Source organism: Lissotriton helveticus, chromosome 12 (genome assembly GCF_964261635.1).
Source record: "Lissotriton helveticus chromosome 12, aLisHel1.1, whole genome shotgun sequence".
NCBI classification, from domain to species: Eukaryota; Metazoa; Chordata; class Amphibia; order Caudata; family Salamandridae; genus Lissotriton; species Lissotriton helveticus.
This window is the reverse complement of record NC_136073.1, coordinates 416,799,900-416,944,078: the sequence shown is the minus strand read 5'-3', so window position 1 is coordinate 416,944,078 and position 144,179 is coordinate 416,799,900.

Sequence of the window (144,179 nt, the reverse complement as noted above, 5' to 3'; positions counted from 1 at the left end):
CTTCCAGAACCCATCGGAGTACTACTGCATCTGCCTTGAAAATGAAGGTTTGGCTTGTAGGACACAGTTATATTCACTGAAGTGAAAAATATGCTGCAAACAGACGAATTTCTAACCTTGACTTACCAAATGTGCAAATTACGTGGATTGGCCAAAGAGGATTAAGATGTCACCAATTGATACCATTGGTGAAAACTTTTATGCATCTCCCTGAACCTAACCTGATTATTGTGCACTGTGGTGGGAATGAGCTAGGCACATTAACAGGGGTAGGTCTGGAAATGCTTCTAAAAGACACCTTTCGTCAATTGATGTCACTTTTTCCTCGAACTGTCTTGGTGTATTCAAATATATGCCAAAGACAAAAATGGAATTGGTCCAATCAACGTTGTTCACAAATTGAGAAAGCAAGGAAACATGTAAATAAATCTGTTTCTGCTTTCCTCAGAGAATATAACATGGGTTCTATATGCAACAACAACTTGCGTTTCAACATGGAAGGCATCTATCGGAGAGATGGTGTTCATTTCACGGATGAGGGAAATAGAATTTTCCTCTGTAACATGAGACTCTACATCGGAACTTACTTATAAGTGCACTAAAAACTCAATTAACACAAGGGCTCTTTTAAGAGCCACCTTAGATCTAAACACTCAAACTTGTAATTTATCTCCATCTTACTTTACAGTAAAAAAGCTTTTATTCGACACTTTGTCATAAAGCCAACACACATATAATACACATATTACACATATTTGTCATTAGAAATTAGTTACAATAGATAAAACAACCATTCATAATGTGCAAAAATACAGGTTAGGTGCAAGATACAGTTGTGAGATAATTCATTGATCATATGTTTAAAAAGGAATATACATACCGGGGTTTTTTACTAGACCATTAAATTATTAAGAACAGTTATATACAATTATAAATAGTTAAAAGCCAGAAGATAAAATCAATTTTTCCTATGTTAGCATTCCAAGTTTTTTTCTAATTATACAAACACTGTGGAGGTACCTACTCAAACCAAATACTATTAACCTACTGTTCGAGGATCTAAGTATAAGCTCTGCCTCTTTGCATGAACGTGTCCCCAAGTTTTTACAAAGGGGTATAATCCATTTTTTCCGAGATGATACGTATAACGGGCAAAAGAAAAGGATATGAGCCTCGTCTTCTTTTAATTTTAGGTCACAAGAAGTGCAATATGGATCTTTTCTTGCTTTTCCCCACCTGCAAGTGGTTGCATTAATCTGTAAAACCCCATACCTAAATTGGAGGTAAACAGATTTAGCCAGGGGTGGCTCGATTTCGTCCATAAAATGTTCGAATGAGGGGTGATCCTTAAATTGCAAGAATGTATGCGTTAATGTACCAGTAGCACGTTCATATACATGTGTGTTTACATAATTCCAGTAGGCAGATTTTACTTGATTCTTACAGATATTTGGCGAGATGATAGATGTAGCTGGTGTTTCCCAGAAGTGTGATAGACCTATTACTGTAAGCCAGTGGGATACATGTCTCAGCCACTTAATTGAGTTAAAGGAGTCCAGCTCCCTAACTTCCAATAAACCTGCTCTATAGTCAGCAAGTTCCGGGGTAGACCACAATCTCACCCAATAAAGCAATGGTCGCATCCAACATAAGAGGTCTGTACGCTTTATATTAATGTCTAGATAGACCGGCACTAAGGGTGTTCTTACAGGCAGTCTTAGTACACGTCTAAAAAACATATTTTCGTCAGCCTCGAATGTTTTTTTGGAATAAGGCCCCCAAATCTCAGCCCCATACAAGGCAGCAGATTGAGCTTTTGCTTTGAACACTTCGATCGCAGGAGTTATGGCTTTAGATGTACTCCCACCATGAATCTTTAGAATGGGGAGTGAGTTCTGTTTAAGTGTTAACCTGCTTTTGTCAAGTTGGTTTGTCCAAGACAATCTGCTGTCCAGCCTAATACCCAGATAATCAAAAGAATCTACGTATTCAAGTTTGGTATTATTTAGGGCCAAATTCTTCTTGAATGATTTGGAGGGATTGATTGCCATATATTTCGTTTTATGTTTTTTGTTCGCCGTCCGCGACCGGGTGCGCGCACCACGTAACTTTTTTGCAAAAAAAAAGCTACTTTTAGACTTTCGGCATCCTTAATAAACCCCTTAAGAAACCTACGAAATCAAACAGTCTCCACCCTGCTCCCTTTCCATTCTCTCCACTATAGTTTTTCACATTCTTGTAAATAGGGGTACGCGACCGAGTGCGCGCACCCCGCAACTTTTTTCACAAAAAAAAATGTTCTTTTCGCGTTCAGGGTCCATACTGCACCCCCTGAGAAAACCTACCCAGCCAGACAATCTCTACCTTCTCCCCTTTCCATGTTCTAACCCTTTGTTCTGTAATATATATTCACTCGCACTAACAAAATGGCGGACAACACTTCCTGATTTCCTCCGAATCGAATGTTGACAGACGTTAAACAGCAAATCACAATGCCGCTCGCGCACACCCGCATAGGTGCGCGCACCCGTGCGCGCTTACAGATATATAACTGATTTCAACTTTAATTTTCTCAGCAACTACTGAACGGATTTACACCATTTAAACAAAAGCGTGATCTGCGACCCACACTCTACCTTTCTACCAAATTTCTTATAAATCCATTCAGCCGTTCGAGCTGTAGCAGTGTCTAAACGTCCTATGGAAAATAACATGGGAAAAACACGTTTTGGGACCCCCCTTTTATCTCAGCCCCCACTTGACGAATCCCCCCAAAACTTTCACAGAATGAGCGCAGCGGACCGAGCCATCTTATTTGAGAAATTCGCAAACATTCGTCCACCAGGGCCAAAGTTATTCCCAATAGAATGTTGCGGATTTCCTATGGAAACTAGGTCCTAACTATAACTACCTACTGGCGACTGCCAGTAGGTAATATATATATATATATATATTCACTGAAAAAAACATAGGTTATAGACCATATATAGTTAGGAATTTGCATTTACAAAACCTTGAAAATTCACTGAAAAAACCATAGGTTAGAGACCATATATAGTTAGCTGGACATTTTATTGACATAAAACCAATGAAATTCCATATATAGTTAGTTGCACTAACTATATATCGCGCACCCGCAATCCACTGCTGATGATGTCACATATTACATCATTCATGACATGGTCAGTGACATCACTGATGACATCTCAAATGACATCACTGATGACATCACTGAGGACATCTCAAATGACATCACTGATGACATCATCTAGTGTCTGTGTGTTTTTGTAAAGTTTAAATATGTTTTACATATTGAAGAATGAGTGGATGTATGGAAGACTGAGTGTGTGTGTGGCTGGCTGGGAGGTGTGTGACTGTGCATATCAATGTGTACTTGTATCAGTGATTGTATAAGAGAGTAAGTATGTGTTAGTATATGTGTGAAAAGTATGGTGTTCTGTGTTTAACTGTATAGATGAGGAAAACGAAGTGTGATTGATTCTTCACAGGACTGACTAGGTGTATGAGTGCATATGATAGTGTTGTAATAATGAGTGACTGTATGTATGAGTGATTGTATGGGTAAATGAGAATATGTGTGTGTAGACGTAGGAATCAGTGAGTGCGTATGTAGTAACTGGTATTGGTGTGTCATGATGTCATCAGTGATGTCATTTGAGATGTCATCAGTGATGTCATTTGAGATGTCATCAGTGATGTCATCAGTGATGTCACTGAAGTATGGTGTTCTGTGTTTAACTGTATAGATGAGGAAATGGAAGTGTGATTGATTCTTTACAGGACTGACTAGGTGTGTGAGTAACTCCATGGATGAGTGGCAGTGTGTGAGTGTCTGCATAGGTGTATGAGTGCATATGATAGTGTTGTAATAATGAGTGACTGTATGTATGAGTGATTGTATGGGTGAATGAGTGAATGTGTGTGTAGACGTAGGAATCAGTGAGTGCGTATGTAGTAACTGGTATTGGTGTGTCATGATGTCATCAGTGATGTCATTTGAGATGTCATCAGTGATGTCATCAGTGATGTCATTTGAGATGTCATCAGTGATGTCATCAGTGATGTCACTGACCATGTCATGAATGATGTAATATGTGACATCATCAGCAGTGGATTGCGGGTGCGCGATATATAGTTAGTGCAACTAACTATATATGGAATTTCATTGGTTTTATGTCAATAAAATGTCCAGCTAACTATATATGGTCTCTAACCTATGGTTTTTTCAGTGAATTTTCAAGGTTTTGTAAATGCAAATTCCTAACTATATATGGTCTATAACCTATGGTTTTTTCAGTGAATTTCATTGGTTTTTTAAAAGCTAATATCCATAGCTGTAAAATATATTCTTTATTACGTGACGTATCACGTAGCCACGTGAGACGCCTCATGACGCGTCGCATAACCGTGACGTATCGGCTCTGCAGCGCAAACAAAACCCGTAACGTAAGCGTGCCGGAGCACGCTTACAGATATATATATTTTTTTTAACCTTAATTAGACAAAATCCACACGTGCACATATCTTGAGGCCTTGCAAAGGCACATCAAACAAACAGTCCCTACAATTTTGCCAAGTTTGCTGGAAATCTATTCCCTTAATTTTTTTTTTTACTGTTTCTCTTGGTTTTCCCCTTGTTACGCTTACCGGGACGCTACCCGGTACGCGAACCGGACGCTCCAAAAACACAAGATGGCGGACTCCCGTTACGCTGCCGGTTAGCTGCCCGGTTCGCGTACCGGGAAGCGCCTCTACCGCGAAAAATCGCGGGGGACTTTAATATCCCCCTCATCAATCCTAGGGGGTCAGGAGGGGTTTACCTTGCCCCCTTTCCTTCATTTCCCCCTTCTTTTTTCACCACATCTTGTCTCTCGAACCTACCGAGAGACAAGATGGCGGCCGCTCCGGACTGTTTACAATGTTGACAGCTACGCTGCCGGTTAGCTGCCCGGTTAGCTGCCCGGTGAGCTGCCCGGTGAGCTGCCCGGTGAGCGTACCGGGACGCGCCTCTACGGCGTAAAATCACAAAAAAAAAATATATATATTTTTTGCCCCGCGGGGCACTTTAATATCCCCCTCATCAATCCTAGGGGGTCAGGAGTGGTCTACCTTGCCCCCTTTCCTTCATTTCCCCCTTCGTTTTTCACCACATCTTGTCTCTCGATCGTACCGAGAGACAAGATGGCGGCCGCTCCGGACTGTTTAGAATGTTGACAGACACCGGAGAGCCAATCAGCTTCGCTTCGCGAAGTTCCGTTACGCGTCAGGTACGCGAACCGGGGCGCTAACCGGAGCGCTGTCACAGATATATATATTTTTTTAAACGTTAATTTCTCAAAATCCACTGGAGCACATATATTGAGACATAGCAAAGGCACGTCGGGCAAACCATATCTACAATTTTGCCAAGTTTCATGAAAATCTATTCAGCCGTTCGAGCTAAAAGTGAGTCCAACCGCCCTATGGAAAAATGAATGAGAAAAACGCGTTTTGGGACCCCCCTTTTTTCTCGGCCCCCCATTGACGAAACCCCCCCAAATTTTCAGGGGCTGCTTAGAAACAGAATGTGCCATTTTCCTGAACATTCCAGCCAATTCCGTCCACAAACGCCAAAGTTATTAGACATAGAATTTTCAGAAATCCCATAGAGAAAAAATCCTAACTATATATACCCACTGGCTATCGCCAGTAGGTAATATACATATATAAACATATATAATCTGCATATCTATATAAATATAAATGCATGCATACATATACATATATGCATACATATGCATGTTATTTACATGAAAGTTTTAAAAACACTAATAAAAGCAAAGCTAAAAAGCCACCTCATTACAAACAGAATGGCTTTAACTTAAACGAGGGCGAGATCTATTGCATTTTCAATGCTTGTTTACTTTGGTTCTATCAAGAAGGCATTCAGATGTGTCACATATTTGCCATAAATTCTGAATGTTAGCACTCTAGTTGCTCATTAGATCACTTTAGTAAAGCTAGTGCTCACCAGGGAAGTCTGCTGCTAATCATGGTTTGCAGCCATTTTCCCGCATTTTTTATCCCGCAGACTTTCAGTCCGCATACCATTATCCCGCAAGGTCATTGACCTCGCATACCATTATCCCGCATTTTTTCAAAACGCATGTGCATTTATCGCGCATGCCTTTACAAAGAATTACGTTTTAAAGGCATGTATGGTAAATGCATTTGCGTTGTGAAAACCACGATGACGAGAGAGGTAAGTGGGTTTGTGTTAATTTTTTCGTGGGTTAGTGATTGTGTAGTGTAGTGTAGTGTTGTGTAGTGTAGTGTTGTGTTAGTGTAGTGTAGAGTTGTGGTGGTTGTTTAGTGTAGGGTCATGCTGGGGGTAGTGTTTTAGGGTTTAGGGTTGTGTTGTAGTGTTTGCGTAGTGTAGGGTCATGCTGGGGGTAGTGTTTTAGGGTTTAGGGTAGTGGTGTAGTGTTTGCGTAGTGTAGGGTCATGCTGGGGGTAGTGTTTTAGGGTTTAGGGTTGTGTTGTAGTGTTTGCGTAGTGTAGGGTCATGCTGGGGCTAGTGTTTTAGGGTTTAGGGTAGTGTTGTAGTGTTTGCGTAGTGTAGGGTCATGCTGGGCGTAGTGTTTTAGGGTTTAGGATAGTGTTGTAGTGTTTGCGTAGTGTAGGGTCATGCTGGGGGTAGTGTTTTAGGGTTTTGGGTAGTGTTGTAGTGTTTGCGTAGTGTAGGGTCATGCTGGGGTGTAGTGTTTTAGGGTTTTGGGTAGTGTTGTAGTGTTTGCGTAGTGTAGGGTCATGCTGGGGTGTAGTGTTTTAGGGTTTAGGATAGTGTTGTAGTGTTTGCGTAGTGTAGGGTCATGCTGGGGGTAGTGTTTTGGGGTTTTGGGTGGTGTTGTAGTGTTTGCGTAGTGTAGGGTCATGCTGGGGTGTAGTGTTTTAGGGTTTTGGGTAGTGTTGTAGTGTTTGCGTAGTGTAGGGTCATGCTGGGGTGTAGTGTTTTAGGGTTTTGGGTAGTGTTGTAGTGTTTGCGTAGTGTAGGGTCATGCTGGGGGTAGTGTTTTAAGGTTTTGGGTAGTGTTGTAGTGTTTGCGTAGTGTAGGGTCATGCTGGGGGGTAGTGTTTTAGGGTTTTGGGTAGTGTTGTAGTGTTTGCGTAGTGTAGGGTCATGCTGGGGGTAGTGTTTTAGGGTTTTGGGTAGTGTTGTAGTGTTTGCGTAGTGTAGGGTCATGCTGGGGGTAGTGTTTTAGGGTTTAGGGTTGTGTTGTAGTGTTTGCGTAGTGTAGGGTCATGCTGGGGCTAGTGTTTTAGGGTTTAGGGTAGAGTTGTAGTGTTTGCGTAGTGTAGGGTCATGCTGGGGGTAGTGTTTCAGGGTTTAGGGTAGTGTTGTAGTGTTTGCGTAGTGTAGGGTCATGCTGGGGGTAGTGTTTTAGGGTTTAGGGTTGTGTTGTAGTGTTTGCGTAGTGTAGGGTCATGCTGGGGGTAGTGTTTTAGGGTTTAGGGTAGTGTTGTAGTGTTTGCGTAGTGTAGGGTCATGCTGGGGGTAGTGTTTTAGGGTTTAGGGTTGTGTTGTAGTGTTTGCGTAGTGTAGGGTCATGCTGGGGCTAGTGTTTTAGGGTTTAGGGTAGTGTTGTAGTGTTTGCGTAGTGTAGGGTCATGCTGGGCGTAGTGTTTTAGGGTTTAGGATAGTGTTGTAGTGTTTGCGTAGTGTAGGGTCATGCTGGGGGTAGTGTTTTAGGGTTTTGGGTAGTGTTGTAGTGTTTGCGTAGTGTAGGGTCATGCTGGGGTGTAGTATTTTAGGGTTTAGGGTAGTGTTGTAGTGTTTGCGTAGTGTAGGGTCATGCTGGGGGTAGTGTTTTAGGGTTTTGGGTAGTGTTGAAGTGTTTGCGTAGTGTAGGGTCATGCTGGGGGTAGTGTTTTAGGCTTTTGGGTAGTGTTGTATTGTTTGCGTAGTGTAGGGTCATGCTGGGGTGTAGTGTTTTAGGGTTTTGGGTAGTGTTGTAGTGTTTGCGTAGTGTAGGGTCATGCTGGGGGTAGTGTTTTAGGGTTTTGGGTAGTGTTGTAGTGTTTGCGTAGTGTAGGGTCATGCTGGGGGTAGTGTTTTAGGGTTTTGGGTAGTGTTGTAGTGTTTGCGTAGTGTAGGGTCATGCTGGGGGTAGTGTTTTAGGGTTTTGGGTAGTGTTGTAGTGTTTGCGTAGTGTAGGGTCATGCTGGGGGGTAGTGTTTTAGGGTTTTGGGTAGTGTTGTAGTGTTTGCGTAGTGTAGGGTCATGCTGGGGGTAGTGTTTTAGGGTTTTGGGTAGTGTTGTAGTGTTTGCGTAGTGTAGGGTCATGCTGGGGGTAGTGTTTTAGGGTTTAGGGTAGTGTTGTAGTGTTTGCGTAGTGTAGGGTCATGCTGGAGGTAGTGTTTTAGGGTTTAGGGTAGTGTTGTAGTGTTTGCGTAGTGTAGGGTCATGCTGGGGGTAGTGTTTTAGGGTTTAGGGTAGTGTTGTAGTGTTTGCGTAGTGTAGGGTCATGCTGGGGGTAGTGTTTTAGGGTTTAGGGTAGTGTTGTAGTGTTTGCGTAGTGTAGGGTCATGCTGGGGTGTAGTGTTTTAGGGTTTTGGGTAGTGTTGTAGTGTTTGCGTAGTGTAGGGTCATGCTGGGGGTAGTGTTTTAGGGTTTAGGGAAGTGTTGTAGTGTTTGCGTAGTGTAGGGTCATGCTGGGGTGTAGTGTTTTAGGGTTTTGGGTAGTGTTGTAGTGTTTGCGTAGTGTAGGGTCATGCTGGGGGTAGTGTTTTAGGGTTTAGGGTAGTGTTGTAGTGTTTGCGTAGTGTAGGGTCATGCTGGGGGTAGTGTTTTAGGGTTTAGGGTTGTGTTGTAGTGTTTGCGTAGTGTAGGGTCATGCTGGGGGTAGTGTGTTAGGGTTTAGGGTTGTGTTGTAGTGTTTGTGTAGTGTAGGGTCATGCTGGGGGTAGTGTTTTAGGGTTTAGGGTAGTGTTGTAGTGTTTGCGTAGTGTAGGGTCATGCTGGGGTGTAGTGTTTTAGGGTTTAGGGTTGTGTTGTAGTGTTTGCGTATTGTAGGGTCATGCTGGGGGTAGTGTTTTAGGGTTTAGGGTAGTGTTGTAGTGTTTGTGTAGTGTAGGGTCATGCTGGGGGTAGTGTTTTAGGGTTTAGGGTAGTGTTGTACTGTTTGTGTAGTGTAGGGTCATGCTGGGGGTAGTGTTTTAGGGTTTAGGGTAGTTTAGTTGTTTAGTGTATGCTAAAGGCATATTCGTTCTAAAAGTTTTCGTTATTTTAATTTGCGGCCTAATAGTACATGCGGGATTTTTTTTGCGGACTGATGGTATGCGGGATTTCGTCATATATTGGCTAATCATACTTTCTATGGCACAATGAACCCCCTCATTTTGTTCCTTTTTAAATTAAATGTTTTAAGAGTTACCACTTTATTCCAATCAAGATGGCTTCAGGTGTGCCATACCTTTGTAATAAGTAGGACTGTTAGCACTCTAGTTGTTCTTTAGAACACTCTGGGACATTCTGTCATTGGGCTATAGTTGGGCTACATCTGGCTGATATTTGGGCTACATTTGTTTTTTTTTGTCTCTGGTGGCCATCTTTGGGCTACATTGGGCTACATTGGGCTACATTGGGCTACATTGGGCTACATTTGGGCTCCAACTTATATATAGCCCAATGTAGCCCAATATATATTTTTCAAAGTTAATTTTCGTAAAAACCACTGGAGCCTATATCTTGAGACATAGCAAAGGCACATCGGGCTACCAGTCCCTACAATTTTGCCAAGTTTGGTGTAAATCCATTCAGCCGTTCAGGCTAAAAGTGAGGCCAACCGCCCTATGGAAAATTGCATGGGAAAAACACGTTTTGGGACCCCCCTTTTTTCTCGGCCCCCCCTTGACGAAACCCCTCCAAATTTTCAGGGGCTGCTCAGAAACAAAATGTTCCATTTTCCTGAAAATTTCAGCCAATTCTGTCCTCAAACGCCAAAGTTATTCGACATAGAATTTTCAAAAATCCCATAGGAAAAAAATCCTAACTATATATACCTACTGGCTATCGCCAGTAGGTAATATATATATATATATATATATATATATATATATATATATATATATATATATATATATATACCCACTGAAAAAACCATAGGTTAGAGACCATATATAGTTAGGAATTAGCATTTAAAAAACCTTGAAAATTCACTGAAAAAACCATAGGTTATAGACCATATATAGTTAGGAATTAGCATTTAAAAAACCTTATTTTACTCACACAAAACCATTGAAATTCCATATACAGTTAGTTGCACTAACTATATATCGCACACCCGCAATTCACTGCTGATGATGTCACATATTACATCATTCATGACATGATCAGTGACATCACTGATGACATCACTGATGACATCTCAAATGACATCACTGATGACATCACTGATGACAACATCCAGTGACTGTATGTTTCTGTAAAGTTAAAATATGTCTTACATATTGAAGAATGAGTAGATGTATAAGTGTCTGGACGAAGGATTTAGTAGGTGCATGACTGAATGTATGAGTGAGTGATTAAATGTGTCTCACTGAGTGCATGGGTTAGTAACTAAACTGTCTTAATTTGTGCATCATTATGTCTTTTGTTCTGTAAACTGCTGCATGTGTTGATCAGTAGCTATATGAGTAACTATATGGGTTATTGATTGATTGCCCAAGTATTTGTATGGGAGACTGAGTGTGTGTGTGGCTGGCTGGGAGGTGTGTGACTCTGTGCAGATCAATGTGTACTTGTATCAATGATTGTATAAGAGAGTAAGTATGTGTTAGTATATGTTTGAAAATGTAAGGTGCTCTATGTTTAACTGTATAGATTAGAAAATGGAAGTGTGATTGATTCTTTACAGGACTGACTAGGTGTGTGAGTAACTCCATGGATGAGTGGCAGAGTGTGAGTGTCTGTATAGGTGTATGAGTGCATATGATAGTGTTGTAAAGATGAGTGATTGTATGTATGAATGATTGTATGGGTGAATGAGTGAGTGTTTGTGTAAACATAGGAATCAGTGAGTGCGTATGTAGTAACTAGTATTGGTGTGTCAATGGTTTAAAAAATTATACTCTGTGTTTAACACTGGGTGTAACAGAGGTTATATGAAAGTGTGAGGAGATGCATTGTATTGTCACATGAATGATATCATCAGTGATGTGACCAATGATGTCAAATGAGATGTCATCAGTGATGTCATCAGTGATGTCATTTGAGATGTCATCAGTGATGTCATTTGAGATGTCATCAGTGATGTAATCAGTGATGTCATTTGAGATGTCATCAGTGATGTCATCAGTGATGTCATTTGAGATGTCATCAGTGATGTCACTGACCATGTCATGAATGATGTACTATGTGACATCATCAGGATTGCATTGCGGGTGCGCGATATATAGTTAGTGCAACTAACTATATATGGAATTTCAATGGTTTTGTGTGAGTAAAATAAGGTTTTTTAAATGCTAATTCCTAACTATATATGGTCTATAACCTATGGTTTTTTCAGTGAATTTTCAAGGTTTTTTAAATGCTAATTCCTAACTATATATGGTCTCTAACCTATGGTTTTTTCAGTGAATTTCAATGGTTTTTTTAATAGCAAATATCATAAGCTGTCGAATGTCAAGTACATGGTAAGTAAAAACATTTTCGTGTTTATGCACACTGATCTGCTTTGAATGCTGCCCCCCCCTCCCCCTCATTTCTATTAGGAGTACTCTCTCTTTGCAGATAGTGAAGGGTAGTTAACGCAGGCCTTTGCCCCCGTTGTAATCCGTCGTGCCTGCTTCTCTCTCCATTTGATTGATTGTTATCCAAGCATTTACTGTTTTAGAATTGGTTCTCTTTGGTTCATTCTCTATTTACAAACAAGCACAGAGTCGCAATACTCTGTTTAGTCTTTGCAGATAGTGAAAAATCGTGTAAAAAAACAAAAGGAATCGAGCAAAATCAGTAGGCCACTAATGGGATCTCTTTTTGACCTCGCTAAAATAGAAACATTAGGAACAACCCCTCATGAGAAATACGAAACTAGTGAGATGAACTGAGCTCCACACCATGATGGCTGCAAGACAGCTCGGCTCCGCCACCCACCCCGCCCAAAATAACGATAAACTCTATGCAAATATTACAAATATATACAACACACCAGCAAAGTAACAGGGTAAAACATTTTATTAAATAACTATTTACATAACTATTTTATACTTTTTGGTGCCCGATCCGGCTAGCTCAATCGATCGAGCATGAAACTCATGCACTCTGATAGTTCAAAGTTTTGAGGAGTGCTTGTAACACTGTCTGAAGCTTATTTGCACTTGCTACAGCTTCACTATTCTCAATGTAAGTGGGGGCTGTTTGAGGACGTGACTGCATTTGAAAACAATGTGATGCGGTGCCACCCTGAACCGCTTGACGGAGGCCCCCGAGGGACGGTGTGATGGCGCGGACTCGGAGGGGGCGCTTGGCTCCGGCCCCCTCCCCAAGTCGTGTTGCCCTGGTGTGGCCTGAGATCGCCCCCGACATAGGTGGCCGGCTCCCGGGGTCAAGCGGAACTTTTTGCCTTTTGGTGACTCTTCCATTCTTGACCTTGTCCCACAATCCGTTTCACCTAAAGACACGCTGTAGTGGGGCGCCCCTTTACCGTTTCAGTTGACATTCCGCCCGCTGTTGCTACACTGTGCCTCTTCCGCTATTCAGCTGTTTACCGCCCGCTCTTTCGACTACAGCGTCTCGCTCACCATGTAGTTGAGTTGCTCCCGCTCTTGCGGTGCAGCGATAGGCGGCCGGCTCTTCAGATTTGGGCGTGGTCCACTAAAATGGCCCTGCGACACCTTGGAACTCGGACGCTTGTCTGCTAGGGCTTGGGCTCCATTCTCGAAAGCGTCCCCTCAGCCTTGAAGATTCTACAAAAGTCTTGGGGGCCCCCGACTCCCGCAGGCTTCTGGTGGGGAGCGGCTGCCATGATTGCTCGTGGAATGGCCACGACGGAGCTACGAGATGGTGGTGCTCTCATGCGGACGCCAGCTTCAGTCTGAAACATCCAGAAACACTGTAGACTACCAATTCGATCAGTTCCGGTAGCGCCCCAACGTGACCCGGTAGAGAAGAACTTGCCCACCCCTCTTTGACTGATGCTTCTTGTTGCCTGTCCCTTCTGTTGTCATTTAACAGAACTATTTAGCCTGCTGAAAGGGGTTGTGTTCCGACCGCTGGTTGGTGGAGACATTTTGACTATATTCTGGACCTGCGTTGTCGCGTAATGCGTAATATGACGCGCCGCGTTAGCGCATCCGGAAGTGCTCCGGTGCGCGAAGCGCAGCTTCCCGGAAGCGATCCGGGGCGCGGCGCGCAGCGCGTAACGTAAGCATAACAGGTCATGTGACTTGTTAATAAAACTTTTCACTGGTTCATTTACTTTTCTTATTCTAATGATGAAAGGCTTGGTCATATGACCTAAAAATTACGCTTTTTATTACTTTCGAACATTATTTTTTCTTAAACATATGTTATAATGTTCCAGGCTAATGTACTTTCCCGGAAAATTTACAACTGTTCTGCAAGTAAAATATATTCCTTTTTCGAGAAAAAGGGCGTTTCTTCGTCCCATGACGGAGCCGTTGAGCAAAAGAGGCTCGGCCTGCTGTCTTAGTCGCCGATACCCCTGAATATCAGATTCTTATCGATCACTTTATGTTGCAGGAGTAGAAAACACAACAGCCCTTGACCATTTATCTTTACTGCGTTCCTGCGTATTATACCTTTTACCCTTCATGTAATTGGACTGCTTTATTTCACTTGCCTTTTACTGATTCTAAAACAGTGACTATTATTAAAAACTTTACCAATGTAAATACTACTACCATGTTTTCTTTTAAAAACCTTTATTGTGAAAATGTCAGTATACAAATACGGGCCTATAACCACGTGGGCCGGCCACGGAGCAAATTGTAATCGTATATGATGAGTAGACATTTACACTGTAGAGGAACGTAACGGGCGGGTCATTAGGTTGCAAGAACTAAGGTGTCTAACAGTTGCGGAATCGGTGGACGTACATTTTATAATTAAAATACGACAGGCCAGTTACAATAAAATTATCTAGATATACATTTGCGGGCAAGTACCATGGGTGACGTTAATTCGAACTTTCAATAGTACAGTAATCAATAACACATCAGAACTTAATATCAATAGGGATGTCGAAATATTCAATCAATTCTCGTCCCCGCCCGCCATGTGCTTCAAAACTGCATACGTATCTCGTGATATCAAGGTTGTGCAACCAGTACACAACAAGGAGTTACGAGTCCCATTTATTCCGGCGCCATTTTGGGCGAGGACGGGCAGGTCCAGGATATAGTCAAAATGTCTCCACCAACCATCGACTATGATGATGTTCATATGCTGTATTTATTAGAGTAACACTCATCTGTCCACATGAAATTAATTTGCCACAATCTAAACATGTAATTTTAATCTTTCCAAAGTTCTTCTAAATATTTGGGACCGTTTCCCTTGCCTCTGATGCTGTCAGTGCCACTTCTTTGGTGAATGTACTGGCAGATCGGGGGTTCTCCTCCAAATCTCTCTTTTGTGCAGCACTATAATTAATCGGTGCCACCTCTCCATATGACGATGCATGGTATAATTACCATAACTATATTTTTTTTTGGTTCCTCTGGAGAGTACATCGTGGCAGATGAGGCAGGTAACGTACCGGGCATTTACCTTTTTTGCATGTAGAGGAAAGGAAAAAAAATTCGAGCGTCCGAGTTCTAAGGTGTCCCAGGGCCATTTTAGTGGACCAGGCCCAAATCCAAAGAACAGGCCGCCATTTTGAGAGTCCTGTTGCAGCCGCCTGTCGCTGTAGCATCAAGAGTGGCCGAAACTCAGCTGAATGGCAACTGAAACGGTAAAGGGGCGCCCCACTACAGCAGACGAGCCTCCACCTGGGGAGGCCCGTTCACGCCGCCTCCCCCCCCCCTTCGGGCACCCCACGCCGTTATTCGGAGCAGCATTGTAGGATGGCCTCACCAGTGCGGCAACTTGCTAGACACCACCTCGGTGCCAACCGAATCTCAGCGCCTTGTGGTGTCTTCCATTCCGAAAATATTGTTGTGCTGCCTTCGGCCTATTCCCCGCAAGTGCGCACGCAACTCAGCTGCATAGCGAGTGAAACACCAAGGGGCGCCCCACTGCAGCTGAGGAACCTTCATCTTGGGGGCGACGCACAGCATCGCATTGCTTTCCAATGCAGTCAGATCCTCAAACAGCCCCCACTGACTGACGCCGCCTCACAGGCCAACGGGGCGCCCCACGCCGACTTTCGGCGCAGCATTGTAGGATGGCCACACCAGTGCGGCAACTTGCTGGACCCCACCTCGGTGCCATCCGGATCTTGGCGCGTTGCGCTGCCTTTGGCCCTATTCGCACATCGGTCCGCTACTGACGCCACCTCACAGGCCAACGGGGCGCCCCACGCCGACTTTCGGCGCAGCATTGTAGGATGGCCACACCAGTGCGGCAACTTGCTGAACACCACCTCGGTGCCATCCGGATCTTGGCGCGTTGTGCTGCCTTCGGCCTATTCGCACATCGGTCCGCTACTGACGCCGCCTCACAGGCCAACGGGGCACCCCACGCCGACTTTCGGCACAGCATTGTAGGATGGCCACACCAGTGCGGCAACTTGCTGGACCCCACCTCGGTGCCATCCGGATCTTGGCGCGTTGTGCTGCCTTCGGCCTTTTCGCACATCGGTCCGCTACTGAGGCCGCCTCACAGGCCAACGGGGCGCCCCACGCCGACTTTCGGCGCAGCATTGTAGGATGGCCACACCAGTGCGGCAACTTGCTGGACCCCACCTCGGTGCCATCCGGATCTTGGCGCGTTGTGCTGCCTTCGGCCTATTCGCACATCGGTCCGCTACTGACGCGAACTCACAGGCCAACGGGGCGCCCCACGCCGACTTTTGGCGCAGCATTGTAGGATGGCCACACCAGTGCGGCAACTTGCTGGACCCCACCTCGGTGCCATCCGGATCTTGGCGCGTTGTGCTGCCTTCGGCCTATTCGCATATCGGTCCGCTACTGACGCCGCCTCACAGGCCAACGGGGCACCCCACGCCGACTTTTGGCGCAGCATTGTAGGATGGCCACACCAGTGCGGCAACTTGGTGGACACCACCTCGGTGCCATCCCGATCTTGGCGCGTTGTGCTGCCTTCGGCCTATTCGCACATCGGTCCGCTACTGACGCCGCCTCACGTGCCAACGGATTTTCTACGCTTTTTATACCCTATGCCGCATAACAGGTCATGTGACTTGTTTATAAAACTTTTCATTGGTTCATTTTACTTTTGGTTTCCTAATGATGGAAGGCTTGATCATATGACCTAAAAATAACACTTTTCATTGGATGAAAACTTTTTTTTTTCCCAAACGATGAAAGCCCCACCTTGTTTCTGGATGTTTCAGACTGAAGCTGGCGTCAGCATGAAAGCACCACCATCTCGTGGCTCCGTCGTGGTCATTCCGCGAGCAATCATGGCAGCCGCTCCCCACCGGAAGCCTGCAGGAGTCGGGGGCCCCCAAGACTTTTGTAGAATCTTCAAGGCTGAGGGGACGCTTTCGAGAATGGGGTCCAAGACCTAGCAGATAAGCGTCCGATTTCCAAGGTGTCCCAGGGCCATTTCAGTGGACCAGGCCCAAAAAGGAAAGAGCCTGCCGCCATTTTGAGAGTCCTGTGGCAGCCGCCTATCGCTGCACCGCAAGAGTGGGCGCAACTCAGCTGAATGGCGGATTTTGGCACAGTGTACCAAAAGCGGGCAGAATGGCAACTGAAACGGTAAAGGGGCGCCCCACTACAGCAGACGAGCCTCCACCTGGGGAGGCCCGTTCACGCCGCCTCACCCCCCCCCCCCCGGGGCGCCCCATGCCGTTATTCGGAGCAGCATTGTTGGATACCAAAACCAGTGCGGCAACTTACTTGACATCACCTGGGTGCCATCCACATCTCAGCGCGTTCTGCTGCCTTGGGACTATTCGCACAACAGACCGCTACTGACGAGCCACCCCCCGGGACGCCCCACGCCGTTATTCGGAGCAGCATTGTAGGATACCAAAACCAGTGTGGCAACTTATTGGACATCACCTGGGTGCCATCCACATCTCAGCGCGTTCTGCTGCCTTGGGACTATTCGCACAACAGACCGCTACTGACGAGGCCACCCCCCGGGACGCCCCACGCCGTTTTTCGGAGCTGCATTGTAGGATACCCAAAACCAGTGCGGCACCCAGGCAACATCACCTGGGTGCCGTCCAGAACTCAGCACGTTGTGCTGCCTTGGGACTATTCGCACAAAACACAGCTACTGACCATTGTTGCTTCTTTTTTCCTAAAAATGTTTAAATGTTTTTACTGTTTTTGTTGGGTTGTATATATTTATAAGTTATTAAAGTTTTATAATCCTACTACTTTGTTGGAGTGCTATATATTTTTAATGTGACACTTAATTGTAAAAACTTTGATGTACAAAGAGGCATCCCTCGAATCTTCCGCTTCAGGCTCGGTCCCCTCCCCAATCACAATACAGGATGGTTTTCAGATAGTAGGAACGCGTGTGGTGTGACGGATCTCATCGGGTGGGGGCCTTGATCTACTGTAACTCCTTTGAAGAGGGGTGATTCTTTACAGCTGGGGCCATAAACTACATCTGCAGGGCTAGGTGATAGCCTGGGACCGGCCTGGACAATCGGACACAGAGGAAGAGGAGTTTCAGAGGGTGCGGTAGTGAATAGGGCGAAAGGGAGGTGTCGGGCGGGCACAGGGTGTGATTCTCAGGGAAGAGCAGCGCAGATGGGGGGAGGTTTATTGCCCATGCATAAGACAGAGAGCGGGGGTGACCAGTGCCTGGGGGAGATGCTTGCGAGGGTGGGGAGCCATGCTAAGGATTGACAGCGTGCAGAGAGTGGGTCTGGTCAAGGCATCTAAAATGGCTGCCGTGCACGACAAAAGTGTGGCATTTGAAAAAAGGCAAGATGGCGCAGACAATGTTTATCAACACTTCCTGATTTCCTTCGAATCGAACGTTATCAGACGTTATCTCTCCCACACTACCGGTCCCCCTCGGCTTAAACGCCGAGATGGTAGGGACTGCATCCCGTGGAGATAGGCCGAGACGTCACTCAGCAGAAAAAAAAGAAAAAAAAAAGTCTATAAACATACAATAAGTTAAAAGTCAATCATTCTTGTTTCCTTGTAGTACGCTCCCCAGTCCGCTTCCCGTTACGCGAACCGGGCGCACCCCACGAAAAAAAAACGTTTTTTTTTTTGTTTTTTTTTGCCCCGCGGAGCCCTTTTAAAGCCTCCACATCAAACCTAGGGGGTCAGGGAGGATCTACTATGCCCCCTTATGGTCATTTGCCCCTTCGCTTTGGCCTCCTCTTGTCTCTCGATCCTACCGAGAGACAAGATGGCGGCCGCTACGGACTGTTTGGAATGTTTACAGACACCGGAAAGCCAATCAGCTTCGCTTCGCAAAGCTCCGTAACGCGAAAAGTACGCGAAACGGAGCGCTACCCGGGACGCTGTCACAGATATATATATTTTTTTGAACGTTAATTTCTCAAAATCCACTGGAGCACATATATTGAGACCTAGCAAAGGCACATCGGGCTACCAGTCCCTACAATTTTGCCAAGTTTCGTGCAAATCCATTCAGCCGTTTGGGCTAAAAGTGAGGCCAACCGCCCTATGGAAATTAACATGGGAAAAACGTGTTTTGGGACCCCCCTTTTTTCTCGGCCCCCCTTGACGAACCCCCCCCAAATTTTCAGGGGCTGCTCAGAAACAAAATGTTCCATTTTCCTGAAAATTTCAGCCAATTCCGTCCACAAACGCCAAAGTTATTAGACATAGAATTTTCAAAAATCCCATAGAGAAAAAATCCTAACTATATATACCTACTGGCGACCGCCAGTAGGTAATATATATATATATATATATATATATATATATATATATATATATATATATATATATATATATATATGCATGCCACAACAGGTAATTAGGGGAAGGAGGGAAACAAAACAAGGGAAGAATGGGGAAAAAACACTAATCTTTGGCTCTCAGGAACTTCAACGAAGCTTTATGACCAGGTAATTTCTGTAAATGATCCAATTTGGGCAGAAAGGCTAAAACAAGAAGGACATGTTAAGCAGAAAAAATAATTATCACCAATTTTAAAGGTATAAGCTCTTAACAGTAAAAGATATACCTAGTTCTCCTTTAAAGCCTGTACTGTGAAGAGATTAGTGTGGGACAAATTTGAGTGAAGCTGTAATGTAAAATGCATTATTTAGTTAAACATGCCTTAAAAAACTGTTTTCCATATGCCCCTTTCTCAACATTGCCCACCAGCAATTCCTCTTGCAACTCATTTCATTTAAACATTGTTACCAAAACAAATAATGTAAACTCCAATGAGGAACAGTGAAGCTGCAATTCCTCTTGCAACTCCTTTCATTTAAACCGTGTTGCCGAAATAATAATGTAAACTCCAATGAGGAATAAAGCCACCGAAAGGAGACTAGAAAGTTCAGCAGGATATCGGTAATGCAGAGGTAAACTGCTACTTCAAACATAAATCGAGCAAAATATAAAGAAAAAAACAGCGCAACGCGCTGGATACCGTAATCCCAGATAGTTATGGCAAAGGTTCTGCTATTTTTTTCAGGTTTGCAGGAGTCCAAAACACGAAGAAACCGGGAGAAGTACACCGCCGAAAGAGCAAGACGCCGATAATCCGGAACAGAGGAGCCTCGATGCACAGGAAGTGATGGACTCGGACTCTGGAACACTAGTACGTGAAGCGCTCTCGCTCAGAAAAGGCAGGGCTTTAATGACTCTGCCTATCCCTGCGCATGCGCATCTAGTAGGAGGGCATCAGCGGAGGACTCGAGTGTGAGGGAAGTGTCAGGAGCTTGCAAGCTTCCGAACCGGCAACCATGACACTGACTGAGCTTCTTACAGCAGAAGCTAAGTCAGCTGTGCTGCTAAAAAGTCCTCATTCACAGCCTAACCACTGAGAGGCAGCTGGAAACCAGCAGATAAGGTGGCCCACCCTATTTAAGGGCTGACCATTCTTTGCTAGTTTATACTGTACTGTATTGTAATTTAATTTATACAGGGCTTACTACCCTTGACAATGCATCAAAGTGCTTTGAATGCAACAAATGTATTTGCCCGGTACTGCTATGCTAGGCATCATGGTTCCAAGCCACGAAGTGACCAACAGCTTTGTAACATCGTGAGACCCCCCCACCCCCCTTGATGTAAACCATTTTAGGACACGATTGTAAATTTCCCGATTCATGCCCTTATATAGGTATAAATTACTATGTCCTTATATAGGCATAAGAATCATAACCATATTTAGACATAGCTCATGCAGTCCAAATACGGCAGGGCTACTTCCACTAGTTCCGAAAATCTACAACGATTTCTTGGAAAACTCGGCTTCAGAAGCTAGGGACTTTCCCTTGCTCGAGAACTGACTTGTCCAAGAACTCATGGAGTTTTCAAAGAACCGAGAGTCTTTAATGACGTTATTATGTCCACCTTTATGTCAAACTCGGCAACTTCAAGGTATAAACATGCGCACACTTGCCTTAGCAAACACACGGTGGTTTGGAGCAGTTCGACCATCTACTTGCCCGACGTACCCTGCTACTGCAAGTGCCGAAGGAAGCCGACCCTCCAGCAGACGCACTGAGAGAGACACTGTCTTTTCTCCTGCCGAGAAATCCAGCTCCAATGTTTCCAAGCTACCCTTGCGGGTCGTTGGGAAATCGAGTCCCGAGATTGACCTTCTTCATTCCAAACTAAGGTACGGAGCTGATTAGACCCTAAGAGAAATCTTGGACAGATTCTTGGCAAAAGAATACTATATTTATGCTTCACCTCACTTACTCCTTCCCTCGTACTAAGCTTAGGTTAGGTACATTGGGGTAGGCGTATTTTAGAAGCACCAGTTGAGTACTTTTAGCCTCTGTTATTTATGTATGTATTTATCTATGGTTTAGGAACCATACAATGCTCTTACAGTATTATATTATTATACTCTTTTTACTGTATGCATTATATTTTGCAATCAGTCTTACGATTGTAGAAGTTCATTTCCTATGCCTGAGAAAGAAAACTGTTCAATAAAACCGTTTTATTGAAAACGCCCATCTATCTATTTCTCTGTGCCGCTAGTGAAACAAAGCATGCATGGTTGACTGAGTGAAATATCTATCTATTGTTTCCACGACTCTGAAGATCAGTTTTATCTTGTGGAAACAAAGTTGTCATGTTTATGTGGTTGTCAGAAACTAATCCCTTCTTGTGAATTCGATAAAGTTTCTAGTGACCTCTGAGCTAGCTGGCACTCACAATTAAGTCCAATATATTCGATAGAGACCTAGAAGACCTCAGTCCTACGTCACATCTATAGGATATGTTATTCCAATGCGCAGAGCCTATTGGGAATATAGGAACTACACTACACCCTATTCATGCCAGGGTTTCTGACAAGGGATTTGAGCATGTAACAACCAAAAATGGCATGGCATGGCACACCCGGGTAACAAACAAATATAGCATTTTCCTGACATGCATGGAGAAAATCTCCTAAACATCTGGAACATTTCTTTTGTTTTTATTGGAAAAAATACAATAGACAACAGATACACAGTGGGCCTTATAAAAAGCACTAACATGGTGACACACTAATCCTCCACACACCTCAAGAAGAAAAAAGAAAATCTCTGTTTTTAGGACGAAAGCCCTCACTTACCTGCTGGTGGCATGATTCATCATTGGGTTCCTCCACACCCAACCAACAAACAAGTTGGTGGTGTGGGCTACAACTTGCAGGCATTTTTTGGAGAGGAGCTCTTAAATGTTGATCAATGGGTTATCCCAATGAAAGCTGTGTGGTGTGGGTGTTGGTTAGCAGAGTGCAGTGGAAAAAATATAATGAATCAAGCAAGTTAAAAATGCCTCTCAGTGGGTACATTTCCAATTTTAATCACTGTCCCTGATAGGCATGATTAAAAGGACAAAAAAGGCAAAAACAAGGGATCAACTTCCCCCTTCTCATGTTAATGGGGTCAACGAGTTTCTGCCTTTCATAAAGATCCTGCGAAGAGGTGTATAGCATTCATCAGGACCTTCGTAGACAACCTTATCACTGCGCAAACTGTAATTAGGAAAAAGTTAGAAAGATTACATCTGCCATATTTTTACCTTGTCCAGGATAGTGCGCATCTGTAAAAAACAGAGAAACATGCACTGCATGCATACATTTTTTAACAACATAATTTTCCAACCTTCATTCAAGTCAGGCGAAAACAGAACCGTTTTTCAAAAGAAGATACCAGATTAAAAAGAGGGAGGAGGCTGTGGCGGGGGGTAAAGCGTGGGGACAAGGCTTCATGCCGCAATTTGTAATATGATAAATCATCAAGACTACAAACAAATGATCTAAATTGTAAATGGACTGTGTGATCAAATAAAGGCTCCCTGCAAACACCTAGGTATGAAGTTGGTAACGTACCTCCATCTTGTACATTTTGCAAACATCTCAAGATTGAATCAACAGATGACGCTCAATATATCTCATGGCCGAGTTTGAAAGAAAAAGTCCCAGAAGAATGTGTCTATGTAACCCATTAACTAATCTATCATACACAAAGGATTTTATGTATATGTATGTAGAATCACCATATGTGTAGAACAAAAACTCACATACCTTTCAGGGAATCCCTAGAAATAATCTTGGGAAAGAAGCCCTTTATAGTAAACAGCAGAAGACTGGACAAGCAGGACATCACAAGAAGCAGTATTCAGGGACTTAAATCAGGATATTCCATGGGATATCATCACTCAAGCCTCTCACATGGGTCTCCAATCTAAACATCCACCGCTGCCATGCAAGAAATTCTGTCCATCCAGACCTTTAGCCAACCACTCTGGCGTATCCAAAACACAACAAAAGAGGTCACTGTTTCTGTGACCTGCTTTGAGGAAATGATGAGTCAGTTTAGTATTGTTTTGTTTGCAAAGAATGGCACTTCTATGTTCAGAAATTATAATCCTGACTTTGTGCTTCATCATGCCAACATAGCGAGGTCCACAGGAGAATATGATCAAATACACCAAGACACTTGTGCTATAGTTACTGAAGTTCTTCAGTTGCTAGGGGGTCTGTAAGCCCAAATCAAGTTCAGTTGTATGTTTAGTGAACTGGCAGACAACACAGGACTCACATAAAAAATTTCCTTTTAGTTTAGGTACAGACCACAAGGGATTCTGTATTTTTGATCTCTTCACCTGTGGTTTCTTATGCCCCGGATAGTTCTTCAAATTAGGATTCCGCTGAAATACAAACATCATTGGGGCTGGATGAATGGGTCATGTGGTCATGTGTTCACCATTTTCCAGTATCGTTAAATCGTTTTTTATATGGCAGGGGAAAAACTACAAAAAGTGCTCACACAAATCAGGCGCTCATTGGTGGGCACAGGTAATCCTCCAAAAGGGCAGTACAATTATTATTGCGTATCCATTTTGCAGCCCGTCAAATTAAGTGGCCAGGATAATGACTCTCCAGCAACTCACTGCCTCAAGGTGCATCATGTTTCCTAAATGTGGGCAATTCTGAGCAATTGCTCTTAATTCACAAAAAGTGTCCAATAGGTCTTCTTTGTGCGTGTTTTGGGCACTTATTTCTGAAAAAGACAGCAGGGCGGGAGCATTGCCTGGATGTGTGGCATGCATTAAGTTTTGGTTAAAAGCCCTCCTGAAAACTTAGGAAAAATCTGGCTTTGTGGGCAGTCCCTGTGGTGGTTGTGGAGGGGAGCTCTTCGCCAGTAGTTGTTTGGCAGCCTTTTCAAGAGCAGACTGTCCGTAGTAACTTTAATGTTGAGTCAGTAAGAATGTATTCCAATGCTTTCACAGAAAAAGTTGCGATATTCAGTGTCTTCATTTACATTGACGACTTGACATTGATGACCACTGATGACTTCTAGTAGGATACAATAAGATTTTTTTTAAAGTGGCAGTAAGAACCTCTTTCATACTTTTATACTTGTTGGAAATTGTAAGTTGTTTTTAATTGTGACCTTTGGTGATCGAATTGGACACTTAGGGTTTGACAAACAATATTTCTACAAAAACTGACACAAATTCAAAGTGCTTCTCAAAATGTGCACCCTTCATGACTGTTACATAAATATATATATGTTATGCACTTGTCAATCATTTGTTGAGCAGCCTTATCCAAAATTAACACGTGTAAATGGATTAGATACTTAAAACGTTTTTGTGAAATGCCTACACGCAGTCATAATCTAAATTTAATTATAGCAAAATAGGCTCTTATTATAAAATAAGAATGGGGTTTAATGGCATTTGTCCCATTGTTTATGACCTCCTAGCAATCAATTATATTCTTACAAATTCAAACAATTGCAGCTTACATTAGTAGGTTAGATGCCTGCCAGAAGCTTCCAATTAATAAAGTTTGGTTGATACCCTCGAGGAGAGGAGAGGAAGTGCATTGTTTTACTTTGCTGAGAATGAGTCTGCAAAAAGTAATCGTGACGACTTAAGCTGAGTTACAGTTCACAGATTGTGAAAAATTGCCTGCAAGAATTCTACATTTGAACAAATGTAGTGTGGACCTCGGAGGGTTGATGTCGCTCACCTCCAACTGTAAAGCTGTTACCATGCCCTCTTTCTTATGAAACTTTAAAATGGAATACAAAACATAAAAATCAGATGACTTTGCAGAAAGAAATATGGATAAAATATAATCAAACTATTATAGTAGGGCATTGGCTTTCAGAGATCAAGAGCAAACAAAAGAGGACCTGAATAAACAGCTAATTTGTTTGAAGGTTCGAGAACAGATATAATTTTATCTTGCATGATATTTAGTCCGCTTATGCTGAGGGCAAAAATGTTGGGCTTTAGTAAGTGAAAGAGCAAGAAAAATATAGCAAGCAAGCAAGGAATAAATTCTCTGATCGCAAGAAAATAATTAAACTTTGTTCCTGAGCTCAAGTATAGTGTGGCTGTCAGCGGCTTCAGGAAAGGACTCTCAATAATAACAGTAGAAACCTGTCATGCAGGGAAAAAGTAATGTGTGGCATTGTTGAGAAACTGAAAGAGGCAGAACAAAAGCAGTAAGGAAATTACTAACAGTTAGCCAAATTTTGTGACTAGACTCATTTTCTCATTGACTGGTGAAAGCAAAGATACAGAGGAAGCAGATCATAAAAGGCTAAATTGATACTTCGATATCACACGGTTAGCTGATTTATCTGTCTCGGTTTCTTCTGAATATGAGACCCATCTGAAGGTAATTCTGATATGAACCCTAACACTGCTCTTTACTGAATACTGAACTTATTTAATTTAGAATTTATATCTGAAATGTCAAGAAAGAGAAGGCAGGCACTAATACAGTTTTTAATAGGTTCATACTCTTATCAAAAGAAAATGGTTGCTCTTGGATCTTGGGAAACAAAAGTTGCACACGTAATATGGATGAACCCACACGTTGCTGGAAGTCAGCATTGTAGAAATTCACAAACATCACAAGTGATTAGTAATTTTTTCCTGGAATTCCCATTCAGGTGCCAAAATGATCTCTGAATATTTAGTGGGAGAAACTTTTTTCATTAGCTCTTTAAGACACATAACGGGTGAGCGGGAAAGCATTCTTCAAACTATTCAAATGGAAGACCACATCCATCCCTGTAAAAAATCTCTCAGGCAATACAGTACGCTATATGATATTGAAATTGTGTTACTGAAGAATTAACAAATCATGTCAAAAGCCTTCTTTAAATTATTCAAATGGGAAACCACATCCATCCCTTTCACAAACCTCTCAGGCAATACTGTTCCCTATACGATATTCAAATTATTTGACTGAAGATTGAACTGATGATGTCAGGCTGATGTAGAAACATGGTTCCGTTCCCAGGCATTACTTGACCAACTTATTCAGGTGCTCGATTCTTGGGTGATGAAAACATGGGTCTTGGTTGTACATTCTTATAGCCAGTTTGCACATCATATTGTGTTGCCAGGTTGCACACATGCAAACCTCTTAGTTCACCAAGGTGATCTGCATACTGCATGAGGGCAGATCATGGAGGACAGCTAATTAATTTGGACTAAAAACAACTAAACATTTCATGGGTGCCTTGCATTTTGTTAGCCATGGACTTCCTTCACCTATGCAGACAAAGAGAACAGACACCACACCGCCTCCCCATATGCGTTGTATCGGGTCATGTCAGAGGCTTCAAAGCACCTATACAGTGAAAAACATATTTGACACACATATTTCCGTGTAGGGGAATTCACAAAAATGTACCTAAAATCTGCAATACTATGCAGAATTATGCAAGCAGGGTACTTCTGCATCTATTGTAATTTGCTTAGCTCCGAAATGACCCTTCATGTTCAAAATAGATGTAAGGATGCTTTTTGCAATAAGAAATAGCGCTAAATGCAACAGGACATGAATAACGTACATGAGCAGCCTCTCGCACCTGCTAAATGTGCAATTGGGACAGGATTGCAACAGAACATAAACAGGAACTTGAGCTAAATGATGCATGCTGTAGCCATTTTATCCCCTAAATTACTCTATATTGCACAGGTCAGCATACTCACGTTATTATTGGTAATTTCATGTCAAAGTGTAGTGCAGAATTACCAAATTACCAAATGACTCAGTTTACTCGAATGTAAAATGTCCCCTTGCATCGAAATGGATGTGAGGATTCAGTTTGCACTGAGTAATAGTGCTAAATGCAACAGCACATGAATAGCGTGCATTAGCAGCCCTGTGCACGTGCTAAATGTACACTTTGTCTAGGATTTCCCACAATTTAGTCCCAGCATTTTGTGCTAAAAAATAGTGGTAAATGGAACAGAACATAAACACCATTGTGAGCTAAATGTGCTCTTACAGTAGGATTTTTATCCCCCCAATTACTCTTAATTACGAGGGCGGGCATAACTGTTATTGACGATGTTATTGACGGAAATTATGTGTCTGAGTGTAATGCAGAATAACCAAGATTACTCTGATTACTCTGGCATAAATGAAATTCTGTTATTTGAGAAAACAGGGGACCCCTACTAATAATACGTTTGCCACACGTAGGGAATAATAACTTTTTGAGAAAAAGGGCTGTGGCAAACAAAGAACTAAACGACTGTCATATCCTATGGGGCAACAATGAATATAAACACCTAGAAGCTAAGATATATAGCATGAACACTGATAAATAAATAAGATATCAACATGTGTTGTATAAAAATATATTCGTTTTCATTTTATTTTTATCATATTTTTTCTTTTCTCTCATTTGGTATATAGATAGTTTGATTGGTTGATATCATTTTACAATAAATACATTCACAAACATTCATAGGAAAATTGTTCATAGAGAAAAAAAACGACAAATACAAAAATTTCAAAATATATATCAAATGACTAGTTAGTATAAGGGACTAGTGAGGTTGGCAATGCGGTGGGTTGGAGCACTACGCGCGTTTCGGCCACTGCCTTCATCAGGTAGACCGTCATTTGCAACACAACATTTTTAACAACACTGAAAAAATAAAGAAAAGATTGGTGTCAAATAACTTTGAAACTGATACAATCATTATATACATTTGTTAGTAAATATCTCTACGCCCTTAGGTATGATCTTTCGTCTGAACAACACTTTTAATAATTATAGATATTTAATCAAACACCAAAGTAGCCGGTTGTTTCTGTAGTTAAATCCAACATGATATTGACTATTAACACTATTTACATTTAATGCATGTGAGACATTACCTTTCATATTCCTCTTGACAGAATTTGTAAGACTTGTCATCCTATGATACAGTTATACATATGTTTATAGCTATGGCACTACTCGTATAAAGTGATTTGATATCGACATCAAATAACATAAAGGAAAGATTGTGAATGATAAAGAAAAAGACAAACAAGAAAGGAGAGAGCAAAGAAGTATATAAACATATATACAAAATGCCCCTTTTGTATGTGAATCAATTCTTAATTTTAGATCTTCATTTATCGATTTCTCTAAAGAGACAAAAGTCCAGACTATAATTATTATGCACATTGGCATGTACCAGTGGAGACATAATTATAAGTCATATTATACCTATAATTGGAAAGACATTCACTTAAACAATGAAATTAGGTGATCGATTCGGTCTTGACTTACTTTAAACAATGTGAAGGATACGTTTGAAGAGATCACGATAAGATGCCACTAAAGTGGAACACAACCGGTGTCTGTAATGGTCATCACAAGTCCACTTGATATGGGACTTATAGTATCTATATCTAAAGATATGGTATCAATATGTTATCGACATAGTTATAAGATATCAAGATAATGCAATTTTAATATGAGGTCAAGAGATGTCTTACTATAATGTCTTGCTGGTAGAAATCGTAGTTATTTAATAATCATAGATTCCTGAATTCAAGTTTTCAATCTGGTACATAAGGGTCCAAAGTCGATATCTATGATGTAAATAGTTTGCTGAATAAGAAACTACCCTATTGTTTATTTGATTTAAACAAAAAAGCCAAAATAGTGAATTATTCAAAAAGATGTGGATTACCGATATATCTGTTTAACGGTATTCAAATCGTAGATTCCTGAATTCAAGTTTTCAATCTGGTACACAAGGGTCCAAAGTCGATATCTATGATGTAAATAGTTTACTGAATAAGAAACTACCATATTATTTATTTGATTTAAACAAAAAGCCAAAATAGTGAATTATTCAAAAAAATATAGATTACCGATATATCTGTTTAACGGTATTCAAATCGTAGGAAAGGCTGCGTCTTTATCCTACTGGCTGACGGTATCTAGACAATTAAAAGGTTATATTTTACTTTGTGTACAAGGGACCGTATATTGCAAACATAGAAATTCAACGGTTACAATGTTATCCAGGGCGCCGTGTGACAACCCGGCTGATGGTATAAATGTCATCAGAGTTTCGAAATTTATATGAAAATATATACCTTTAATTCAAAAGTGGTAATGGTCTTCTACGCTTTTAGTTAGGGCCAAACTGATGCGTGGACGCCATAGTCTTTTAGGTTTATTATCTGAAAAACAGATATACGCCAAAATTAAACATACTATCTGAACGACAGAGTACACGATCACTGTTTTTTAACCTATCTATATAGCGGATCTTACCTGAGTCAATTAAGTTCGTATCATTGTGGCAGGGATACATAGGACCGGAAACCGTCGCCGACCGCAAAAGGATAGAAAGAAAATTAACGGTTCAAGGGTGGTATTTATATGCAATGTTAAGGGAAGCTAACTACGAACCGGTGCGAATGTTTTCGCCATGGAAAGCGGAGTCGCATTACGTATGACGTATTTTGTGACTCCCGTATGGTGATCGTTGACACAAAAGAAGGACTAAATGTAAACAGAAAAACAGAATTGAGTTTATAATATTGAATCAACCAAATATAGGAATATCATCGATGTTGATATATATATGATGAAAAAAAGGTGTATATATTCCGATGTAAATAATACGACAATTTAGGCCTGAGGGACGAAATTTGATTCTAAAACGTCATTATCAGGGCCTAACTATAGAGAATGGACCAAAGTATGTCACCATACTGGAAAAGCTTTGTCATGATCTCAAAAAAACCATTTGGTAGATAGTACAATGAAATAAATCAACCCCTAATGTTGAAATACAGCAAAAAATGGGGGATCCATATTGGAAGGACAGATAGAAAAACCTACCACGTTGTCAATGTGAATGACCGTATTGTATATTAGTACTTACATGGATCTATATATATGTAGTTGGATAAAACATATTTCAAATAAGACATATGTGTCTATGATATAGAAATGGTAAAGAGACACATCCTCCTACGTTGTGGATATATCTCATATACATAAAGATGGACTCAGTTTTAGTCCATGTAGTACCATAGGTCAAAAAACAGTTCAGCATATGTATTTTAGATGGTCGCATGCTCCCATGGGATGTCAAAATTAAGACCGTTCGCCATAGTGTCCAATACAAAAATCCAATATACTTCACGTTTTTTTCTGATTTTGTCAGGACAGAGTCCTGTTCTGGTTTGTATGTTTTCCAGAATATACCATTGCATGTCTTCTGGTAAGTGTCCATTTTCTATATAATGGGACACTAACGGTGCATGCATCTTTTTTGTGCGTATTGCTGACTTGTGTTCAGTTATTCTTTTACCAATTGTACGTGAGGTTTCCCCTACATATCCTTTATTACAGGGACATATGACCAAATACACAACATTTTGGGTCTTACAATTGGTCATGGTTTTTGCTGAAATTACTATTTTATTGAATGTGAGTTCACCACCTTCCTTAGCTTGTGGGCATGTTTTACAATTACCACATTTGTAGTTCCCTACAATGGGATTGTTGCTTGTAATACTCCTCTGTATAGAGGGTTTGGGTCCTGGCATTCTGGATCTTACCACTAGATCTTTTATATTTTTATTTCTTTTATAAGCAAAAAGTGGTCTGGGAATAACATCTTCCTTTGTTTTATTGATGTTCAATAGGTGTCAATTAGAGTATATAATTTGGCGAACTTTGTCGTTGAGAAGTGAGTGTCTGGTTACAAACACTAACTGATCGTCTTTCTTTTTTTCTTTTTTTTTTTTGCATCCGTCAACCCAAAAAAACAGTATACCGTTTAGTCAATTTTTAAGACTACGACGCAACTGTACTAAATTAAAAGACTATGATGAACAAGCAACATCCATGACACTCAAATTTGAAGAACGCGGATACCCTCACAGACTGATACGCGATTCACGAAAAAGGGCCAGATTCTTTGATCGCCAATACCTTTTTCAGAACAATAAAAAAAGAAAGACGATCAGTTAGTGTTTGTAACCAGACACTCACTTCTCAACGACAAAGTTCGCCAAATTATATACTCTAATTGGCACCTATTGAACATCAATAAAACAAAGGAAGATGTTATTCCCAGACCACTTTTTGCTTATAAAAGAAATAAAAATATAAAAGATCTAGTGGTAAGATCCAGAATGCCAGGACCCAAACCCTCTATACAGAGGAGTATTACAAGCAACAATCCCATTGTAGGGAACTACAAATGTGGTAATTGTAAAACATGCCCACAAGCTAAGGAAGGTGGTGAACTCACATTCAATAAAATAGTAATTTCAGCAAAAACCATGACCAATTGTAAGACCCAAAATGTTGTATATTTGGTCATATGTCCCTGTAATAAAGGATATGTAGGGGAAACCTCAAGTACAATTGGTAAAAGAATAACTGAACACAAGTCAGCAATACGCACTAAAAAGATGCATGCACCGTTAGTGTCCCATTATATAGAAAATGGACACTTACCAGAAGACATGCAATGGTATATTCTGGAAAACATACAAACCAGAACAGGACTCTGTCCTGACAAAATCAGAAAAAAACTTGAAGTATATTGGATTTTTGTATTGGACACTATGGCGAACGGTCTTAATTTTGACATCCCATGGGAGCATGCGACCATCTAAAATACATATGCTGAACTGTTTTTTGACCTATGGTACTACATGGGCTAAAACTGAGTCCATCTTTATGTATATGAGATATATCCACAACGTAGGAGGATGTGTCTCTTTACCATTTCTATATCATAGACACATATGTCTTATTTGAAATATGTTTTATCCAACTACATATATATAGATCCATGTAAGTACTAATATACAATACGGTCATTCACATTGACAACGTGGTAGGTTTTTCTATCTGTCCTTCCAATATGGATCCCCCATTTTTTGCTGTATTTCAACATTAGAGGTTGATTTATTTCATTGTACTATCTACCAAATGGTTTTTTTGAGATCATGACAAAGCTTTTCCAGTATGGTGACATACTTTGGTCCATTCTCTATAGTTAGGCCCTGATAATGACGTTTTAGAATCAAATTTTGTCCCTCAGGCCTAAATTGTCGTATTATTTACATCGGAATATATACACATTTTTTTCATCATATATATATCAACATCGATGATATTCCTATATTTGGTTGATTCAATATTATAAACTCAATTCTGTTTTTCTGTTTACATTTAGTCCTTCTTTTGTGTCAACGATCACCATACGGGAGTCACAAAATACGTCATACGTAATGCGACTCCGCTTTCCATGGCGAAAACATTCGCACCGGTTCGTAGTTAGCTTCCCTTAACATTGCATATAAATACCACCCTTGAACCGTTAATTTTCTTTCTATCCTTTTGCGGTCGGCGACGGTTTCCGGTCCTATGTATCCCTGCCACAATGATACGAACTTAATTGACTCAGGTAAGATCCGCTATATAGATAGGTTAAAAAACAGTGATCGTGTACTCTGTCGTTCAGATAGTACGTTTAATTTTGGCGTATATCTGTTTTTCAGATAATAAACCTAAAAGACTATGGCGTCCACGCATCAGTTTGGCCCTAACTAAAAGCGTAGAAGACCATTACCACTTTTGAATTAAAGGTATATATTTTCATATAAATTTCGAAACTCTGATGACATTTATACCATCAGCCGGGTTGTCACACGGCGCCCTGGATAACATTGTAACCGTTGAATTTCTATGTTTGCAATATACGGTCCCTTGTACACAAAGTAAAATATAACCTTTTAATTGTCTAGATACCGTCAGCCAGTAGGATAAAGACGCAGCCTTTCCTACGATTTGAATACCGTTAAACAGATATATCGGTAATCTATATTTTTTTGAATAATTCACTATTTTGGCTTTTTGTTTAAATCAAATAAATAATATGGTAGTTTCTTATTCAGTAAACTATTTACATCATAGATATCGACTTTGGACCCTTGTGTACCAGATTGAAAACTTGAATTCAGGAATCTACGATTTGAATACCGTTAAACAGATATATCGGTAATCCACATCTTTTTGAATAATTCACTATTTTGGCTTTGTTGTTTAAATCAAATAAACAATAGGGTAGTTTCTTATTCAGCAAACTATTTACATCATAGATATCGACTTTGGACCCTTATGTACCATATTGAAAACTTGAATTCAGGAATCTATTATTATTAAATAACTACGATTTCTACCAGCAAGACATTATAGTAAGACATCTCTTGACCTCATATTAAAATTGCATTATCTTGATACCTTATAACTATGTCGATAACATATTGATACCATATCTTTAGATATAGATACTATAAGTCCCATATCAAGTGGACTCGTGATGACCATTACAGACACCGGTTGTGTTCCACTTTAGTGGCATCTTATCGTGATCTCTCCAAACGTATCCTTCACATTGTTTAAAGTAAGTCAAGACCGAATCGATCACCTAATTTCATTGTTTAAGTGAATGTCTTTCCAATTATAGGTATAATATGACTTATAATTATGTCTCCACTGGTACATGCCACTGTGCATAATAATTATAGTCCGGACTTTTGTCTCTTTAGAGAAATCGATAAATGAAGATCTAAAATTAAGAATTGATTCACATACAAAAGGGGCATTTTGTATATATGTTTATATACTTCTTTGCTCTCTCCTTTCTTGTTTGTCTTTTTGTTTATCATTCACAATCTTTCCTTTATGTTGTTTGATGTCGATATCAAATCACTTTATACGAGTAGTGCCATAGCTATAAACATATGTATAACTGTATCATAGGATGACAAGTCTTACAAATTCTGTCAAGAGGAATATGAAAGGTAATTTCTCACATGCATTAAATGTAAATAGTGTTAATAGTCAATATCATGTTGGATTTAACTACAGAAACAACCGGCTACTTTGGTGTTTGAATAAATATCTATAATTATTAAAAGTGTTGTTCAGACGAAAGATCATACCTAGGGGCGTAGAGATATTTACTAACAAATGTATATAATGATTGTATCAGTTTCAAAGTTATTTGACACCAATCTTTTCTTTATTTTTTCAGTGTTGTTAAAAATGTTGTGTTGCAAATGACGGTCTACCTGATGAAGGCAGTGGCCGAAACGCGCGTAGTGCTCCAACCCACCGCATTGCCAACCTCACTAGTCCCTTATACTAACTAGTCATTTGATATATATTTTGTAATTTTTGTATTTGTCGGTTTTTTTCTCTATGAACAATTTTTCTATGAATGTTTTTGAATGTATTTATTGTAAAATGATATCAACCAATCAAACTATCTATATACCAAATGAGAGAAAAGAAAAAATATGATAAAAATAAAATGAAAACGAATATATTTTTATACAACACATGTTGATATCTTATTTATTTATCAGTGTTCATGCTATATATCTTAGCTTCTAGGTGTTTATATTCATTGTTGCCCCATAGGATATGACAGTTGTTTAGTTCTTTGTTTGCCACAGCCCTTTTTCTCAAAAAATAAATGAAATTCTGCCCAGGCCCCTACCCATGACCAGTACCTAGTCAGACCAGACAAAGAAGATGGAAGTGTCAAGAGGTGCACATTTATAAGTGAATCTCTCTGAGTTATGAATGAACACACAAACGCGCTGGGTCTACCAACCAGCCCTTCCCTTGATAATGAGCAAGCTCTGAACTCTTCACACCTGCATGTGTGCAGTGTCACCAAATGTAAGAGCCTTTCAGAATTTCGTTTCTCGTTTTGTTCTCTTTCACAAACCACAAATAGAATGTATCTACAGTTATTCATTTTGAAAAAGGTTCTCAAAATTTCACCTATACCAAGTATTGCTGTCTGATGTTCTATAAAGTGCCACTAGTACAGACATCAAAGGTAGCAGTTTGGAGCTCCATGACCTTGTTTGAAATTACTGTTAACTCAAAGATGATACCAGCGTCAAGTCACATCGAACTAAAAATGCCCTTCAAATAATTGTGCTGAGAAGGGATGTATTCCTTAATGGAATTTGAAAAGGGTGAATGATCATTGTATAACTGTAACTGTGTCTATCAAAAGGGCTAGTAAAGTGTAGCAAAGTGCCTATTTTGACATGGTTAGCCCTCACGTTTTGCCTGATGCATAATGTGATTTTGAATGTAAGTGCACTGGGTCCTTGCTAGCCAGATTCCCAGTGCCAGATCTCTTTTCTAAAATGGTACTACGATTGGCACCACTTTAGCATCCCCTGTAACCACCTAGTAAATGGTATCCCTGGTACCTAGGGTCTGGGTACCGAAGAGGTTCCTATAGGGCTGCAGCACTAATTGTGTCACCCAAGACATTGCAAAATGCCATTGCAGGCTACGTGTCTTGGTGCAGACAAAATCGAAGAGTCTACACATCACACATCCCTGTGTGGCATGCACATACACTGCATGGGTAGAGATAAGTTACCCCTACTGCAGATCTTACAGCCTAAGGCAGGGTTCACTATATCCCACTTGTGGACATATCTGCATGTCTATACAATACAATATCTAAGTCCATTCTTGGATTATATAAGTGCACATGGAAGCCATAGAGAGTACATGGCCTGGACACTTGTCATTACAAGTTGCCTGGCTCCATGATGACTTCACTTTACCCTAAGATGTTTGGTACCAAACATCTTGTCTTAATAAATCCTCACTGCTGCCAGTGTTGGATTTATTAATAAATGCACACAGGAGACCCTTGTAGACAGTCCCCTAAAACCCTACAAAAGACTGGTGTTGTCGCTGACTAGTCTTAGCCAGCCTGCCACCACCAGACATGTTTTTGACATCATGGGGTGAGAGTCAGCGCTCGAAGAGGCCAGAAACAAAGCCTGCTCTGGGCAGAGATGCCTCACATCGATTCCAGGCCAGTAGTGCTGGCCAGTACTGAAAGCTTCAAAGGTGATGGCACCTTTGAAATGCAATGCAGGCGTCTCCAGATAGTGGAGGATGCCGACCCTTTTTCCTGCTTCCTTTTTGGTGGAGCACAGGCATGAAATGATTTGGATTAGGAGGTGTGCCCACATTCAGTCAGAAACACCCCTAAGGTGGGCCAGGTGATGTGAATACTACTTTCCCAATTCCTCAATCATTTGATGTTCGGATATCACCCTACCAGGGCTAGGGTAGTGGCCCTTTCCACATGAAGTGATCACATAGAGGTTGTAAACACCCTAAAGGTAAGGAGTCCATTGGCTACTCCCTGTCACTAATTTTAACACCGCTAAATGTAGAATTTAGGTGGCATCCCCAGACCCTGAACCTATATTCGATGGACCTAAGAAGAGTACAGGACAAAGAAGAGCTGCTTACCCTAGAACTGAATCCCTGCTGCTGAAAATTGATGCAAACTCCTGCTCCAGGACTCAAGAATTGGGGTGTGCAGTCTTGTCCTGCAACTGTGAGGCCTCCAAGAACCCTGGAGCAACACCAGCCTTCGACCAATCGCTGAGAACCTCCCTCGGACTAGAGAAGCTACTCCCCTGCGGCCAGCAGGCACCAAAACAGCAAAGTCTGGTTTACCAATCTGCTGCCCCCTGGTTACCACGATGTAGCCCCTAAGCCAGAAGAGGTACATCAGCTCCGGAGGTTCCCATCTGTCCCCCACCAAGTGGGAGGACGCCAGGAACTATCGGGGTTGTGCTGTGCCAACACCCAGGGTACAAATCCCTTAAAACTGAAGACTGAGAAGAAAGAGACCAATTCAGACCCCAACTACCCAAGACTTAGACACCCACTGAGGGACTTCGAAACCCCTTAGACCCGCTCTGTGAGTGGCCCAGCTGCCAAAGAACCACCCCTTCAACCTGCCTGCCCTTGACCGCGAGGAACATCTCGACGCACAATGCTTCGCCGTGATTCTTTTTATGAATGCTTCTATTAAGTATGGTAAAAATAAACTGCTCTGCACCCAAGCCGCCCGGCCTGGGTAATGAGGAACCAGCTGTTCTCCTGTGGCCCTGAGGACCTTGTGACCTGTTCTGTTCAGTAGAAGCCCAGGGACATCACTTTAAGTCCCTCTGTGTAGCGTGTTTTCAGGTGGCTCCCTTCTTTGTTGCGCGCCGGCTACCAACGATCTCAGCACCCTGCTCCCAATCGAATCCGGGATGCTTTAAATCTTCTGCAGCTGCAATATTGGACCTGGTCCTGCTACTTCCCTAAATCCCGAAGGTGAACCTCTAGAACCCACTTTGTGATATTATATGCTTATCCTATTTTCTCCCATTGACTTCTGTAGTGCGTAATTGTGCACAACAGTGATTTATTTCGAAAACTTTGAAGAATCATAACTTAAAAATTACTTACCTTAGAATATAGTTCTTGTTCTGAAAAATGATATAGAAATCGGTGTTATTTCTTAAAATTGGTCTAGGATGTTTTCTTGAGTGTATGTCTCATTTGTTGCCTCTGTGAGTATAACAAATGCTTAGCACTACCATCTGATAAACCTAACTGCTCACCCACACTACCACAAAAAGAGTGTTCGGATTATTTACTTTTGCCTCTGTATACCAAAAAGGGATCAACTGCACTCTCTGCACAGTGTAATTCGTTTTAGTACATTGTATAGAGAGACGGCCGCCTACTTTAACGATGAAAGAGAGTGAATAACAAAATTCCTCAATGTTCTCAGCTTTATCCATAAAATAATTCGGATTAAAATATTATAAATCCAGTAGATCTATTTAATCCGCAAATTTAATTCACATGGACCAGCTTGTTTGAATGTAGGTCGGCTTGATGTGAGACAATTCATAGCTAAATAGTTGCCATTTCTTTGGAGCGGTGAAAAATATGTTTGCAACATTGTTTTGTTTTTTCATAAAACAAATGTAAAATAGGAGATCCGAAAATATATGCAATGTAATGGCCTTGTTCTAGATAGAAATAGACAATGTACAAAAGCAATCCATGCTCCAGCCACTACAGCACGAAATTGGTGTGAGAAAGTATGGTGAAGGTTAATTATGAGTCAATTCAGATTATACACCTTGAAGTTACCAAGCCTAGCCACGCCACACCTCACATATCCTATTCTCTTGCACAATGCCCGCGGCTACGCAGATCGGAATTGTATGGTAGGTTCCAGAAAACGTATATTTTGCAAAACAAAGCATAAAAAAACGATATGTGATGCGGTTTATCGTGGAACATTGTCCATTCCAACGTGTTTTTTTTATCTAATAGCAACTGCAAATTAGCATAATGTGTTTAGCTCGCGCCAATAATTTCGTAACAACATACAGAACTAAATTAAACTAAACTAAAATGTTTGCTCGGGCCACACCGTGACAGCACTGTGATGTTTGTCTCGGTATAGCACACGGAATAGTTATTTTTTTACTGCTTTTTTTCTTCCTTTTCATTGGCATTCCTTCGGCGTTAGTTCCTTTGTTAACCTGCTTTTAACAGAAATTCTTTTATTCGGGGTTGAATACAAAAGAGCACAGTAACCGATACCACGCGATGCACGTGACACAATGAGAACAAAGAGTTAAAACAGCTGAACATTAGGACGAACAAAGAAATAGTGCGTGCGTGTGGGGGTGGGGCGATGAAAAATAGTCTGAAACGAAACTCTTTAAAACAAAGAATGATACACTACAGGTGGTAATTGTGAAAAAAATAGACCAAATACTAGCCAGCTCTTGTAGACCTCTGTAATGCTGCTTATGTGTGGTACTTCAAGATTGACCATATAACATGACACATTTAATTCTCTTGTACGGAAAAGGGGTTCTCAAAAACATCGGAAAACACTCACGGGATGCAATGTCTAAGACTTTTATTACACCAGTCTAAATAAGTGCTCTATAAAACAAACAGGGTTTTATTATAAAAGGCCAAGTCCATCTTATGTAACATTTCATATGTTTCAGGGCAGCTTTGTCTTCAGTTTCTTTCAACAGAGGAGGCCGCAGTAACAATGCACGAGAGAGAAGGCCTTTGTGCAGCTGCCTTTAAGACGTGAGGTGATTCTTTGTCGACAGGTCGTAGGGTCAAGCGTCATTGAATTAATTTTGCCGGATGTCTTTTGCCACAAATTACAGGCCAGCTCATTTGTTTTAATTTCCTCGTCTCTAATTGCAAGCATCCATGAACTCGGTACACAGGTGGCTGAAATGCTTGTGAAAAAGTATTAAACTGCTGAAAACAAGCACATCTCACAGCAGCGAAGAAGTAAAAAAAAAAAGTATAATCAAATTTACAAGAAATAGGCATAATATTCTACATTCTGTGAAAACAGGAAAATGTCAATGCAAGATTGAAACATTTGGTGCTAAATGTTCTGCATCCACCTTGCCAGATTCACAAAAATGTTTGAATCTAAAAACTAGAAATAATTGCACAAATTCCATGTTTACGACTGCCTCGAGTCCTCGCTTCTCAGCTGTTACTTCGCCGTGATTCTTTTTATGAATGCTTCTATTAAGCATGGTAAAAATAAATGTGCCTTTAATTGGAGTTGGCCAGCTCGAGGCTGCGCTGCGAGGATGAATGCCTAATTAGAAAACCTTATGTTGAGAAATGAAACCGTGAAAAGAAAATATGGAACCAGAAAGAAGAAGGCCTGTTAAAGCATAACTAAAACAAATTGGATCCTGTCTATTGGGTCGACAATATATACCGGCAATGTAACTATTATGAATGTTCAATGTATATTTCAAAGCAAAAAAACAAGCTAAACTAGGTCACTCTCATGAAGGACAGAGAACTAGCAAGGATGTTTGAGAAGGATCTAATTTGAGAAGTGGATTCAAAGATGATCTATTATCTTGTACAACTGAAAACAGTTGTTCTTGACATAGTTAGCAGCAGTGAGTGGTAAGTGATTGCAGCCACGCATAACCTAACTTCTCCATAAGAATCTGCGAAAACTGTACAGGAAAAGGTCCAATTAGATGCAGTTAGTAATAATGTAAAGAAAGCCGAGGAACCCTGAAGATAATGAACCTCGACCGCCACAACTCATTTTAAGCTTGGCTTTATGAATGAAGCAAAAGGGGCATTCATACATGTGGAAGAATGACGGAGGAAATATTGGTGATGAAAGAAGTGTATCACTGGTGATGCAAGAAGTGGAAAATTGACCAGTGGCTCTTTCATGCTGTCTTTTCGTGCTGTTTATTTAGGAGCCTTTCACAGTAATAAACTACAGGGCATGAAACAGAAACATGAAGAAAGTCTCTTTCTAAATTTTAAATAGTTACCACAAACGTCCTGCCTCTTTTCTTGCTGCTGCATAGTGACAGATAGCTAGCTTTTTGCTGCCTGTGCATTCTGCAGCCTGTTGAAACCTTGTAAGAAGTTACACAAGGTTAGGCTTGATTTATCCTCTGAACAACCCAGACTTTACTTTCTCCTACATTGTGCATCATGTCTGCTGACTACTTTTGAAGTTTCTTTGCATCCCTTTCACTTAAACTTCTGGTTCGCTTTATTTCAGTTTCTTGTGATGCACTAATTCAGTGCTTCCTAAACTTTTTAGAACCACGTCAAATTTTTAAAATGATATACTTTCGCGACCCACTTATCTTTAATGGACCTGAGGCAGGCGACATTTTAATCTAAATGAAGCATCCTGTGGTAGCGCACTGCCATTTGTACACAGCACATTTTCCATTGAAATGGCCATGATATTCACAGTGACATGCAGTTTTACTGATAAAACTATATTGCACAACATGATAATGTGTGGAAATCGGTTGTCTGTGAATATTTATATTTTGCGCATCACCAAGAAAAAATGTCTTGATTTGTAAGATCTTTATTTCCATCCCACTTCTGAATTCCAAACGTGCTTCATTTTTGGTTTTCTCAACTGCTGAATGTGTACCGTTCGATTACAGGTATTTTCGTTTTGTTGAGTGTTGCACAAAATGACATACTATAGCCTTTACATTGATACTCTATATAGCCTAGCAAGATTGTCAAAAACGTAGTTTTTTTTCTCTCTGACTCCAAAGGGAGGGGAGTTTGCAAACACAAATCCCTGTGTTACAAAATGAGCAGAAGTTTGTCCCAAGAGGTAGCTTGATATTTGACCTCTGTCACTGAAGCACAGCAAATGTGACAAGATAAAAAAAAAAGATTTAAAGGCATCTTTATTTATTGCTTGGACTAATACCACCCACCAAAAATCAGCTTATGAAACACCAGTGGGTCACGGCCCACAGTTTAGAAAACACTGCATTAGCTGATAATCTCTGTCTTTGTTGTCAAATCTGCTATTGAAGTTTTCACTTTGTTTTATTTTGCCTTAATTGTGGAAATAAACATGAATGATACCAAGATAGGCAGGCTGCTGAATGAGATGTGGGTGAAGTGATCAGACTGAAACCATGTCAATTTTTGAATAACTCATTTTCTAACTTTGTGCAAAAGGTCTTATCTTCATCATTGAAGCATGCCACCTTAGATATTGGTGTCTCTGTTCCAAGTGCCATTGTGGCTACATTACATAAACCTACTAATATTAGCGGTCCACAACCCTATCAACCAGGCCTGGTATCTGTGGATTCTATTTGTGGAGATGGGGTGCAGTTTTAGTTGGAGAAGAGGGCCATGAAATCGAAGATTTGCTACTCATGAAAGTATTATCTTTCATTCCGTTAGAGCTTCAAAAAGCAGTGGTCTCAGCACTCATTCTGTAAAAAATTAATTATTTAGTATTGGCCTTTTTCTCAACATTCAATCAATATTCCTAAACAGAATGTAGGTCCTGCAAAATGCAGCAGCACGGCTGCTACTTGCTATCCCGAAACATCAGTCAGTGGTACTTGCCCTGGCAATTCTGCATTGGCTACCTGTTAAGAGGCCAATTGAATTTAAGGGCCTTTGTATCTCCTTTAACCCCTTGCGTGCTCCTGTCGGCCGTAGGCCCACGGGAGCACTACCTTTCTAGTGCTGCCATTGGCCAACGGCCGACAGAGTCCCGCCAACCCTTTAGAACACCCGCACCGCGGCGGAAAAACCGCCGCGGTTAAGGCGTTAAAGCCCTACACAGATCTAGCCCTGACTATTTTTCACATAGATTCGAATATATGACCTTACATCGCGGTGTTTATACCATGATACCTTTACAACGCAGGCATTACAATGCAAGTCTTTACAAAGACTTGCGCTGGAGGGCGCTGGACTTAGGAATAGTATGAGTTACTATTCCAACTCCAGTCTACGTACAGGAGAGGTGGTGTTGGAATAGTAAATCACACTATTCCTTAGGTTAGAGTGCCATCCAGCGCAAGTCATTCTAATGCGTTTTAATACCCCCGTTGTAAAGGTATTGATGTGTAAACACAGAGATGTAACCAATGTTTACCCATAGATTCAGGTGGTACGTCCCAGAGAGGCAGCTCCGGTCAGCGGTATCTTCAATCTGGTAATCCCAAGGGCAAAAACTGCCACCTGTTAGGGAAGAAGTTTCATTGTAGATATTGTGAGTCTGTGGAACTCTTTACCACTTGCACTTAAGAAGGAAAGCAATCACCTGGGGTTTTGCAAACTTTAAAAAAAACAGAGCCCAAGCTCATAAATCCAGCTTTCCCATTCCTGGGTAGCCTCTTTGTAGTTCTGCCGTGCCTAGACACCCTCGGGTATTAGTTCGCAATACAAATTAAAATTTCATTTCATTTCAATTTCATTTTATTTCATGAATGATACAGAAATTGACTGTGGTTGTTCAAATCCACGTATGCATGACAACCTCAGTGCAAAATCTCATTCCTCTAACACTCAATCACAGCGCTGCTTTCTAGTGCAACTAAAAGATCGTCTGATGCATTGGCTGATATACTTGATCTGGATATGTTTGATTTATATGCTGGCATTGTTGATCCATTATTACAATGATATTATTAAGTTTTACAATAACTATGAAAATTAAGACTCCAATAGTGATTGTAGACTCAAGAGTTCTAGCAATGTTGGACACTGGCATCATTCAGATACCCAAATCAACAGAATGGTCTCCATCTCTATATGTGGACCAACATATAAAATCTAGATTGACGATTTCCTCAGATAGGGTGCAGGATTCAAAAGGAGAGATGAGTGTGTGTGACCGCTTTTGCTTGTCTTACTTATGTGAAAACAAATTACACACATTTCTCACAACTCTTTTAGTTAAAATGTTAATCTTTTTGAGCAGGAGTGGGAGTGATCCCAGGAAGAACTATAGACAATACTGGGAATCATGACAAGATAAGTTCTAGGACCTTTGTCAAAACATATTTCCAAAACAGGTCACTCAAAAACATCTGGAGAACCTCTGGATCTGAAAGTGATCTATAATTGGAAACACAGGTTGCCATGCTTTTTAAGGAATGCTAGTTCTGAGTTTGTTTATGAGATAAAAAGTATCCTGATTAGGAGAGACCCAAATTCGCTCAAATGGTAAGTTCAGATGTCAGATTAAATGGAAGGGGTTTCCTTAATTGGAAGAAATTGGTTAAAAAGAAAGGTAAATATGTGCAAACCCTCTTTTATTTGTATAAAACACATTACTTACTAGATAGAGTGTTTGGCAGATGGGTGTTCGCCAGAGCCAGTGGATACCAGGGTCGATTCACTGGACCCTTCGCCTACAGCCATGGACCCCACCTAAAACCAACTTATCAAACACCCTGCTCAGTGTTCTTCCTACGGAGAAGCAGAGCACTTTATCTTCAATTTAGGTATGGTTCTTTAACGACAAAATAATTTACATGTAGATAACAACAAGAAAATGGTCCAAACAGTGATCTGTGTGTAGGCTGTGAAGGGTGTTCTGAATCGCTTATCCATGTTCTGTTTTTCTGTCCCTTTAATAAACATATACGTGCAAAATGGATTGTTCCCCTGTGCAAACATCTGGGTTGTGAGGAGCTTCAGGAAATGTTCAGAATACTGCAGTGTGACCCTAGTCAGATTGTAGTTTTTTAGCCTTTTAAAGCTTGGCTTTAAAAGGCATTTTGGATTAAGCGTGCTAAATGCCTACAGTCTGCTATCGACCCTTGGTAAGAACTGATTCATGTTTGTAAGGTTTCGTGGTGGGATATTTTTATGTTATAGATTTTATTTATGATTTTTTTTCTTTTATACTTTTAGACAGTGGTTTGTGTTATGAATTTATGTGGTTTTTATACTGTGTTTTTCTACCAATATATTTTATCTACTGATATTTATGTTTGCACTACAATTTAGGTGGTGTGCTGTAGGCCATAAAAAGGCTATAACCATAATTTCAATGAATACCCCTTGTTTTACTTTATTTAAAAACAATTAGAAAGAACCGGAAATTCCACAATCCTATAAAATGATATACCAGAAAAAGTCCTCATGGTCATAAATGACCCCTTCATAGGTTACCAATCAACACAAGATTGGTTCAAAGCCAATTGGCCTATTGGTGTGAGAAGAAAGAATAGTGGCCAGAACTCAGCAGGCTGGCAACAAAAGTATCTAGTATGCCCTGTTTCCGTGTGTCTGTGGGGTGCATATTCAGTGTAGCATGGACAATTGTCATGGTCATATGCACCAGTCTCTTTCCTCAAAATGTCGAGAAAATAACAATTAATAAAGTGGAAAAGCATTTCACACCCAAAAATGTACTAGCCTCCAGAAGACACCATTGTAGATGCGGGAAATCTCTTGGACATTCTAAGAGTGGCAAGGGATTTTTCAGGAGACAACCTTCCTACCTTTGAGGATGAGCTCTACTTCTTTAGTCTTCATCCATGGAAGAAAGAAAATATTAAAATCAGAACACTAGCGGCGTGGCTTGGACGCCGGAGCAGGATGGCGGAATACGAGTGAGCTCCACTTGGAAGCGGAATACTCTAAGCTCATCTGTGCCTCGAACTGCGGAATTTCTGGTCGCAGATGGTGGCCCTCGATCCCCGATGCAGGGGTGAGTTCAGCAACCGCATTTCCTACCCAATTCCTGCAGTATAAAGCCTGGAGCCTGCGAAGGTGAAACTCTCCTCACTGAAGTGCGGGCGTCCGCCATTTTGAATCACGGAGCTCGCGCTCCGTTTTTTATGCATGTAAAGCTGCTTTTTTGCTACGGCTTGTGTTGCAATGCTGCTGGTTCACTGCTAAAGTCTACTGATGACATATAAATGAGAAGCTCTTCTTTTTCCTTCTGTTTTTCTCTTTTGCCTTCCTGTTTTTGAGAAAACAGACTTTGATGTAGAAGCATAGAGGATTTCTCCACTGTCTCAGGATTTTCTTATGTTAGCTGCAAGATATGAAGTTAAGAGCTTCGACCCCTCCTCTGGGGTAGTAGGCGCTATATAAATGCAATTACAATACAATACATAAGCCTGCATGTGAGTTGCTTTCTCACATTAATGTCAACCTGATTCATGCTTTCCAGTCTGTGGCAGTCATGTATACCATATATGAGAAAGAACACCTTGATACCAATGCTATATGCTGAATGCGGTCCCTTCTATTTTTTGAAGTCTCAGAGGTGAAATAATTTTCTCTCACATGTTACCTCATAACATATGTCGTATTTTTGTGGATGACAGCTTTTCTTCACATTGAGATGATATTGAAAGGTACTCTATTTTAACTTAATTCTATACATAAGTATTCTACAGTGCTTTTATTCAACCTAAAACTTTTGCTTTATTTTGGATGATCAATACTCCTGCCAACTTCTCCATTGGTGTATGAGTCACATTCGTCCGCTTTTAATTACTACTCATTGATCTCTTCCACATTTCAAGATGGCGAATGACCCTCACACCTCCTCTAGATCATCCCCCTCAGGTGCCAAACCAAAGAGACATAAGAATGATCCACTTTCCCCCATTCATACCTCACAAAATCCCATTCTAGATTCTTCAACCATTTATGGTCACTACTAACGAAAAGTTAAAACAAATGGAAGACCGCAGGATTGTCATGGTGTCATGTTGATAGGCTTTGCCTTCACACTGTGTTAAGTTAGCATGAGCTTATTAGAAGTTTAAACACCATTTTTCCTTTCTGCTGCTTCTGCACACGGCACATATTGTTATTAATGCTTTGAGCCTAGTAGAATATTTTGCTTCACACGAGAATAATATGTTTTCCTATAGTATCAGATTTGCTTGGTAAGCTATGTCTGAACAGTGAGTGCAGAGGCCTTCAAGGTTATTTCAACACAGTGGTTGATGTTCGGTCTGATCAGCGATCAACAGTGTTTGTAATTCATACTCTTGGTCATCAGTGCATAGGATTCCACGCTGTTGGCAATTCTTTGGCCGATGAAGCCGCAAAATCACCAGTATCGACATATTTGGTTGCAGCAGTTACACGTTCCAAAAGTAAGATTGATGATGATATCTTGGCAGCTGTTGCTGCAACTGAGAAGGGAAGTAAATATCCTAAGGGGTTCCCTTCGAAGTATTCATACCACTTAAGTCCTGATAAAGTTCCTTATGTGAAAATACCTGATGTTGGTGAGAGTTTAATTCCCAAAACGGACCGCAGGCCAGTGCTGATTACTACAGCCCATGAAGGTGTTGCGTCTGCGGGCGTTTCGGCTACTGTATCTAAATTACAACAACGTTTCTGGTGGCGGGGACTGTACAAACAGACGCGTGATTATGTCCTTCAATGTGACATTTGCCAGCAGATTAGACCTTCAACTGCTGCGCATCCACCCCGACACAGTTGTACATTTCTAATAAACCACTTGTTTGTGTTTACTTAGATCACTGCGGTCCTTTTTCTTCTGATACTGCGTATAAGTACATCTTAGTAGCTGTTGATTCATGCACACGCTTTGTGTGGGTGTGGCCACATCGTAGTGCTGATTCACGAACTGTCATAAGAGACTTGCGTGTCTTTGTAGGGATTTATCCTGTGTCACCTTCCATTTGGATCAGGGTCCGGCTTTCGCCTCTAAGTCGTATAAGGATGCCATGACTTCATTGGGGGTCCAAGTCAAGTTTTCGTCTCCATACAGACCTGAGGGTAATAGTGTTGTGGAACTAATGAACTGAGATTTAATGCAGTCTTTGACAGCTAGAGTTATAGGCCCTGGCAGGAACTGGCTGGCACACCTCAATAGCGTGCTGCGTTCTCTAAATAATCTTCCTAGAAGGTCTCTGGGTGGGCGGACCCCATACGAAATGCTCTTTGGTATCAAGATGTTTGTACCGGACCTTGACAGTCTAGACCAGGCGGCTGTGGCTGCCTCCTTTGACGTAGATGAAAATTGCAATGTTTTACAGAATCTACAAGAGACGAGAGACAGACTTGCAAAGGAACATTTGCCCTCCACCTCAGATGATGCGTTGCAGATCCCGGTAGTTGGCTGGCTACCCCAAGTTGGAGAACTGGTTCGGGAGATGATCAAGAAGAAGAAAGAATTTGGTCCCTCTTATCAAGCTCCAGTTCCGGTGCTTGGTGTGAAGGGCACAAGGACAGTCATTTTACCACCACTTCCACACTTCCAGGTCGTAAAGAAAACAGGTATATCTCCATTGACAATGTCAAGATACACAGAGAGGCCGTTTCTTCTTAGTATGACACCGGCAATCTCATGTCCTTCTATCTTGAGAAATTCTGTTTTGGTCCCGGCTTCTGATCCAGTGCCTGATGTTGCCCTTGAGATGCCTGCAATTTCTAGTCCTTTATTGAGTACACTGCCTGGTACTCAACTTGATGAAACTGACTACACTTACCCAACTGACTTATCGATGCCTGATTTGCAAACTCGCTTGGCTACAGAATCCAGATTTTCATTTGACACTGATTCACAAACATCGAGGAAACCTTCTAAGGTCTCTGTTTTGGCTAATTTGTTAAAAAAACATTTTTTGATTCCCCCTTGGACCTACATTTGGTGGGTGCTTTTTTCAATTTACCTTTTCATGTCAATTGGCTTTGTGGTGTATTTTTTTCGGCTTGTCAATGGACACTATGTCGAGGAGAGAACATGCATTTGACATATCAATGGAACATTGGCTCCCCATTCCTCATCACACAGATTGAAGAGAGACTTGGCTTTTGTTAACATCACTGCTTGGCCTGTTTTAGATGGGATTGTATGGGATGCTGTTCGTTTTCAAATTCATGGGCCCACTGAGGTTATAAATGTCCCTAATGTGCTTAGAGTTTCCATGGGGGATGTAATTAAACAAAATATACGTCCTGATGATCGGGATGTTCAGGCCGTAGAAGCTTTGTTTTCTGATTTGAAATAATATGGTTCTTTGATGCTGAAGATTTGTATTTAGAATCTGCTAATTACGGTGATTTATATTGTTACCAACATTTTGGCAATCACTTCCTGCATAAAACTAATACCAGGAGGAACACTGTAAATTATACACAATGGGAGCATTGTCCAGCTCCTATACAATGCAGTTCTGCTACCATTTAAAAAAGGTTTACTTATTTTACTGATTTTAATCAGTCAAATACCAAGGTATTTTATTTTAAGTTGATCGAAAAGACCACATCCAAAGTTAGACTTACCAATACTAAATTATTGTATTCGAAGTCCTTTCTATACCAGTTAGCTGTAGGTGGCTACGAGTTGTGGAAGGATACAATTGACCTTAAATCAGTTTGGGGTTCTAAAAGCTGGCAAGTACAAGGCACTGAGGCTTTGCACCGTGCATGCCTCATCCCGAACCATATGTTGTTCTTGAATTCTACAATTTCACAGACAACATGCTTTGGATTGGCTACTACTAAAAAACTTAAATGCTCCTTCTTTTCCTGAATTAGAAGAATATTCCGGTTGGAATAATGCCACAAAATTTTCGATCAGAGAGTTACAAACTCTGTTGCAAAATTCTTCCTTTAACATATCCGGTTGGGATCCTAAGGGTTGGTTGGTCTGGCACGGAAGTGCTGATTCTTGCCAGCATTGTTTTCTGGGTTTGGCTCAAGGCTTTACACAGGTCAGGGTGGATCCCCGTTTTGTAAGTGGCCATTCTGTTACCACCTATTCTGTAGGCAAATTATGTCAGAATTGGCTCAAACATTCCACTTTGACGTCGGTTAAACTACATTTATCTAAACTTACTGACGATGTTGATCTGAAGGATTTTATAAAGGGCCCGGCTAACGGCAGATCTAAAAGATGGATATATGCTATTTACAACAAAGTCTGGAAAACGCCCCAGATTGAGGCGGCTACCCGCATTAGGGCTATAGATCAGGCTAATTTAGAGAAAGTGCTAGCAGTTGTAGATAACAGCATTAATACGCTTTCTGACCGCATTTACACATTAGACAATATTGTATCATCTGTTGTTGATATTGTGCAGGATGAAGTGTCTGTTTTGTACCATGGTCAAAATCAATTGCGTTGCATTATGCAGTTTGCATGGACTTTGCAAACGTTAAAAGCTGGCAAAGTGCCATGGCAGTGCATGAACACATCATCATTGTTTGCCTCGTTTAATTTGACTGACAAGCAGAGTTTACTGTCAATGAAAGATGCATCCTTTTCTATGTTACACATTGAAAGGTTAGAACCATTACCGTATTCTGTGGCGGAGGCCAATTCAGCAACGTGGCTTATCCACGGGTTAATAATCTCCTGTTCCCTCTGTTCAAGTTGGAGGGGTGTATGAAGTACTTTGCAATTGGTAGATATGAACCTCTTGGAAGTGCTTATCGCCGTGGTCGCTTCCATTTACCTATAGATGCCTTAGGGAGGGTAAGGAAGTTTATTTGAATGGTGAAGATTGCACTGAGACACTAGATCAGTCATTGATGTGTCGACATATCCAATTACATGGCTCTTGTAATCAGAATGAGCCGAATTTAGCCTGTATTTTGAAAGGTACAGCTGTGCCTGCTATCGTGCCCACATTCACATTACTGGCAAACGGGAGTCATTTACTTTTAAACAATGAAGATTGTTGTGGATTAATAAAAGGAATTGCGTATGAAGTTACCGTCAGTGAACGTGTGGTTTGCTGTAAGAATGTAATATATCCTCCCCCGCATGGGAAGCTTGATGTTTTCATCTGGTCCACGATTCCGACCTTGAAAGCAGAGTTCAACAAGATGAGTCGCATAAGATCTCTATTGTCCCAGAAAGAAGTTGCCCTCACATCTGCTCGTGAGACATTCGTCCTTCAGGTGGCTAACACCCGCACAGAGGTGCATGCTTTATTAAATACTAATTTGCCCTTGCATTTCGGTGAATTAATTCACACTATCTTTAATGCATCCTCCACACCGGGGCTGGCCCACTTTTTTAAAGTTGTAAGCTGTGGCCTTGTGACTTCTTTTCAAACTATATTCGGTGTCTTCCCTGCTTTCTTTCATTCTATTTTTTCCAGCCTATTTGGTGGATTTCCCTTACTGCTGGCTCTAGCTGCAGGAGTTCTTTTACTGTTTTGTTTAATTCAAATAGATGCTCATCCTGTGTTTCAAGAAGAGCTGTCACGACTGGCGCTGTTTCGCAACAGAATGCTTGAGTACTATGGAGCACTGCCTCTTGCGACTTTGAGTGCAGCTTATGGATTATCGTTTCAATTCTCCTCCTTTACATGTGTCCAGCCTGTCTTTCATTGCTTGAGTTGCGATTTCGACTGGGCCCTTGATTTGTGTCTCTGCAATACGGTGTCTCCCGCTGTGGATTATAATCAGCTTATGCGCCCCTTAGTTGCTCATGAATTGCTTTGTTCTAAGGGAGGGATTATGGCCTTTGCAGCGATGCATGGCATTCTGGGTCGTTGGAATGTGTTCGCAGCTGCGCAAGATTTCTTGGCACACAGCTTCATTGAAAACCCACCGAGTAGTCCTCTGATGGTGCTAGAGGCTCCGGTAATTGAAGAACATGTATGTTCTTTCCCACTGTTAAATTGGATGGCTGAACTATTTTCGGATGAGGACAGTGACTTCCTGTTGGAGGCTGTTGCTGTATATTTTGCATATTCATTGTTAGGATGAAATATGTCATCGCTTCTATCTCCCATAACCGAGGTCATTTAGTGGACATCGTACATTTTTTATTTTTTTCAAGCCTCTACAAATTTTTTCTCTGCCCCAGGCCTATTGACTTTGCTACGGCCAATGACTAGATTTATTGGATTTACATTATTATTTGACAAGGAGGATTTTAAAAGACAACATTTTTTTTTCTTCTTAGTTTTTCCCTTGTGCTAAATTGAGCTGACTGTCGTTCTTGAACTCTGCATTCCTAAAATTTGCCCCTTATCTTATCTTATCTTATCCGTGCTCGGATCAAGGGAGGGTGTCATGTAGATAGGCTTTGCCTTCACACTGTGTTAAGTTAGCATGAGCTTATTAGAAGTTTAAACACCATTTTTCCTTTCTGCTGCTTCGGCACACGGCACATATTGTTATTAATGCTTTGAGCCTAGTAGAATATTGTGCTTCACACGAGAATATTATGTTTTCCTATAGTATCAGCTTTGCTTGGTAAGCTCTGTCTGAACAGTGAGTGCCGAGGCCTTCAAGGTTATTTCGACACAGTGGCTGTTGTTCGGTCTGATCAGCGCACGTCCTAGACCTAACACATATGCAGCTGTGGTCAACCCTGGCTTTTGGCGCGTTTAATAATGGACTGCGCAGAGCATGCACACACACTTGATGAATATTCGCATGCAGATAGCTGGTGTAGAAGATGATGTGATCCCTTTCTACTAAGACCAGAGGTATGGAGCCGCCCTTCTAAAACCCAAAGAGACCTTCTTTAGATATAACTAGCAGCCCGTCCCGACGTTGTCCGGGTATGAAATAGAATGTGTGTAATGTGTGTATTTGGCAAGGGCAATTTATTTTAAAATCTCGCGGTAGACAAAATTTTTTGTTTCATTAGAATAGGGACGGAGAAGGCCCAGCTGCAGCCCTGGTTGATGTTAGCAGACGCGTGTAATTGGTGTAGTGATCCGCCGCCTGAACACGGCTACAGCCCTGGTTGATGTTAGCAGGCGCATGTAATGTTGTTGAATGAGAGAGTTATCAGCAGTGGGTAAATCCGTTTAATGAGAGAGTTGAGTGACATCGAGTAGGAGAGGCTGCAGTAATTGTCCCTGCAGACACGCTTATTTGCGTGTTCCCCGCTTGAGGCCCAGATGCAGGCCTGTTTGATGTTAGCAGGCGCGTGTTCCCCCGCTTGAGGCCCAGCTTCAGCCCTGGTTGATGTTATCAGGTGTGTGTAATTAGTGTACTGATCCGCCGCCTGAGCCCGGCTAGAGCCCTGGTTGATGGTAGCAGGCGCGTGTAATTTCGTTGAATGAGAAAGTTCAGTAACAGCGCGCAGGAGAGGCTGCAGTAACGTTACTTACCAGGCCTCCAGGTGAACGCGTTTGTCACGCCCCCAGCACACGGACACAGCAGACGATCTTCTGATTAATGTACGACCCACATGGCATGAAGGGCAGAACGTAGCACACGCCCCTAGCGTTTCTCACGCCCCCAGCATGCCCCTTGATGCGGCGCAATTGCGTTCACATGGCATGAAGGCCGGACACACGCCCCCAGCGTTCCCCTTTATGCTGCGCAGCAACGTAATTGGCGCTTGTATGTACGACTCACATGGCATGAAGGGCGGACACTCTCCCTCAGCGTTTGTTATGCCCCCAGCGTTTGTCACGCCCCCAGCACACGCCCACAGCCCACGATGTGATGGCCGTACCACACGCCCCCAGCGTTAGTCACGCCCACAGCACAACGCAGACACACCCACAAGGGACTGCTTTGCTGGCACGGTTCTTTTACCTTTTAAATGTATAGAGGAGTTGGCCTAACGGCTAAGGCGCTCGACCTCGGACCTGGGGATCTGGGTTCGAGTCATGGTAACCACGCCAAACATCCTGTGATTCTGGGCAAATCACTTAATCTCCCTGTGCCTAACAAAAATGAATGTGTGTCCTCATGTAACGTAACTGGTACTATGTAAAGCGCTCTGATACCTAATTCAGTTCAGGTCAAGTTCGCGCTATATAAAACTCAAAAGAAAAAATATATATATGGTGGCCGTCTGCATAGCCTATGTCCTTCTGCTGCAACTGCCCTTTCCAACGCTGTTTTGGGTGTTGTGATTGGTGCTGTGGTTACTGAGACTACCCGCCTCAAAGGTTTGGGATCTCTCTTTATAATATTAGTATGGATATAATATATTAACAAGGGAGGGTACGACTGAGGTGCATTTAGTCTTCTTCCCTTTAGCATTTTAACATGCTTTCTCCCTTTGTATTTTATGGACTAGTAACTATGCTGATAACCTTGTTGCTTATAATATGTTAGCTTGTATTAGCTAAGATACTGCGCCTGAGAACACCATAACAAAAGAAGATGCCAGTACTGATAATTATTCAATTTTGAATTGTCTCAAAAATGTATACCTCATACACATTTGAAAGCTCATTAGTAGCTTTTATTCATGATTGTTTTAAATATCTTGTAACAAAATTTCATACACAATTAGATTTGTAAGAAAGAACAAAAAATGACAAAAAAAAGATTTGGGGGACAAGGGGATTGATAAATAATCACTCTCACATCCAATCACCGTTTCACATACTTCACACACTCAATCAGCAAATTCCACACACACACCACAGAAATAGGAATGAACCTATGGGGTAGTACACGGTCAGCCAACCAAAAAGTCAATGCGATACTTTATGTTAGCTAGATCACAGATGTTAAATATCTCTAAATGCACAATTTTGAACACATCTTTCTCCTTTATATGTAAATTCAATGTAGCAAAGACCAACTCTTTATAACACAAAATATTTTGGCAGCACCAACAGTCTACGCGTTTCGAATCCCTGTAGTCGCTGGGATTCTCTTCAGGACCATAGATATCTGAAAAAATAAAAAGAACACAAATGGTATCCTATTCTCTCAAAAACCAAGCACTAACCACTGTTCTCCAGCTCCAGCTTACCAGTGTCATAAAAACCATAAGGCGTATTTATTCCTGTCTTCTGTCCCCGAAAGTTCTCTGAACAAGAGGAAGGATAAAGAAGAAGAAAAATATATAGTACCAGGACTAGTGAGAATCCTTCCAATATTAGCATCAACGAAATGCTGACTGTATCCTCCTCAGTCTGCTTGTATCATAACCATTAAGAAATCTTACCTACAAAGACCTTGCCCACTGTATTGCACAAGTCAGAGCTTGAAGGTTTGTTCGAAACTTTACAACTGCAGGCTCCACACCTATTAACCAAACGAGTGGGTAATTTGTATCAACCCTAATCATATACATGCAATACAAAACGAACTCTGCGTTTAATCACCGATAGGGTAAACAGTCAGGCTCTTACCTCCTAGCGCCTGTTGGTGAGGAGTCTTTAAAGCGGGTATCCTCCTGCTTGGAGCGGTTGTTAGTGTGTCACTGTCCTAGAAAATAAAGCGCAGTGTATCAGCACCTTCACCCCCTTTATGAGCATGGTAGATAGATGGCGGGGGTCCACGTCGCATAAATAAAGCGGGTTCCAAAAGGGGTCCTTACCGGGTATGATTCAAATCTGATCTCGGAGTGGAGCTTACCTGGCTTACGGCGTTCTCCATTGAATTCACAGGCGCCAAAGAATGACGTGGTTTAGACTGCCCAGTCCACTGCTGGGAAAAGTAGTCTGTTCGGCTGGTCCGCGCATGCGCATGATAATAAACTGTGTGCGAGTTTTTTTCTTATGTACTTGTTTAATTTCCAAACCCACGGGTGGCCTAAACGACTTGGGGGGCCTCGCATCCATAAATGATAATGTGGAATAAAAGGATGCGTTGTAAATAATCATGAAAACCGGCAGTTGTTGGCGAAGAACCCGTTCAAATGCATTCTGCGAAATGAAGTTCGATGGACATGCTATTTAATCGGTAATTGTGGGTTTGCATGCTATAATTCGGTCCATACATTTCTCCATTGAGATGTATATTATAGTATAGCTATTATACCTAGTAAAATGGCGTGATGGGGTGCAGTGTCTTAGTTGGAACTCCACTGTTCTCATATTCAGTTGGCCAAAAAAAAAAAGGGTCAATGAAGCGGAGAGGTTCTGGGCAAAGAAGGTCATAAGGTGGTTTGGAGAGTAGATCCACAATGGGACACCACTTGCTGGAAAATGGTATACGTAATTGTCTCTGGTAGAATTCTCATTTTGTGATGTATGGGGATATATCGCCCTGCAGACATGGATTTATAGTTTATAGATCTCTGAAATCTCATTTAAACCTGACACGGCCGTGTCAAATATTTACAATTAGCAGTGCCTCTCTTTTTGCCAATTTGAAGTCCAAGTTGCCATCTCTCAGGTCTTTTTCAACTTTCGAGATGACTGTCCATTTTAAATCATTCATTTTGTGTGCCTTCTTTTTCCAATGATTTACTAGTGGGGCAGTTTTGACATTTGTATTTATTCGCGATTTATGTTTGGAAATTCTCTGTCTGATTTCTTGATTGGTTTTCCCAATGTAGAGTAGCCCACAAGGGCATGTAACCCCATATACTATGTAATTGGTTTTACAGTTGCTGAAAGAGTCGTGTTTCCAGGAGATTCCATGGTGTTGAAATAAAGAGCCTTCAACTGTAAGGTCGCAGCAAACACATGTCCCACACTTGTGATGGCCTATTATGGGAGACAATCCCATGAGTTGTCTTAAAGTCGGTTTTGGAGTATGATGAATTGCTGATCTAACAACGTGGTTTGCGATGCTGCTTTCTTTTTTTAATGCAAAAAGCGGTTGCGATGAAAACCGTATGTCCAGATTTTTTATTAGGTTCCAATTTTGAGTGATGACCTTTTTTAACTCATTTGAATTTGGACAAACTGTTGTCACACAAACTTGGCGTTCATTCGTAGTTTTTTTCCGTCGCTCCAAGAAAGATTCTCTTGGCGTCCAACAAGCACGCTTCATTGCATTTTTTACCAGTTTCCTTGGGTATCCACGATCTCGTAATTTTTTGGAAAGTTTACTAGCATGAAAGCTGAAATCATCATTGTGGAAACAGTTTCTTAGGATTCTTAAAAACTGCCCATACGGGAGGTTATCGCGCCTGAGAACACGGCATGAGAAATAAATATTTCAAACTTGCACGTGTCTTCATTTACTCCTCGTCCTGGACTGGTATGTTAGTATAACGAAAGAGTGTTTATGTGTTCCACGTTACCTGAGGTGTTCTAAGTCCATGTTCTGGGTTGTCTAATCATTGGGGGTAGGGAAGAACCAATGAGACACTGATTGCTAATCTGGTAGGGGATTTTGGATACTCAGGTGAGTTTTGGTACACCCTAATTCACTGAGGTTCTCCAGAATCCCTGCGACAATGGAGGGCATGGTATTGGAGCTTGAACAACGTGTTGGGGATCTCCATAATATCTCTACTAAAATTCCATTGTTGGAACAAGAAATTCATAAGCTCAAACTTCACACCAAAGATTTGGAAAATTCGAATCGAAGGAACAATCTTCACCTTTATGGTCTCCCGGAAAATATTGAAGGTCCAGATATGTTGTCATTTCTGAAAAAGTTCCTGCCGGACCTCTTAGATCTCAAATCTTCATCTCCTCTCAACATTCAACGGGCTCATCATTTGGGTCGTCTTCATCCCAACTCTAACAAACCACGTGGTATCATCATGCTTTTCTTAGAGTTCACTAAATTGATGCATGTCCTGAAAGCGGTTAAATCCAAGTGATGCCTTACTTGGTCAGGTCATAATGTTTTCATCTCGCAAGATCTTTCAAATGCAACAAATGCTAGCCGTAAGGAATTCTTGGCTCTTCGTCCCTGGATGAGACACTTGAACATTCAATATGGCATTCTTCATCCTTGTCTGTGCAAAGTTACTCATAAAGGAAGGTCACGTTCTTTTGATGATCCTGCTAAACTGAAACTCTTTCTCAATAATATTTCTCCTCGAAATATGTAAAACTAATCTTCTACTACTCTCTTAGACCTTACTAGATATTTGTTTGTTGTTGAGTCTATAATTGTACTCCTACCTTCTTTTTCCTACTTGTTCTTCACCTATACTATTTTTTATTTCCCCAAAAATGTGCTACTATTTCTTCCCTTTACCCTGAATTTCCTACTACGATTATTCATGTATTTTTTATTGAGGCTTATCCTTCATTATTCACTCATGCCGCTGTTCTTGCTTCTGTCGTCACCTTGCCCCTCTCATCTTTGTTGCTTGTTTACCTTCAGATTTGGATTTTATTCCTTGATCTGCTTTCTTTTCTCATTTTTCTGTTTTCCTTTTTTTACTTTCTTCTTTTCTTGTACCATCATCCTAGCATATCTTTACTTTTTTCACGATGCATTTTTTGTATCATTTTTCTGAATATATTAATGTTTTTCATTATATTTTTTTACCTGCTTATATTCTTTTAAAATGTTGCTTGCTGCCTGTACCTATTGTTGTTATTTGCTGTTGTACATGTTGTTTTTCGTATTCATCTAATAAGTGGTATTTTTCTGCTTCCAGTTGATCTCCTGAAGTGCGTCATCTCCATTCATATTTTACCCTAACTTCCCTCCATTATGTGTAATGTTGTCACATGGAATGTTCGTGGTCTTGGAAATCCCATCAAAAGACAAAAGGTACTCTCTTGTAGGTCTAAATTCAATTCTTATGGTTCATTTATTCAGGAAACGCATTGTAATGATGTAGAATCACTTAAATTGAAAACACAATGGGTGGGTCAAGTTGTTTATTATCCAGCCCCTAATCGGAAAGGTGGTGTTGCTATACTATTTCATAAATCGATTCATGTACAAATTCTCTCTACGCAATGTGATAGTGATGGCCGATGGGTAATGGCTAAGGTTGTTATACAAAATGAAGAACTCATTTTATTGAATATTTATGGCCCGTTAAACCAGATCCGGATTTTTGGAATAGTATTAAGATCTTACTCTCTTCTATTGATAGCCCAAATATTATTGTTGCTGTAGACTTTAACCTATGGTTAGACCCATTTTCGGATAGACAATCCAAATGTAAATTTAATCCTGATGAAACTTATAAATCATTTCAATCTGCCATTACCTCTCGTTCATTATATCATGTTTGGAAGACCTGTAATCCTGATATTCTTGAATTTACTTTTTTTTCTAATGTTCATCATACTCATTCTAGAATTGATTGCATTTTAGTTAGTAAACCCTTACTCCCATCTATTCAATCCTCTGATATTGGATCTATTTTTAGATCTGATCATGCCCTCGTTTTTTCTGTTCTGGACCTTTCCCTGAGTTCCCCATAATTTGGTTGTTGGAAAGTAATCATTTTTTGTTATCAGATACTGCTTTTGTAACTGAAGCTACTACTTTTATTACTGAATTTTTTGCTATCAACAACCCTTTGGTCTCCTCCATTACTAATAATTAGGATGCCTTTCCTATTCAGCAAAAAAAAAGGAAAACCACTGTAGCCAAGTACACGACTCTACTACAACACCTTAAATTACTGGAACATAAATACTTTACTTCCAGATCCTCCTCTGTTCTCCATGAATTGATTAGGGCCAAATCTGCTCTTAACAAACTTACCACAATTGATGCATGTAATGTTCTTCTTAAAATTAAGTCTAAGTATCACAGAGGTCAAAATAAAGCTGGTAAGATGTTGGCCAACTACTTAAAAATGTAATCTGAATGTAAAAATATAGGTCCTATTTTAAATGAATCTACTAATAACTTAGCATCCTCTGAATAAAATATTGCTAATACATTTCATGATTATTATCAATCATTATATTCTGATTATACGAATCCTTCTAATCAAAATTTACAAACTTTTTTTCAGCTCTCCCCACTCCCTCTTTGCTTCCTAATAAATTTGAATTACTAGAAAAAGAGGTTACTCTTCAAGAGATAATGGAAGCCATTAAATATTTTTAAAAAAATCAAAAGCTCCTGGCCCTGATGGCCTCTCTTTAGAATTGTTTTCCACTTTTTCCTCTATGTTTGCTCCCAAACTTTTGGCCCTTTATAACTCATTCATTGTTAACTCTATAGCTTCTGGTTCCTTTATGGAAGCTTTGATTGTCCTTATTCCCAAACCTGATAAGGATCATTCCCTTTGTAAAAACTATCGCCCAATTTCATTAATCAATTATGACTGTAAAATATTTGCTAAAATCCTTGCCACTCCCCTTCAGAATAATATCCCACTATTGGTTAAGACAGATCAAGCTGGTTTTGTTCAGGGCAGATTGGCTTCAGACAATGCTCGCATGTTTGCTAATGTTATCTCCTTGGGCAAGAAATACAAATCTCCACTTGCAGCATTGTGTCAGGGACTGTCCGTGACTATGTGGGGAACACAGTCAGGGACTTGGACAAGGACTGGGAACTGGGTAGAAGACGTACACAGAAAGGATGAGTACAGTGCTGCCCAGGATCTACAGGGAGTCAGAGGAGAAAAAGGAATCCAAAGGGGAAGCCTGTACAAGTGAACAAGATGGGTAAGACTTAGAAAGGAAGGGCTCTCACAAGGCAATTTAGTATTCAGACTAACTACACCCAGGACGGACATGCAAGACATTTATATATAATACAACATTAACAATAAAAGGGGGGTGTGGGGTAAAGCACTCAGGAGCTCCACATGGTAAGACTGAAGCTCAGTAAGTTTCTTACCCGCAATTGCTGTTACAGATACTGACTGCAAATACCCACATGTAGGATATGCATGCAAAGGCAGGGTCGTTGGAGCTTATACCTATAGTGATGTTATAAATGTAACTCAAAGACAAAACTCACAGTGAACAAGAAACACCACCTAGGTAGTCAGCTGAGCCCACGGATCCTGGCGATCAAACAGGAACGCGCAAGGCAGTAACAGCAAAGGGGTAGAACTAAACACAAGCACAATAGACAAGGAGCTAGCAAGGAGGAGTGCTTAACAAGAAAGGAAGGAAATGACAGGGCACACTTGGCAGAAAACAGGTAACAAACATACAAGGTAACAGAAGTAAGACAGCAGAATAGAAAGGTAGCAAACTAGAACTGGAACCAAGGAAATGGGAAGCAAGGCAGGGACTGGAAACGGATATACAGAAGGGGAGGCTACAAGGGTATACTAGAATAGTGCAGGTTAAGGAATCAAGAAAACAAAGTAGCATAGAAGGCAGTGCTGGAGCAGGAACAAGAAGTGAGCTAAGGCTCAGGAGTCAAGGCAGCACTGCAGACAGTGCTAGTTCAGGAACAGGGAAATTACTAGAGCTCAGGAGTCAAGGTAGCACTGCAGGCAATACTGGTTCAAGGAAACAGGACATAGCTACAGCTCAGGAAACAAGGAGTCAAGAGAGCACTGCAAGCAGTGCAAATCAGGAACAAGAAATAGCTAAGCCCAGGAAGAAAGAATAACTATAGCTCATGAACTCAGGAAACAAGGTAGCACTGAAGGCAGTGCTAATTCAGGTACAGGGAATAGCTATAGCTCAGGAACTCAGGAAACAAGGTAGCACTACAAGCAGTGCTAATTCAGGAGAAGGAAAACTGCTGCAGTTCAGGAACAAGGAATACTAAGGCTATGGGGTCAGGGTAGCACTGCAGGCAGTGCTAATTCAGGAACAGGGTAAACAGCAGCAGGTCAGGAACAAGGCATAATTAAAGCTCAGGAAACACTGGAAACAAGAATAGCAAAAGCTCAGAGAACTCTGGAACCAAGGATTGGTCTCACTGGTAAACAGCTGCATTGAGCAACCTTTGCCTGAAGGGAGCTTGGGCTTAAAAGAGCTCACAGTAATCATATGCATCAGGTGTGAGCAGGCTAGCAGCAGCCAGTCACAGGCGAGCTGAATTCCTCCACCCATCCTTGGCCTGCTGGGGTGGAGACAAAGCAGTGAGCAGGGAATTCTGGGTAATGGAGTTTCAGGCATGAGTAGGCTGGCTTCAAGTATAAGCAGGCTGGCTTTCACAAAACCCGGCATGGATTGGGAATGGATGTCAATTCCTAAATGATGTCCACATGCCTGGAAGTCAGGATATGCATATAGGGGAGTGTCTGGAGGCATATTAGAACACTGGAAAGCCCCACAATTCAGCCCCCTGGTGGTGGGCACGAGAGCACAGGGAGCGAATCGTGACACATTGTCCTTGGATGCCGAAAAAGCTTTTGATCACATAAACTAGCAATTCATGTTTAATACACTCCAATGGTTTGATTTTGGTCCAAATTATATTTCTTATGTTAAATTGTTATATTCCTTTCCTCATGCTAGTTTTGTTGTTAATAACTAGTTTTCTAAATCTTTTCCGTTATATAGAGGCACACGCCAAGGTTGTCCCCTTTCACCCTTGTTATTTGTTCTGTCTTGAACCTTTCCTTGAGCGTATTCGAATTAATTCATATATTTCTGGCTTTTCACATAATTCTATAGAAACCAAACTGCCTGCATACGCTGATGTTATTCTGATATATATGTCAGATCCTGATACTTCACTCCCTCCATTTTTGGATGATGTTCGTCTGCATTCCAGTATCTCTGGATATAAGTTGAACTTTTCTAAGACAGAAGTTTTACCCTTGATTTTTTTTTTAAAATCTTTTTATTGACAGATTTTTTTAAATATTTTCCCACCCTCTGGAAGTTTTACCCTTGAACTCTCTTTGTTGTCAATATATGTTTAATAATACTAATTTTACCTGGTGTCCCACAAAAATTAAATATCTTGGTATTTGTTTTCCCTCTACTTTACCCCATACTACTAGTCATACGTTTAATGCTCTAACTACCAAAATAAAATCACCCCTTGTTTCTTGGTCCCCTCTTCATTTGTCATGGTGGGGTAGATTAGATACTATTAAAATGATGATTGTACCCCATGTATCTATGTTACTTTTCAGGATTCCTAATTTGTAATTTTCACAGATTAATTCTATTTGTACAAAGTTTTTATGGAATAACAAGCACCCCCGCATTGCTCTTTCGAAACTCAAATGTTCCAATACAGAAGGTGGTGTGCGTTTTCTTGATTTTAAATCCTATCATTCTGCATTTTTAATTCGTCAGTTTTTTGCTTTAACTTATGTTTTTGTTGATATCTCTATCCCTAGTTGGATTGTTTTTGAGTGTTCCCTATTAAAAGATTTCCCTTTTTGAACTATAAGATATATATATATGTCTAATTGCACTTTCATATCTGATAACCCTATTTTAAAATACTCCCGACAATTATTATATAATATTTTTTCAGATGGTACGGATTCATATCAATGCTTTTTGTCTTCCACTATTTGGTATAATAAATGTATCAAATTTAAAGGTAAATCATTTTATTACACACATTGGAAGGAGAAGGGAATTATTTGTATTCATCAATTAATTCAACATAATTCTGTTATTCCCTTCCACGAATTACTGTTAAAATATAATTTTCCTGACTCATTTGTTAATGAATATAATTTAAAATCAACAGCTTTGCAGTCTTATTTATCTTCTAACAATTTCCCTTTAGCTTCTCCCTTACTCACTTCACCCTCACCGTTATATAGTGTTTCTCAGGAGCATAGGCCTAAGGCTGCCTTTATTTGTAAGATGTTATTATCACCTGTCACTGAACTATCTAAATCTCATGTCAAATTACTCTGGGAAGCAGACTTATCCCGGTCACTCCCTATCTCTACTTTGGATCAATTATGGATCAAGGTATTTAGAACTTCTATTGCCGCACATATCACTCAATCCTGTGAAGTTCCTGTGACCAGGAGCTTATTTGTCCTCATCTGCTGCTCTGATCGGTCTCTGACCTTTTATACACACAAGAGGCATGTGAACTCGCATAGAAGCCCCCCCGTTTGGCCCCGCCCACACACGGTAGATATGAGGAGAAAGCACACCTGCCCAGCCTCGACAAAGCTCAGGATTGTTTTTGGGCTGATGAATGCGTTACTGAATTTGAGCTTCAACTCGGGCACCCGCTTCGTTTATATCTGTAAGTGCTTCCTGTTGAGGTTTAATTTTTGTGACAGTAGCATCGTGCCAGAATGAACCCTGCCCTTCATATTTATCCAAGAAGACGCCATTGTTTTGTGCGATACCTCTACTCAACTGGAGTACTTTCTACTCGCTAATCCAGTAAGTGCTACCTCGTTGGGTAAATGTATACTGCTTTTCTACACTACAGCTGCGTAAAGTGCCAGAGGAGTTGTCTCTTGTCTCCAGTGATCATGTGTGTGTTACTATGCCATCGCGCCGAAGGGCGCAGGGGTCCCTTGAGTGAGCTGGCCATCCCCCCCCCAAAAAAGAAATCCGCCCACGAGCAAATTTGCGAATTGTTCGGCAATTTCGCCAGATTCGCGGATCGCGAAATTGCCGGAAATCCGCAAATTTCGCGAGGGGAATGGATTTTTGGCCCATGCTTAGTATTCAGTACAGCTTAGGGTAAGGAACCATGTAGGAGTTCCTAAGTTCCTTAGCATACATTTAAGTTCTCCATGATGACGGTACCAATATTCATTAGTGCCACGCTGACATGCCATCAGATTAATCAGCTGAGATTCTAAATGATCATCTCTATGGTGCACTTTATCCATAAATTCCTTTGCAGAAACATTTTGCAGATGTACTCCTGTTTTCAATATGTAATTGAATGCATATGAAAGTCCAGACAAGTAACTCTCAAACAAAAGATGAAATATATTATGGGATACATTGTCAAAATCGTGGATCTTCTCCATACAATCTTGTTGTCCGATATTCAGATGCAGGAATCTGCACAGGTCGTTCATCATATCGTCCTCTTTTTCCTGTTGGAAACAACAGCGTAAAACAACAAGCTTACAAACTTTCTTCCCATACACTAATGGGACTTCCCTTTGCTTTTTTCATTTGGAATAACTCAATAGTATTCCCCATCACTTCTTTTGAATGAAGTGGATGTACACTGTAATATATATAGATTTCTTCACTTCTGGACAGGTACACTTTTTCAATTTGTCCACTTGACGTTTCAGTATCTTCTGCTAAAAGTATTTCTTCTTCTCCCATATACACATTATTATAGTACTAATTGTTTTTTTTATCAGATACATAGTTGCCTTTTGCACTTTCCTAACATCCAATAATTCCTGATTTTCTTACTCTTAGTAGGCACGACATTAACTAGAATGACTAGTGGTTCATTTTCAACACACTCTACACCAACAGTTTCAACATTTTTCTTGAAATCTAGAGATAAATATACAACTCTTCCTTTTAATCCTCTCAGTAAATGTGAAGGAGGCAATTTACCTGTTTTAGGCTCCAAACGAACAATAGCCTGAAATGGGTGCACACATTGAATGAGAATAGACTCATAGCTATTAAAATCTATCAGTTCTGGAGGAATTACCTACTCTAGATTATTATGGACAGCTCTAGTGGGCATTTTATTCCCAACTAATTTATTATAACAATATTTACAAATACCCTGATCAGAACTCAAATCAAAACAGTTCTCTACCAACAAATAAGTTGCAAATTCCTTCCACTAATCATTATTTTCTCTTTTTAAATACAGATCAACAGTCCTAGTCTGGTTTTTATAGTGAGTTCGCCAACAACAAATACAAGAATAATTTGGCCTTTCACCTGAAATCACTATAAACTTTGTAATTTGTTCTTCAAAATGTTTTGTAGTAGTATGTTGCACGTTCTCTTCAACATTTTCTTCTATTAATGTCTCATTTTCTTCACTCTCTTGTTCAGGACCAAAGTAACAAAACTGAATTTCATCACAAACCTTCTTCTCATCTGATACTGACCCAGGCAAAAGAGCACTTTTGAACTCATTTAATTTTAGTGCTGGATTTTTTGCATAATACAATCTTCTGACTAACTTCAGCATTTGAGAATGATGTACTGCTAACATCCTGAAATGATGAAAAACACTTTGACATACTTTTCTAGAAAGACAAGCCAGAGAATGACCTTACAAACTAGTATTATTCTCACTCTGCAAGGGTCTAGTCCTTGCAACATCTTAGTCTTTTGTTTACCACTTTTTTTACTGTATTGTCATAAGAAATTCCGTAAAATATCAATAGATTCTTGTAGTAAACTACAAATACTACTGCAATCCCAGGTGTACACTGATGCTTTAGGACGTCTGCCTAGAACTTAATCAGCTAACACTTATTCTGCATTTCTGGTAACCATTTTCAATTTCTCAATTGGACAACCATTTCTAACCTCATAAACTCCACCACTGGTATCAACTGCATGCAATACATCATTGGTCTGAAAATAACTCTCTTCATTAATGAAAGGCTCCGAACTAGAACTGTGTTTCCATTCACCCAAAACAAATCACAAAAATTAGTTTTGTTTCTTACCCTTTTCCTCTTACTTTTGGCCTTCATTAAATGGATTGGTTTATTTAATGATTGAATTCTGTTAAAAACTAAAATGAATAGTTTCCTTTTTACTTCAACCGCCTTTTGAACAATGGATTCAATATGCTTCTTCTTTTTATAAAATAATTCTCTTTGTCTTTATTTTTTCACCTCTTTCAGCAATTTAAGTACCACTCTATTATAAAAAAATTGTTAACGAATTTCTTGATACTGATTTTGCCTTGTTTTACCATACATCGAATCTTTTGACTGTAAATTTACTTTTTTTCCTTTCCTGTTACTCAATATATTTTTTCTGGTTGAATTATTCTCAATAGGTTGTACATTCTGCAAACTTTTTCTAGGCTTTGAAAGTGTTTTAATAAATAATGCTTGTTGTTGAGTGTTTTTCAAATAATTGTCCTTTAGCTGTCTTTTTCTCTTTCTTGATTTTTAGGGCATAATAACTTTATTTTTATGATGATGAACAATATCTGTAAAAATAAACACAAATAAATGTATTTTAATAAATATATAAATTATACTTTTATTTTACTATACAAACAAATTCTACATAAAAATCATGTAACCACTTTCTTTTCTCATCACTAATTGAAAGTGTAATTCAAGGTGTATAAATAACTGTATAGGAATGCAAGGGGACTAACAGGGTGTTTGCAGTAGTGTATGGATAGTGACTGGAAAATTGTAGGGCTGAAAAACAAGTGTGAAGGTTGTTAGAGCACTATGTGCATAGTCCATAGGAGTTTGAAGCAGCCCATATCCTCAGGCCTGGCTTGCTGCATGAGTACATGGACACTGACTGAATGATTAGAGTAGTGCAAGGAGAGACACTGAGTGAATTTATAATTGGTTGACTTTTACTCTAGTGAATGAATTAGTACATGGTGCTAAAACAGTCACTATGGGATTGCAGGGGGAGTGACAGGGTATTTGCTGGAGTGTATGGATACTGACTAGGGAATATTAGGCCTGAAACACAAGTGTTAAGGTGGTTACAACACTACATGCATAGTGCATAGGAGTTTGAAGCTGTCCGTGTCCTAAAGCCTGACTCGCTGCATGAGTACATACATACTCACTGAATGATTAGAGTAGTATAAGGAGAGACACTGGATTAATTTATAATTGGTTCAGTTTTACTTCAGTGAATGGATTAGAACATGATGCTGAAAGGGTCACTATAGGATTGCAAGAGCAGTGACAGGGTGTTTGCTGGAGTGTATGGATACTGATTAGGGAATTGTAAGCCTGACACACAAGTGTAAAGGTGGTTACAGCACTACATCCATAGTGCATAGGAGTTTGAAGCTGCCCATATCCTAAAGCCTGGCTCACTGCATGAGTACATGGATACTGACTGAATGATTAGAGTAGTAGAAGGAGAGACACTAAATGAATTTATAATTGGTTCAGTTTTACTTCAGTGAATGGATTAGTACAGGGTGCTGAAAGGGACACTATAGGATTGCAAGAGCAGTGACAGGATTTTTGCTGGAGTGTATTGATACTGACTAGGGAATTGTAGGCCTGAAACACAAGTGTGAAAGTGGTTAGAACACTACATGCATAGTGCATAGGAGTTTGAAGCAGTCCATGTCCTAAAGCCTGACTCGCTGCATGAGTACATAGATACTGACTGAATGATTAGAGTATTATAAGGAGAGACACTGGATGAATGTATAATTGGTTCAGTTTTACTTCAGTGAGTGGATTAGTACATGGTGTTGAAAGGGTCACTAAAGGATTGCAAGGGCAGTGACAGGGTGTTTGCTGGAGTGTATGGATACTGATTAGAGAATTGTAGGCCTGAAACACAAGTGTGAAAGTGGGTAGAACACTGCATGCATAGTGCATAGGAGTTTGAAGCAGTCCTTGTCCTAAAGCCTGACTCGCTGCATGAGTACATAGATAGTGACTGAATGATTAGAGTAGTATTAGGAGAGAAACTAGAGGAATTTATAATTGGTTCAGTTAGTTTTACATCAGTGAGTGGATTAGTACATGGTGCTGAAAGGGTCACTATAGGATTGCAAGAGCAGTGACAGGGTGTTTTCTGGAGTGTATGGATACTGATTAGGGAATTGTAGGCCTGAAACACAAGTGTAAAGGTGGTTAGAGAAGTACATGCATAGTGCAGAGGAGTTTGAAGCAGTCCATGTTCTAAGGCCTGGTTTGCTGCATGAGTACATGGATACTGACTGAATAATTAGAGTAGTATAAGGAGAGACACTGGATGAATTTATAATTGGTTCAGTTTTACTTCAGTGAATGGATTAGTACAGGGTGCTGAAAGGGACACTATAGGATTGTAAGAGCAGTGACATGGTGTTTGCTAGAGTTTATGGATACTGATTAGGGAATTGTAGGCCTGAAACACAAGTGTAAAGCTGGTTAGAGCACCACATGCATAGTGCATAAGAGTTTGAAGCAGTCCATGTCCTAAAGCCTGGCTCACTGCATGAGTACATGAATACTGACTAGATAATTACAGTACTATAAGGAGAGACACTGGGTGAATTCATAATTGGTTGAGTTTTACTTCAGTGAATAGATTAGTATATAGAGCTGAAGGGGTCACTATAGAACTGCCCTAAGGCCTGGCTTACTGCATGAGTTCACGGATACTGACTGAATCATTAGAGTACTATAATGAGAGACACTGGGTGAATTCAGAATTGGTTGAATTTTACTTTAGTGAATACTTTAGTACATGGAGCTGAAAGGGTCACTATAGAACTGCAAGAGTTGTGACAGGATGTTTGCTGTAGTGTATGGATTTTGACTGGGTAATTGTAGGCCTGAAACAGAAGTGAAAAGGTGGTTAGAGCACTACATGCATAGTGCGTAGGAGTTTGAAGCAGTCCATGTCCTAAGGCCTGGCTTGCTGCATGAGTTCATGGATACTCATGGAATGATTAGAGTAGTACAAGGAGAGACACTGGGTACATTTATAATTGGTTCCGTTTTATTTCAGTGAATGGATTAGTATATGGTGCTAAAATGTTCACTATGGGATTGCAAGAGCAGTGACAGGATTTTTGCTGGAGTGTATTGATACTGACTAGGGAATTGTAGTACTGAAACACAAGTGTGAAAGTGGTTAGAACACTACATGCATAGTGCATAGGAGTTTGAAGCAGTCCATGTCCTAAAGCCTGACTCGCTGCATGAGTACATAGATACTGACTGAATGATTAGAGTATTATAAGGAGAGACACTGGATGAATGTATAATTGGTTCAGTTTTACTTCAGTGAGTGGATTAGTACATGGTGCTGAAAGGGTCACTATAGGATTGCAAGAGCAGTGACAGGGTGTTTGCTGGAGTGTATGGATACTGGTTAGGGAATTGCATAAGCAATGACTGGTTTCTAATTCTACCAATACTTGAGAACAGCATAGGTTTTTAAGCAGTTATGTATCTGCAAGCACATGAAGTACCCAAATGCTTCTGTCAGAATTCCCAAATGCACACAGACTCACAGTGTGATTCTACACAACCAACAGTATCCCTTGGACTTCACCAACAATCATTTACTAGTCTGGAAGACGTAAGATGACTGCACACATTCCACATATTTTAGAATTGCACTTTAGTGTGCAAGCCTGACTCATTTTGCAAATACATAAGCAATAACTGGTTTCCAATTCTACCAAAACTTGAGAACAACATAGGGTTTTAAGCAGTTATGTATCTGCAAGCACATGAAGTACCCAAATGCTTCTCTCACAATGGTTCCCAAATGCACACAGACTCACTGTGTGATTCTAGACAAGCAACACTATTCCTTGGATTTTACCAAAAATCATTTACTACTCTGGAAGAGGTAAGAAGACTGCATACATTCCACATATTTTAGAACAACAGTTTAGTGTGGAAGCCTGACTCATTTTGCAAATATATAAGCAGTGACTGGTTTATAATTCTACCAAAACTTGAGAACAGGATAGGTTTTTAAGCAGTTATGTCTTCAAAAACATGAAGTACCTAAATGCTTCTGTCCCAAACTTTTTCTCTTTTTAACTGCTAGCTGATAAAGTTTTTGATGGCCTTAGAACAACGCTTGAAAGTAATTGGTCACCTCTAGATTTAATAAGACCATCATTTTATCTCTAACCTCTGTATTAAACTGTATTTGATGAATTTTACCTTCTCTTTTGATATTGAATACTAACTGTAAGGATATTTGTTATGGTTTTAATTAACTAAACAATAAAGTTTACTTATTACTTACTTACTGCTTCTGTCCCAATCGTTCCCAAATGCACACAGACTCACATTGTGATTCTAAACAAGCAACAGTATCCCTTGGACTTTCCCAAAAATCATTTACTAATCTGGAAGAGGTAAGATGACTGCACACATTCCACTTATTTTAGAACTGTTGTTTAGTTTGGAAGCCTGACTCATTATGCAAATACATAAGCAATGACTGGTTTCTAATTCTACCAAAACTTGAGAACAGGCTAGGGTTTTAAGCAGTAATATGTCTTCAAAAACATGTAGTACCCAAATGATTCTGTCAGAATGGTTCCCAAATGCACACAGACTCACAGTGTGATTCTAGACAACAAACACTATCCCTTGGACTTTACCAAAAATCATTTACTAATCTGGAAGAGGTAAGATGACTGCACACATTCCACACATTTTAGAACTGCAGTTTAGCGTGGAAGGCTGACTCATTTTGCAAATACATAAGCAATGACTGGTTTCTAATTCTACCAAAACTTGAGAACAGGATAGGTTTTAAAGCAGTTATATGTCTTCAAAAACATGAAGTATCCAAATGCTTTTGTCACAATAGTTCCCAAATGCACACAGACTCACAATACCCTTTCACCAAAATGTGTAGGACTAACATTCACATAGAAAATATGGTCTTCCATATATGTGCACTTTTCCGAATGTTTGCAAGACTGGAGATAGAACAGTAATTATTAACCCCCAAATATATGCACTTTCCCCAGTATTGATGCGACTGGAGTAGAAATATTGAAGCTGACCCCGTCACCAGAATTTGTTATATGCACTTTCCACAATATTACCTGTACTGGAGCTAGAATAGTAATTTCAGTGTCCCCACCTCAGACATATCCACTTACCTCACTGTTTTAAAAAAAAAAAATTGTTTATTTGCATTTTCCAAAGAAACGACATACAGAAAAAAAACAAACGAGAAAAGACAGTCAGACCGAATCATGGCCTATACAGTCCATGGTAGCATGAGAGGCACTGAACAAATAATAGAGTTATTCCCAATGGCTAGCACATGTCTAACAGATGACCCGTATTCTGCAGGCACTTCAACACTGTTGAGTTTGACCATATATTCAGTGCCATAAACATTCAGTGACTACCAACACACAAAGTGGTGCCGTACAACATAGATAACATCAGAATACAGCACCTATTACGTCCCTTGAACCTATGATGCCTGCAGTGTCTATGATGGTGTGTTGTTAGGCTCCTGTGAACACTGTAGATATACGAGCAAAGGTTGCCAAATGTCCACCGGTCTAGAGGCAGGCGGCTGCAATTGAGCATATGTATCGCTGGTGGTGTTGCAAAATGTCATGCTGTGCAACCATGTATGAAGTGTGGGGCTAGCTTTACCCGCCCACTTAATGGCCATCTCACGTTTGGCCAGCAGGAGCGCTATCGCTACAAAATGACGCCGAGACTTGGAGAGGTCATGGACGTACCCCAATAGGGCAAGGAGAGGTGACTGTGCTATGTCCAATTCAACCATCTTAAGTATCTCACTAAAAAAATGATGTCCAATAAACCTCCAACTTGGGACATCTCCATGTCATTTGGGCAAAGTCCACCTGTGGGGCTTTACACTTCAGGCAGGCATCAGACCTCGCTGGGTCAATGCGGTGTAGCTTACTGGGGTGAAATATAGATGCCGCAGAAATTTGAAATGCAACAATTTCTGACGGTGGTTCGGGGATACTCTCTGTGTTTGCTCACAGCAACATCGCCATTGAAGATCAGTTAAGGGATGTCCAAGATCGCCCTCCCAGGCAGGCCTCACCGCCGTGTCTCTACTTGGTAGAAATCCTATCGCCCCTTTGTACAGTCTAGCAACCAAGTGGTTCCCATCACCTCCACTAATGACACCAGTCAAGAGAGGAAACTCAGTGTGCGCCAATGGGTAGCTCTCAATGCAAGCACGGAGCGCCTTTTGCACATGCATGAGCACAAAATGGTCTAAATTCGTGGCCTCCCGGACCCGAGGATCCTCCGTGCACGAGAATATGTGCCCCCCAGGGACAAGTCCCCAACGGTACACAGCCCGAGTTTAGATAGTGTGCGTTTGACTAGTGCTTCTTGCAAGATAGGTATCCAGCTGTTACCAGCCAGGGGAAGTGCATGAGAGTACAGGGCCCTCATGCCAGTCACCTTCGCCAGCTTGCGCCAAGCCCAGTTCGTAGTGGATAGCGTTTGGATATCACGTGGATCCAGAGCAAAACGGCGCGGCAACAGTGCATGACGCGGATCCGGGAGTGCCAAGTCCGCCTCAGGCGGAAAGTACGGGATCCGGATATCCGTGTTATACCAGTTCCGAGCGAAACTGGCCTGGGCAACCAAATAGTAGATGTGCAGGTTCGGGACGCCAAATCCACCTCTCTCGTATGGTAGCACCAAAGTGTCCCATCCAACTCGAAGCTGTCTCCCACCCCACACCAACCTCCCAAGTAAAGTGTGCAGTCTAGAAAAAAAAACGTTATAGAGAGGGATTGGGATATTAGTAAAAAAATACAAAAACTGTGGCAACACCACCATTTTTACTAAGGCTATGCGGCCTGCCATGGACAGGGCGAGTCGCAACCACCTCTCAACATTGCTCTTGAGCCTCTCGACCGTCGGGCCATAGTTCAATTGTAAGACACGGTCCTGGTCTCTATGGATATGGACACCTAGGTACTTAACCGAGTCATCGCACCAAGTTAATGGGTAGTCCCCCGTTCTGGCGCAAACCACATCAGTCAGCAGGAGCACCTCTGATTTACCAAATTAATGTGTAAACCGGACAAGGTGCCATATCTAGTAACTTCACCAAGCAGCGGTTATCAATTGTCATCAGGGTGCCGCACATATAATATATTGTTGTCAGCATAAAGTGTGAACAACAATGGTCCTGTCTTGAATTGTAAGCCACAGTGGCTGAGTTTACTCTGTAAGCGGCGCACCAGCGGATCTAGCGCCATTATAAAAAGGAGGGGGGACAGGGGACAACCCTGCCACGTCCCTCGGGTAAGAGGGAATACCCTAGTCCGCATGCCATTGAGGCGGATGCAGGCCTTCCGCTGGGTGTACAACAGTCTAATCACCGCCAAAAATAGTTCAGGGATCCACAGGGCGCGCATGTTGGTATATAGGTACGGCCATTTCAGAGAATCAAACGCCTTTTCGGCATCCAACAACAACGCTGCAGCCGGTAAAGTCAGTTCAAGCCTATTAAGAGTGGTGAACAGTGTGCGTTTATTCAGGGCCATGGATTTGTGTGGAATAAAACCCGACTGCGCCGGGAAATATGTTGCTCAATAATCAATGCAAGCCTAATCACAATGGCTTTAGCAAAGATCTTATTGTCAAAGTTTAGTAGTGACAAGGGCCTGTATGAGGAGCATTTCAGGTGGTCTTTACCGGGTTTGGGTGTCAAAATTATGACCGCTTCCCTAAGAGTGGGTGGAAGTATCCCTTTATGGAAAACGTCAATAAGATGAGGGACTAACAGATCTTTATACTTTTTATAGAAACAGCCCGTAAAACCGTCCAACCCAGGCGCCTTAGCGCCATCCAGCATGTCAATGGCGTCCGAAATCTCTCCCTCCGTAAAGGGTGTAGCTAGGAACTCCTGATGCACCTTGCCCAACCAGTAAAGGAAAATCTCGTCGAGGTACTCCTGGCAGTCCTCCAGGGTCAAATCAGTCCTAGAAGTGTATAGTTCCATATAATATTTCAGAAAATGTACGTGGCAAATGCTTCACATACCTAAGCCATAGTAACGCAGCCGCCGAGAGGCACCAATAGTCAATGCGGGTCCAAGCATCGTGGGGTGCAGAGTAGTGCGTGTATCCTAAGTCGCTGCCAGAGTGGTGGCGCCAGGCATCTACCAGATCCAACTGTTTGAGGACACCCCACAAGGCGCGCTGCACGCGTGGTTTAGTGACTGTGGTGCGTGAAGTACTATCCAGCTCCGGGTTCACTGTCAAGTTAAAATCACCTCCTAAATAGACATAATCAGCCCCCATGCGAAGAATATGTGAATAAACATCACTAAAAAACTCAGGGTCCTCTACGTTCAGGGCATAAACATTGACAAAAAGTACGGAGTGTTCCAGCATAAACCCTTAACCAACACGTATCACCCGCCCCCAACCCTAAACACCTCCTCCTCATGAATGGGCAATCTCTTGTGGGGGGGTCTCGAAGGCGATTTGGGGCATTCACACTTGCCTGCTCACTGGGGGAGACGCTGGGCTGGTTCCTGGGCTGCACGCCCGCCGCTCGACCACCACGCGGCAAGGGAACTACAGCCCCCAGCATCCTCGGCGGTGACACGCCCAACACAACGCACGGAGGCGCTTAAAGACCGGAAGTCCCTCCCGCCTCGCGGGACGCGCGCGGGCGACACCGGGCGGAGCCCGGGCAGAGGGCGGGCCGTCTGTGGCCGTCTAGGGACGAAGAGGGACGGGACGGTCACCCCCCTAAATCCTTCAACTCCAACATGGGTAAGCGCAAACTCCAAACATCAATTACCGGTGGGGCAGGTAAATCCAAGGTTCCCCGAAAAGCTCCGACTTCAGCTAGCATTATGTCCTATCTAACTTCTGCTGTGGGGAAACTGAACCAGGAGATTGCAGCAACAGAACGTGAACTGGGGTTAGACACACCTCTATTGGATAACCCGGTGCCCCCACTGTCTGGGAGACAAGCTATACCTTTAGAGCCCTCTGTTCAGATTATTACCGCTAAGGATCTGATATTGCAACCCCAATGTACTGCAATGGTTCCTGAAGAACCAAATTTGTTGGGCACAGTTGATTACCAAAGTCACGCACAAGACATTGTAACCCCAGTTATTAAGCGCACCAAAAGGCGACTAAAGAGATCAAAAAGGAATTTCACGCAGCTGGTTGCTACATCACGTTACGCGTCTAGGAGACTTGAAAAAGGCATTAGGGACATGGTGGAAAAAGTGTTCACAGATAAAATCGAAAGCACCCTTGTACAGATTGCTAATGATATTGTTGAGACTTTGAAAGATTGTGTCTCGGAAATAGTGGGGAAATGTGATAGGCTAAATATGTTGTTATGCCCTAAAATACCTGAATGTTCAACCTTGGCTTTTCCGGCTATACCTGCTCCCATTGTCCAACATGAAACACCAATGGAGGGGATAGGGATTGTTACTCCACTTGTCCCAATTCTCCCTCCAATCCCCCCTGTGCCAGTATGTCCAAAAACCACCATCAATTTGGCCGGGCACACCGACCCTTTGACATTGACCCAAGTTGGGGATAAGGTCAACATTGTAGCTGGGAAAACCACCGTACATAAAAGCGAACAGTTACAGGGAGAAAGGAGGCTGCGGGGGAAGCCCCGTACTAATTTACCACCAGAGGCAACCCCCTTTGTTGCTGTCTTAGTAAATATTCCGCACTTGAACCCAGGGGAGGTGGAGTCCCAGTGTACCCTATTAGCAAATATATAAGCGTGGTGTGATGAAAATTGTTCAGGGCCAAGGGATATATCCACTCACATTACTATGGGGAGACGAGTTGACTGGTTGGGGTATACGGCAAAAAACCTTCCCGGTGATTGCATTATAGTTAATTTTAACAGACCCCATGAGGCTGCCCGTTTATTTTGGGATGCAACGGATATAAAGGTTGGAAGGATTCGAGCTGTACCACTTGGTTATTTTTACCCACGGCCAACTATCCCCAAACTACCCCTAGGCAAGGAAAAGCAGCAAGGTGCCATCAGAGGGGGTACTGGGCTGTCATCCTGGGCATTGCAAACACCAAACCTTACCCTTAGTCATATTGACCCCATTAGACCTACAAATAGGGCTACCTTAGAACTAACAAATAGATTCACTGACTTGTCTCATTTAGATGAAAATGATTGACTGCCTGGTAATGTTGATGATACAGACCAGACTCATTGTATTACCACCATTGTTAGGGAAAGTGGGGAGACTGTTAAAATCGCGAGCTGGAATATTGCAGGTCTCCGCTCAAAGAGAGACGATGTAATATGGTTGGAACAATTAAAGGGCTATGAGGTGGTGGCGCTCCAGGAGACCTGGGATAGGGAATGTAACTTCTGGCTGGACGGGTATTCTTCCTATTTTAAAGCTGCCCAGGGCTCCAGTTCAGGGAGAGATCGAGGTGGGCTCATGTTTCTAATCTCTGTTAAACACAGGGGAGTCGCGCAAATCGTAAGCACTACATCTCATAACCTTTTAGCCTGTGAAGTAACTTTACCTAACAATGTCAAAATCCTTTATGTTAACTTTTATAATGCCCCACATGGTACGCATTGTAATGAAAATATTAACGAATTAGCAAAATTTTTAACTATCTATAAGGAGAGTCAAACCACTTTTGTTCATTTAATCTTGCTTGGAGATTTTAATATACATTTGTGCCAGCAAAATTGTCAATATAGGGTGTACTCAGATATGGATTGTCTTCCCCACTCACACTTTGAACACTCTATAAAGGGGGCTGCCCTAGAAGAATTACTGTCAGATGTCGATTTATCTGAGCCAGAGTTTATCGACACCAATGACCGGGTAGCCACATATAGTGCAAGGGATTCAAATTCTATTATATACTTTATATTTGTGTCACCAGGCTTGCTACAAAATGTAATTTTTTATAATGCTGTGCAAACAACTTTTAGTGACCATAACCCAGTGGTTATGGAATTATGTAACAAAAATCTAGCAATACTTTCTGCAAACACAAAGATTGTTCCCTGTATGGAGTTAGTTGCCCAAGACCAGGGGAGACGGGTCAAGTGGAGTAAAATTATTCCAGAGGAATTTTTTTCTAAACTTACTGAGAAGGTGGGTGATGAAATCAACACCTGTATGGACCCTCTTAGGTTTGGAGGCGACATTATTACTTCCTTTGAAATTATCTGCCAGCAAGTAGCTTCGAATTTAACATCTAAGACGAAACCCAAGGAGCAAAAACTGCATGGGTGGTTCGATGCAAAGTGCTCTAAGGCCCATAGAGATTTATTGGCAGAATTAAAAAAGTCACCCCGGGACAAACAAGTAGTGGCCAGGCTACGGAAAAACTATAAAACCATAGTAGAATCCCGTAAGAAGGAGATCAAGGAAAACGCTTGGGACTCACTTTATGATAGGGCCACATTGAGGGATAGCTCCAAATTTTGGGAAATTGTAAATACACCTTTGTTCAGTGATAAAGAAAATTCCCCGCTGGAACTGAATATACCTGAAAAGGAATGGCTGAACCACTTTGAAAAGATATATGGTAGCAGCCTCCCGATAGACCCATTTGTACCAATAGTAAGTAAACAATTAGTGTTACCTTTGAGATTCACTATTAAAGAAGTCCAAAAGACTATAGAGGACACAACTGCTCATAAGGCCCCGGGCCCAGACGGGGTACCAGCAGACATGTATAAATCCAACTCTTCCACATGGTCAATCGTCCTCACAAATATCTTTAATATAGCCAGCATTGATAAAAGCAGATTGCCTAAAACCTGGTCACGGTCTATTATAGTCCCAATTTTTAAGAAGGGCCAGAGGGGGGACGCAAGATGTTATAGGCCGATATCTTTGTTGGATTCGTCCTTTAAAATACTAGGGAAGGTTATCTTAGCTAAAATCTCAATATGGGCAACTAATAATGACATCTTGTGTGACGCACAGTATGGTTTCAGACCTGGTAGAGGCACTGAGGATCAGTGCCTCAACTTACATCTAATAGTCAGTAAATATACTGTGGCCTCAAGGGGGTCAATCTATTCGGCGTTTATGGACTTGTCCACAGCTTTTGACCTAGTCAATAGGTCAAAGCTGTGGACCATGCTACTGGATATGGGGTTAGATCAGGCATTGGTGTACTTCCTGGCTGAATTGCATAGAGACCTGACAGCGGCCATACGCATGACACAAGAGGGGAAGTGTACGGCTGATTTTAAGTCTGGGAGGGGAGTACGCCAGGGTTGTATTTTGGCCCCAATGTTATTTTCTCTGTATATTAATTCATTGGGTGCAACTCTGACGGCAGCATCTGTAGATGTCCCGTGCATGGGGGGTACCCCATTGCCAGTTTTATTATATGCTGACGATACAGTGCTGCTGTCGAGGACACCCATAGGTTTACAACGTCTTTTAAACTCCTTTGGGAATTTTATGCGAAATTTGGACCTTGTAATAAATGTAGAGAAATCGCATGTGATGTTCGTTGGGAAAGGCAGGAATAACAACAAGACCCTCTCTTGTAATGGCTCAGTAATATCAAAAGTAAAAATCTTCACATATCTTGGTGTAGTGTTTGATGATCTGGGTAGCTGGGCCCCCCAAGTTACTAATAAAAGAGTGGCAGTGAAAAGGTCATCTGCTGCAATACTAGGCTTTGCGAAAAGATTGGGTGGGAAACCTCCTGAGGCAATGTTGGCGATTTATAGAGCCAAAACAATAGCCATAGCCAGGTATGGGGCAGCAATCTGGGGCTATAAAGATCTATCTTTGATACAGAGAGAGGAAAATAAATTTTTGCGATCCCTCCTGGGCCTCCCCCAATCCACATCCTCTTTTGCGGTCCATTCAGAGTTGGGAATGGGATATATTGCGGACATGTTAAGCATGGCGCCGCTTTTATTATGGATTAGAACTTGGCTTAACCCCAAACTTACATTGAACCATAAGATTATTATTGATTGTTTGGGGCGGGACAGAGTGGCTGATATTAAATGGTTGGCCTATATTAAAAGAACCGCAGTACTTCTGGGTCGACCAGAACTATATTTAAACCCGGAAAATTTGAATAAAGAAGATATCAACTGGGTAAAACGTAATTTTATTAAGATCCGAGAAATGGAAAGAGAGTCGATTGAAATCTCTAAACCTACAGTAAGGTCACATTTTATGCTGATTACTTCAATGTCAGTGCAACCATATCTGACTATTGTTACTCGTCCATATCACCGCTGGTTGCTAACCAAATTCAGATTTAATCAGGCACATTTTCTGCTGGGTATTTATGAGAAGTGGTGTACCCCAATGGATAATGTACCATGCGAATGTGATAATTTCTCCGATCAGGATTTGATACATTTTGTATTTTTTTGTCCTTTCTTCTCGGAAGGTAGGGCAAAATATATTAAACCCCTCCTAAGGGAAATGGGGTTTTTACAGTTGAAACCTGCATTGTTGTTTCTTCAATTAATGGAAAATCATCGGGTGATGTTCTGTGTAGCCAATTTTTTGATTGCATCAATCCGCGCTAGACGGAAGAGACTCCAGACGAGTATAGCTGGGGTAAATGTTTGCCCTATACCTGATAGTACGATCTAATTTCCAGGTTCTGGTTCATTTTACATATATTTTATAATGAAATATGAAATATTACTGATAATTGTGTAAATTCTGTGTGCTAGCTCAATCCTTATGTATTGCTAATGAATTTTAAATGTACAGTAATTAACAGCTCTGTATGATGTTTTTATGTATTTGTATAGTATACTTTTATGATTTGTATTTAATCGAATAAAGTGCTTTTTGACTTGACTTGACTCCTCATGAATGGGCAATCTCTTGTGAATTAGCACAACCACACCTCGGGCATAGGAGCTATAACCCGCAAAATATCTATGAGACCCCTAGGCAGCAGCAACTAATGGGGTAGCAGTCTTAGACAGGTGGGTCTCTTGCAGGAAGTTGATATCTACCTGGTGGCGCTGTAAATAATTTGTCATTAGTTTACATTTGTGAGCATTATTATGACCCCGAACAGTCCAAGATAACAGAGACACATCAGCTTCCGCCAGAATATTACTAGCCATAGTTCAGTGCAAAGAAAATTATTGACAGGCCTATTTGCACAATAGGCATGCTGAACCACCAAATGTACACAGTACCACATAAAGTACAGAAAGTTAACCAACTGTCCCAAACCCCACCCACCCCCCACCTATCCACCCCACCAAACATGGGGGGAAAGACCAAATCCCACACCACAACTCCAAGATGTGACTGAAAACTGAAAACCCAAACAATGAGCCCAGAAGAAAAAAACAAATGTGCACTACGGCATAACAGAGCAACATCTTCGCACCTCTGTGGCGGCACAGCCCGCGGTGCCATCGGGGCACCACTATGGGGAGCTGCAACATGAAGGGAAAAAAACGATAACATGGTGATCAGTGTCAGCAATTACAGCAATTACAATAGAGGAGCACAACACACAGAGCTAACCGGTACCAAACAGGTCAGCATTCATCCTTGAATCTGGAATGTCCTGAGCGTGCGATGCGCCAGAGTTCTTCTTTGCAGCGTTGGAGTATTGGTGGCAAAACTCCTGAGATTCATGGAGGGTGTCAAAAACCCGGGACCATCAATCCACATCCACCTTTAGACGTGCAGTTTACAGCATTCCATATCACAGGCCAAGTTTCTGCAGTGCAGCCTTAACCCCCGCATATTTCATGCACGCCTCTTGCACCATCGCTGTGAAATCAGGGAAGAGGGAGATGGTGGAGCCCTGTCAATTTAGTTGCCCCTTATCTCTAGCCAACTGCAGAGCAGCATCCCTGTCCCTGAAATTCAAAAGGCGTGCTATAATCGGGCATGGAGGACACCCAGGATTCGGTTGAGGCTCCTGGATGCGGTACGCACGTTCCACCACAAAAGTATCGGTGAATGAGTCCCTGCCAAAGAGGTCCGTGAGGAGTTTCTCAACAAAAAGGTCCAACCTGCCCGTGTTGGTTGACTCGGCCACTCCCGTAATGCGGATATTTTTTCTGTGCCCCCGGGCCTCCAAATCCTCGTTCTTCATTGCTACTTTTAGGAGCCTCTCCATCCTCTCATACTTTTTGGCCGTTTGGGATGCCCCATCCTCCAGGTCTGAGATCCTACTTTCTGCCACCGTCAAACGCCCCTCATGTTTGTCCAACCGGGCCCCCATCGCATTCAGGCACTGATCAAGGACATCAATTCCAGTGTCCAAGGCCTTGAATCCTGCCCGCAGCTCAGCTAGGAGGCCCTCTGTCCCCGTAGCCCCCGTTACGGAGCCTCGCTGCCCTCCACCATGGTAGACTGCTGCGCCGCCATGCCAGGCCCCAAAGCTTTGAAAGGAAATGTGCGCTCTGGTGGGGGTCCTTATGACCCATACCCCCTATACTGGCGGCACAGTGTGAGTAGAGGTGGCTAAAAGCAGCGCAGAGGAACAGCCCCGTGGGAAGTAACTGGTCACAGCAGTCCCAAATATGTAGAAAACAAATGCCAGGCAGAGCCGCAGCCCCCGGGGGAACTAGTCAGCAGGCAGCCTTGCAGTACCCAGAGCAGCTTCCAGCGGGAGGAGAATGAAGGTCCGCACCGTGGAACACCAGCAAGGAGCACCCCCAAACAAGCACAGGCACTACAAGTAAGCTAGACGCAGTGCCAGAATGAAGGCGCAGGGGCATCCACGCAGGCCCAAACACAGGGCAAGGCACTGGTAATCTTGGCTCCAGGCAGCAGAGGAGGAGGGCGTCAATGGGGCCCCAGATGGAGGGCCCTGCAGGAAGGGTACTTATGGCAGGCAGGGCAGCCTCATTCAGAAGCCAGGGATTCAACAACGGGTGGGGGAGCTCCAGGGTATGGCTCCAGCCAGCACCGGTCCGCCGACACACACGCAGCCTCCAACACCGCAAGGCCGCCGCAGAAGCCTGCTCACAGCCTCAATGGTTAGGAAGACACTGACCCCCCCCATAGCCGCTTACCGCCCGATCTGCCGACAGCTCTGCAGTCCTTCTGATGCAGCACGGCTCACGTCGTGGCCCAGCCTGCAGCAGCATGCGATTCCCCGGCCTCAGATCCAGGCACAGGCCCGACCACGCAGCATCTCTTTCCACACGGCGCCGCTCCGCTCCACAGGCAGCGAGTGGTCCGGAGCTGCAGCGGCCACAATCCTCCCTCTAACACTCGCATCCGGGGGACATTTTTGCAGCAAAATATCTGTCGACGACGCCACAGATAAAGCAAAAAAGACAGGCTACGGCGGAGCTGCCAGCCTACGCAGCTATCACGGTTGGCAGCTAGGCCACGCCCCACTTACCTCACTGTTAGTATAACTTGAGTTAGACCTCCCACCCCAAATATCTATATTTTCACCAATGTTCCAGTGAGTGTACTTAGAATAACAAATATAAAACCTCTACCCAAATGAATGCACTTCTCTGAATGGTTGTAGGGCTAGAGTAAGAACACTAAATCAGATTTCTCTGCCCCCACATATATACATTTTCCACAATGTTTGTTTGACAGGAGATAGCATTTTAAACCTGGGGCCCATAACATATGTACTTGTTTCAATCTTTGTTGGAATGAAGGGCCCGGTTACAATGGCAGACAGACCTCAGTGCGTCCACCATTGTTTCGTATTTGGGACCGCTGGCCTACAAGGCGGCGGTCCCACAGGGCAAATCAGGATGCGACCTTCCACCATGGCGGTAGCATTGTCCATGCTTTGTATTGCGGCAGGTGCTGGGCTCAACAGCACATGCTGCAGTACTAAACAAACACCCCACACATATCCCTGCACTACGTGGCAGGCACAATGCAGTGCCTGACACATGGTGCAGGGATATGGTGCCCCCAAGTCCTGTGTATATGGGCCAGGGGTAAGGAGTGCCAATGTCTCTTTCTGCCAACCTTTTCAAGGTGTGTTCACTGCCATTAAAGGGCTGGCGAGAAGAAACATCGTAATGCCTACGGCGGAGCATACCAAGCACTGCCATAGGCATTATGATGTTCCTTTCTGTAGGCATTACTCAGCCTCCAGTAGCCCGATATGCTCATTGAGCCCGTCAGATCTGTGGCGGTCGATATTTCTGACCGCCACACAGATGCCCGCCATCCAAATGTGGTGGGCGGTAAAGTTGATTAAGATGGCGGGGAGACCACCACCGACAGCCTGTCAGTGGCGGTCTCCCCACAATTGTAATCAGGCCCAAAGTTAGGATAGTAAATCTCATCCCAAAAATATCTGAAATTTCATTGTTGCCTTTCGGACCTGATGGAGAATAGCAAATATCACCCTTACAGTAGAGTATGTACATTTTTTAATAGTTGTAGACTTTTAGATAAAAATTTATATTTTTGACTTTTTTATTTTGTTTTATTGTCTATTAGCTTTTCTATAATGTGTGAAAGAATTTAAAGCATTTTGATATTCATTTAAAACAGATTTAAGTAATCTACAATGGATGAATGAACTTGGAGTGTATATTTTGAGATATATGTGTTTAATTTACAATTTTACATGTATTACCTATTACATGTTTTGTGTGTTATGAGTGTTTTTATTTTTAATTAAAATAATGCACTTGTTTTTTAACTCCTTTTATTATTCAGTGCTCAATCAACAGGACATTGAAATTGTAGAGTACAGTTTAACATTGATGTTTGGTTGAAATGTAAAATGGTTACACATCAAACAAATAGCAAGATCCAGCTCAGTGCATTACTTCAAAATTCTTCTCCCTAGACCTGGATGTCTCTATGTACAAACCTCGATATTCCTGCCAATCCTCGATCCTCTACTTAGATAGATTGTGTGTTCAGCACTCCAGCCCCAATCCAGATCTGTTTCCCAGTCAAACAGCCTCAGGGGAGAGCCCGCCCTCTACCTTCATGCTATATTGCGCTTGGCCACAACCAAGGCCAGTGCCAACCAAATTATTTTATATCTCGGCCAGGTTTCAGCCCCAGCGATAAGCAGCAGATGCATTTATCTTCTAAAGCGACCTCCAGCCCCATCACATCAGCCATAATCCATCCTAATTTAGTCCAATATCTGCGAATCAGTGAGCAGTCCCACAGCAGGTGGTAAAAGGTCCCTTCCTGTCACATCCCCGTTGACATAGTTGAATTTCAGCCCTTCCTATGTGGTTTAATAGTGGCCTGGAGTAAAACGTTCAATGCAAAATCTTAAGTTGGATCAGCCTAAAGCGAGACAGTATGCCACTTCTCTTGGACCCTGATTAACTTCTACCCAGTCCTCATCATCCAGTGGGCTGAGATCTCCCTCCCAAGCTGCCTTCAGTGGCTCCAGTTAGTCACCATTTTTTATATAAAGCAGAGATTGCCTTATCAATCAAGGGGTCTGTCAATACGCGGTCCTCCAGTGGAGCCACCTCAGTCAACAATTCTCTCTCTTGGATGTGACCTCGCACTGTGTAGCCCAACTGCAAATATCGGAGCCACTCTGTTTCCCTGTACTGCATTCACCATGTTACACGTGCTAAATTACATGTTGACCTCGATTCCATGCGATGCTCTTATCTTCCATTTTGTTGCTTCGCACTTCCATTTTGTGCTGCTCTGCCCTGTAGTTACATTTTAGCAGTAACATAAACATGTTTTCACATAAACCAGTACGAGCTGGTGCGAGACATATCTTGTGAGGTTGTTTTGTACCTTGCGTTTGTTTTTTGTGCATTCTAAGCTTATCTCTAGGACAGAGGGAGGATGCGCTGTGCAAGGCTCTGCAAAGCCGGAGATAGGGAAAGGAATGTCTTTTGCCTCGGCGCACCCAAACAGAATCTGGGCAGGTCTGTATGGGTGGATCTGACGCAGAGATGCGGTCAGCACCTATGATGAATAGATGGGCAAGAACGCCTACTAGAGGTTTCTCGAACATGTTGATTTAATTATAAAAAGCGGTGTCTGTGGGGTGGAGCTCAGGACCTCAGTCTTGGAGTGGACGCACTCGCGGGACAAATTTGGTGCCCGGAGAGATTACGTCCTGTGCCCAGTCTCTCCAGGGTTCCCGACTTGGTGTTTTCGGTGCTTAGCCAGGGATGTTGAAGACTCTGGTGCAGACCCATCTGATGAGGTGCTTGGTACATTAACTGTTTATATATTTATATTCATGGGTTAAGTATTACAATATATATATATATATAGTGTGGTGTATTCATTGTTTATTGCCTTTCTCTCAGTGCCTAAGAACTTACTAGCTTCAATGACTTTTTGCCCTTGTCTATGATACTAATGAAACTCATTTTACCTCCAGAGGAGTGTCGGAGTTTGTGTAAGTAAGTGTTGTGCGTAAGATTAGATTAAGCTAGTGAACAGGGCAATACATTCCCCCAGGTCATTCTCCTGTTGGAGAGTAGCAAAGGAGACATAGACCTGTCCTCTCCAGATGTCACCCAGTATTTCCAGACCAATTACCTCCCATTTCGTGAAGCTCCGTAACTCCTGTACATCCCAAAGAAGGCTGCAGTCTCAAAGTGACGTAATCTCTGTCAATTTATCCTCCAAACCCAGACATCTTGTGGCGTCTCTCCACGCCCTCACCACTGACTGTGTATGCAAAGGCAGACTCTGCACCACCTTTTTATGATGTAGGAAGGAGGTATACTCTTTCATCCAAGGCCATTCTTTCTACTCTAAACACCAGATCTACCCGATCCCCAAATTCCCAATCATTCACCGTGACTAACTGGGCAGCCCAATAATATTTCTTGATATCAGGCACCCCCAACCTTCCATCACAGACTCTTCTCTGCAGCTTTTGTAAAGCTATATGGGCAGTACAGCTGCTCCACAACAGTAGCCATAATTCTGAGTTCATCTTTTGGGATTCAGAAGGGCATGTAATGCAAAATTTATAGCAGGCGTGGGAGAGTCATCATTTTAAAAGAAGCATTCCCCAGTGCTGGATATTTTTGCAGAATCTATTTTATTTGTGCGGCCAGGTTCTTAGAGTGGAATGTGTGAGGCTTCCTAGTCACGTACAACCCCAGGTACTTGAATCCAACTATCTTGATTTGGACCTTACATCTAGATGTCAATCTTGGTACTCCTCCCACCAGGGGGAACAGTAGGGACTTTTCCCAGTTTATTAAAAACCCAGAGTAGTTCCCAAATGTGTGGAAAATCTGTAAAATCCTATTGATGGAGTGCATGAGTTTCGTGACATACAATAGGACAACATCTGCGTAGAGTGAGATTCTTGTATCCCATTACCCATCCCCTGCAATGCCTCAAATGAGGGCATCTTGTTGAAGGGGCTACCCTGTCTCACACCCTTTTGCAGTGGACACTGAGTTATTGACTCATACTCATGCCAGAGGGTCTGCATAGAGAAGCCTGACCCACCCAGCAGACTTGGGCTCGAAACTAAGACACATTAGTACTGTAAATAAGTAGCTCCACTCCACGCTATTGAATGAAATTTTAGCATCTAGGGACAGTCAACCCACTGGCTCTGTGAAAGAGAAGTCAGTCACAAGCAAGATCCCATATAATCTTCTCAGATTCAGTCGTGTCCCCCTAAGCTGCAAACATCCGGATTGATCTGGATGGATCAGAGATGTAATCCCTGTATTTACTTTGGCCTCATAATTAAGCAATGAAATGAGTTTGTATGACCCACAGTCTGTCGGTGGGTTGCTCTCTTTAGGGATTACTACCATAATTGCAGTTCTAAAGATTTTCAGTTGTTTTGTCCAACTTGCATTTAAATAGCTCAACTGGTAGGCCATTTGGTACCACCGTTTTCGCTGTTTGCATTGTGCGCGCTATTATGCTCAGGTCCTCTACTGTTGGATTTCCTTCTAACATTCAGCTGTCTTCCTTGGCAACTGGGGAGGGTCACATCCCTCAGAAATTTCTCACACTCTGCATCTGTCATCTCGGATGTGGGCATATGTAGTGCCTCGTAATATGAAGTGAACAGCTCTGCAATTGTGTTCCTTGTGGCATGCTGCTTCCCCTCTCCATCCACTATTTCTGGGACCCATCCATGTCCACTGTCACATCTTTGTAGCCATGTTAGTAATTTACTAGCTTCATCTCCCACATCATATAAGCAGTGATGGGTGGCCAGTGCCTTGGCACTATTATCTATCAACACCCTCAGCTATTGCTGTCGCTGTCATAACTGATGTCCCAATGAGCGGGTGTTTGTCTCCCCTCCTTCCATACAGGCAGGCCTCTAAGTCAGCAATATCACACTCCAATTAAATGCTTTTCAGATCTTTCTTAAACGCCCGCATTTGGGCTTGGGCATAAATTGTAAATTCGTAAATCATACGCTCTTATATAGCGCCTTATCACCGTAAGTTCTCAAGGCGCTTGCTTTGGGAACCCGTCCTGGTCTTTCCCTGCGAGATTACCACTACTGGGCATCCCCAAGGTGAAGACCAGGCATCCCATTGCGGTGGGGCCGTAGTGGAGATTAAGCAAGCTATTGCCCAGAGTTGCAGAGTGTGAACCCACGATTCGAGTAGGCACCGAGGCGAGAATTATCGAGTCCGTGGACATTATGAGCTCAAGACTCTGCCGCGTCGGGAATTGAACCCTAGTCCCGGGTCTGACCTCTGCATCAGGGTCTGCCTCCTCTAACCGGTGAGCCACACTTCTCCACAAGAAGAGGCATGGCCTCTAATCACCGTTTTGAATGCCTCCCACATCACTTCAGGTAAGCGCACTGACGCCAGGTTTTCCTTAAAAAATAACTCATTCTTGATTTTTCAATTTCTTATCTTTGAGGAATCATGGGTCGATTTTATAGGGTAAAACTTGGTCCCTTACCAGACCATCAAGCACCACTTCAACTGGTGAGTGATCTGACACTCCACGCGCCACTAGTATGGCCATTCTGAAGTCATCCAAGTGGTTGGTCTGTATTATCAGATAGTCCAAGTAAGCCAGGCTCCCATGTGCTGCTGACAAGTGTGTAAATTGCCTGGACTCTGGATGCTGTTGACGCCTTATGTCAGCAAGGCCCATAGCCAGTAGAAAATTTCGCAGCAAACCTAGACTCCTGCCAGAAGCCACCCTCTCCCCAACATCCAGTATTATGTGTTTTTTTTATTTCCGGGCATAACATCTCCCAGTGTACGACATTATATTACCTATAAATTTGAGAAAAAACAAAACTACAAACAAAGGGAAACCTTACACATTACAGCTTTAATGGATAATTGCTCATTAGTCAATATTTGCACCTGCTACATTTACCCCATGACATATAGATAGCATGTATCCCACAGTCACAAGATCATACTTGATACGATGATAGTGTACATTAGGCAACTGCATAAGCGTAGAGACATTGAGGCAGCCCACAGAGCATTGTATGGTAGACACTGGGTCACATTGAACATTCCTATGTTTCTAATGTGCCTACGGCAAAATTATAGTCATTTAAAATATAAGCACGTACCCAGATGAGGAAGGGGGCCCACATGTCTTTGGGTGTGGAGGCTTCCGGCATTCATTCCCAATAGATAAAATAACTGTTATTGACAGTAAGATATGTCAAAAACCCAAGCCTTGATTCATGGTATACCCGACTGCCCCAGTCCAATGCCACTCTCCACTTTGGCAACAGCAGCAACATTGCCAATAGCCTAAGTGTACCCACAGGTGCCTCCTTTCCATAACCAAGCAATCCCAGCAAAGGCATCGGAAAAAGATGTAGAAAAGAGGCGATCTCTGCGCCGCAGCTCTAACAGTTTGTGTCTGTTCATATGCCCATGCGATGTAGATGAGTAGGAGTGCAGTAGTAGCAATTCAGAAAATTAAAGTGTATTAACCAGAGTTTATAATTGTGGGATAATAGTTCTAATAGTTTGCAGCAGAAGGGTCATTGCTCAGTTGTGACAGGCATCTGTAGCTCTGAATTCCAGCTCATTTGTGCTCTTGCTTCAATGATTGGGTAGTTTTGCTGCATGATGGAATAGAGGCGTGTAATTAATTTCCGGGGTTCGGGCATAGTCAGTATGTGCTCTAAGGCAAACAAAGTGGACGGGGTGTCTGGGAATGTTTTGGGACTCTTGCGGCATGTGGCCCTGATGCGATAATATAATTGCAAGTCCAAGGGTCCTCCCGGCTGTGCTCCCTCTAATGTGAGGGGAGCTAGAAAGGTATCTCCCGGGTATAGCGTGGCATATGTTGACACTCCCATATTGCCCTTGTCCATAAGCAGTGGCATCTGTGGGTTGTGAGCCAGAGGGAGAATATAATACCTCGGCCTTAGGCCAGACCAGTAGGCCATTACATGTCCATCTAAGTGGTTCAGTAGAGTCTATAGTGTTCCTAGGTCTATGGAATGGTTGATACAGTGCTACCATGAGAGGGGTAGGGGGGGCGATACATTTGTATCAATTGCTGTATGAAGCTGGAATGGTGTGGGGTAGATCCAATGATGTAGGAATTGAGCTTGCGCACAGTAAGCATATAAAGGAATATCTGGAGCTCCCATGCCGCCTTGATTTAACATTTTATTTAGGAGTTTTATATAGCGCTAGCCAGGCCCAAAGGTATCGGAGTGCTTTACAACATTTGTCGCATGACAGTCGAGTATACAAAGAGTAGAACAGTAAACACAGTGTTTAAAGATGGGTCACTGATCGGTATAACTCACTTAGCATTCAAATGGAAAGTAGTAGTGGTGGTGGTAATAGTAAAGGGGGTAATGTGCGGGTCAAGAGGAAGATGCTGTGAGGAGTTGTTCTTATCGTAGTGACTGGATCCTCAATTGGTGGCGGTTCGGTATTGTAGGTCTGTTGTCACTTCGTGAGAGCTCAATTGAGGAAGAGCACTTTGATTTGGCTTTTGAATTCTTTGAAGGAAGGGTTGGTCCTGATATGTATAGGGATGGCTTTCCAAATTCTCGGTACATTTCCAGAGAAAGACCGAGATAAGGTCTTTTGTTTGTGGGTTTTCTGGAGCATGAGTAGCAGGGTGCTGGTGCTATTGAGAATTCTTGTCTGTCCCACTTTGTTGAGTTTGGCGGCTAGATAGGTGGGTTTACCAGTGTGCAGAGCTTTGTGGGTGAGACAGGCAGTTCTGAAGTCAGCACACATTTCTATTGGGAGCCAATTAAGCTATTTGAGAGCGGGGGAGATGTGTTCGTATTTCTTTACTCCAGTCACCATTCTGGCTGCTGCATTTATGGTTGATCAAGAAAGAGCAAAGTGTGATTTTGCGGTGCCTGTGAGAGTGGCGTTCCTGTAGTCTAATCTGGATAGCACGAGGGATTGTGTGATGTGCTTAAGGTCTTTTGAAGGGATGAAGGGTTTGATTTTGTTTAGTAGTTTTAAGTTGAAAAGAGCACATCTTGCGGTGCTCTTGATGTGTTTGACCATGTCAAGGTTGGGGTCTAGAGTGATTCCCAGTGACTTAACGGAGTCTGCCGGGATGAGAGTGCAGTTGAGAGCATTAATAGACTTTATCTATTCCGTGATTCAGGGGGCTGCTCTTTGTTGGTTCTGTGGAGGATTTCTGTTTTGTCTTGGTTGAGTTTCAGGTGGTACGAGACAGCCATTTTTGGACTTCAATTAGGGTGTCAATGAGTCTTTGCATGTCCGCTATGGTGGAGGTTTCGAGGTAGATTTAGGTGTCATCGGCGTAGAGGTGGAAGGTTATGTTGGCTTTTTTGAGAATGGTGGTGAGTGACTCCATGTAAATGTTGAACAGTGCGGGTGAGAGAACTGATCCTTGGGGAACGCCTCTGTTTATGGGGTGTAGGTTGGACGTGCAGTTTCAGATTTACATTCTTTGAGAGCGGTTTTGCAGGAAGGAGGTGTACCATTGTAAGACCACCCCTTCTGCTCCTACCCTTTCTCAGAGTACGTTGGTGAGTAGTTTGTGGTCAACCATGTCAAAGGCCGCCAAAAGGTCCAGGAGCATGAGTAGACAGCAGCAGTCCTTGTCTAGTGATTTGTGGACGTTATCAATGACATTCAAGATGGCAGTCTCTGTGCTGCATCCTTTTCTAAAGCCCGATTGGTGAGGGTCGAGGAGATTGTTGTTGTCCATGTGATGGGTGAGTTGACGGAGAACACATTTTTCTAGTAGTTTTGCCAGGAATGGGAGATTAGAGCCAGGCCTGAAGTTGTTTAGATCATTTGGGTCAGCACCTGCTTTTTTCAGTAATGGTGTTACCTGACTGATTTTGAGGCAGTCAGGCATGATTCCAGTTTTCAGGGAACTATTTATAATCTCCGACCAGAGTGGGAATGGGGAGAGTTTGAGTTTTTCAGCCAGTTGGGCAGGGAGGGGGTCCCCAATGTGGGGTGAAGGCTTGGATCCTGTAGTCAATTCAATAATTTCAGTTTCGGTGAGGGGTTTGAATGTTATCCAGTTGTTTGTGGATTACCTGAGTGGGTTTAGGTCTTCTTTATAGAGTAGTGGGCCTTTATTGTGAGTTCGGAGGTGATCCTTAAGTGAGAGCTCAATCTTTGATATTTTTTCATTGAAGAAATTGGCAACTTTGTTACATAGGTCTTTGGAGGCGGGAATTGCAGAAGGTGATGGTTTGGATGTTTGCTGTCTGATGATGTTGAAGAGTTCTTTGAGGGAATTTTTGACATTATTTAGTGCACCGCAGAAGAAGGTGGATTTTTCATTGTTGATGTGCTTTTTATATTTTCTACGTTCCTTTTTGACTTGATCAAGGTGGGTTGTCGAAGGGTTGTTGCACCAAAGTCCTTCTGCAGCTCTTAGTTGTCTTCTTTTCATGTTTAGGTCAGTGTTGAACCACGATCTCGATGGAAGGGTCTTGCTTTTTTTTTGTTTCAGTGGGGTTTTTTAGTCCAGCATAGCGGTCATAGATGCATTGAAGTGTGAGGTAAGTTCTGTTGTGGATCTGTCGCCTGCGATGGAGGGGAGGAGTATACTTAGCCTTTCTTCTAGTTCTGCGAGGGGGATCCTTCTCAGGTTTCTCGTCCAGTGAAAGTGTTCATTTGTGCGAGGCGGTCGATGTGTCTTTTGATTGATATGAAAAAGAATGAGATGGTGGTCTGACCAGTCAACAAGGAGGGTACAGTTGATGGTGTTTGCATCTTCGTGAGCTATGATGGCATCCAGGATTGAGCCTTTGTTGTGGGTTTGTTCGGTGCAGTGTTGGGTCAAATTGTTATAGTGAAAGAGCTCATTCAAAGTTTGTATCAGACGGTTGTTTACCTCATTCCAGTGAAGATTTAGGTCTCCTAGTATTAGGTTGTTCGCGTCTAATAGTGAGCAGTGTGTGATCAGGTCGGGAAGAAGTTCTCCAAACGCAGGAGTGTTGCCTAGTGGATGGTAGAAGAGGTGACAGTGACGTGTTTTGTTGTCTGACGTATTAATAGTGGCGGGTATGTTTTCCAATAATGGGAGCGTTAATATTTCCCAAGCAATCCTAGCCTGCCCACCAGCCCAAACCAGGGAGATCATCAATGACCTAAGCTTGTTAAAAAAGGTTTGAGTAAGTGGTAGAGGTAAGTTTACAAATATGTACAGAAATTTGGGAAGAACTATCATTTTAGCAATTGCGTTTCTCCCCGAAAGGGACAGCGGTAATTTAGGCCATGTCGCGATTTTGTTCTCCAACCAGGAGATAGCTCACCCATAATTCATATTCCACAGTGTACTGAAGACAGGGCCTTGATGGCAGACATTGCTATGTTAGCATAAGCTTATTAGAAGTTAAACACCATTTTGCCACTTTGCACCTTTTGCACACAACACTACATGTAACTGTTGCTGTAAGTTGAACTGCTTGATTTTTCCTCGTATGAGAACGGCTTGTTTTTAACATCCCTAGACTTACATCCCTACCTTAGTCTGTACACTGTGTGCAGAAGCCTTCAAGGTCACCATAACAATGTATGCTGTTTTTCAGGTTGATCAGCCAACGCTCTAGACACAACAAGAACACAGCTGCAGCCTCTAAAGTTGCACTGCATGCATGATTTGGACAATTGGAGAAAATCCTTTCCCAGCGAGAGAGAGCTTTGCTGATCCTGTGATGGGATTCACTTCTACTGATATTGAAGGTATGAGGTTCCCCATTCAAGCCTAAGAGACCTTCTATTTTTATAAACCTAGTTCCTAGCAGGGAAGGGTGGTGCACAAGGCGCTATAGGACCTGTTTCCACTATCATTATAATATGATTTCTCCCTTTGTGTTTTATGGAATTGTAACAATGCTGACTGTATTATTTTTAATCATATGCCTGCTTATGTTAGCAAAAATATTGCATTTTATAGAGCACGTCGTTAATATAAACATTTTAAACTTTTCCATGTCTCTGATTACTCACATTGTGGACTGGTATGAGAATAAAACGAAAGAGTGTTCTTGATTCCCACCATTCCTGTGAGTGCCCTTAGTCGCATGTTCTGGGTTGTCTAATCATTGGTAGCTTCGCTATAGGACAGAGAGATAATGAGACACTGATGCTAGTCGGTTAGGGGTTCTGGGTATTGAGGTGAGTTTTTTGGTGCACCACAATTCACTGAGGTCCTGGGTCTCTGTGCACAGTTCTGTGTATGAACAGAATCCCCTCAACAACTGTTCCTGCACATCACTGCTCAACCAGATCCCTAAGTATTTAACTGGGCCGTCCACCCATGAGAGCGGTTAATCCAGCACAAATGGTTTGGTGTCCGTGGTAAGAGGACTTAGTCCAGTTAATCTGGATGCCAGAGAAGCGGCTACATTTGGTGATCTTGCATAGGACAGGTGATAAGTTAGTTTCGGGGTCACATATATTTAATGTTATATCGTCAGCGTAAAGTGAAACAATCAGCCCCGAGACGTGAACCCCAAGCACTAAGCCGCATGGGGCTGCCTTAGGCATGCTGTGAAGGGCTCCATCGCCACAGCAAAGAAGAGCCAGGATAGAGGTATCCCTGCCTAGTCCTGTGGGTAATATGAAATGCCTCGGATATCAGGCCTTTCACTCTCAATCGAGCTGTGGATTTCGTATATATTAATGTATTCTGATTGATAAATGATGGTCTTAGTCCCAAACGTATTAAAATACAAAATAAGTAAGGCCACTCCAGTGAATCAAAAACTTTAATTGATCTAACAAGGCAGCCAGCGAAGGCGTATCTGGGTCAAGATAGTGGAGGACTGCAAAGAAGGTACTGAAGTTGTGGGCAGTGGATCTACTCAGCATAAACCCAGATTGATTAGGCCTGGCAATAAGGGGCAACAACATCTGTAATCTGTTGGCCAGTAGCTTAGCATATATGGTGTTATCAATATTTATTAAGGATAAGGGGTGGTATGAGTCTTTATGGCCAGGGTCTTTTCCTGGCTTCAACAGTGTCAAAATGACCGCTTTGCGCATTGTGGGCGGCAGCTTACCACTCTGAAGCGAGTCTTGATGTACCATCACAAGTGGGGGGCAAGTAGCGTCGCATAGCACTTTTAGAAAGAGGTGGTTAGGCAATTTAGCCCAGGTGCCTTATCACTGGGGAGGCTGTTTATTATCTGAATTATTTCATGTGTAGTGAAGGGCTCATCTAGGTACGCCCTATGCACCCTACCCAGCCAGAGCAACTCCAGGGAGTGTAAGTATGTTTTTATTTACTCTGGCATGTCTGGAACTTTTGACGTGTATAGTGAGGAGTAAAACTTTAAGTGCTCTAGGATCTCCCATGGCCCCTGAATTGGCTCTGTGTTCTCGTCAGTAAGTTGAGTCATGTAGATTGAACAATTGGGTTTTCTGAGTAGGGATGCAAGGGTTTTGCCAGGTCTGTCACACTCACCATAGCATCTGGCCTGGGCATATTTACCTAGGAACTTGTCTTCCCTCTGCGCCTCATCCTCGTATTCTGTGAGTTTCTCCCTACGGTGTACCAGGTGCGCTGGATCATCTGTTGAATAGTATTTCAATTCTAGATCATGGATATGCACCTCCAGTTTGATAAGTGGTTGTCTAATGGCCTTCAGTACTCCTCCCTGTCTGGCTATGCAATACCCCTGAATAACTGCCTTGAAGGCTTCCCGTAGTGAAGCTGGGGAGGACACTGACCCCTCGTTTTGTTAAACATATTCAATAATATCCCCTCGTATTTCTTCCTTAAATGCTGCATCTAATAGCGCCCCATGTGGGATTCGCCAGAAAAATGCTCTACTCACTATGGCAGGGAACAATATCCTCAAGAGGAAAGGGGCATGATCAGACAATATCAGCAGAAGGTGTTTAGTGTCTACAGCCCATGATGCCACATCTCTCGAGATTAACCTGAAGTCTAATCGGGACCAGAAATTGTGCTGTGATGTGATGCATTTCCCTTCAGCCCTGTCTAGGTTGCACTGCCTCCAAATTTCAACTAACCTCCAACCCCATTATATTATTTAAGGTGGTACTAGCATTAGTGTGTAACTAGTGAGCTGGCCCTTTGCGGTCCATGGTGTCATCTATGATTGCATTAAAATCCCCCCCCCTGATGACTGTGTCACAAGCTATTGATGTAATTTTTGCACAAAAGTTTACGAAGGACCATATATCGCCGCAAGGATTAGTCTAGTATTGCCCAGCTTCCCCTCCACAATACAAAAGCGTCTATCTGGGTCTATTAAGGTTTGTGCCATTTGCCATACAATTACACATTTGATCGAAATCGCCACCCCTCTCACATATTTAGAGAGAGCTGCAGCATACATGTCTCTCACATACCTATGCTGTAGTTTTGTGGTTGCAGTGTCTTATAGGTGTGTCTCATGAAGGAAACAAATATCTATTTTGTGCCTTATCGGGTAGGAATGAATGAGTTGAGTTTTTCTATGATCATTTAAGCCACTACTGTTCCAGGTCAGGAAATTAAATGCTGTCATAGTTGCTCAGTAGGCATGCTGCTCATTGCTGCAGTACTCAATGAAGAAGATTTTGTCTTGTGTTAGTGTATCGACATGTAGTGATCGGCTGTGCATAGTTCTGGCATATGCTAGCGAATGTGCATGAGTCATAAAATGTGCATTATTCTGTGGTTCCCTGTTCCCTCCTACAACAACTACAAATCCCCAGTTACCAGCCCCCCACTCCAACCCCCCCAAACAGGTTAAGCAACTCTACCCCCCCTGACTAGCCAAACAGACCCCCAGTATGTAAATGCACACCAGAAATAGGACACTTCCCTGGAGGTGAGGAAACGCCGGCGTACTCCCAAGCCCGAGAGGCAGGGTGGTCGAGCAGTGGCAGAAAGTTTGAGAGAAAGAAATCAGTAAGACCCGGTTACAATATCACCCCAGTTCCGCCGGGATGGCTCAATAGCAATATACAGACAATAGTTGCATCAGATTTAGCAGTCTATAACCAATTAATCATTATTACTGAGAGCTGCATCTTCTGAGACTTTCCTGTCAGGAGTATGCTGTTTAAGTCCTATGTGCTTGGCATATTTCAATGCGTACTTGACGTCGGTGAAAAAATAAACTTCATTTTCGTTTGTTACCTTCAGTTTTGCATGGTAAAGCAGTGCATAAGAGGCTCCAGGGTCCTGTAGCATATGCTTAAATGGGATGAATTTGCGTCTGGCAGCCTGCACATGCGGGGTGAAATCTGGATAAAAAGCTACTTGGTTACCTTTATGTTGGACGTTCCTTCTTTCTCTCCCACTGCGTAAAATAGCATCACAATCGCGGTAGTTTAGGATACTACCCAGGATTGGAAATGGCTTTGCTCCCACAGGAGGCTTTGGTCCCAGTGTTCAGTGCACACATTCAACAATAAACATTTCAGAGAGTTCTGTGCCCAAAATTTCTTTTAACAGCTCTTCCACAAACATTTCCATCCTCCCCATTGATGTAGTTTCCGGGATGCCGGTGATCCTGAGGTTGTTCCTTCGCTATCTGGATTCCAAGTGCTCGCTTTTGACCTTGATCACGTTCAGGACTTTCTCCATGTTGAGTAACTGTTCCCTGGATTCCACTTGAAAGTCATGTGTGTTAGATACCCGATTCTCCAAGTAGTCGAGGCGTAGCTCATGTCTATCAATTTGTTTTTTAACCTGGTCCATTTGAGCTGTTAAAATACCAAGCTTGCCATCTATGGTCCTGCGGCTTGATTTGAGCTACAATCTGAGGTCTTCGTTTGCCCCTTCGTGTTATTCGCTGTTACCCTGCTCTGAATCAGTTGCTGCATCATTGTCTGTTTGACGAGTGAGCCTCTTATTTTCAAACATAAGTTTTTTTTGCTTTGTATCATGATTCCCCATGACTGCAGCGCGAGGTTTTGATATAGCGTGACTTGATTTACGGCTTATTTCGAGTGTCACTCAGTTTAATATATCCGGTAATATAGCTCCAGTTTTTATCCTGCCTGGTATTAGTCTCTTTCAATGTTATACTTAATCTGTTACTTAATCTGTGGTGGCAGTTTCTGCCCTTTGCAAGGTCCGATTAGAGACTATGTCAGGTATGTTAGGCCTCTGTGGATTGCGAGACTTGTGTTGAGCTCATAGGTTTTGGATTTTCCTTCTTTAGAGGCCTAATCCTGTCTGGGCTATCACTGCATGCATCGTCAGTCAGGCCTCCTCCAGGCATCCCACACGCAGCCGTCGCCACAATGGGGCTCTCCCCCGTTCCTGCCCAGCAGCACCATCCCGACTTTCACTCAGTGGCAGGTGACGGGCCCGATCCACACTCAGCGCAGCCAAACCTTGCGGCGGGGCTTGCAGGGAGTACCATGGCAGGCGCGCGGCTTACCGTGTGTGTTGGGGAAGCTCTGCGTCTCTGCGGGCTGCACCCACCAATGGAGGAAGCAGGGCCCCCGGCATTGCTGACCGGGCCCAAGCTGCTACCCGCACTTCCCCCGAGAGTCCTCCCATGTGCCCACCTCCAGGCAGAGGGCAGCACAGATCAGCTCCACAGGCCAACCTCAGGACATCAGCAGACCACCCCCAAAATCCACCGGCAGCACCCCAGTGCCCAAGATGGTGCCAAGTCCAGCATCTACATTTGCATCCTCCAGGCCTCCAATAGGCGGATCTAGACAAGGTACCTCCGTCAGTCTCTCATTGGAACTAATCTGGCCGTCTCCGCTGTCAGATACAAGCTCACATGGCACCCGCTCCCGGCACCTCAGTTATCATGCCAGCTCCTGGACGGCCCAATTATCAATTTCTCTGCTCTCAGCTTCTAGTCTGTTGCCAGGGCCAATTTCAGTAGCATCCGATGCCAGGTCATTTCATTAATGTATGTGCATGTCTGCAGGTTTCTCCCACCTCGCCTGATACAGGATAAATGATAGACAAATTCACGGCCGGCAGAGCCCACTCACAGAGCGGCCATCTTGCTGCTCGGAGAGACTACGCCCCCACATCCAGTTCTATGTTGACCACATCATTCATATCCCCTCCCAAAACCAACTTTATATCTGGTAGTTCCAGGAGCAGAGGGCGCAACAAAGCAAATGTTGGTGAATTTAATCTGGGAAGTATATATACTGAGCAAAGGTTATGCATCTTCCCCTCTCACTGTCCAATCACTGCTACATATCTCCCCAAAGAATAATTTCATGTCTTCATGAGTATAAAAGATAGTGTCTTCCTGCATAAGCCCCCAACCTCCCTTGAACCAGTGGTGTAGCCCACATGCGCCCCCAAGGAGCATCCACATTTGTCTATCGTTTCACAATGGTTCCCTTTAATGTGCATTTCCTTTAATGAAATAACATCCGTGGCGTGCTTCTTGATGAACCTCAGACCCACTGTTCGCTTTATCTTACCACTGAGACCATGGACATTCCAGGACCATATTTTTAGAGATTGCTGTGGCACCCCAGTCATGCATCTAGCAAGTCGGATAATTTTTATGATCTTATGTTTCTATACAGTGAGTTTCAATACCTACCTCTGCCACCTGGTTCTACCACTTACTGTAACTTATCACTGACCCCCACTGTAGTGGAGCACATTCATTCCAAATATTTGTATTTCTTTAACAACAAAGCATTCCCCACTGTGAAACTGTTTCCTTCTCCCTGCAAGCCTGCTAGATAGTTCAACGATATCCCTCTTCCCCCACCTGCAGAGCACCTGTCGCTCTAACAACAACATTCACTAATGATTTTGGGGGTACTCTGGCTCCGCCATCAATGCCTCACGGAGAAGTGCATTCCTAGTCTTATACTCCTGTCACTCAATTCTGTATGTAAACCCCGTTTTGCACTTAAGTCACCTGCTTACCTGAGTGGTACATATCTTAACTCGGTATGTATCACCACCCATTTATCTCCTCTCTGCAACAATCTCCTGATTGCCAGGCCCATGGCTGGCATGCAACCTAACCCTCATACCTTCTTATATTGCTGACCAAGAGTAGATGCATACAACATTAGAATCTTACTGTCCCATCATATTATATCTGATGTCGCTCCTTTGAACTGCTTCTCTTGCCGATCTTCCACGGTCCGGTCTCTCACTGTCCCCCTGCGATTTTATCCTGCTTCTTTGCAACCACCTCGATCAGCTACATGCCAGCCCTCTAGCCATTCCCAGGCTTCTTCAGAGGATGTGAAATGCCATGTTTTTCCCACACTACCACCCCAAGCTTTGCAGGGAAGAGTATCATGTATTTGAGATCACGCTCTCTAAGTTCATTTATTTCATTTATAATCTTTATTTCGGCACAACTGAGTCATAAAAGATACTTAAAAACAACAATACATAGTACAGTTTGTATATAGAGGAATGAATAATTTTACAGATAATATAGGTGTGGTTAGGAAATCAGTACAATGAGATCTATAATTTAATTAAAAAGGCATAATTATATGAACAACATAAAACGTTGTATAAAAGTTATTTTCACCAGTTCCAAAGTTGCTATTGGCTGTAAAATTCATAAGTATGTGCAAGCAAATTAACAAAATCAGAATAGCAACAACATTAAATTCATATACGGAAAAATGGTTCACATTACAATTTCATTTATAAATTCAAGCCCTTCTTATTGCGTACAAAGCTTATTGCAAATAGGAATCTACTAACACCAAAGACAATCACTTGTCTAGTATCCGACTTAATGATCCTATTCACCTCCTTATATGAGCGCACTACTAGGGTTTTACACAGAGGCTTGATCTATTTTTTCCTGGCTATCTCGTAAGCTGGACAGAAAAAGAGGATGTGTTGTTCATCTTCTTTGGTGCAATTTTGGCACAATAAACATAGCTCGCTAATCTTTATTTCGCTTGACCTCGACCACCTAGTTAAGGTTGTATTGATTTTCAGCATTCCGTACCTAAGTTTCATATATAGGCTTTTAGCCAAGGGTGGTCGGACCTCATCTAGGAATTCCTCGAAGCAAGGAATATCCTTAAAATCAAAAAAATTGCTTGTCATTGTTCCGCCAGTGTGGTCGTTGGACAAGCTATGAGCTATGTATCCCCAGAAGGTCGTTTTCACCAATTGTTTTGAGTTTTGCATCAAACTTACAAGATCCTCCCAAAACTGAGATAACCCAATTCTGTTTAACCATGTGCGCACATGTTTTAACCAAACATTAGAATTATTCAAATCTAATCTCATTATTTCTTGGAGTCCAGTTCTATGGTCTACTAGCTCTGGTGTACACCAGAGTCTCACCCAAAAAGATAATGGTCGTAGGATGGCATAATGGTCTGTGCGCTTCATATTTAGGTCTAACATTAAAGGTATTAGTGGAGTACTTTTTGGTAGCTTCAGGAGGGTCCTATAAAAAGTTGTTTTCGCTGTTCATAAAAACATTCCTAGATGTAGGCCCCCATATTTCTGCCCCATATAATGCTGCGGACTGGGCTTTAAACTTAAAAACTTCAAGTGCCGGTGAAACGGCCTTACTAAGACTCGCTCCGTGCTTTTTGGAAATCGGTAAGGTGTTCTGTGTGAGTATCATTTTGCTCTTCTCTACTTGGGTTTTCCATGAAAGTTTTGAATCTAACGAAACTCCCAAGTAAATAAAATTCTGCACAGATTCTAGTTTTTGATCATTTAAAAACAAGTTCCCCCTAAAAGTTTTATGAGGGTTTATGGCAATATATTTAGTCTTGTTGGTATTGATCTCTAGGCTTTTTTTGTTGCAATATGCTTGGAAGGAATTTAGGAGGGATTGCAGACCTCTCGCAGTTTGAGAAATTAGTATTGTGTCGTCTGCAAATAAGAGGGCTGGAACCCTTTCTCCATTCAGCTTAGGGGAATCATTATTACAGCCCTCTAAGTGGGATGGGATATCATTAACAAACAATGAAAATAGCGTAGGAGCCAGCACACATCCTTGGCGGACTCCTCGCTTAATCGGAATAGCTTTTGTTAGTTCGCCATTTGGTCCCCATCGCACTCTTGCATAATTGTTTTCATGCAACCTTATGATCTGTTGAAGTAAACAGACCGGCAACCCTTGTGTATATAAAGATTCCTATAAAAGGTCACGTGAAACTAAATCAAAAGCAGCCCTGAGGTCTACAAAAACAACATAAAGATGCCCTTTCCTTATATGTAGATACTTCCAACATAAACAACAAAATCTAAAAACTTGATCAATAGTACTTACTCTACGCCTGAAACTAGATTGGAACTTGGTGAGTACAGAGTTTGCTTCCATCCATGAATTCATACGTGTTAAAATATGCCTTGCGCATATTTTTGGTAAAATTTCCATTAAACTAATCGGGCGATAATTAGATGGCTCATTCCTGTTGCCCTTTTTAACAATTAAGATGATTTCCGCACGGGAAACATCCTTTACATCGCAACTTTTACCACGCAGTGCCTTTACGACGCAACTTTTACAACGCAAACCATTACAACGCATTGCGCTGGGGGCGCTCTAGGATAGGGAATAAGTTTAATTTACTATCCTACACCTTCCCTAGTGTCCACGGGGACTGGAGTTGGAATAGTAAATTAAACTATTCACTATCCAGCACCCCAAAGCACTATGCGTTGTAAAGGTTTTCGTTGTAAAAACCGCGTTGTAAAGGCATGCGATGTAAAAGCATGCGTTGTAATGTCATACATCCTTTCCGCACCCCTCCAACTATCCGGAAAACTGCACCAGCTGCTAATATATTACACAAATGATTAATTTCATGTTTATATAAGTCGCCAGGGACTTTATCTAAGCCTGATGCCTTGCCATTTTTTTTCTGCATTAATTGCTAGCTCTGTTTCCTCTATGTCAAACTCTAACATACTTTCACTGGGAGTAGACCAGGATATATCCACTACCACCCCAAGCTTTGCAGGGAAGAGCATCATGTATTTGAGATCACACTCTCTAAGTTCTGTTTTCACCGCTTTAAAGCTACGTCTCTTGTGATTGACCTGTAGTGTAAAGTCAGGGTAGAAGCAAACCAGTGTATTTTTGTAGTGTAGATCTCCTTTCACCCTTGCTGCTTGGAGAATTGAGTCTCTGTCAAGATAATTAAAGATCCTCACTATTATCATACGGGGAGGGGCGCCAGGTTTGGGTGGAGTCTCTCTCAACCGGAAAAAATTGTGATAAGCATTTGGGGCAGAAAGTATTTATTATAAAGTCTTCTAAGAAAAGGTTCACACTGGGGCCCACTGCTTCTTCTGGCACCCCCACCTCTCTTAAGTCGTTTCTCCTTTCCCTCTTTTCTTGTTCTCCAAGCTTTGTTGCCATTGTAGAGGCTTGTTGCATCAGCGATTGCACCTGTGTCTCTAAATGTTTTGTGGTGGACCTGAACCAGGTTATATAGACTTTTGCTGTTGCTACCTTTTCACTGAGTTATTGGAGGTCGACTCTGATAAGATTGACTTCCATTGTCATTGTGTCAATTTTGGGGTGCCATGTTCCGTTCAAGTCCCTTAGTGCAGCCATTATTTCCCCTAAGCAGGGTTCCTTGACCACCAGAGGCTCCACCAGGCTTCCTCTGCCGCCAATTGTGTTTTTGTGATTGCATAGTTGTCCATTTTGTTTGATTGATGCATCCTGGTTCCTTTGGGCTTCACCAATGCAGTAGGATAGATGTCTGCCCCCTTCCCTGTTGCAACCTTTTACGCTATCCTGGGGTGTGTTAGCAAATCAACATATTTTATGCCTGGTCAAGTACCGGCCAGTCAGATGAATGATTCCCCCTTCGCAGCCCAGCCTGAGTTATCCTCTATTTCACTAGACAGCCTTGTTGTGTAGTGGTCCCCGTGTTGAACCACCTGTGCCTCCCTCGGGCCAAAGTTTCACTGGGCCCTCTGCATCAATTCCCACAGTATTTCTATTCAAGCCTCACTCAGGTGCCAATAAGCAGGGGAAAGCACAAGGCTTCATAATCCTCCGGTGCCACCCCTCCTTCTCCCATGCAGCTGCGATTGATCTCTAGGCTCGCTGCATCTTCACCTCTGCTTCTGCGGACAACTCCTCACCTCTCCTCATGACTGTCATAGGCCGCAGGTTCCTCCTCAGTGACAACTCACATTAGCGTCGAACTTGGGCTCGTTCCAAGTGGCACGTCCCATATTCAAAGACCACAGTCTCCACTACTGCCGCTCTCTGCCGCACAAATCTCAGGGACCAAGGGACCCAATGGCCACAGGATTACAGTTAGGCTGGGACCTCCTCCACTTGCACAGCAGCTCACCCATGCTGGCTGCTAGGCCTCTCTAGCCCTAGTCTATCTACCTCCTCACTGGTGTCGGGAGGCGCAACTCACCTCCAATGGACTCAGGGAGGGTTCAGTGTATTTTCCTACTTTTGGGCACCTCAAGATTGCAGATATTATACGGATGTCGGGGATAATTCGGATGTACCGAGTGGAGCTCAACCAGTGTGCAGCCCTTTCAGCAGAACCCAAGCCACACCTCCCATCTCGTTGTTTTTAATGAATATTTGTGATTTTCTGTAATATTTTTAAAGTATTTAATATTCTTAACATATTATGATCATAGAAGATTTTTTAAATATACAAATACTGTTCAAAAAATGTAATCATATTTATATTTTTAAAGACATAAAACATATTTTAAATTTCGGTTTTCTAAATAATTTAGATACAATTGCTGTTCATATTTTTAGAAAAATATTTATAAATATTTTATAAATATTAAACATACTTTCTAAATAAGTTAAATGTTTAAGGACTTTAATTCTAATTAATAAAAATATATTATTTTCTTGATTCTGATTTTTCAAATCTATAACTTTTGTAATAGATATTTTTGTTTATTCTAATATTATTTTAAATTCACCTTTATTACTGAGGTAGATATTTTGGTAGTACTTTCTATAATACTTAGAGTGGATTTTTTGGTTGCAAATAATTTTGTAATTTTAATTTTAAAGATTTAAAACCAATATTTTGGTATAAGATAGATTGACATAAATATTTGTATGAAGATATTTTTTTATAGTAGATGTTTTGGACAACAACCCCTGATTGATCTGTATGATAATCATACCCAAAAAATTTGTTTTCTACGGAATCTGTAAAGCACCTAATAATCAGAGGTTATGTGCTTCCTCCCAGTAGCTACTGGCCATGCACAGAATAGTTCACAGAAATGATGTAAAGTGTCTGCTTCAGAAGGTCCTTCTTTGGAGAAAAAAGCAACAAATAAGAAAGAACCTCCTTATCAATCTTGCAGCTCTTGATTAAAGATAAAGATTAATGTAGAAGTAAATAGCAGTCGGCAATCTCTCCCTGCTGTCAAAGAGGAGGAAAGAGCCAACAGTGGATCCAAAGGAAGCAGAGCGGAGCACAGCAAAATTCAAAAATAACAAAAATGGTGGTAAGAGGGCAATAATGCAACAAAACATGAGAGAACAATTGTGTCAGAAGGTATCCGTCACTTCTAAATGCCTTGTTACATATAATTCAAATAGGAACTGATATTACAGAAAAACTAAACTTCATCTTTAATTGGGAAACTCAGACAGAGTTCAGTGGATATATTATCATGTTACAAAGGGTACTTCATACTGCTTGATTAAAGCTTTTGCCCAACAGAGAACTCCACAATCTTATATCTGTCTTTCATTTGTGATGCTGTGCACTTAGGGCCTGGGCGGTAAATTCCGCTCCGCTCACGGAATTTGAGGAAATTTGGCAAAGCCGCGTTTCCTATCCGTTCGTGTGTGCCATGAGATTTTGGTAACCGACCGCGTGATCTCACGAGAGTGTGCGATCGTGAACACGTCATTCGGGCGCACCATTAGACACCGCAAGAGTGTGCAATCGCGAACATGTCATTCGAATGCGCCATCGGACATCCGGTGGCAGTTTGGTGAAGCTCGCGATTCCAATCACGCAAAATGTGCAATATGGAGAAGAAGAATATTTCGAGCAGCATAAAACCTTCTTGAAAATGATGTTTTGGATGACAAAACTTCTCAGATTGACATTGGCTGTACTTTTTAGTGCAAGGAGTCCTTTTTTAAAAACTTTTTTTTTGGAGAGGAAGGAAGTGCCCCAGAGTCTTCAACTTCCTGTTCCTGTCCAGCAGGCTTCTCCCAGTGCTTTGCCATGTCCTGTTCACTTTTGATTTGGATTTGGAGCAGGAAGGATCACTCACTGTGTCTGCTGCATCATATATCATTGGATTTGAGGACTTTCGGATTTGAGGACTTTTGGATTTGAGATTTTACAAGTAAGTTGGTGTTGTTTGTTTGATTGGGGCATTTATGTTGCTGCAACTACGGAATGTTTTACTTTTCATCATTTTTTAAACAATGTATTGTGGTTAGCCCGTAGGCCCAGAGCTAGTCATGGGTGCATGATGTAACAACTGTTCCTTTGGTGTGTGTTGAATTTATTTTAAACATAATTTAGGGCATGGATGGCATTGGATTGAATTGCAAAATGTGATTTTTGGGGGCATTTCACTTTTTTGGTTTGTGTTAAATAAATGCCTTTGTTGTGTGTGTGTATGTGGTGTGTTTGTTGTGTAACTTGCACACCTTTTTTAGCCCTGGGGATTTTCGTTTTTTCATTTTATTGCATTAAAAGCTATGTTTTGTAGCATGCCTCCTTTGCCTGGCTATTATAGGCCTGTTTCAGTTAATTGTTTTCCAGTCCTGCTTGTTGCTTGTTGTGACTGTGAGTGTCCATGTGGCTGGTGCCGATTTCTGGTGGTAGTTATAAGTGTGCTGCGTTTGCCATATAGGCCTGCATGTGTTTCCTTTGCATCTTTTTGGCCTAGGTTTCTTGTTGTTGTGGGCCTGGCCATGTGACTGGCGGCCATTTTGAAGCCAGGCAGTGTGGTTTTGCCATAGGCCTGCATTGTCTGTCTTCCCTTTCGTTTCTTGTTGTTGTGGGCCTGGCCATGTGGCTGGTGGCCATTTTAAAGCCAGTCAGTGTGCTTTTTTCCTATGCCTGCAAGCTTGTGGCCCAGCCTGCCAATAGGCCTTTTATCCAGTAGGCTCAGAGGTAGTCATGGGTGCATGAAACAACTGTGTCTGTGTGTTCTGTTGAATTTAAACATCATTTAGGGCATGGATGGCATTGCATTAAATTGCAAAATGTATTTTTTGGGGGAATTTCACTTTTTTTATGCGTGTTAAATAAATGCCTTTGTTTTGTGTGTGTATGTGGTGTGTTTGTTGTGTAACTTGCACACCTTGTTTAGCCCTTTGGATTTTCGTTTTTGCATTTTATTGCATTAAAAGCTGTGTTGTTTAGCATGCCTCCTTTGCCCGGCTATTATAGGCCTGTTTCAGTTCATTGCTTTCCAGGGCTCCTGCTTGTTTCTTGTTGTGGCTGTGAGTGTCCATGTGGCTGGTGGCCACTTCTGGTGGTAGTCATAAGTGTGCTGATTTTGCCATATAGGTCTGCATGTGTTTCCTTTGTTCCTTTTTGGCCTAGGCTTCTTGTTGTTGTGGGCCTGGCCATGTGGCTGGCAGCTATTTTGAAGCCAGGCAGTGTGCTTTTGCCATAGGGCTGCATTGTCTATCTTCCCTTTAGTTTCTCAGAGGTAGTCATGGGTACATGAAACAACTGTTTCTGTGTGCTCTGTTGAATGTAAACATCATTTAGGGAATGGATGGCATTGGACTGAATTGCAACATGTGTTTTTGGGGGACATTTCACTTTTTTGGTGTGTGTTAAATAAATGCCTTTGTTGTGTGTGTGGTGTGTTTGTTGTGTAACTTGCACACCTTGTTTAGCCATGTGTGTTGTTTTGCATGATCTGTTTCAGTTCATTGTTTACCGGCCTCCTGCTTGTTGCTTGTGACTGTGAGTGTCCATGTGGCTGGTGGCCATTTCTGGTGGTAGTTTAGTAGTGTGTAGTGTGCTGCTTCTGCCATATATGCCTGCATGTCTTTCCTATGTTCCTCTTGGCTTACTGCTTCCATCCCCTTTGCCAGCTGCAGCTCCCTGAATGACGTGTTGAGCAAATTAATGCCAAACAGGTTCCACTTCCATTACATTTGTATTTTAGTTTTTGTTCTTCTTCTTACCTATCCTTCCTGAGTGTACAAAGTATACAATACAAGCCCTTGTTGTCAAAGTCTCACAAATGGCTACACTGTTATGTTTTTTTATAACTTAAACTGAGTTAATAACATTTAATAATATGACCACCACACACAAAGTTATATATTATATTTCTTTGTTTGTACTAGTAGTAATTGAACCACAACAACAAATGCAACATTTCACTGATGTTTTTTCTCCTGGCTCCTTAACTTTTTAGGTGCACAAAAAGACAGAGGAAGAGGTGTCATCATCACCCATTGGACTGTCAGACATAAGTCCTGCTGCGCACCACGTCATTTTCACGTGTGACCACAGACATCTCTGCAACTTGTGCAACTGCGTCCTGCTGACATCGGAAGGAAGAAGATGGTCCCAAAGAAAGGTCCCAGGTCCTCCAGTACCAAGAAAGTTGCCAGTGAGAAGAAGGAACAGAAGAAGTAAGAGGCACTTACCAAGACTGGTGTGCCGGCCAACATGTTTTTTGGGAAACAAAACATTTAAGCCTGCATCAGCGGCGTCCGGCGACCAAGCTGGGAGCAGCACCTCCACATCAGCGGGCCCACCCCACCAACCTAGGCCCAAGTCCAGGAGTGTCGCAGAGGTAGCCAGCCTACTTACAGGCAGTGATGTTGAAATGTCATTATCGCAAGGTAGTACCCAATCAACACAGGCGGATACTTAGCAGATAAGTGGGCAACAACAGCTGCAACATCAGCCGCAACTACAGCCGCAACAACAACCACCACAACAGCCACCACAACAGCCGCAACAACAGACGCAACAACAGCCCACAATAGTAGTTGTTCCTCCTGAAGTAGGGGCAGTTCAGGAAATAGAGCGTTTTGCCGATGAAGAGGAGCAAGCCACTGTTTCAGAAGATCCATGGTCCTCCAGATCCCCAGCAAGGAAAAGGAGGGTTAGTCCATCAACTTCTTCTTCAAGCCCTGCTTCTGATGATCTAGATGCCACTTGGAACTCACCAGCGCAGTTTGAGAGTGATGCACGCCACAAGGCAAAGCTAGTGAAAAGGAAGGTTCCAGAAAGCCTGGGGGCATGGCTTAGCCGGCTCCAAAATGGCCGCACTTTGAGTGGGCTCCGCCGGCCAAGCCTAATCTCCTTCTCAATCCTGCAGGCATCTCTTTCATCGCTGTTTGGAACTTGAACCATCACCACTCACCTGCTCCTGTGGCACGTTCTGAGCCCTTTTCTGCCTCCCTGGGCCGCTGCTGTGCCGAGTTTCGCCGCTGTGCGAGCCCCAGGCCTGGGCCCTGTGGCGGGTGCGGCCTTCACGGTCCTCCTGATGCTGACCACGAGATCCTGACCTGGGACCGGACCCTTGCCCGGCGCAGCACCTCCACTCCGCAATCATCTGAGCCGGTAGGTGCCGCTGCTGCGGGGGTGCACTACTACGGTGCTGGGGGCGTGCATGTCGGACCGCCAGGCCCGGCCCACGTACTCCTGGGTACTATTATCCTCCCTCTGGTGCCCATGGCTCCGGCCTCTTCCATCGGACCTGGCGAGGTGGGAGGCGCGCCCTCCTTGACTCCCCCGCTGTGTGCAGCCCCCCTCCCGCTGTGACCTCCGGCTCCCTGGCGTCGGTGATCAGCGCCTGCTGATTCGGCCCATTTGGCATTTGGGTCTCCCTGCCGCAGCGGTTTCGGCTTGCTGGACGAGGTCCTCCCCTGGAGACGACTGAGCGATGTGCTCCTGCTGGCCGCCTCCCAGCTTATCATCTGCTGTTGTGATCGGTTGCCGCCATTACCTGCCAGCCCCTCCTCCTGGGCCTTCGCCGATCAGAGTGCAACTCCTGCTGCATTGGGCCACTTTGCCCCTGTACCCGGCGGAGGCACGGCCTGCCGCACTGCACCTAAGGGTTGCCCCCTGCTGGGTCATACTGCTGCATCACTATGGGACCGATGGACTATACACTGCCCTGGCTCTTAATTCGTCTTCGGCCCAGTGCCTGACTCACCTGGCTTCTTCTCCTCCTGTGGGCCCGGCCGCCTGCTCTCTACTTGATGCCTCTTGCCTCCGCTGTGCTGTGGTCCCCTCTGGCCTGTGTCCCTTTGGCCACATCTACGCTTGGGCTGGCGCTGTCTGCATGTGATATCCTTTCTGCCTGCAGCGGATCACTCCAGCCAGCCCACTGAGCTGGACCCTGCTGCTTCTCCTTTCATTTGGTTGGCCGGCTGGCTGTCTCTATCGGCCGCCTGGTGCCAGACTGATCACCTACTGGAGTCCATCCTCTTCCACAGCCAGCCCACCTTTCTTCTGGCTCCAGCCATCACCGCAGCTGTCCACCAGTCCTGTCCTTTCGACTCTCTGTTGGCTGGCCGCACCTCGAGTACATTGGTCTCTTCCTCCTACCTGCTGCCTCTCCCCTGTTGCCAGGCTGATTTACTCACCTGCGATTCCCGGCCATGGGACGGACCGACCCCAAGCAGCCCAAGATCACCTTTGACCAGCGCCTCCAGACGAGCGAGGAGGGTACCGGTGCAGACGGAGGTGAACCCTTGGCTCCGTCTGAAATGGTGCAATCCCGTGTGGATGATCTAAAGGCCATCACGCTGGACGTTAAATCCACGGTCACCAATATAGCTGGATCAGCTGTTGGCCCACCTGGACAATTGAAAGCACGGGTTGACTCCCACGATGCATGACCATTCATGTTGAGACCAGGGTGTATGACGCAGAGGACGTCGCTACCCAGGACCACCAGGAACTGCTGAAGATGGACAAGATACTAGCTGTTATCCGTGACAAGAATGAAGATTTGGAAGCGCGCACACGAAGGAGCAACCTTCGTATCACCAGAGTGCCCAAGTCCACCAACATCTCTCGCATGCAGGACTATGTGGAGCAACTGGCACGTGAGCTTTTTGGTGACATTCTCTCATTGGTTTTTATTGTTGAACGGGCTCAACGCTCCCTCTGCCCCCGTCTGGGCCATGGCCTGCCAGCCTGCTGCATCATAGCCAAAATATTGAACTTTAGGGACGCGACAAAATCCTCTGGGCGGCCAGGAAAAAGGGGACATTCGCCAACAGGGTAACTCCCTCTCGTTCTACCCGGATTACACCTACCGGCCAAATGGATCCTCCAAAAGCACAAGATCTCCTACTCACTGGTGTATCCGGCCAAACTGGGTGTTAAACAAGGCACAAAGACTCTCACCTTCCCAGATCCAAGAGAGGCACTGGCATTTGCTACAAAACTTGACAAGTCCCACCGTTCTTCGCCTGCCAACTCCCAAGCTGCTGCTGATGATAACCTCAGTGACAATGACTGACCTCTTCTTCGAACACTGTTTTTGCATCCTTCACATTGTTCATTCCTCAGGCCTGTAACTCTTATTTAGACCTTTGGGTTCTTGTCCCCCCTGAGGCATCTCTGCTAGCCTATTAGTTTCTGATGAGAAGTTCCTACATTCCTTGATGTTCATTCCTAATGTCTGCTTGACGCTAACAACCTGGCCCTCTGTCTCTTTGGCAGCGGTGTATGCTGGGTGTCTCCATGCCCCACGGGATAATTCCCACCACAGACTCTTCCCTTCCAAGTACTGGGGGTTTGTTTTGCTTGTTCTATTGGCCTACTCTAGAGGCTGTGTGATTTGTATAATTATATTATGCCGAAATGTTCTCTTGATTGTCGCACTGCTCTTTGCTTTTACATCCCATAGCACCACTTATTACAAATGCACGCAGCCCATGCCCTGATGTGACTGCTCCCGTATATCCCTTCCCTGATTGTGGCACCATGACCGACACTACACTCTGGACTTGGAATGTCCATGGGCTTAATGACTATCGCAAGGCATGTTTGGTTCATGCCCATCTCATTCGCCACAAGGTGGACATTTATTTCCTACAAGCGACCTATCTTATGCAATCCACTGCTTCTAGTCTCCTTTGCCGACATTGGGGCGAAATCCATTCTGCCTATCATTCCATTTACTCTGGGGGGTGTCCATACTGCTGCACAGGGGGCTCCTATAGCATACATCTCAAGTGTTCACTGGCCCTCGTGGGCGATTCGTAATACTCCACGGCACCCTGCGGGCTCAGCCCCTGACACTCATGGCAATATAGGGTCCCAACTGCGACTACCCGGACTTTTTCGCTCAAGTTTGGAACCGCATCTCATCTCTTGGCCCTGCTGGTCTCCTCTGGCAGAGCGATTTCAATGTGACTCTATCTGCTGCCTTTGACAGATCTGGTTCCATGTCTCCCACCCACGTGCAGCCTCACTCCTTACCTCCATCATCCTGGACTACTCACTGTACGACGCATGGTGTCATGCTCACCTTGCAGCGCATGAGGGTACGCGTGTCACTGGTTCTCGGGGCTGTTGGTCCGACTGGATTTATGGATCACCACCCGTGACGCACGAGTCTGGATAACCTCTGTAGACCATATGGCACATACTCTTTCTGACCACACTCCCATCAGCCTTTGCCTCCGTCTCTCTCACTCTCCTTGCCGTGCCTTCTCATGGCAACTCCCTCTGAATGCAATTCGCGATTCGGTCTTCTGCGACGAGATACAGACTGCAATCGTAAATTATTTTGAGCTCAAAGAGGGATCTGTGGACTCCCCATCCACGCTCTGGGTGGGCTTCAAGATAGTAATCCGTGGGGAATGCATCTCCAAGCAATCCGGTGTTTTGCGGTCCATCCGTGGCACTTTGGATAGGATTGAAAGGGAGATCAAATTGCTGAACACTTCTCAGGCCCAGAACCCGAATGCTGATACACTTGCTCAGATACCGAGAAGCTGTCCGAATTTTACGACAAAGCGAATAGAAAACTAGCCTTTCTCGGTAGGGAAGCGCTGGCTCGTCATTTCGGTGAGGGCGATCGCCCAGGTAAAACTCTGGCTAATCTCCTTAGTCGGCCTCGCGCGACATCATACGTTACCGCCCTGCAAGATCGCAGTCCCTCCCGTACTACCTCCCCTGAAGAAATTAAAGCGCGCTTTAATGCTTTTTACACACAACTTTACAAGGCCAGATCGGTCCCACCTTGCAAATTTCTTGATCAATACTTCGATACTCTTCAACTCCTTTGGCTCTGTAACTCCCATCGGGAATTCTAGGATGAGCCCTTATCCAAGGAGGAGATTTTGGCTGCTATAAACAGTATGCCTGGTGACAAGTCCCCCGCTCCGATGGCTTGCCGGCCTCCTTTTATAAGGCCTTTGCCCCTCTTTTGATTCCCAACCTAGCTGCTATGTACAACGAGTCTTTTTAATCGGGCCAGTTCCCCCATCGCTGCGTGAGGCACTCTTAACCCTACTTCTCAAGCTGGACAAGCTCCCCAAGCAGAGAGATTCCTACCACCCCCTCTCCCTCATCAACAATGACAACAAAATCTTTGCCAAGCTGCTTGCCTCCTGTCTACTTCCGCTCATGCCACTCATTGCCCTCCCAGACAAATCCGGTTTTATCCCGGGTCGCACCACCTCTCACAACCTCCAGACCATTTTCTCCGTCCTTCATCAAATCAATCCGTCGCTTCCTGCAGTGGCGGCTTTACTCATTGCCACCAAGGCCTTTGACACCTTGGAATGGCCCTCCTTGTTTTACCTCCATCCTCGCCTGGGCTTTAGCCTGGTCTTCATATGCAAGGTCTAACTTTTATGTACTCTTCCCATCGCTCGTCTCCGTATCAATGGACAGATTTCCAAGCCCATTCCTATCGGGTGCAGTACCCGGCAGGGCTGCCTGCTCTCCCCCATGCTCTGCATGTGATATCCTTTCTGCCTGCAGCGGATCGCTCCGGCCAGCCCACTGAGCTGTACCCTGCTGCTTCTCCTTTCATTTGGTTGGTCGACTGGCTATCTCTATCGACCGCCTGGTGCCGGACTGATCACCTACTGGAGTCCATCCTCTTCCACAGCCAGCTCACCTTTCTTCTGGCTCCAGCCATCACCGCAGCTGTCCACCAGTCCTGTCCTTTCGACTCTCTGTTGGCTGGCCGCACCTCGAGTACATTGGTCTCTTCCTCCTACCTGCTGCCTCTCCCCTGTTGCCAGGCTGCTTTACTCACCTGCGATCCTCGGCCATGGGACGGACCGACCCTAAGCAGCCCAAGATCACCTTTGACCAGCGCCGCCAGACGAGCGAGGAGGGTACCGGTGCAGACGGAGGTGAACCCTTGGCTCCGTCTGAAATGGTGCAATCCTGTGTGGATGATCTAAAGGCCATCACGCTGGACGTTAAATCCACGGTCACCAATATAGCTGGATCAGCTGTCGGCCCACCTGGACAAGTGAAAGCAAGGGTTGACTCCCACGATGCCTGACCCTTCATGTTGAGACCAGGGTGTCTGACGCAGAGGACATCGCTACCCAGGACCACCAGGAACTGCTGAAGATGGACAAGATACTAGCTGTTATCCGTGACAAGAATAAAGATTTGGAAGCGCGCACACGAAGGAGCAACCTTCGTATCACCAGAGTGCCCAAGTCCACCAACGTCTCTCGCATGCAGGACTATGTGGAGCAACTGGCACGTGAGCTTTTTGGTGACATTCTCTCATTGGTTTTTATTGTTGAGCGGGCTCAACGCTCCCTCTGCCCCCGTCCGGGCCATGGCCTGCCAGCCTGCTCCATCATAGCCAAAATATTGAACTTTAGGGACGCGACACCATCCTCTGGGCGGCCAGGAAAAAGAGGACATTCGCCAACAGGGTAACTCCCTCTCGTCCTACCCGGATTACACCTACCGGCAATTGGATCCTCCAAAAGCACAAGATCTCCTACTCACTGGTGTATCCGGCCAAACTGTGTGTTAAACAAGGCACAAAGACTCTCACCTTCCCAGATCCAAGAGAGGCACTGGCATTTGCTAAAAAAACTTGACAAGTCCCACCGTTCTTCGCCTGCCAACTCCCAAGCTGCTGCTGATGATAACCTCAGTGACAATGACTGACCTCTTCTTCGAACACTGTTTTTGCATCCTTCACATTGTTCGTTCCTCAGGCCTGTAACTCTTATTTAGACCTTTGGGTTCTTGTTCCCCCCTGAGGCATCTCTGCTAGCCTATTAGTTTCTGATGAGAAGTTCCTACATTCCTTGATGTTCATTCCTAATGTCTGCTGACGCTAACGGCCTGGCCACTCTGTCTCTTTGGCAGCGGTGTATGCTGGGTGTCGCCATGCCCCCACGGGATAATTCCCACGACAGACTCAGACTCTTCCCTTCCAAGTACTGGGGGTTTGTTTTGCTTGTTCTATTGGCCTACTCTAGAGGCTGTGTGATTTGTATGATTATATTATGCCGAAATGTTCTCTTGATTGTCGCACTGCTCTTTGCTTTTACATCCCATAGCACCACTCATTACAAATGCACGCAGCCCATGCCCTGATGTGACTGCTCCCGTATATCCCTTCCCTGATTGTGGCACCATGAACGACACTACTCTCTGGACTTGGAATGTCCATGGGCTTAATGACTATCGCAAGGCATGTTTGGTTCATACCCATCTCATTCGCCACAAGGTGGACATTTAGTTCCTACAAGCGACCTATCTTATGCAATCCACTGCTTCTAGTCTCCTTTGCCGACATTGGGGCGAAATCCATTCTGCCTATTATTCCAATTACTCTGGGGGGTGTCCATACTGCTGCACAGGGGGCTCCTATAGCATACATCTCAAGTGCTCACTGACCCTGGTGGGCGATTTGTAATACTCCACGGCACCCTGCGGGCTCAGCCCCTGACACTCATGGCAATATAGGGTCCCAACTGCGAAGACCCGGACTTCTTCGCTCAAGTTTGGAACCGCATCTCATCTCTTGGCCCTGCTGGTCTACTCTGGCAGAGCGATTTCAATGTGACTCTATCTGCTGCCTTTGACCGATCTGGTTCCATGTCTCCCACCCACGTGCGGCCTCACTCCTTACCTCCATCATCCTGGACTACTCACTGTACAACGCATGGTGTCATGCTCACCTTGCAGCGCGTGAGGGTACGCGTGTCACTGGTTCTCGGGGCTGTTGGTCCGACTGGATTTATGGATCACCACCCGTGACGCACTAGTCTGGATAACCTCTGTAGACCATATGGCACATACTCTTTCTGACCACACTCCCATCAGCCTTTCCCTCCGTCTCTCTCACTCTCCTTGCGTGCCTTCTCATGGCAACTCCCTCTGAATGCAATTCGCGATTCGGTCTTCTGCGACGAGATACAGACTGCAATCGTAAATTATTTTGAGCTCAAAGAGGGATCTGTGGACTCCCCATCCACGCTCTGGGTGGGCTTCAAGATAGTAATCCGTGGGGAATGCATCTCCAAGCAATCCGGTGTTTTGCGGTCCATCCGTGGCACTTTGGATAGGATTGAAAGGGAGATCAAATTGCTGGACACTTCTCAGGCCCAGAACCCGAATGCTGATACACTTGCTCAGATACCGAGAAGCTGTTCGAATTTTACGACAAAGCGAATAGGAAACTAGCCTTTCTCGGTAGGGAAGCACGGGCTCGTCATTTCGGTGAGGGCGATCGCCCAGGTAAAACTCTGGCTAATCTCCTTAGTCGGCCTCGCGTGACATCATACGTTACTGCCCTGCAAGATCGCAGTCCCTCCCGTACTACCTCCCCTGAAGAAATTAAAGCGCGCTTTACTGCTTTTTACACACAACTTTATAAGGCCAGATCGGCCCCACCTTGCAAAGTTCTTGATCAATACTTCGATAATCTTCAACTCCTTTGGCTCTGTAACTCCCATCGGGAATTCTAGGATGAGCCCTTATCCAAGGAGGAGATTTTAGCTGCTATAAACAGTATGCCTGGTGACAAGTCCCCCGCTCCGACGGCTTGCCGGCCTCCTTTCATAAGGCCTTTGCCCCTCTTTTGATTCCCAACCTAGCTGCTATGTACAACGAGTCTTTTTAATCGGGCCAGTTCCCCCATCGCTGCGTGAGGCACTCTTAACCCTACTTCTCAAGCTGGACAAGCTCCCCAAGCAGAGAGATTCCTACCACCCCCTCTCCCTCATCAACAATGACAACAAAATCTTTGCCAAGCTGCTTGCCTCCCGTCTACTACCGCTCGTGCCACTCATTGCCCTCCCAGACAAATCCGGTTTTATCCCGGGTCGCACCACCTCTCACAACCTCCAGACCATTTTCTCCGTCCTTCATCAAATCAATCCGTCGCTTCCTGCAGTGGCGGCTTTACTCATTGCCACCAAGGCCTTTGACACCTCTCTCCGCTTGCCTCCGCCAGTACCATACTCAGAGAGGCATCGGTTTCCCAGCTTGGGCTCTTCTGGTTTCCATGTTCACGGACTACATTACTCTTCATGTTTGTCACCCTCAGGAGAATCTCAGTCCTCTAGTCCGTGAGGTGATACGTTTTGGTGGCTATTCTGGCATTCAGATTAACTGGAACAAATCTGTATTATTTCCTCTCATGGGCACCAAGACTCCCTTTGATTCTAATAACCCATTTGTGTTGGCTTCAGAGCCCACTAGGAATCTGGGTGTTTGTTTGAGCAGACACGTGAATAAACTCTGGGGAGCCAACTTTGGCCACACAGTAGACTGGTTAGAGTCTAAGATCCCTCTTTGGAACCGGCTGCCGCTCTCATTGGCCGGGCGCATAGCGATTTCCAAAATGGTAGTGGTCCCGAAGTTCTTATATCTCTTTGTTAACATCCCCATCCCTTTCACCGCTCATTTTTTTTTAAAGGTTCGTTCTTTGCTTATTATCCTGGTTTTGGCTGGATGGCAACCCAGGATCATTTACAACACCCTTACTCTTCCGATGTTGCCTGGCGGTCTGGGAGCCCCGGACTTCTATGCTCTTAGCGCTCAGGTCAGCTTTCTCCATTTCTGGCTTCACCCTACTCCGTTTTAACCCCAAGTGGCGTGGAGGCCGACATCGCCGCCCAGTAGCCGCTCAAAACAGCACTGTTCGCCCCGGCGACACTTCAATGCACTGAAATTGATATGGTCAAAACATTGCGCTGGGCCTGGGACGGAATTCGTTAGATTTCCATCTTTGATATGTTATCCGCAAACACTATGCCCTTCGCTCATCATCCTGCCTTCACAGATTAGGTCTGGTGGCAAGTGACAGATGCTTGCACTGCTCCGCGCCCGCGGCTGATTTCCCTCACCTTGCCTGGCTGTGCCCCGGGTCTCGGCATACTGGCCCGAGGTTTGTGCAAATATCTCTAAAATCACCTCGTCACCACTCCAACCTGACACTGTGATCTGCCTCTTAGGCTTCGTTACATTTTGCCCGGATGCCTCTCGCCGTTTGACTGCCATACTGTTGGTCCTTGCGCGATGTAGGGTCTCGATATGTTGGGGTCGCAGGCCTGCGCCTAAGGTGGCCCTTTGACTCGAAGATGCATCCAGCTGCCAAACCCTCCTGTCTGATTTCTGGGACCTCTTGCCAGCCAAGTCTAGTCCACTGGACATATGGGCCCCCCTTGTTACCTACCTTTCAAGCCATGACCCCCAGCAATCTGCGACTTCTCCCCAGCTCCCCGCCGGCTTCCCTCCCGTGGTGGCTGCCAGTGCTAGTCCATGAGCTGCTCCCTCCTCGTTCACGGCCCTACCACTCTCCCTGCCTCTCCCCTCCATGCTTGGTGCCTCCCCTGGTCGTCTACTTTCCTCCTTCACAGGGATTTATGAAAACACTCAGTGGCAAATTTCTCTAACCTGAGACAAATGTGTGACTATCTCTGCTGTAATACAATGTATTGATGTGCTTACTCTTCTGCTACTCTGGAACTCTGTAATTGTGTTGTGCAATTTTTTCCAAATAAAGGTTTTTGAAAATAAAAAGGTTTCAGAAAGCCTTAGAGCTATGGAGGTAGATGTAAAAGAGGGGGATGATGATGACGAGCCAGTCATCATGAACATTACTCCTAGCCCAGAGGAGATGGAGACCAACATTATTACCCTATCTAAAATCGCTGCGAGAGATGTAGCACGGATACCACCAAGACAGGTACTAACACCACCTCCAGCTTCCATATTTGCATTTGCTAAAGTCCGTCAGGGACCTACATCTACATCCTGTTCAACCACCACCTCAGTAGGTAGTGGTACGGGAAGTGCACAGAGTCAAATTCCATGCCCACCCTCCAGTTCATCTGGCACTGAAAATGGCACCTCCAGCAGCACCAGACATTTTACCTCCCCACTCTGGGACTTCTTTTCAGTTAGCACTAAGGAGGAAAATATTGCTATATGCTCAATTTGCCGACACGCTGTTAGGCGGGGTAAGCTTCGTACAAACTATGCTACCGGAGGCCAAACAAGTCATCTGAAAAAACACCACATAATAGAGTGGGAGGCTCACCTACTTCGCATACAAGAAAAAAGTAAAACTGCACCATTACTGTTGGTGGGGCTGAAGAAGTACAAGAAGATATGATCGCGGTGAAAGATGAACAAGAGGGAGACATTTCTAGCCCTGCCCCCAGCAGTGTAGTGGTACCGCCCATATCCTCAGCAACATCTCAGTGGCACCGTAGTAAAAAGAGTCATACTCAGAGTCAAACTGAGACACCAAGGCAACCGAGTACTGCAATGAAAAAAAGTGCGTTGTTGAACCTAACTTTGTTCAAGAAGTCAGCTGCACCACAAAGGATAACAATACAGCCTACTATTGACAGCATGCTTAGGTCAGAGGGGCAATACGAATGCAACCACCCAACGGCAAGTTTGTACAATGCAAAGCTGGCTAAAATGTTAGCGCTCCCTTTTTCTTTTGAGGAAGGGGTGGGTTTCCTTGAATTTGTGTCAGCCATCTGCACTAAATGGAAGGTTCCGAGCCTGTCCTATTTCGCCAGAGTTGCTGTTCCAGCACTACATCACGATGTGCTGGAATTGCTTGGACAAGCTTTGCAGCAGAGTGCTGTTCAAAATATCCACCTGACAACAGACATGTGGACCAGTTGGCGAACCACTGATTACATGTGCATCACTGCACACTGGATCTCTTTTGTGGGGGTTAGAGAAAAGATATCTGAAGCAGGTGTTGTTGACACTGCCTCAATTTTTCATGCTACTCGGAAACATGCAACTGTAGCCATGTTCGCCATGGAGAAATCTCATACTGTTGCACATTTTTGGGAAGAGTTTAACAGCAAGGTCTTTGAATGGCTGCATCTAAGAGGGCTCAACATTGGTTTAGTTGCCACAGATAATGGCAGTAATGTACTTAAGGCCATGGAGGATGGTGCCTATTTCAGGGTCCCTGTTTGGCATACTACATTAACATTATTGTTCAACACTTTCTGAAAAAAAAGCCATAGTCAGCAACTTACTGACCACCTGCCGAAGAATATGCACACATTTCACCCATTCTTTTAAAGACCAGAAGCAGCCGAGGATCATTCAACGTGGAGTAGTGTGGCTCACTGGTTAGAGGCGGCAGGCCAGAGAGCAGAAGTCGGCCCGGGACCAGGGTTCAATTCCGGACGCGGCAGGGCCGTGAACCTTGGTCAGCGGACTCGATAATTCTCGCTTCGGTGCTTACTCTAATCAGGGGTTCCACTCGGCATCTCTGGGCATTAGCTTGCCTAATCTCCACAATGGCCTCACCAATTCCGGGGATGCCTGGCTCCACCTTGGGGACTCCCAGCAAGGGACCATCCCACAGGGAAAGCCAGGACAGGTTCCCCAGAGTTATACAGCGCCAGGAGACCTATGGACGGGTAGCAGTGCGCTTTACAAGCTCAAAAACATTTACATTTACATTTGAATGCCAGTCAAAGCACTCATCCAGGAGGAGGTAACATGTTGGAACTCAACTTATTACATGCTTGACCATCTGTTTGAGCAGTACAGACCCATCAATGAATATGTCATGCAAAGAGGGGATGCTACTGTGAAAGGCATGACCCTGAGATGGACCAATGGTGCCTAGTTAAATGCCTGACAGAGATGCTTCTCCCTTTTGAGGTCTTGACACGTGAAGTCAGCAAGGAGGACTGTACTATGGGACAAGCTATCCCATTGTTGCACATGGTAGAGCAACAGCTGAAGGAGGTGTCTGAAGCGTACATAGGTGTGGAGGAAAAAACGGAAGCATGCGAGTTGGTGGGGAGCCTATCCCATTGCTTAACTGAAAATACAAGGGTGCCAACTAAGATTGTGTCAGAAAAACATTACATGTGTGCCACAATTCTGGATCCACGGTACAAACCAGCACTGAACAGTAAGACATTCATTCCTTTTTCAGCACTGGAGGTTGCCCAGTACAAATTGTGGATAGCTGAGGCAGCCAGTGATTTTGAAAATGAACGGCTGGCAATTAAAGGCCCGCTACTCAAACCCACAACAAGTACTGCAGAAGGGCATCTGGCGTCAAGTTCCACTTCAGAGCTTGAGGGCAGTGCGTTTGGCTCAGAGCGGTCACCAACACTATTGACAACAGCAGGAACTGGATCATCACCAGCCCCAGTAAAAGGGGCTGGTGATTGTTATTTACAGCAAGGGCTTGCTAGGTCCAGTGCTGAAGTAAAGACAAAAGAGGCCAAACAAAGTGCCAGGGCCATCCTAAAATAGTTACTAAATTAGCTTCAACAGGAAGCTCTAATAGATAAAATAAAGCAGGCGCTCGAGCACCTGCTTTATTTTATCTATTAGAGCTTCCTGTTGAAGCTAATTTAGTAACTATTTTAGGATGGCGCTGGCAGCTTGCCGGCGCCATCGTATATTAGTTACAACAGGCCAGCAAGGCTTGAACTTTTGCCCCCGGAGTCCGCCGCTCGCGGATTTGCGAATTCGCGGTAAATTTGCGGGAGTTCGCGGATCGCGAATTTACCGAAAATTCGCAAAATCCGCGAGCGTAACGGATTTTGCACTCATACTTAGTAGGGAGATCTGGAGGTGGACCCCTTTTAAGCATCACCCTGATCCTTAGAAGGCGACGACCGTGACAGAATCACGTACCCACGTTATATCCTCCTCCCGGTCAGGGGTGGTTGAAACGTTGAACGTTGGATGATGTATTACAGGCCTTAGTTTTGGTGCAAAAGGAATTGGAAACGTCTCGTGCAGAAACCGCCGCCTTAAAAGAAAGGTTAGATAGACATACCAGAAATCCTTTTGACGTTTCGACTGGGGGATCCCAAATACAGGTGACAGTGCCTCCCCCTATACCTCTGGCTAGTCCGGAAAGGTATGCTGGAGACCCTCTCAAAATACAGACCTTTTTGACTCAGATCACGTTACACTTTTCTTGTAGGCCGGCTTCATTTCCTACTAATTTATCAAGAGTGGCTTTCGCTATTTCGTATCTCACAGGGGATGCAGCCAATTGGGCGGTACCGTTAGTTCGCAATGAAGATCCTCTGTTGGCAGACTGGGAAGATTTCCGAAAGGAATTTGAAAGGTGTTTGACAGGTGAGCAACTGCTCTTAGTGCTTATCGTGAACTTTTGGGATTGCATCAGGGTAAAAAAGAGCTTGTATCGTATATGACTACCTTTAACAGGTTAGTGGTAGAAACCTCCTGGCCGGAGGAAATGAGAATGGCCTTGTACTATCAAGGATTGAACGAGGACCTTAAGGATGTGTTGGCACAGATAGACCCTCAGCCCACCAATTGCACCGATTTGATTAACCTCACCTTAAGGTTGGATCACCGTATGTCTGAGAGGGCTGGAGACCGTAAAAAAGGAGACCGATCAGGGGGTGGGTTGGAATCTACAGGACCTATTGGTAATAAGGAAACCGGTCCTGAGCCTATGGATATTGGTGCTATCCCACCCCCTTTGACTAAGCCGAGAGAGAGCAGGCGTGCACAAGGTCTCTGCATGTACTGTGGTAGAAAGGGGCATTATGTTAGGGAATGTACTGTGAAGCCTAAAAAGAGAAACCCTTTCTATTCTGGTAAACAATTGGCAGTCATGAACGCAGCAGTAGTTCCCAAAGCCTCACCTGATAGCAAGAAAGTTATGCAAGATCGTAGCCTAACCCAAGAGTGGAAGATACCTTCATTGGAGGTTTCCACTGGAAAAAGCTCGGAAACCCACATAGTATTGTCTATGTTCCTAAACACGGAACACCAACGACACCCCGTATCGACAATGATCGATTCCGGAGCAACCGGAAACTTTATAGATTACGGGTTAGTGGAACGGAAAGGATTAGCGAGAGTGCCTACCCTTCAGCCTGAAACAGTCCTGGCTGTAGATGGCACTCCATTAAAATCAGGTCCCATTGTGGAACACACTGAAGTGTTGGACCTCACAATGCCTGGTGATCCAATGGACCATAGCGAGGGGATTGTGTTGAACATCATTGAGGCTCCTCAATCCAAGGTGATCTTAGGTATTCCTTGGTTGTGGCAACACAATCCTTCCATCGATTGGAAGCAGAAATCTGTTTGTTTTAATTCAGACGTTTGTGTGTCTCTTTGTCTGAAATCACATGATTCGCACGTTTCTTCTTTGGCCCACGCCTTTACAGTTGCCACAGCGGCCTAGAAGGAAGTGGTTTTGCCTATGGAATATGCAGGATACAAGGAGGTGCTTAGTGAGGTAAAGGCAGAAATACTCCCACCTCACCGGGATTATGATTGCCGGATTGATTTGGTGGAAGGGGCAGTGGTGCCGCCTTGTAGAGTGTATGCATTGTCCGCTTGAGAAACCACCCATCTGAAGGCATATCTGGAGCATTTTTGTTCCATTGGATTTATTTGCCCTTCGCGTTCTCCAGCAGCCTCTCCTCTTTTTTTTATTTCGAAAGCGAACGGAGATCTGCGCACTTGCATCGATTTCAGACAACTCAATAAGATCACGGTGAGAAACTGATACCCACTTCCACTCATCTCCGTCTTGTTGGATCAGGTGAGAGAGGCAAACATCTATACTCGCTTGGATCTGCGTGGGGCCTATCATCTGGTACGGATCAGGGCAGGCGATGAGTGGAAGACGGCGTTTAAGACCCACTTTGGTTTGTATGAATACCTGGTAATGCCGTTCGGGTTGTGCAACGCCGCGGCGGCATTCCAGTATTTTCTGAACGACATTATGAAAGAGTATCTAGATCGTTTTGTTGTAATTTACATCGACGACATTTTGATTTATTCAGATTCCCCAGCTCAGCATGTTAGTCATGTTCTTTTGATTTTACAGAGGTTGCAGGATAATAGCTTGTATTGTAAGCTCAGCAAGTGTGAGTTTAATGTCTGCGAAGTGGAGTTTCTGGGGGATGATCCTAAATCCAAGAGGGCTCAGAATGGCGGAGAGAAAGGTGGAAGCGGTCCAGGAGTGGCCTATTCCCAAGAATGTGAGAGATGTTCAGTGATTCCTGGGCTTCTCTAATTACTACAGGAGGTTTATCTCTCATTTCTCTCAGTTAGCCTCTCCAATCACCTGTCTGTTGAGAAAAGGTACTCCTTTCCATTGGACACCCGAACCCATGGAGGCATTTGAGCAGTTGAAAAAAGCCTTTAGCACTGCTCCTATCCTGACACATCCTCAAATGGATGTTCCCTTCATCGTGGAAGCAGACGCATCCGATGTGGCTATTGGGGCAATGTTGTCACAGCAAGATAAACAAACTGGACAGCTGCATCCGGTGGCGTTTTTGTCAAGAAAGCTCAATCAGGCGGAAACAAACTACACCATGGCAGAGAAAGAGCTTTTGGCAGTAAAGAAAGCTTTCCAAGAATGGAGACACTATCTGTGGGGGGGGGCAACATCCTATAACAGTGTATTCTGACCATCGAAACCTCCAGTTTATGAAGATTGCCCGGCATTTGTCTCAACGTCAGATGCGATGGATGCTTTTCTTTGCGGAATATGAGTTTACAATAACCTATCGTCCAGGAGCCGATAACAGGAAAGCGGACTCCTTATCTCGGCAAACGGATTCGGAAGGCCAACCGAAGAATGATCCAAGACCCATTCTATCTCCAGAGGTTGTGTTGTGCACCATACACATGGATCATTTTTTGGAAGCGGTTGCACAACATCATTCTCCTCTCCAATGGAAAAAGTGGGCTGATACACACGTACAGCGTACTCTAAAACATGGCCTGCCAATGTTTCAGAATCGGCTGTTCCTCCCTGTTCACGCCCTTAGATTAATGGCATATAATTGGTGTCACAATGCGATGGTGGCAGGTCACCCAGGACATAAAAAAACTGTTCATGCATTGCAAAGACATTTCTGGTGGGAAGGAATGACAAAGGACGTGAAACAATGGATAGATCAGTGTGAGACATGTGCGCGTGCTAAGAGTGAACAATCAAAAGTAAAAGGAATGCTCATGCCACTTCCTACTCCTTCCCGACCATGGCAGGTGATCAGTATGGACTTTGTGTTGGGTCTACCTTTGGATAAAGGTAGTAACGCCATCTTGGTGGTGTGGATAGTTTCACGAAGATGGGACATTTTATTCCCTGCAAGAACCTCCCTACGGCTTCGCAAACTGCACAATTGCTGTTGACTCAAGTGGTTCATCTCCATGGGATACCCCAGGTCATAATATCAGATAGGGGTCCACAGTTCATCGCCAGGTTTTGGCACATGTGGTGTATAGCATTGAACATATCGGATGCTCTTTCGACCAGTTTCCATTCTCAATCCGATGGACAAACGGAGAGGCTGAACCAGAATCTCAAGAAGTATTTGCGCTGTTATGCTGACGGAGCAGCAGATTCGTGGGTGTCTTTGTTGTGGTTGGCTGAACTATCCTACAATAACGCCTGGCACTGTTCCACTGGTGAGACGCCTTTTAAGGCCAACTCTGGTTTCCATGCCAATACACTGCCTGTGACGATTCCGAGTGATGTGTTGAACCATCCCACGGTGGCCAGCCAGGTGAAGGCCCTCCTGAAGATTCACCGGAGGGTTCAGGCACACTTGGATGAGGCCAAGATAACCTAGAAAAAGTGGGAGGACAGACATCGTAGATAAGGTCCATGGTATCAGGTGGGTGATAGGGTGTGGCACTCCCCAAGAACATACGCTTCCATTTCCACAGCATATTTCATCCTCGTTTCATCGGGCCTTATACTGTAGTTCATCGGGTAAACCCGGTGGCGTACAAATTGAGGCTCCCTGCGTCCTTGAGAATCCATCCCGTGTTTCACTGTAGTTTGCTGAAACATGCCTGGTCTGCTCGTCTCAAGGTGGTGCCTCCTGTGCTAAAAGATGGCAGCTGGAGTATAAGGTACGTCGGATTTTGGATTCCCGGTATCGGCAAGGCAGGCTCTGGTTCCTGGTGTCTTGGAAGGGTTACTCTGCGGAGGATGATTCATGGAAACCATGCTCAAGGGTCCATGCCCCTAGTGCGGTACGTAGTTTATATGCTCGCTATCCGGGGAAGCCTGGTGCTAGGAGGCGCTTGGGAGCAGGGCACACTGTCATGATTTGCCAGTCGCGCCTGCATGACTACAATCCCCAGAAAGCTCAGCGCCTGGGAGGAGCCAACAACAACATATAGGAAGAACATAGCACGACGCAAGCTGTATGTGATTCTTTGTTTGAACCCTGACCTGAGTTGTTCCTGTTTGAATCCTAGTACTGCGGCAACACAGCTTTCTCGGCTGAGACGCTGATTGTTGCTGGTTACAAGTTCCCGTTTTCTGTGTTCGAATCGTTCGGCGGCTGCCGTAAGGAATTTGACCGTCTTTGGTTTCCTCCATCTGCGGCTGCAGCGGAGCATTTCCTGATTGTGTTCCCGGCTGAGACACGAGAACCAGCTGTTTTGGAGTCCAGGGCGTTCTTGGCTGAGATGCTGTGTAGCGAGCTCCTGTTATTCCTGTTCGGAACATTCGGCGGCTGCCGGACGTAAATCTCCTGGCATTTGGATTCCGGTAGTCCACGGCTGCTGAGGGTATGGCCAGATTGGGCTCTTAGAAGAGACAAGAGCTTTCACAGCAGTTTGTGAGTACTCGCGTTCTCAGCTGAGATGCGCCTCTTTTATTTTTGGATTAAATAATCCTATTGTGGGACATTGTGGTGACATTATTATCTTGTGGAGAACTAATGAATGTACCTGCTGCCATAAACATTATTGATCGTGACATTTGACATATGGGGCAAGCTTCAAGTGTGGTCCGAGATTCTTTCTTTGTTTTTCTTGGATGAATATAATTGTTGGAGGATAAACAATTATATCCTTTTGTTCTGGGATATATCTTTTCTTGTGCAAGACTATAGAAACTGACTGCAGTTACTGATTCTTTATTTTTTCATTTAACAATCCGTTCAACAGTTATTGGAGAAGGGTTGTTTACTCTTTACTTTCTTGTTGGGAAGACTGGAAGGTATGTCTGGAACACAGGGCGCATTGCAATATATCAAGCGTGTGGGGAAGGTATGATTGATCGTTAATCTGTGATTTTGTATTATAGAAAACAAGTGATAGGTTATAGAGAGACGTATCTGCTACCTACCACAAAGAGAGAAGGACAGCCTACAGAAAGCTGCTTTTGGTATGTGTTCTACTAGCGAGACTCTAATGAGAGTAAGAGATATACTTACTTACCATTGTGTTTTTTCTCGTTTCAGTTATCCTTTCCCGTTCCAGACCCTTCCTTACCTTTCCCTCGCCTGATTCCCTTTATGCTCTGTGTATGAATTATCAGTCAGAGTGTAGGGAGATCTGGAGGTGGACCCCTTTTAAGCATCACCCTGTTCCTGAGGAGGTGACGACCGTGACAAACAGAGGTCTACATTGATCAAAACCCATTGCAGAATTGGTATGCAAAAAGGGGCCAAAGGCCAGTTCCTAGCAGGCTGGCAATAAACACTCTGGCTTGCCCTGTCGTAAGTGTCTCTTTTGAATGTGTTTTCAGTGTTGATGGTGCCATTGTAACAGTGAAAAGGACCAGTCTCTCACCCCAAAACGTGGTGATTAACAATGACCATGAATGAGCACTTTATACCACCAAATTACACAATACATCAATCAAAGTAGGAAGATGAGGACAGTGACTTAGGTGACAGAAGTAGTGTGTTAGATGATTACCTACTTCTGGTTGAACCCTCAGAGTTTGAGGACGAGCTATACTTCCCTGACAACTAGGCTTGAACTTCGTACATTTTCATTTACTTTTATTTGTGTGTGTGTGTGTGTGTCTTTCTGGTTCGAAACTTCGAATCACAACAAATCCATCATTACCGTCTTCGAGTCTTTTATTGCCATATTGGAGTTGCAGCTGTCTGCATTTAACTGAAGCCCACTCCTCCGAGTGCTGCTCCTCCATCCTCTTGACTCACCCTAAATCCATTTCCCTCAAGCCAGATGATGATTGGATGTAGATTAAAAGAAGAAAAAAGAAAATGTTGCCTTGTTGAGTCCCTCAAAAACAAGTGGAACATGATGACTACTTTAGCTATCCTCCTTTCCGAGCCGAGAGAGACTGTCCCTTAACTTAAGATGAGAAGGAACAGGTAATGAATGATGGCATGTATTGGATGCTGTCTGAGTGATTTGAGTTGTTGTTGTTTATTGTGCATGAAGTGAATTCATTGTGTACTATTATTTAATCAACACACTAAAAGTAAATCAAATCAATGTTTCCCTTATTGTTTTTTTAATAACAAAATTGCACTTCTACTCCAGGCCGATCCACTGAATTCTGATTATGGAATGTGGACTCACTCTGTACACTGCACACTGAGTTGGACAACACCATGATGATGACCACAGTAACATAATATCTTCGCAGTCAGTAAGATTGGAGATGATTGATGGAATAAGTCAGGGCATTTCAAGAGTGGCATAAAAGGCAAACAAGTCAACAAGAAACACAGCAGACCTTCATGTCTGTGTTGTAGTGTGGAGTCTGGTGCAGTTGTATGACTGACAGCGGTGCACTGATTTAGTCACTTAATTTGTAAAATGCTAGTTGCTGTATATGTGCTTTGTCTGCCTCTGTCAAAATGTAAGCTAAATGGAGGATGGGTCAAAGGGGGGCCTTGGGCCTGCTCTGTCTTGATGTTGTTGTAGGTTAATGCTGGAAACAGAGTAGACATGATGTATCCACTATATTTGCCGCCTCTGAAAGTGTTCTTGTTGCACTCCACCAAAATGTATGCATTTCTCCTTCATTTTTCATTATCCCTTTTGTTTTTCCATCTACAATTACAGGTCGGCCCTTACCCTGTGCTATACTGGGAAAAAAACTCCTACTTGCCTTACCAATACGCATCCAGCAGGCAGGCAGTGGCATCACCCAAGATTGATGGACGGAGCGTCCATCAAAGGGAGGACCAAGAGGAATGCCGAGATGCAACTCCCCAATTTGACCAGGTTAACATACAGTAACAGCATCAACATTCATCATCTTTTAAGTAATTAGATTCATTTTTTATCTTCAATCATTACAACTGTGTGTTGTTGTTTTTATGTTTGCTCTCTGCTTATAATTCATCCCTACATCTATTTTAAAATTTTCCTTGCTATCTTTAACTACTTTGGTGCTCATGACGGCTCCAGACCGTCATGAGTCATGGTAGGCGTGTGCTCAAGACTGCCTGGAGCCGTCAGAACGTTGCCGCTCTGCCCACGTATGATTAATTCCCCGCCTATGCGGGTGAATTTATCAGTTGGTGGAGTTCTGACGACTGCAGGCCGTCATGAGCACATGCCTACCTTGACTCACGATGGCCGAAGGTGTCATGAGCACCCACACTGCCCCCGCACAGCAGCGAAATTCATGCCGTGGAGAAGGGGTTATAAAGTAAGCCCGATACAACATATCAGAAACTAAGGGCAGACAGGCAAGGCAAATTGCATACAGCTGCCCTGTACTGTCTAATTGTTTTATAGAACTTAGTAAGTACTACTTACCATTAACCATCAAGTTATCATCATCATGCATGCATTTCCTTTTTCTCCCTTAACAGATTTATGGATATGGTCGTCTGCCAAGATTGTGTTTTGTTGTTTGTCCATGCGTAGTGTTTTTCTTTGTCAAACCTTTCCCCAAAGCCCCCTTCCCAACCATTCATCAAACACTAACCCTCTTCCCCCGGGCTGTGTGATTTATTGAGGTGTGACTAAATTAAATGTACACCAATAATTGATCACATGCTTGCTGGCGGATGTGGCAAAAACAACACTAATTCAATTTATAGGCAGGGAGAGGATCGTCTTCTGCTTGCCCACCCATGATCAGTATATTTGCAAAGTAATTTTTTTTCTCCAAAGGAACCTAATCGATAATCATTAATTGTCGGCATCGATTGAATTTGTCATCCTCCTACACAGCACTAAAGGTAACGCTTGTGTCGAGTGTAGGCCTAGTCGAGTGACTCGACAAAACTACAGTTTGTCCCTTTTTCTACTAGGCTATCCCCATCACCATTATGTTTTATTTTACTTTAGCATTGCTAATCATCATTATTATTATTGTTTGGCAGTCCTCTTGTGTACTGTACTGTACTTCGTTCTACTACTTCTCCAACAGTCTCTCTCAGGCGACTGACTGTCGCATTTTCTTTTTTTGCAAATGCTACTGCCAGTATCTACTACTACCACCACAACCATGGCATTTTGGGAAACCAAACCATTCATTACCAAGCAGCCATTGCTGTGCCTAAGCTAAACATCAAGCACAGGTAAGAGAAGAAGTTTGGGGGAGGTGCATAATTAACAATAGAAATTAATTAATTCATTAATTCACACACCCCTTGAGTCCAGATGCAGAACTGGAGGGGGCTGGCTGGGGCCCAGGGCATTGGAGGAGGCTGCAGCTGCTGCCGCCTCCTCCTCCGCCAGAACCACCAGCTGCCGGTATTCAGTTTGTATGGCCTCCAGCTTCCGGCACCAGATGATGATTGGATGTAGATTAATAGAAGAAAAAAGAAAATGTTGCCTTGTTGAGTCCCTCAAAAACAAGTGGAACATGATGACTACTTTAGCTATCCTCCTTTCCGAGCCAAGAGAGACTGTCCCTTAACTTAAGATGAGAAGGAACAGGTAATGAATGATGGCATGCATTGGGCGCTGACTGAGTGATTTGAGTTGTTGTTGTTTATTGTGCATGAAGTGAATTCATTGTGTACTATTATTTAATCAACACACTAAAAGTAAATCAAATCAATATTTCCCTTATTGTTTTTTAATAACAAAATTGTACTTCTACTGCAGGCCCATCCACTGAATTCTGATTATGGAATGTGGACTCACTCTGTACACTGCACACTGAGTTGGACAACACCATGATGATGACCACAGTAACATAATATCTTTGCAGTCAGTAAGATTGGAGATGATTGATGGAATAAGTCAGGGCATTTCATGAGTGGCATAAAAGGCAAACAAGTCAACAAGAAACACAGCAGACCTTCATGTCTGTGTTGTAGTGTGGAGTCTGGTGTAGTTGTATGACTGACAGCGGTGCATTGATTTAGTCACTTAATTTGTAAAATGCTAGTTGCTGTATATGTGCTTTGTCTGCCTCTGTCAAAATGTAAGCTAAATGGAGGATGGGTCAAAGGGGGGCCTTGGGCCTGCTCTGTCCTGTTGTTGTTGTAGGTTAATGCTGGAAACAGAGTAGACATGATGTATCCACTATATTTGCCGCCTCTGAAAGTGTTCTTGTAGCACTCCACCAAAATGTATGCATTTCTCCTTCATTTTTCATTATCCCTTTTGTTTTTCCATCTACAATTACAGGTCGGCCCTTACCCTGTGCTATACTGGGAAAAACAACTCCTACTTGCCTTACCAATACGCATCCAGCAGGCAGGCAGTGGCATCACCCAAGATTGATGGACGGAGCGTCCATCAAAGGGAGGACCAAGAGGAATGCCGAGATGCAACTCCCCAATTTGACCAGGTTAACATACAGTAACAGCATCAACATTCATCATCTTTTAAGTAATTAGATTCATTTTTTATCTTCAATCATTACAACTGTGTGTTGTTGTTATTATGTTTGCTCTCTGCTTATAATTTATCCCTACATCTATTTTAATATTTTCCTTGCTACCTTTAACTACTTTGGTGCTCATGACGGCTCCAGGCCGTCATGAGTCATTGTAGGCGTGTGCTCAAGACTGCCTGGAGCCGTCAGAACGTTGCCGCTCCGCCCACGTATGATTAATTCCCCGCCTATGCGGGTGAATTTATCAGTTGGTGGAGTTCTGACGACTGCAGGCCGTCATGAGCACATGCCTACCTTGACTCACGATGGCCGAAGGTGTCATGAGCACCCACACCGCCCCCGCACAGAAGCAAAATTCGTGCCGTGGAGAAGGGGTTATAAAGTAAGCCCGATACAACATAACAGAAACTAAGGGCAGACAGGCAAGGCAAATTGCATACAGCTGCCCTGTACTGTCTAATTGTTTCATAGAAGTTAGTAAGTACTACTTACCATTAACCATCAAGTTATCATCATCATGCATGCATTTCCTTTTTCTCCCTTAACAGATTTATGGATATGGTCGTCTGCCAAGATTGTGTTTTGTTGTTTGTCCATGCGTAGTGTTTTTCTTTGTCAAACCTTTCCCCAAAGCCCCCTTCCCAACCATTCATCAAACACTAACCCTCTTCCCCCGGGCTGTGTGATTTATTGAGGTGTGACTAAATTAAATGTACACCAATAATTGATCACATGCTTGCTGGGGCGGATGTGGCAAAAACAACACTAATTCAATTTATAGGCAGGGTGAGGATCTTCTTCTGCTTGCCCACCCATGATCAGTATATTTGCAAAGTAATTTTTTTTCTCCAAAGGAACCTAATCCATAATCATTAATTGTCGGCATCGATTGAATTTGTCATCCTCCTACACAGCACTAAAGGTTACGCTTGTGTCGAGTGTAGGCCTAGTCGAGTGACTCGACAAAACTACAGTTTGTCCCTTTTTCTACTAGGCTATCCCCATCACCATTATGTTTTATTTTACTTTAGCATTGCTAATCATCATTATTATTATTGTTTGGCAGTCTTCTTGTGTACTGTACTGTACTTCGTTCTACTACTTCTCCAACAGTCTCTCTCAGGCGACTGACTGTCGCATTTTCTTATTTTGCAAATGCTACTGCCAGTATCTACTACTACCACCACAACCATGGCATTTTGGGAAACCAAACCATTCATCACCAAGCGGCCATTGCTGTGCCTAAGCTAAACATCAAGCATAGGTAAGAGAAGAAGTTTGGGGGATGTGCATAATTAACAATAGAAGTTAATTAATTCATTAATTCACACACCCCTTGAGTCCAGATGCAGAACTGGAGGGGGCTGGCTGGGGCCCAGGGCATTGGAGGAGGCTGCAGCTGCTGCCGCCTCCTCCTCCGCCAGAACCACCAGCTGCCGGTATTCAGTTTGTATGGCCTCCAGCTTCTGGCACCAGGCCATGGCTGCCAACTCCTTCCTGTCTGGTTTCCCTTTGGAAGAAGTAGCTATTTCAAGAAGAAAAAACAAGACTATTGTAACAATATACTCTCAGCAAAACAGTAAGACAAATTAATTCTACACATCTTGTCACAGTAGCACTAGCAAGCACAGTACATAACATTTGTGGTATGTATCTATCCTCCCACTTCTTCAGCCATTTGTGAATGTTTCAGGCATTCAACCACCCATGCATCAGATTCCTATCAGCCACCTATGCATGCATCCCCTGTATCCTTCTCTGCCAGTCATAAATATTACATCTCGCCCATCCTTCCTCCTTCCACCCTTCTTTCTCTTTTCGTTCAACCTATCAATCAAGGTCATCTGATCCGACTTTTACTCTTCTCTATAAAACTTTCACAGCTGAGTTGAAGTCAGATAGAAGAGGCCATTGGTCACTCCCGCCGCTAATGCTATTGCTAATGCTAAGTAAAGGGTGTCTTCTTCAACCATTCACAACAACTTCTTACTTACTAAGTCTCAACAGTACAGTGTACACCCTTGCAGCAAGTTTAATGTCAATAGGTCAGGAATATAACTTCTACACACAAGACAAAGAGGGGGGACAGGGGGCTAAATTATAGAAAAAGCGAGGTCCTATACCCATGCTCCCACAAAACAAATTGACTGCACATTGGGGGTAAGAGTTCCTCTAATGAAAAAATAGTAAGCCAAATTATGGGTTACATAAGAGAGAGGTGATAGAGGGGTCAGTTTGCTCATTAGTCAGAACCTTGGTAGGTTGGTATCTAGAAGTGCGGTGTAGGCATTTCTCCTTTGGTATCAAGTGCCCTCAGTCACCCTTGCGAGTGTCCTTTGTCATCATAGGGTGTTGCTCCTCGTGTGGGTGTTGCTGCAGTCCCTCACGGGCCCCGAAGGGGGCTCTTTGGCGGAGTTATTTTGTAGGAGTAGCCGCAGTTATGCATGAGGGTGTGAGGGGCTAAGTAAAAAGGTGTAGGTGAGAAGATAAAATGACCAAACAGTGCCCAGAATACACTTTATTCCAGGGTCTGGGTGGTCAGTTAAAAGGGGTGTGGATCCTGGAGCGTCCCTAAAAAACAAATGTAAGGGGCGGTTGAATGACTAGCCGCTGCTCTCTGTTCTAGTGAGGAAAAAAACTCTTATCCCCTATGTGCAGTCAAGGAATATAACTTACCACTGCCCGCCACCGCTGCTGGCTCACCCCCTACAGCTCCTCCTGCAACTGCTGCATCTCCTCCTGCTCCCTCAGCGGCCGCGTCACCATCACCGCTGGCCCCGGCAGTGGTGGTCGGTAGCACGCCTAGAAAAAACATTACACATTTTTAGATGCTATATACACCTCCCCCTATTTATTCTTTTTCAGTAGCAAGTTTGTAAAAAAAGGTAATACATACATATACCACATACATCACTAGTACAAATTGGGTAGTAGAGTAGACACTAGTAGTGTTTTATGGTCCCTAGGATCATTCTAGTTAGCCTGAGCCATGCAACCAATTTAGCTTTGTGTCTTTTATTTTTGCACACGTTACCTCGCAGCTTGTTGTGTAAGACGCCTTTGAACCCACATGAGCACATACTGCTACTGTCTGAGCGCTGCGAACAAGGTAAAAAAACAAGCCACTTTGTTATGGAGTTCTGGTGTGAGTCCGTATTGCTTAGCCATGAAAATGCTACACTTTTTGGCACGACTGAGAAATGCTTGCAATATACTAACGCGCACCATTTTTCTCATAACAGATGGAAGATTCCCTTCTACAAACCAGAGATTTGCAGAGCTTATGATGTAACCAGTAGTAGGTTCTTCTAAGGTGGGAGGTCCCCATGAATTCGCACAGAGATCTTCATTATAATTTTATATAAACGATATTCCTACCAAGGGGAGGGTGGTTCTTCAACCACTGTTCAGTCATCATAATTTCCCCTTTTGTCTTCTATGGACTTGTAATCGTAACATTGTTTATTGTTTTAGTCTTATGCATTTTGCTGTTGATGCTGGCTCGTATACTGCATTATAGAACAACGTACAGAGCTTGTCAGTTGAAAATAAACCTTTTGAACTTACATAGACTCTGTGGTATTTGGTGTGGACTTACATGAGTGAGTGAGCAAAAGGATGTGAATTGCTTCCGCGACTGAGAGATCTGTTCTGGGTTGTCTAATCATTAGGTATCTTGGGAGTTCGGTGAGCTAATGAGACACTAACGCTAGTCGGTCAGGGGATTGTGGTGGGTTCTGAGGTGGGAGGAAAGTCCAACCTCCCATCACCAACGTCCTATTTTCTTATGCAAAGTTCTGTATGTGCAGAATACCTACAACAGTAGTAGTATGTCCTATTCTATCAACAATAGTAAAATCTGGTTGTGCATTTTGTTTGTGGGAATTGTCAAAAAGCCTCTCAAGATTAAGAAGACTAGAAGAGGACAACCCAAAAGGACTGGACTCCGTGGATAGAGCTATTGGTGAATCTGAGTTTTATTTAAAACCTTTGAAATAAAGAGTGGCCAACTGGGCAAGCTTAGCTATAGACAGACTAATAGTAGTAGTACAGAGAGTTATAGCAGAGGCAGTTAGAGACAGGGTTAACAAGAATTTAGAAACAGATAGACTAGATCAAAGAAGATTTTGTAAAAAATAGAATTAGGAAACCAAAATAATAGTTTGGAAAAAATAAGGTGCAGTAAAAGTTAGGGAAATATAATTATTAATATTAACAACTGGAGTACTTACTGGGGACAGCAGCAGAGCCCTCAGTAAAGGAGGGGTCCTGGCCCTGGCAGGCATCTTGTTCTTATCCTTGTCCCGCCTACTCTGACTCTGTCTTCTTGCCCCTGGGTGCTGATCATGTAAGTTTTAATAAGAAAGAGACAAACATTAATGATTGGTGTAAAACAAATAAAATATTTTAAAAAACGCTCCAAAAACATTTTTGGAAACAACAATTGCAATAAGATTGACCTATCTAATCTGATCGACTAGTAGTATTGCGAGATTCATGGACCGTCTAGTTATTATTTATGAACACTAATCCAGTGTTCCATTCTGATTCCAGAATACTAAAGCCTAAGTACCACTTGACCTAGCCCACCTATTCCAGACGGGCCAATTGTTCATTAAGTCTGCATTTCCATTTATTTTAGTACTCAAAAACGCATAGATGGAGGACACATGCATACATTTTTGCATACACCAATATTGTAGGTTGGTTGCTTCTGATGTTCTGCTAGTGATAAGCCTATTAAAACTCACTAAACAAACTACAAAAGGTTCTACAAAGGACTGGGCTAAGCAGCACTCAGCATGTGATGTAACAGGATGCGTCAGGCAGCCCACTTAAAAATTACCAACTAATACCAATAAGTAACTAAACCTATCAGTCCACCACTATCTCTTCTTAGTGGCAGGAGGACAAAGGAGGGACTAGAGTCTCTCTAGCATTACCTAACTTAAGTTCTCTAAAGTAAACTCTTACATAATCAGGCCAAGCGAGCGCAAAGTTGCAAACAAGTAAGATTAGTAGCGCCAAGCACCTGTGTCATAACAATCACAAAAGATTTTTAAATGTAATTTACCTGCAATGTAAGCAGCAGAATTCTTGCTGTGCGGGAAAAAAAATATATTCGCAGCACATAACACAGAGCAGAGGAACACAAATTAGTAATATTAAATAGCTACTCACCAATCCCCGGGACCTCCACTCCTAGCAGGTCCAGCAGGTCCTTCTCCCGTTCTAGGATTTCGGACCACCGGTGCATCAGCTGGTTATTGGTGCGCCGGACACCAGAGCAGCAAAACACAGCCCGGCCCATCTTTCCCCATTGCTGGCAACGCTCCCGGAGCCTGTATCCGGACTCAGGCCTGCCGCATGCTGCCAGGGTAAGGGTAGGAGGTTCTGGACAAAGAAACAAGTGTGGCTACCTCCGCCTCACTGAATAAGGCCTTTGGCTGCACCCCATGTGGGCACAGCCTTCCGCTGGGAAGGCGGTCTTGGCTGCGAGCAGCCTTGCCCTTGGCCTTTCCCTTGGCCATGGCTCTGGGACTTGACGGGGGGCGGAAAAGAAAAGTGAGGAATTAGAAAAGTAAGTGAAAGAAATGAAAAAAGCAAATTATTGAAAAAGAGTGATAAAGTGCTATATATATATTTGATTATTGTTTAGTTAGAAAAACCTTAACAATTTTTTTTACAGCGTTTGACCAATGTTACATTAAAACAACCTGGTTAAAAACAACGCAAACAGTAAACATAAATTTCAATAAAATTGTTTCCAAACATTATCTTTCCTAAAACCTTAAAATAAGAGAACTCATTCAGGTTTTGTTCACAGTGCTAAGGGCTTGATAATGTTAATTTGTTATAAACGTGCTTGCTTTCAAGCGTTTTTCAAAAGCTAGCAGAAACGTTATCATCTTGCAGTTCATTTGGGGATCAGTTGGATCCAGGCCACCAATGATAGATGTCCTGCACGTACGTATTCTCTTTACCAGAAGGGCGTACTTCAAAAAAATACTCGCTCCCTGTGCAGCTTCTTACAATGGCATATTATATGGATTAAGTCTTCCTTTGAATTTCCGCAGAGACGGCAATCTGTTGATTCAATGTGCTTCCAAGATGGTTCATCGGCTAAAGTTGGAAATTTGCCAAAACCAAGGCCATTAATCGTTTTTTTTTGTAAATGGAATACGTTGTGTCCAAATAGGCCGCCGGTATAAGAGTTTTATAATTATTGATCACAGTCCAAGAGTGGGAGCGATGAGAAAAAATGTCTTTATCTGTGAGCAATGAATGAAGTTTGTATTTAGTGCCTGCTTAAATGAAATAAATGGCACATTTTTATTCCATAGGTTGGAAGAGCATGTTAACTCCAGTGCACTGGTCAGTAATTTGTGGGCCTCCAATTTTTTTTTGCATTTCTAGTTCCTGCCATAAGAATTTATTGAGATTGGTTTCACTAGCACTTTGCTTGATTCGATACCACACCTGATAAAGTACTAAAAAAGTCACAAAATGTAGAAAAAAACTCAAACTATAGAATCAGGAAAATAGAGAGAAAGATAATAAATAAAACAAGATTAAAAAAAAGTGTACAGGAACAAGGGATTGCAAAGATAGGAGGAGGATAGAAAAGCAGGCCCAGAACCATAGCAATAGAGTAAAAAACAAGATGGCCGCGTCCATTGCGACTGCATGGGCAAGTTTGCACGATATTTCCCCCCAGAGCACGCAAAAAGCATTGCAAACATGTAATATGCGTTCCCAAACAGGAAATACTGACTGCGAATGGGCGGGAGCACACAATACGTGACCCGGAACAGGAAATAAGCATCGTGAGCGGGCGGGACAAGTGAAAAACAAGATGGTTGCGTCCATTAGCGACAGCATGGGCAAGTTAGTGAGATATTTCCCGGCAAGCACGCAAAAAAACATTGCAAATGGGCGGGACAAGCAATTCCGCGTGTTCGCTGAATTTCCACGTGCTCACAGAGATTTTTTACTGTTTCGTGGAATTTTGCGTAACGCGAGTACACAAATTCCGCCCACTCCTAGTGCACTTATCCTTTGGAGTGGCCATTGCTGCAAGTGTACACACACTGTCTGCATCTTGATATTCACATGTCCTGGCAAGATCTTGGCATAAATGTAGCAGGAGAAAAGCTTTCAGATTAACATTGTGGTTGTTCATAAAATATGTGATGAATGGGGTGAAAGGATATTACAGACTACGAGCAAGAATGCTGGAAAAAATAATAATCTAAATTTTTTCTCACGAGAGGCAATATAACAAATGTATTTGGAAAGAAAAGGTAACTCTTGATACCTTGTTAGTACTGTCATGTCCTGTCAAAGAAAGAAATTACATGTGTTTTTTTCCACATCACAAGTAAAAAATTAGAAAGTTATTATTTACACTTCTGCCCTGAGGGGATTATCTGCTGTGTGTGACTTTAGGTTATTAACTGATTGTCTCAAAAGTGATCAATGTATAAGGTGTACAAATGATAACAAAATTCAAGAAAATCTATTAGCAGAAAATGCAGATTTAGCTAAAGCTATAAGCATAGCCAAGAGTATGGAACATACAGTGTTCTGTATGCAAGAGATTAAGGAGTTCTAAGAAATGAATGCGGTAAACAGTGGTAATGTAAACGAGGGTTAGAGAAAGTTGAAATATGTAAAGTGAATGTAACTGATGTACATAAACAAAAAACTAAGAGTGAGAAACTCAGATGTTACTGATGTGGAAATGCCAACCACTTAGAAAGTAATCCTAAGTGTCCAGCAAGGGGAGCGACTTGTACAAAAAGAAGACACTTTGCAAAAGTTTGTAAAGACATGGGAAATAAAGTCACTCATATGATTAGTTTTTTTTTTGTTTTTTTTGGTCCTCATCTCACCTTTCAAGCCTCTGCGGGTCTTATGAAGCCGCCTTCGTTATCTGTCGCCCCTACGGCTTACCGCACTCGCTTGGGTCGTCCGACCAGTCCCATTGTTTTGTAAGGGACCATGGTGTAATCATAAGACCAATGATGTTACAGTAATCTTAGGTTCTTACCCCAGCTCACGAGGGGGTGCCAAATGTTTGAGATCTTATCCTCCACTCCATCATACTCCAGTCGTGCCATAGAGAATGCAGCTTTAAGCCAATCCTCCCTTTGCGGGGGTAGGGGGTCTTTCCACCTCTTACACACTTCCCTTCTTGCCAACTGTATCAAGCTCAATAGTAAACCCCTATCTTTCTGCCAGAGGTTCTGACTGAGGCGACCATCATCTCCAAAGAATACCAGTTGCATATTTATCTCGATGTTGGTGTTAAATATGTCCTGTAAATTGTCACCCACCTCCGCCCAAAATCTTGTGAGTGTTGAGCACTCATAAAAAATATGTAGGTCATTGGCAAGAGGTACTGCACATCTGGGGCATTTGGGGACAGGATAGGGAGCGAACTTTGCAATTTTTGACTCATATGATTAGTGATGAGTATTTAGAAAAGAAGAAAAACAAATTTAATAATAATACCAGTACTTGTAAAGCGCACAGCTACCTCCAAAGTGGTGTCCCGGCCCTGGGGGCCCTCAGGAAGATTGAGCATGCTATTGCCCAGAATTCCAAGTATCGAATAGGAATGTAAGTTCTGAGACGGCATATCCTACAAATGACATGAGTCTAGATGGAGTCTCTTTCAAAGTTATTGCAGACTCCTGATCGCTATATACTTTAATAAAGGAGATGACATTTAGGAAAACTTCCACAATAAATAGTGTCTCATGTTATGGCCTGACATACGCCCTGGAGGATATATTAAGGGCCCTATTCTTTTAAGCAGTTAATTATGCACATAACTTTCAAGGATAGGTCCACAATAGGAACGGTATACATTACTAAGCAAGGTTCCAATCTCTTAGGTTGGAAGCACCAGAAGCATCTAGGGATCAAACTTAATCCTAATGCAGAAGAACACATTAATTTAGTTAACAGATCCCTCACAGGTATGGAGATATGTGAAGAAATTCCTAGAGTTTTTGCAGCCAAGTTAGGAACATTCAAGGAGTTTCTCCATAAAGTAAAGCTTAAACCTAATGCAATTCCTGTGATAAACAAGGCATGTCCCATTCCATTGCAAATGAGGGAGACCCTCAAGAAGGATTTGGACAACCAGAATGTACAGGGGTGATTGAAAAAATAGAATGTGCAGAATGATTAGCTCTCATTGTTATTGCCTCAAAGAAAGGGGTAAAGAGTCTCAGTTTATGTGTTGATCTTAGACATCTTAATGTGAATATATGAATAGACAGACACCCATTACCTAACATCAATGAAATGTTGTGTGTCATTCAAGGTGAGGGTACTTCAGCATGCCAGACCTCTCTTCTGCCTATCATCATGTTGCTGTCCATCCAGACTTTAAGAGCCAAATGTACAAACTTTTTTGCCAGTCACAAATTCGCAGAAGCAGCCTGTTTGTAAATGCAAAAAATACTTTGGTATGTACAAAGCCCAAAGAGCAATTCAGTAAATTATAGCAGAACCACAAGTGCGGTTTTTCTATTCGGTATTATGAACAGGCTTGTTAAGGGCTTCCTTTCCAAATAGTGACACACAAAGTGCCATTTACAAAAGTTTTGTGACCGTAATGCAGTTACAAAGCATTTGCTTTTTACCACCACCCATACGTAAACAGGAAGGGGTGACCAGGGGACCCTTTCCCTTTGTGAATGTATGCAAAACTGTTTTTTTAAGAGAAGGCAGTGGTCCTGATTAGTAGCGAACAAGTGGTACTCTTAATTCCCCCCCTAGAGTCCTCGATATTTTTGCCATGACTTCTAAATCTTTTCCCCGTTTTTGGGCAATCTCTACTTTCACAAATCGTTAGTTCCACTTGCCAACATCAGTCCAGATCCTTTTCCTATTTCTCTAGTGTTGGGGTGTTTCTTTGCCACATTGCGCTTAACGACCACTGCGGCTAACACCAACCATTGTATTATGTAGGCCTGTCGTCATTTGCCTCTGTTACCAGGAGGAACCATTTGGGCTCCAATGGGACTTCCATGCCCACTACTTCCGACATTGCCCTGGCTATCTTTATCCAAAATTCCCTCAGCCTCTCTGACAACTCCTATTTTTACTCCTTCCAATTCTATATAGCACTGAACTAGGGTAATACACTCTGTGAAGCACTTTAAGCTGTATAAGTAAGAATCTAGCCCGAATCGCCACCTCTCCGGACCCTGTATCACTTCCACCCATTGCTCGTCTTTCAGGGTATCAACATCTTGTTCCCATGCCTGCGCACTGTGTTCATGGGGTCCGTGGCATTGTTGACTGTCTTTTTGTAGAATAGGGATATTGTATTTTCCCTTATCTGCTCTGTCAGTATCCTATCTTCTAACGGCGTGGCTTCTTTTAGTGTTTCTCCTTCAATAATGTGCTTTCTTAGTGCATGTCCTTATTGAATGTATTTAAACAATTCCCGTTGCCCCATATCATATTCTCTTTGCAGCTCTTCAAATGTGATAGATGCTCCACCTCTCCAAACATCTCCTAGTGTCTCGATCCCAAGCAGCTCCCACTTCGTGAGGCCATCTAGGCTACATACCTCCTTCAAGCAGTCTCCTGCCCAGAGTGGAGTCATACCTTTGAGTTTCTTTTACCACCCCAGGTACTTTCCACACCCTGACCACTGTTCTTGTGTATGCTTGGAGGTGCTTATAAATTTGCTTCCTGTAAAGTAGTGCCTGTGGGCCCCGCACTCCCATAGACAATCTGTCCACCCTATAAGCTGGTTGTGCTCTGTCCTCGAACATCCAGCCATTAACTTTCACCAGCTGTGTGGCCCAGTAGTAGCTTGGGATATGAGGCACTGCCAGTCCCCCTTCAAAGACCCCTCTCTGGAGCTTGCTTAGTGCTATGCGTAGGGCTGTCCCGATCCACAGTAATGCCCTAAGTTCTGAGCCCACCCTCTGGAAGTAAATGCGGGAAACCTCATATAGTGATTTTTGCAACATGTACAGAAGTCATGGGAGCACCATCATTTTGAATAGAGACGCCCGACCCATTAGTGTCAGTGGGAGTGTGCACCAATATTTCACATTGGTGATGAGCCTATCTAACTGTCAGCCAAGATTCTGATTGTGGAACTCATCTGGATCCCGCGTGATATAGATTCCTACATATTTGAGACCTTCCTCTTGCACCAGTACTGTGAATCTAGAAGTTAGGTTGGGGGGGTCCTCTGGAGAGCGGAAACAACAGTGATTTATCCCAATTGATGCAGTACCTTGATTATTCGCCATAAATTCAAAAGATCTTCAGAATACGATCAATTGGTTGCCACAGTTTCTTCATGTATAACAGGATATCATATGCATAGAGAGATATGCGGTCTTCTCACTCATCACACACGAGATCCCCCAAATCAACGGACCTGCCTCACCTACACCGCTAGGGGCTCCAGGGCTAATGAGAAGAGGATAGGAGATAGTGGGCAGCCCTGCCTGGTTCCTCTTTGCAAGACAAATGCACAAAACACTGTTGTGTTTACCCTTACCCTAGCCAGGGGTTGACTGTATAGAAGTTTAATCCAGGCGATAAATTTGGAGCCTATGCTGCAATGCTCTAGGGCAGCATACAGATGGTTACATTCTATACTATCGAAAGCCATACTCGCGTCCAAAGATAGAAGGGCCATCTGCTCACTTTGGTGCACCCGTGTTACATGCAATGTCCCAAACAGTCGGCGGAGGTTCAGCATAGTGCTACGATGCAGCATGAATCCCGATCGACCCGAGTGTATGAGTGTCTCAATCACTCCGGCCAATCTCGTGGCTAGGACCTTGGCGAACACTTTAACTTCATAGTTTAGAAGCGAGATAGGCCTATATGATCCGCACATGGTAGGTTGTTTACCTGGTTCACCGCTGTTGGTTGGTCTGACAGAAGTATACTGATTTATCATGTGCTCCACCACCACATCCAGCATATCCTTGTACAACTCTACCGGCAGGTGGCTAGGGCCCGCTGCCTTCCCCGACTGTAAGGCTCGGGAAGCTACCCTAATTTCCGTATTGTCAGGTCTATGTCTAGACATTCCTTGTCCTCCCTTCCATGATATGGCATAGAGATGTCCTGCAGAAAAGCTCTACAGTCCTCTTGTGGGTGTTTGGAGTGGGATGTGTAAATATTTTCATAGTATTGTGCGAATTCCTTTGCTATCTCACACCCTGTTTCATGTTTATTCCCATTCACATCTAGTAATCTGGGAACCCAGTTGCCAGTTATCCGTCTCTTATCTAGCTATGCTAGTAGTTTATTTGCCTTATCCCCTATGTCGTAGAGTAGGTATTGTGTTGCCCTTGCTAGTGCCCTGGCACTAGCATCCGCTAGGTCTCTGAGTTCTTTCCGTCGGACTTGAAGAAGGTGTCTATCTTTGTCTGTTTGGTTGTCATTTCCATCTTTCTGAGCCTCGGGACAGGTTATTTCTTTTTTCGAGAGTGACACTTTTAATATGTTTTTCTTTCCTAATTGCACCTATTCTGGCCTGTGCTTGATCTCTAATGACCATTCTAAAGGCCTCCCAAAGGGACACTGCTGGGTCCATCATCTCCAGGTTCTCGTCAAAGTACTGCTTTGCCCCAGCTTGCATTGCTTTGCTAAAATCTTCATCCTTAAAGTACCACGGAGCAATTCTCAATGGCAGTGTATAGTCCTTCCCCAGGCCTGTTAACTTCACTTCTACAGGGGAATGGTCGGATATACCCCTAGCTATATGTCACGTCTCTGAATTACCCCAAGCCCCGAGACTTGTGTTATAAAATAATCTAGTCTTGAAAGGCTACCCGACCCTGCTGAAAGAGGTGTGCATTGTTTCAAGTGGGGTTTTGTTGTCTCCAAATGTCCCCTAGGCCTAGTACCTCAAAGAACCCCCTAAACTGGCCTCCCTGTTACGTGGTACTCGTGCCTGTTTGGATCCTACTCAGTACATCGAGTTCTGTTGAGACTATATCATTCATGTCTCCCCCAGGACCAGTCTGCCCTCTGGCAGCTGTGGTATAGTATTGGCCAGTTTGTCTGGAGTGGTAGACTGTAGCCCCGGCGGCGAGTACACCGAGAAAAGATTGAGACTCTAACCCTCCCACATCCCACTGAGTGCCACATATCTACCCAGCGGTACAAAAAGGGGTGGTGATGGACGGATCATCTCAACCAATCACACACTCACGGCCAGTCAACAGGATGTGGGTTTAATCCATCACCGTTCTTTAGCCCACTCTGCCACCCCAGTTCAGACATGGCCATATGCAAATCAGTCTGACCCTGTGCCTCATGGGAACAGTCCAGCCCGAACTGCCAAGCCATGCATTCCCTGGACCGGAAACAAGCTTCCTAGGACCGGTTTCTGGCATTTCGGCCGTCTTCAGCAAAGCTTGCTTGAATCCAGTGGCAAAGTGAGAAAGGGACTCACGTCTGAGCATACCATGCCAACTTATGGCGAAAAAAGCGATACAAAAGGAGGTGGTGATGGACGGAGCAT